The 138,429-nt window shown below is 53.9% G+C and overlaps 4 protein-coding genes across 12 annotated transcripts; 3 read left to right on the forward strand and 1 right to left on the reverse strand.

Annotated features, from left to right (window-relative positions):
* Positions 1-3,831: 3,831 nt before the first annotated feature.
* TMEM59L (transmembrane protein 59 like) lies at positions 3,832-10,168 on the forward strand. 2 transcript variants are annotated; one of them, XM_064734321.1, is made up of 8 exons: positions 3,832-4,046; positions 4,918-5,023; positions 5,252-5,349; positions 6,656-6,802; positions 6,894-6,999; positions 7,287-7,398; positions 7,495-7,636; positions 7,832-10,168. In XM_064734321.1, the coding sequence occupies exons 1-8, from the start codon at positions 3,888-3,890 to the stop codon at positions 7,991-7,993; spliced, it is 1,032 nt and encodes a 343-aa protein (XP_064590391.1). In that variant the 5' UTR covers positions 3,832-3,887; the 3' UTR covers positions 7,994-10,168. The 2 variants fall into 2 exon arrangements, with proteins under 2 accessions (XP_064590391.1, XP_064590392.1); XM_064734322.1 differs by having other exon boundaries at positions 7,519-7,636.
* A 9,898-nt stretch (positions 10,169-20,066) lies between these two features.
* Positions 20,067-38,682, forward strand: KLHL26 (kelch like family member 26). Its single transcript, XM_064734503.1, has 3 exons — positions 20,067-20,219; positions 32,802-32,984; positions 35,581-38,682. The coding sequence occupies exons 1-3, from the start codon at positions 20,173-20,175 to the stop codon at positions 37,160-37,162; spliced, it is 1,812 nt and encodes a 603-aa protein (XP_064590573.1). The 5' UTR covers positions 20,067-20,172; the 3' UTR covers positions 37,163-38,682.
* A 7,922-nt stretch (positions 38,683-46,604) lies between these two features.
* On the forward strand, positions 46,605-96,757 carry CRTC1 (CREB regulated transcription coactivator 1). Of its 7 annotated transcripts, none has more exons than XM_064733999.1 (15): positions 46,605-46,776; positions 68,689-68,805; positions 70,103-70,150; positions 72,711-72,848; positions 74,209-74,270; positions 74,980-75,074; positions 76,264-76,349; positions 76,726-76,769; positions 78,236-78,456; positions 81,989-82,125; positions 82,860-83,111; positions 85,910-86,011; positions 90,097-90,183; positions 91,675-91,855; positions 94,256-96,757. In XM_064733999.1, the coding sequence occupies exons 1-15, from the start codon at positions 46,651-46,653 to the stop codon at positions 94,465-94,467; spliced, it is 1,908 nt and encodes a 635-aa protein (XP_064590069.1). In that variant the 5' UTR covers positions 46,605-46,650; the 3' UTR covers positions 94,468-96,757. The 7 variants fall into 7 exon arrangements, with proteins under 7 accessions (XP_064590069.1, XP_064590070.1, XP_064590073.1 ...); XM_064734000.1 differs by having other exon boundaries at positions 81,992-82,125; XM_064734003.1 differs by lacking the exon at positions 90,097-90,183.
* Positions 96,758-101,079: 4,322 nt separating this feature from the next.
* On the reverse strand, positions 101,080-119,907 carry COMP (cartilage oligomeric matrix protein). Of its 2 annotated transcripts, XM_064734251.1 has the most exons (20): positions 119,680-119,907; positions 116,262-116,345; positions 115,133-115,221; positions 114,712-114,763; positions 113,527-113,699; positions 111,872-112,009; positions 111,152-111,229; positions 110,588-110,755; positions 109,410-109,514; positions 109,178-109,285; positions 108,668-108,827; positions 105,907-106,025; positions 105,610-105,662; positions 104,417-104,610; positions 102,915-103,093; positions 102,710-102,758; positions 102,349-102,545; positions 102,070-102,242; positions 101,796-101,935; positions 101,080-101,639 (listed from the first exon to the last, which is right to left on the reverse strand). In XM_064734251.1, the coding sequence occupies exons 1-20, from the start codon at positions 119,744-119,746 to the stop codon at positions 101,593-101,595; spliced, it is 2,373 nt and encodes a 790-aa protein (XP_064590321.1). In that variant the 5' UTR covers positions 119,747-119,907; the 3' UTR covers positions 101,080-101,592. The 2 variants fall into 2 exon arrangements, with proteins under 2 accessions (XP_064590321.1, XP_064590322.1); XM_064734252.1 differs by lacking the exon at positions 116,262-116,345.
* Positions 119,908-138,429: the final 18,522 nt, after the last annotated feature.

Consider the following 138,429-nt stretch of genomic DNA (forward strand, 5'->3'; position numbering starts at 1 on the left):
TCGCCGCCGATCGGGCCCCCCCGCCGCGGCTTCCCCGCGCTCCGAGCGCCGCTGGGATCCAAACCCCGGTTGTTGCTTATCTCTGGGCTGAAAACAGGAATATCATCCCATAAATCCCCATGTTTTCTATCGAATCCATCATCTCGGGGCTTTCCTCCTCAAAACCCCAAGGAAGTGGAGAAAACACCCCAAGTCCCCCCGGGCTGGGCTGAGTTTGTCCCCAAGGTGGTGGCGTGTCCGGCAGTGCCACCAACACCGGCACAAAGCCACCCACTCGGGCATCCCCCAGTGTCCCCCCCGTGCCCCCGCCCGGGGTCTCGGTGGCACCGGGAGCTTTGCAGACCCCCGGGCAGGTCAGAGACCCCCGGGACGGCGGGTCCTGGCCACGGCAAGGCCACTGTCCCCGGCTGTGAGGAGAGGGGACGCCGCTCCCCGCCAGCACTGAGCACGGAGGGTGGCGGGGGACACGCGGGTGGCCCGGGGTGCCCCGTGGGCTCGGGGCGGGGGGCGACACCGCGTGGGGCTCCGAGGTGTTGGGCAGCACCAGGGATTGCAGAGATTAAAAAACACAATAAAAACCGAGAGGGGGAGGGAGCCCGAACAATGCCTTTTCCCATCGTCCTGTTTTTTGGAAGCTTCTGAACTGTTTTTGTTGAAATTTCCCAAAAATGTCAGGCTCCGGGAGCCACCCAGCCTGAGAAACTTCAGCCCCAGCGGCCGCGGTCTGGCCGAGTGAATCACGGCTGCCCCGGGGCCGGCGGCCGCCCGCGGTCCCGACCCACGGCCCGCGCCCCGGGAAACCACGCAGGGACCGCGGCAGCGCTGGGGGCAGCGGAAAGGGAGAAATTCCCACTGTGGAGCGGGATGGGGGCAGCGGAAAAGAGAAATTCCCCCTCTGGAGCGGAATGGGGGCTGCGGCCACCCCGGCTGCCCACCTGCACTGCCCGGAGCCTTCCCCCCTGTTTGCTGCAGCTCTGGCCGGGCTGATCAGAGAGAACCCCGAATTTGGGGGGTTTGGGGGAGCCAGGGCGTGGGTGGGATGCTGGGGAGGGGGTGACTCCACGCAGGGGACATGGGTGGCTCTGGGTGGCACAGGCATCATCAGAAGGTGGCTTGGGGTGCAGGGGGAAGGTGGAGGGACGGTGGCAGCGGGAGGGCAGGGTCGGTCCCCACTGGTGTCACCTGGGACACGGTGAGGCGTCACCCCAGGTGGCACAGGGACCCCCCAGCTCACACAGCACCTGTGGCACGGGGACAGCGTGAGGGGACAGCGGTCCCCAAGCGCGGGCAGTGCCAGGACCCGCCCGGGAGCAGCCGGAGGTGGCCGAGCCGCTCTGAGTCAGCGGCGGCCGCTCAGCGCTGCCCTTTGCCAGTGACCTTTAAAGCCGCTCCCTCCGGCCCACGGGCCGCGCTCAGGCACCGCCGGGGCGGGATCGAGCCCGCAGCCCCCTCTGACCCCCAGGATCCAGCCCGGACCCCCCCTCTGACCCCAGGATCCAGCCGCAGCCCCTCTGACCCGGCGGGCAGATCCAGCCCGGACCCCCCCTCTGACCCCGGCCGGGGCAGATCCAGCCCAGACCCCCGCTCTGACCGGCCGGGCAGATCCAGCCCAGACCCCCCCTCTGACCCCGGCAGGGGCAGATCCAGCCCAGACCCCCGCTCTGACCCCGGCCGGGCTCTCGGCGTCAGCACCGGGGTCCCCCGAGGCCGGGCGGTCCCGCTGCGCCCCCGGCGCGGCTCCGTTCCCAGGGCCTCCGTGCCCCGCTCCGTGCGGGATCCGCCCGTGGGGCCCAGGCCCCGCCACGAACGCTCTGCTCTGCCCGGGTGGCCCTGGGGACATCCCCAAAGCCGCCTGAGCATCCTCGGTCCAGCTTCCCACCAGCCGCCACCTTCCCGCCTCCCTCCATCGTGTGTCACCAGGGCCCCGAATTAATCTAATTACTTGATTTCCCAGCCAGAGCTCACTCCATAAAATCCTTGGACGCAGACAGCATCTGGCTCAAGGGCCAGGGTGTAAAAAACAAACAAGAAAAAAAGCCCCAAACCCCGGGAAAAGCGGGAGGAGAGGCGCAGCGGAGCTGCCTCCACTGCCTGCATCCTTTTAAAGTGACCTGGGGGAAAAATAAAGAGGCAAGAAATGCAAAGAATCCAGCAGGCAGAGTTTGCTTTCTATTCCTCTCAGTCACATTTCCACATCCATGGGTAATTTATAACCCGCTTAACCCTTTCCCTGCCGCCCCCCCGCACCCTTTCCCTGCAGAGCATCCTCGGGGCGGCCGCACCTTCCCGCCTCTGTTTGCTTTGGGAAGCACAAACAGTCCCGTGGCGGAGTCTGAGCAGCTCCAGAGGAGGGGAAAAATGTCGAGAGGGTGCTTGAGCACGAGGGATGGGCTCTGCAGGGCTGAGACGTGGAGTGAAGGGACCACGGGGACACCCCGGACAATGTGGGGAGAGCCCGAGGCTCCCCGAAAGGCTCCGGCAGGGAAATGTAGGTCAGTAGTGATAAATGCGAGAGGCACCGAGTGTTTCTGGAGAGGGGAGGAGGGAGGGCAGCCAGGCTCTGCCAGCTTGGAGGGTTTAGCCTGGGAAAGGCTTTTTCCCGTGGAAAGGTGAGCGGGCGGAGCGCGGGCAGGTGCAGGGGAGCGGTGCCCACCGGAGGGAGGCTCCCGGTGCCCCGGGGCTCGGGCTGCGGCTCTGCCCCCGCTGCGGGCCGTGATTTACGGTGACAGCCCCAACGTGCCCCATTTACCGGCCGTTCGTCAGCCGTGCCGGACCCGGGGCTGGCGGGGCTCCAGGAGGGGGAAGGGGAGCGCGGCCCCGCCGGCCCGGCCCCGCTCGGTTCCTGCCGGCCCCGCTTTGATTAATAGGACGAATAAAGTGGCGGGGCGAGGAGAGGCCCCGCTCCCTGCCCGGGGAGGGGGCACGGGCTGCGCCCCCCAGCACCCCCGGCCCCTCTGAGGGCACGGAGCACCCTCAGGGCTGAGCTGGGACAGCGAGACCCCCCCTTCCCCCGCCGGGGTCCTGCCATGTGTTCCCCATTAGGGCCGGAGGTGAGCGCAGCCCCCAGCCCTCCTCCTCCTCCTCCTCCCCGCGGGCCCACTTTGGGGTGCTGCCATAAATTAGGGGAGTGGGCAGGGGTGAGGGGAGGGGGTGTGCGGGGTGCCTTTGATGTCCTTTGAAGCCTGGAAAATCACAGCTGTAAATCCGGGGTGTCAGGGAGAGCCGGGGGCCCTGAGGAGTGAGGATGAGGATGGGAGGCAGGAAGGTGGCTTGGGGAGTCCTGGAGGGACACAGAGGGTGCCACGGTGGGGTGTGACACTGGCTGGGGACCCTCCTGAGGGGATGGTCCATGTGGGGGGCAGTGGGGCAGCCCTGTCCCTCTGTGTGACACCAGTGGGGTGTGACAGTTCCTGGTCATGGCCTCAGCCCCCCTGCTCCCTTCAGTCCCTCTGTGCCAGGGCGGCCCCAAGCCCTGTTGTGTCCCTGCACCCTGATCCCTCCTGCATCCCCCTCAGCCCACGGCCCCCCTACACCCCCTGCTCCCCATAAATCTCCCGGTTCCCACGTCCCCTTTGTCCCCCTGCATCCCCTGGTGTCCATCCATCCCCCATCCCGAGCATCCCTGGTCCTTGGACCCCCCCGTTCTCCCGCATCCCGGGGTTCCCTCACGCCCCGCTGCCCGGGCATCCCCGTCCTCCCTCCCGCACCCCGGGCTCGCTATCCCCGCCCGGTGCCGGTGCCGGTGCATCTGCGGCAGGCTGCGGCGGCTCCCCCCGCCCCCGGCTCCCCCCGCCCGGCGCACAGCGCGTCACGGCGGGGCCGGCGGCGGCGGCGGCGGCGGTGGGTGCGCTCGGCTCCGCTCCGTTCCGCTCCGCTCCGCGCCCGCCATGGCGGCCCCGGCCCGCCGGCCCCGGGCCCTGCTCGCCCTCGGCCTGGCCCTTCTCGCCGCCGCCGCCGCCGCCACCGACCCCTTCTCGCCGCAGCTGGGAGACACCGGCGGGTGCCGCGGGCAGTGCGGCCGCAGCCTGCAGCGCCGGGCCGCCGCCGTGAGTCCGGGGCACCGGGGGGGCACCGGGGGGGCACCGGGGGCGTGGGGAGCATCAGTGGCACTGGGGGTACCGGGGGCATCGAGGGCATCGGGGGCACTGGGAGTACTGGGGGGCACCAGGGGCATGGGGAGCATCAATGGCACTGGGGGTACCAGGGGCACCATCGTGGGCGCTGGGAGTACTGGGGATATTTGGGGACCATCAGTAGGGGGAAATTCTCAGGGGCAATAATTCTAATAATCTCACATTGGAATGGGGTGCCAGGAGCAGCAGGGCACTGGGAGCACTGAAGGGGGCTGGGGGCAGCAGGGGCAGTGGGGGCACCCCTGACAGGCATCTCTGCCACTCCCCCGGGGGAGTAACATGGGGGGCACTGGGGCAGCCCCAATGTCTCCTCCAGCAGCTTTGGGGTGCCCCCCAGTGAGGGCATCCCCACGGGTTTGGGGTGCCCGCAGTGTCACCCCTTTACCCTGAGCCTGCTCATTGCCAATGACCCCCCTGTGTGCCCCCCACACCCCCTCAGTGCATGCCCGGCACCCCAAATCTGTACCTGTACCCAGAGCGGTGCTCCCCCACCTCTGCCAGCCCATGCCAGGGCCTGGCTGGTGCCATCACAGATGGGGGGACCCTCCAAGCCCTCCACCCTTGGCCCCGTGCAGACCCACAATGGGGGCACCAGGGGGGCTTTGGGGAGCTCTCCCTGCCCTGGGAGCCCCAGCTTTGGGGTGCCAGCCCTCAGCACGGCCCCGGGCGGGGGCGGCGCTGCCCGGTGCCCCCCAGCTGGGCGCGGGGGCCGCGGGGGGGTGTCCGGCCGAGCCCGGTGCCTGAGCCCGGTGCCAGCTCCGCGCTCTCCTCCTCCTCGCCGCAGGATGCTGTTCTCAACGCCTGTTACCGGGGCTGCCGGCTGTTCTCCATCTGTCACTTCGTGGATGCGAGCGCCGAGCTCAACACGACCAGAGCCGAGTGCGAAGCAGGTGAGAGGAGCCGTGGCCGAGCGGCCCCCGCGCCCCAAATCCCGGGGGGATCCCCATCCCCACATCCCACGGGAGCCCCGATCCCGACACCCAACACCCTCTGCAGTGCCCGCCCTGAGCAGCCCCACAGCCAGCGGGGAGGGCTGAGGTGCCCTGGGTGGCACTGGGGAGGGGCACGGGGGTCCCCGGGATTGGGCACCCCCAACCCCGACCCTTCCTCTCCCCCAGCCTGTGCTGAAGCCTACGGCAACGCAGAGGAGCAGTTTGGGTGCGTGACCGGGTGCCGCAAGCAGCTGCCCGAGGTGGAGGAGAGCAGGAAGGAGAAGGTGAAGGGAGAGGGGGAAATCCTTTCTTGAACAGGAGCTCAGCACAGCCCCTCCTCTTCCTCGGGATGGGGGACACCCCACATGTGCAGCCCATCTATCCATGGATCCATGGTTCCATCCATCCATCCATCCATCCATCCATCCATCCATCCATCCATCCATCCATCCATCCATCCATCCATCCATCCATCCATCCATCCATCAATCCATCCATCCATCCATCCATCCATCCATCATCCATCCATCCATCCATCCATCCATCATCCATCCATCCATCCATCCATCCATCCATCCATCCATCCATCCATCCATCCCTCTATCCAGATGGGAGCTCCAGCTGTGCCAGGTTGATCCAAGCCACCACTGGTTGCTTTGTCACAAATCTAAAAAGCAAATTAACTGTGCTGGGCTGGGCTTGGGCCAGGCAGGGTGAGCACAGGGAATCCCCAGGGTGAGAGGATCTGACTGGGCATCGTGGCAGATTCCCCCAGTTTTGATTTGTTATCCTTCCCAGCAATCAGCAACGCTTTCCCCTCCTACATTTAATTAATTCAGCTATTGCCCAATTAATTAAATTAGACTTTGGCCCAAGGAGGAGGCTTTTGGCTCCGTGCACGTGCAGGCAAAGATGAATCAGTGCCGTAAAAAGGGTGAAAAGCTCCTTTGAACTCCCCTCCTTTGCAGCCCCGTTTTAAGACCTTCCCAGTGCCTGATCCCATTTCCCAGCCCCTCTCCAAGGCCAGGGATGAGCCCTCACCCCCTCCACCCACCCAAAGCACTTTCCCTCAGGTTCCCAGACGAGCAGGCAAAGCAGATTTAGCATAATAATTAGATACAGAATCTGACCTATTTATTTCCTGTTTGCTGGTTTGACCGTGCAAGGGGCTGTCGGAAAATGTTCGGAGCCAGTGGCAGGGAGCAGCCAAGCGGATTCCAGCAGGGATGCTTTAAAAATAACAAACTGCCGCGACGGCCAAGAATCCAGGGCACCGAGAGGCTGCCAGGAGAGCAACGCCCTCGGCACCGCGGCCGCTCCGCTCCCATTGTCTCCAGCACAGGAGGGAGATCCCACCCCAAAGGGACGGGCCCGGGGCTGGGGGATGGCCCCAAAGCTGGGTGGTCACTCCAGGGACCCTTGGTGACCCTCCTGGGGCTGGAGCACAGCCTGGAACATCCCTTTGTGTGCTGGGAGAAGCAGAGCCCAGAGCAGAGCTGAGCTCAGCCCAGCCGTGATGGGGTGGGATGTCCCCTGTCGGGGTGGGTGACAAGGGGACAGCTGTGAGGGGATGTCCCCGCTCCTTTGCAGAGCCTGGAGCTGAAATTGCCGTCGTTCTCCATGCTGGATTTGGTCTCCACCTTCTGTAACGACATCGTCAGCTCTGCCCAGAGCTTCATCTCCTCCACTTGGACCTTCTACCTGCAGGCGGACGATGGCAAAGTCGTGGTGTTCCAGGTGGGGGTGTCCCCAGGACCCTTCTGTGGGTGCCCACAGGGGTGGGGACCCCTTTCCTCACTGCCTTCTCCCTCTCTCCCTGCCGACCCAGTCCCAGCCTGAGATGGAGTTCCCAGCAGCCGAGGCCCTGGAGATCCAGCCAGCACAGCCGGGATCGGGGTCGGGGTCCAGCCCTGGTGTCCCCCAGCCCCACACAGGTTTGGGGGGGTCTGGGCTGCTGGGAAGGGGCTGGGAGGGGGTTGGGAGCCTCCGAGCCCTCCTGGCTCCTTTCTGAGTTCCCCAGAGCTGAACAAATTTCCCATTTCTTGGGCCTATTCAACTTCCCACACCCCCACCCACGCTGAGGGGGCTCTGGATGGGGCCCTGGTGGGATCCTCGGTGCCTCCTTAGCGGGCAGGGGGTTCCAGGGGGAGAGGGGAGGGTGTGCCCATGGGTGTGCCCACATGGGTGTGCCCCATGTTCAGCATCACCTCTCCCCTGCCAGGCCCCCGGGCAAAGGGGGACAAGCCCCCCGTGAAGGAGCCGCGGGGCAAGGCCAAGGCGCATCCCCCGGAGCCCCCGCAGCAGGAGCACGACTTCCTGGGCTGCATGTCCAAGTAGGTGCTCTGGGACCCGCTGGACGTGGCACAGCAGATCCCCCCCAGCCCCCATCCCCAGCCCGTGCCCTGCCATAAACCCGTGCCTCCTCTTTGGCGGGGGGTGGTGGGGTGCTACAGGCGCTCGGGCCTTCCTCGCTGGATCCTGGCCGCCTGCCTCTTCCTCTCCATCATGGTGATGCTGTGGCTCAGCTGTGCCAGCCTGGTCACCGCCCCCGAGCAGCACGTCAAGACCCAGGTACGGGGTGAGCACAGCCCCAGGGTGCCAGGGACGCCTGGCATGGCCGGGTGGGCATTGCTGTGCACTCTTTGTGCTCCCCAGTCTCTGTGTGGGGTGTGAGGCTCATCCACACCCAGCCCCGTGGTGTCCCCAAGCCGGGGGTGATCTGCACCCCGCTCTGGGGCTGCACTGTTGTCTCTGCCTCTCCTGCAGCCCCTGAGCATCAACGGGGACAAGGAGTACCTGGAGGACCTGGACGGCCCCGGCCCTTTCCCGCTGCCGCCCGTCATCACAGTCACCCTGTGCCCCGCGCCCGGCGGGGAGGACGCGGGGCCGCTGCCCCTCAAGGTCGACCTGGACAAGACCATCCTGTAGGGCTCCCGTCCCTGCCCACCGCCTCCGCCTCCCTCTCACCGACCCCATGGCATCGCCTCCCGGCTCCCCGCGTCCCCCGGGCCCGCAGGGGCATCTCCGCCTTGGGCCGGGCCCCGCTCCCCTCCCCGGGCACGGCCGGGCCCCGCTCCCCTCACAGGCACGGCCGGGTCCGCTCCCTTCACGGGCACGGCCGGGTCCCGGATCCCGCTCCCCTCCCGGGCACGGCCGGGTCCCGGATCCCGCTCCCCTCCCGGGCACGGCCTGGTCCCGGGGGAGGCTCCGGGAGCCGGGAGCGGCTCTGGCTCCCCCAGGGATGCGCTGCGGGCTGGGATCCGGGCCTGCGGAACCGAGAGGGAGCTGCCAGGGCGGGCAGGCCGCAGGGAGCCCGGCGGGTCCCGGAGCGGGACTCTCAGTCTGCTCCGCCCGGAGCCGCCGGGGCCCCGCAGCCCTCCGGGCACGGCTCCAGCGCTGGGCAGGAGGGAGCCGGCTGCGGTGGGGGATGGAGAGCGTCTGCAGCCTTCCGAGCTTTGGCTCGGCACATCCCCGGCCTCCCACCTTGGGCTGAGCCTCCGAGGCGCCGGCCCCGGCCCTGGGAACTCCCTTCCGCCGGCCGGAGCCGATTGCCTCGGGGAGCCGAAACGTGGCGAATGGATTTGGCCTTGGCAGTCGGAGACGGGAGCGGATCCCGCCGCCTCCGTGCCCACGCCAGCACCCGGCCGGCCCCTTCCCGGAGCTGTGGAGGGGCCCTGGGATGGCTCCTTCCCCTCCCTGCTCCGTGATGCCCTTGGGGAGCTGGCCCTGGTGCCAACAAGCTGCTGGTGAGACCAAGCAAAGGATGAGGCGGCGTTTCCCTGACTTCGAGCTCGGACAGGAGGTGGGAGCTGCAGGGATGGCTCCATCCTGGGCTCAGCATCCCTGCCCCACGCTGGGAGCAGCCTGCAGGGCTGTAGCTGACGGCAGGACCCGGTCTCTGTGTCCCTGGGCTCACAGTGCTGCCCTCAAAGCGGGCAGTGGCACCAAGCACGGCTCCCCTCGGCTCACCCTGGCACAGCCCCCGGGCATGGAGGCGTCTCCCCGCTCCCCATCTCCCCCCCATTCTCCACCACTCGATTCCATGCATCGTTCCGTGGTTTGATTTGCACCGGCGTGCGGCTCCTCGGCCCCAGGGGACACCCCAGTGCCGGAGGGTGTCGGTCCCGCCACCCCTGTGTCACCTAACACGTCTGTACAGATTAACTTATTACCCCGACCCTTCCTTGGGTTTTTGGGCTCTCGGGGGCCGTGCTGTGCTGGGACCGGGGCCTCTCATCCCCGTCCTCACCGGTTTTGTGCTGCTCCGTGTCACCTCTACCCATCCGACATATCTGGGTTTGGGGAACCGGGTTGGGGGGAGGCGTGGGGGGGTCTCGTGTCCGTTTTGGGGTCCACTTTTCGTTGTTGCTTTCCGGCCGCGTGTGAAGCTCGGTGCAGTCAGTGTGTGATGTTCCGGCCGCGGCAGCGCCCCCGATCCCCGGGCAGGAGCTCCGGGGGCAGCGAGGCCTGGAGCCCTCACGGCCTGGAGCCCTCCCAGCCTGGAGCCCTTCTGGCCTGGGGCCCTCCCGGTCATGGAGCCCTCCCGGTCCTGGAGCCCTCACGGCCTGGAGCCCTCCCGGCCTGGAGCCCTCCCGGTCCTGGAGCCCTCACGGCCTGGAGCCCTCCTGGCCTGGAGCCCTCCCGGTCCTGGAGCCCTCCTGGTCCTGGAGCCCTCACGGCCTGGAGCCCTCCCGGCCTGGAGCCCTCCCGGTCCTGGAGCCCTCCCGGCCTGGGGCCCTCCCGGCCTGGAGCCCTCCCGGCCTGGAGCCCTCCCGGTCATGGAGCCCTCCTGGCCTGGAGCCCTCCTGGTCCTGGAGCCCTCCCGGCCTGGAGCCCTCCTGGCCTGGAGCCCTCCCGGCCTGGAGCCCTCCCGGCCTGGAGCCCTCACGGCCTGGAGCCCTCCCGGCCTGGAGCCCTCACGGCCTGGAGCTCTCCTGGTCATGGAGCCCTCCCGGCCTGGAGCCCTCCCGGTCCTGGAGCCCTCCCGGCCTGGAGCCCTCCTGATCCTGGAGCCCTCCTGGCCTGGAGCCCTCCCGGCCTCGCCTCGAAGGTCAAACCCAGCCTCGAGCTGGGAGGGGGAATAGAATAAAGGTTTGTACCAGAGCTGGGCGAGTCTGTGGCTTGGTGGGGTGCTGGTTCCAGGGTGGGAGCGGGTTTGATGCCCCAGATGGGGCCAGCAGGAGGGCACGGGGCTGTTCCCGTTCTGGAAACTGAGCCGGGATGAAAGCTCTGGTAAACCGGAGAGAAATCCCTGCTGGGCTGCTTGGCATGGGCACGGAACAAAGCTCCTCTCTGCTGCTGGGTTGAGACATTCAGCATCAGGAATGGGAGGAGAGGCAAGGCCCCCAAACCATCCCCGGCGAGCTGCAAGGAGGGGAAGGCCGGGATGCAGCACCGGGAAGGGCTCCGTGCACGTGGAAGGGCTGGGAAACGAGGGCTTTTCCCACTGGAAACCACCCGTGGACACCATTTGGAGCAGGGAAATAATGGGGCCACGCCAGTGTCATGCACCAGTGTCACACCCCAGCACACATGCAGCACCGGGGGCTGGCACGTCCCGCCTCCCCTTTCCCCAGCGTGTGTTTGTCCTGGCGCCGTGCCCACGGCCCAGCCGGGCTCTCCCGTGCCAGGCACGGCGGGGCAGCTCACGCGAGGCGCTGGAGCCGCTGCGGCCTCGCCTGCAGCGCTTCAGTAGCCCAGCAGGGTCCCGAGCTCGGAGCCAGCCGCTCCCCCGAGGAGCCCCCGTTTGCCGCGGGGTGCGGAGCCAGGGATGCGGAGGTGCCGGGGATGGATGTCACGGCCAAAGAAGGCTCTCCAAAGGCCTGCTCTGCTCCCTGCCAGCAGCCCGTGCTGCCGGAGCACGTCCCTGCCGTGTCACCCCCTGCCCGGGCTGGGGAGGAGGGGAGCGGGGCTGCGCTCGCACGATGGGGACGGGAGGGCTTTGCCCTACATGGAGTGCGGGGGGATGGCGTTCCAGCTGGGTGGGGGGATGCTCCGGGCAGCCTTGGCCCTGTGGGGCTGGCATGGAGGCACAGGGGGTGCCATGGCCACGTTCCCCACCCTGGCATGGCAGGCACAGTGGGTGCCATGGCCACATTCCCCAGCCTGGCATGGGAGGCACAGGGGTGCCATGGCCGCATTCCCCACCCTGGCATGGCAGGCACAGGGGGTGCCATGGCTGCGTTCCCCAGCCTGGCATGGGAGGCACAGGGGGTGCCATGGCCGCGTTCCCCAGCCTGGCATGGCAGGCACAGGGGTGCCATGGCCACATTCCCCAGCCTGGCATGGGAGGCACTGTGGGTGCCATGGCCACGTTCCCCAGCCTGGCATGGGAGGCACAGGGGGTGCCATGGCCGCGTTCCCCAGCCTGGCATGGCAGGCACAGTGGGTGCCATGGCCATATTTTCCATCCCACAATGGGATCTGGGGGCTTGCACGGTGTCCTCAGCAGTGCCTGGGGTGGGAGGGCAGCAAAAGAGGGAAGGGCTGAGAGATGGAGCCCAGCACGGAGCAGCTTTTGAGGTGGGCACAATCTGATGGATCAGGGGTAAAAACCCCCTGGCCAGGCCCAGGCCACCGAGTGCCCCTCAGAGGGCAGGGACAGCCCTCAGGGGGTGTCTTTGTGCCGAATTTTCACAGGAAAATTTGGCAGGAAGGCCCCAGATCGGGGCAGACAGCTGGCAAACCCAGCCCAGGGCGGGCAGCAGCTCTGAGAGTGTCCCCTCCTGGGATGGCTGCAGACCGTGGACAAGCTCCTCGTCTTTAAACTGGAGTCAGATTCCTCCCTGCTGGCTCGGGGTGCAGGAAACCGTGCCCAGGAGCAGGTGAGGAGGGACCCCACTCTAACGAGAAGGAGACGCATGAAATCCGCTGGTTCCACTCCCCCCAGCAGGCAGCCGGGGGCTTTTCCAGCCTTTTCCTTCTCTCTCCCTCTTTCATTTGTTCACAGGGGAAGGGAATTCCTGGTGTGTGGCCATGGGCAGGCTGTGAGGAGTCACCCTCCAGCCCATGGTGGTGCTGAGGGCATGGGGTGGGTCACGGCCTTGGGGTGAGCGTGTGTGTGCCCACGTTCACATCCATGTGTCCATCACTGTGTCCTCGTGTCCATCCTCACATCCTCGTGTCCATCCCCATGTCCTTGTGTCCATCACCGTGTCCTTGTGTCCATCACCGTGTCCTTGTGTCCATCCTCACATCCTTGTGTCCATCCCCATGTCCTTGTGTCAATCACTGTGTCCTTGTGTCCATCCTGATGTTGTGTCCATCCTCATGTCCTCATGTCCATCCTCCCACCCTCATGCTCATCCTGATGTCCTCGTGTCCACACTCACCTCCATGTGTCCACGTGTCCAAGCACAGCTCCACAACTAACTCCAGATGTGTCTGTGGCAAGAAGCAGCCCCAAAAAGTGGGGAAAATCCACCAAGTTTCCCCCTACACTTCCACCCAGAGCGCTGTGGCCTCTCCCCCTTGGCTGTGGCTCAGTCTCTGTGCCAGCAGTGGGTGCTGAAGGTTTGGGGGTCCCACCAGCTGTAATCAGGGTCAGCACCCCCCTGGCTGCCCTTGGTGGCTGCACTGGGCTGCTGCTGTCCCCTCCAGAAGATCTCAGCTGCCGGGAGCTGGCCTGGCTCCACCAGCTCACACAATGCCCGAGGAGCTGGGCCAGGCAGGGATTTCCTCCCCTCCTGCCATCTGCTCCCAACGTGCCTTTGTCCCCGTTCCTCACCCCATTCCCCCCAGGAGCATTCAGCTCCTTGTCCTGGAGCCCTGGGCCTGCTCCTCCAGGATGTCCCTGCCTGGGGACAGCACTGGGGTCCTTGGGAGGCCTCAGAGGGCAGAAACCCCAGGACTGGGTCAGCAGGGAGGAGAAGTCCACGTGCCAATCCCCCTTTTGATGGTTTGGGACCAAACTTTGATGGATTGCCAGCACAGAGCTGCAATCCTGAATTCCTGACCAACACTTGGAGCTGTAAATTCCCTTTTAACCCCAATGGAGATAAATGCCCACCCAGGGATGGAGAGAGGATGAGGAGGTGAGATGGGGAGCTGGACAAGGGCTGAAAGCACCTTCCTGACCCCATATGTGGAGCTGAGCCCTTTCCCTTACAAATTCTCCTTTGAATTGTGCCTGGAGCCACCACAAAGCCCTCAAGGCCTTCAGAGATGGAAACTCCATGGAGATGCTGGAACTGGGCAGGGCAGCACCGTGCCAGGGATGGAAAACACATCCCTGGGTCTCCTCTGCCCAGTAAAACACATCCATGGGTCTCCTCTGCCTGGTAAAACACATCCATGGGTCTCCTCTGCCTGGTAAAACACATCCATGGGTCTCCTCTGCCCGGTAAAACACATCCATGGGTCTCCTCTGCCCGGTAAAACACATCCATGGGTCTCCTCTGCCCAGTGAAACACATCCATGGGTCTCCTCTGCCTGGTGAAACACATCCATGGGTCTCCTCTGCCTGGTAAAACACATCCATGGGTCTCCTCTGCCCAGTGAAACACATCCATGGGTCTCCTCTGCCCAGTAAAACACATCCATGGGTTTCCTCTCCTTCCTAGGAGCCGGAGCCACGGGTGATTCAACAACAACAAAACCAAAGGAAAAACAATCTGCTGGTGCTAATGGGATTGGTTCTGTCCCTACCACGCACATTCCAGCCTGGCTCGAGGGACCCTCGGGGGGCGGGGGGGGGATAATGAAGCCAAATTATTCCTCGTGTTCAAATGTCAGAGCTGAGCGCGGTGCCGGGCCTGGCGCAGCTGCTGGGCCCTGGCGCTGCCCTGGGGAAGGGGAGAACCCCAGAGCACAGCCAGGACAGGCATTTCCATCCCCTGGCCTCCATTGTCACCGCTTGGAACACGAGGGGCTGCACTCCCCGCTCGTTCCTGTGTTCTCCTGCCAGGTGAGGAGCACAGCCAAGCTGGGTTTGGCTGGCTTGGATGGGAACCAGGCTCCCCATGGGCTGGGGTGGTGCTGCAGCACCTGCAGCCGTCCCTGCTTTGGGGGTGACACGTGTGGGACATGGAGGGGACCTGCGGGATCGTGGCCTGGCCGCGGTGCCAAATGGAGCTGGGAATGGCCAACGCTGCCAGCTGAGAGGGAGCCAGCTCCTGAGGGGTCAGCTCTCCATGTGGGACTGGAAGGAGCCCAAGATTCCAGCCAGAGGTGTTGATCCTTCCCCCAGGCCAGGCCCACGTGCTCTGTGTCCTGCTCGTTCCTGCTCCTCACAGGGCGCAGTATTCCCATATTCCTGTTCCATCCTGCTGGGGAAGGTGGCACTGCTGCTCCCCAGGGTGGGCATCCAGCCAGAGAGCCAGGCTGGCTCCATCCTGGCATGGAAGGGATGCTGCTGTCCCCGGGTTTTGTGCTGGTTCTGTTGGATTGTCTCTGAAATTGGGGAATTTGGGACCTGTGGGGCTCGGCTGCACCCCAGGATGGTGGGAGCCTACAGAGCTCATCCTGAGGGACTTGGGGGTCCTACATTCCTGAGGGTCTCACATCCCTGAGGGTCCCACATCCCTGAGAGTCTCACATCCCTGGGTATCCCACATCCCTGAGGGTCCCACATCCCTGAGGGTCCCACATTCCTGAGGGTCCCACATCCCTGAGGGTCTCACATCCCTGAGGGTCTCACATCCCTGAGGGTCCCACATCCCTGAGGGTCCCACATCCCTGAGAGTCTCACATCCCTGGTTATCCCACATCCCTGAGGGTCCCACATTCTGAGGTCTCACATCCCTGAGGGTCTCACATCCCTGAGAGTCTTACATCCCTCAGGATCTCACATCCCTGAGGGTCCACATTCTGAGAGTCTCACATCCTGAGGGTCCCACATCCCTGAGGGTCTCACATCCCTGAGGGTCTCACATCCCTGGTTATCCCACATCCCTGAGGGTCCCACAACCCTGAGGGTCCCACATTCCTGAGGGTCCCACATCCCTGGGTGTCCCACATCCCTGAGGGTCTCACATCCCTCAGGATCTCACATCCCTGAGGGTCTCACATCCCTGGGTGTCCCACATCCCTTGGTGGCCTCTCCCCACCATGGAATTCTGTCTCTGCAGTGGGCCCTGGCAGTGTTGGGGCTGCAGGGGAAGGAGGGGATGGAGGATTCACCTCCACCTGCCCACAGCAGATCGAGCATCTCAAACATCTCCACGGGAAATGCATCCAAAGGGGCAGGATAAAAGGCAGAGACAGAGTCCTGACCCTGCCCAGGCTCACGCTGGGCCAGGATTACCCAGGGATTAGCAGGGAGCAGAAATCCAGAGGGAATAAGAGCAGGGAGAAGCGCTGGCACTGAGAAACCCCACCACACCCTCAGGGCAGGCAGGACACAGAGCTGGGACATCACCAGGAGGAGTGAGGGAGGTCATTGCAGCCTCCTCCACAAAGAGGGAAAATAAAGCAGCCAAAAATGTAACAAGAATTGGGAAAAAAAAACCCTGTGCTGGGAAAATCTAACAAAAATTGGAAAAAATTTAATAAAACTCCTGGATGGTGGTGCTGGGAGCTGTGAGGAATTCCTGCTCCTGAGCAGGATGAAATGAGGAGGTCTGAGAGAAAGGCAGAGCTGCCAGCTCATGATTTTGTCATTACTCTCCCAGTGCTGGCAGTGGATTTTAAAGTCCAGCTGTGGGAGCCGTGGGATACGCAAGAGCTTGGCTTGCAGCAAAAGGTACATGGAGAGACCTCATGTTTTGCAAGGGGAAAAACAAACCGAAAAAAAAGGTGAAAATATGACTCAAATAGATCCTGAAGGCTTGAAATCAAGATCAGAAAGAAGAAGAATGTAAATAGAATAATGCAGAATAGTTTGGAGTTTATTCCATTTTCTTTTTAACCCAGTCCAGTTAGAGTTGGGATTTTCCAGGCAGACCACTGCTCTCCACAGTAGGAATTCCAGGCCTGTCTGGATGCACTGAGTGCACTGGATAAATATATTACAGTTGTGTGAGTTGCTCAGATTGCTGTGCTAACACTGGTCATAAAATTCACCTTAGATATAAGGCAGGCTGCTCGGGGAAGGGGGCTAAGTGCACTCAACAAATAATGAAGAGAAATAAAAATAAATATCAAATGGCCCATAAAATCAAACAATAATGGTAACTAAAAAGTTCCTGGATTTGCTGCCAGAGGTAAAATCCCATCAGCAATATGAAATAACAAGAAATCCCCCCCTTGGCTCCTTCTCCACATGACACAAGTCAGCACGCCTGGTCACCAGAGTCGTTATGGAATACATCTTCCTCCCAGGGTCTTAGAAATGCATTTTTCCTGCTTTGAGAGACCTTCTGGGGTTCCATTTAACGGGGATCTGGGGAACACGTGAAAGGCATTTACAGCATCCAGCCCGGCCCTGCTTTTCCTGCAGGGGAAGCAGAGGTGTAGCATTCACAGCTTTGCCACCACACCTGGGACGGAGAGGGCACAGCCCTTGGGGGACAGGGGTAGCTGCACTTCCAATAGCAGGGGGGACCTAAAAATATCAGGGGGGACCTAAAAATATCAGGGGGACCTAAAAATATCAGAGGGGGACCTAAAAATATCAGGGGGGACCTAAACATATCAGGGGGGACCTAAAAATATCAGGGGGAACCTAAAAATAACAGAGGGGGAGCGTTTGTTTGAAGTCTTTCACAGATCCGGGTGTGCTGGTCAGGTGAGGGGCAGCTGAGGGAGATGGGGAAGGGGCTCAGGAGGAGAAAAGGAGGCTCAGGGGGGACCTTTGGGCTCTCCTGACAGGAGGGGACAGCTTGGGGGGGTCAGGCTCAGCTCCCAGGGTAAAACAGGACCAGAGGGAATGGGTTCAGGCTGGGTATTGGGGAAATTTCCTCGTGGGAAGGATGGTGATGGTCAGGAAGGGGCTGCCCAGGCAGGTTTGAAATGTCCAGGGAGCTCGTGGAGGTGGCACTCAGAGCGCTGGGCTGGGGACAAGCTGGGGATCAGCCACAGCTTGGGCTCGGTGGTCTTGGAGGCCTTTTCCAACCCAAATAACTCCGAGATTCCATAAAGTGACCCCCAGAGGAAGGGGAAGGTGTCAAATGAAGCCGAGCTGGAAGTGGGACAACCACGAGGTGCTGGGAAGGAGGGGCAGGAGCTGCCCCCAAACACCAGAACACAAAAAGAGCACCCCAGAGATGGGGGAGAGCTGGGGGGCAGCTCCTGCAGCCCCAAATTCCAGCAGGGACAGGGAATGGAACACCAGGAGGGTCCGTGCACGGCCTCTTCCCCTGCTGACAGCTCCTGCTCTGTGCAGGTTGTGTCTAAAATAACAAGGCCCCGAGGTCCTGGCCGGGGTCTCCGTGTGCTGCAGCAACACAAATAGCAAATTAATAAGCACTGCTTCCCCTTCTCCCCAAGGTTTTGCGAGGCTTAATTAATGAATGTCTGTAAAACGCATTCGGAGCTGGGAATGAAATGTGCTGTGGAAATGCCAAATATTTTTAATGCTCCAGCAGATTTAGGAGGTTTAAATAAGAAAAATACACAGCTTTTCCTCTTCGAAACAGATTGCTCCCCTCGAAGCAAAGAGCTCCAGAACATGAAGTTTTCATCAGGCTGACTTGAAAGAGAGTTTTCACGGCTTTCCAACGCGTTTATTCTCATGTACGAGTTCCCCCCTTTCCCTTCTACAGATGTGGACACCGAGCATGGGAAATCAAAGAAATCTACCCCCGGCCGTTGGCAGGGCCAGCGCTACGAACAATTTCCTGATTCCCACTGGTGCCTGGAATGCCCCCTCGAGCAGATGCGAGGCGGCTTTAGGAATTACACGGACCCCGCGCGGCCCCGGCGGCTCTGGGGAGAGCCGGGAGGGCTCTGATGCCGACCATGTGTGGGGACGGAGGCGGCTTTGGCACCGCCGGGCGCGGGGAGCTCCGGCGACAGCACGGCACCCTCTGGAGGGTACTGCTGCTCCTGCACGGGCGGCTGCGGCCGGAGCCCTGCTCCGAGCGGCCTGGCAGGACCCAGGTGTGTCCCCACCAGGGCTGTCCTGGCTGGCTGCAGACGGGATGGGCGCCGCGGGTGACACTGAGGGATACACAGGTGACACTGAGTGATACACAGGTGACACTGAGTGATCCACGGGTGACACTGAGTGATCCACGGGTGACACTGAGTGATACACAGGTGACACTGAGCGCTCTGCAGGTGACACTGAGCTCTCTGCAGGTGACACTGAGTGATCCACGGGTGACACTGAGCGATCCACAGGTGACACTGAGTGATCCACGGGTGACACTGAGCTCTCTGCAGGTGACACTGAGCGATCCACAGGTGACACTGAGTGGTCCACAGGTGACACTGAGTGATACACAGGTGACACTGAGCACTCCGCAGGTGACACTGAGCGATCCACGGGTGACACTGAGCGCTCTGCAGGTGACACTGAGTGATCCACAGGTGACACTGAGCGATCCACAGGTGACACTGAGTGATCCACGGGTGACACTGAGCACTCGCAGATGACACTGAGCGATCACGGGTGACACTGAGGGATACACAGGTGACACTGAGCGATACACAGGTGACACTGAGCGCTCCGCAGGTGACACTGACCCTCTGCAGGTGACACTGAGCGATCCACAGGTGACACTGAGCGCCCCGCAGGTGACACTGAGTGATCCACAGGTGACACTGAGTGATACACGGGTGACACTGAGCGCTCCACAGGTGACATTGAGCACTCCGCAGGTGACACTGAGTGATCCACAGGTGACACTGAGCGATCCACAGGTGACACTGAGTGATACACAGGTGACACTGAGTGATCCACAGGTGACACTGAGCGATCCACAGGTGACACTGAGTGATCCACGGGTGACACTGAGCGATCCACAGGTGACACTGAGCTCTCTGCAGGTGACACTGAGCGCTCCACAGGTGACACTGAGCGATCCACAGGTGACACTGAGCACTCCGCAGGTGACACTGAGCACTCCGCAGGTGACACTGAGTGATCCAGGGGTGACACTGAGCTCTCTGCAGGTGACACTGAGCGATCCACAGGTGACACTGAGCGCTCCGCAGGTGACACTGAGCGATCCACAGGTGACACTGAGCGCTCTGCAGGTGACACTGAGCGATCCACAGGTGACACTGAGCTCTCTGCAGGTGACACTGAGCAATCCACAGGTGACACTGAGCGGTCCTCAGGTGACACTGAGCGATCCACGGGTGACACTGAGTGATCCACAGGTAACACTGAGCGGTCCTCAGGTGACACTGAGTGATCCACAGGTGACACTGAGCACTCCGCAGGTGACACTGAGTGATCCACAGGTGACACTGAGTGATACACAGGTGACACTGAGCGATCCACAGGTGACACTGAGTGATACACAGGTGACACTGAGCGATCCACGGGTGACACTGAGCGATCCACAGGTGACACTGAGCGATCCACAGGTGACACTGAGCGCCCCGCAGGTGCAATCCCGAGGGAAGTGCTGGGATTTCAGGCTGCAGCAGAGAAGGACATCAGCTGGATGATGCTCGGAGGGAAGGAGCTGGTGGCCTGGGGATGGTGACAGAGCCCTGTGACCCCGCAGCTGCAGGGCGGTGACATCTCCTGGGACATCCCTGCCGACAGAACCTCAATCCTCTCAGCCAGGAGGCAGTGACAGAGCCTCAGAGTCCTGTCTGGGGGGTGACAGAGTCCTGGTCCCTGCACTCTGGGGGGTGACAGAGCCCAAATCACCTCGGCCACGGGGACGTGACAGCCCCAATCCCGCATACCCGGGCAGAGGTGCCAGCCCCCGGTTCGAGGTGCCAGTCCCGGTTCCCAGCCCTGGGCAGAGGTGCCAGTCCCGGTCCCCATCCCCGGGCAGAGGTGCCAGCCCCCGGTTTGAGGTGCCAGTCCCCGGTTCCCCAGCCCCGGTTCGAGGCACCAGCCCCGGTCCCCATCCCGGCAGCGGTGCCAGCCCCGCTCTCCCGCGGGGCGGTGACACGGCGGTGGCGGTGGCGGCGGGGCGGCGCCAGGCCCGGCGGGCTCGCAGCGGAGCCCGCGGCTCCCGGTCCCCGCCGCTGCTGCGCCTTTAACGCGGCGGCCCCGCCGCCTCCCCCGCGGCACCGGCGGCTGTGGCGGCGGCGCTCGGCGATGGCGGAGTCCGGCGGGGCCGAGTTCGGCGCGGAGCGGCCGAGCAGGTGAGCGGGGCCGGCGCGGCCTAGGCCGGGCAGCGGGGCCGGGCCCCATCGGCCCGCGGGGCGCCGGGCCCGGCCTCACCGAGCGCCGGCCGGGCCGCACCGGGAGCCGCTGCCCGGGGGCGCTGGCGGGCGGCAGCAGCACGGCCCGGTGTGCTCGGTGTGCCCGGTGCTCGGTGTGCCCGGTGCTCCGTGCCCGGTGCCCGGTGCTCGGTGTGCCCGGTGCTCAGTGCCCGGTGCTCAGTGCCCGGTGCTCGGTGCCCGGTGCCCGGTGCTCGGTGTACCTGGTGCTCAGTGCTTGGTGCTCGGTGCCCGGTGTGCCCTGTGCTCGGTGTGCCCGGTGCTCGGTGCCCGGTGCTCGGTGTACCCAGGCCAGGGATTGTCCTGAGCGGGGACCGTGATGAGCAGAGATGCTGTTGCTCGTGGGGTGTGTGAGGGGGGAGGCTCTAAAGTAGAAAATAGTGTGAATTCTATAGGGAATCCCACAGGGAATCCCCCCAGTGAGTCCCACCCTGGGTCGGCTCTGTGGAGCCACCAGCTCTGTGGGTTTATCAAAGCCCCAGGTGTAGCACTTCCAGAGACACCCAAGTTTTGGTTGTTCAGGCCCATTCTGCTGCCCCCCATCCCTTCTGCTGTGCCTGCAGACCCCCAGTCCCTGATTTTGGGAGGGTTACTCAGGCTTTGAAGGGGGCACAGGGCAGGCGGTACCTGTTGGGGTGATGTGGTTCCTGTCAGGGTGATGCTCTGGGTGGTGCAGGTGGTACCTGCTCACGGAGGAGTTTCTGTTCCCGGGGTTTGTTTCCCTGCCTCACCATCGCTCGGGCAGTTGTGCTGTCTGTCTGAGACAGTTGTGCTGTCTGTCTGTCTGGGGTGGTTTTGCTGTCTGTCTGGGGCAGTTGTGCTGTCTGTCTGGGGCAGTTGTGCTGTCTGTCTGTCTGGGGCAGTTGTGCTGTCTGTCTGGGGCAGTTGTGCTGTCTGTCTGGATCAGTTGTGCTGTCTGTCTGTCTGGGGCAGTTGTGCTGTCTGTCTGTCTGGGGCAGTTGTGCTGTCTGTCTGGATCAGTTGTGCTGTCTGGATCAGCTGTGCTGTCTGTCTGTCTGGGGTGGTTTTGCTGTCTGTCTGGATCAGCTGTGCTGTCTGTCTGGGGCACTTGAGCTGTCTGTCTGTCTGGATCAGCTGTGCTGTCTGTCCCAGGGATGTTTCCCTGCTGCTCTCTGGCTGTCACATCCCCTCAAAGCCCGGTTTATCCTCAGCGCTGCCTCCTGCAATCCCACCCGTGAGTGTCACACCGTGGAGGGGAAGCTCTCCCAGGCATTGCTCAGTCTGGAGAAGCCTCTCTGAATCCTCACCTATAGATCTATTCTATTTTTTCCCCTAATAACCATCTGTGCTCTGTGGAGCTCCGCGCTGTCACCTGCAGCATCTCATTTCATCCCTCTGCGCCTCCCTTTCCTTTCTCAGGCAGGAATCCCAGCACTTCTCACTCCAGGTGTTGGTAGCACTTCTCCCCTGGCACTCGGGAGTTCCCTGGGTGTGCAGCAGTGAGAAATGGAAGTAATTTGTTTCAGGGCTGTGATAAATCACCCAGGCTGGAGCTGCAGCAGTTTTATTCCCCCGAGCTGCAGCTCCGTCATGTTCCCTATCGCTGAATGTTTATTTTCTTTGTTAATTTTAAAGCAAAACCGGTTCAAGTTTGGATCCTGCTTCTTGTTGGCCGGCAGTTTAAAGCTTTTTTTGCTTGTTTGAAGGTGGATTTATTGGGGAATAGGAGGAGAAACCTGATGGAGGACTTGGGATGTGCTGTGGAGCGTGAGGAGGATCCCAAGGGCATTCCCTGTCAGCAGTGATTCCTTGTTAGGTGCTTCCACTGGTGGCTTTTTGCGCTTCTCCTCTGCTCCCTGAGCAGCAGGACAGAGGCTCGGGGCTGTTTCACACATGCCATTTGGATGGAGCACTGCAGCTCCAGCGCCCCGGGCAGAATTTCCATCTTTGGAATTGCTACCGCTGGCCCGGGAGCTGCCCCGAGCGGGAGAATTCCCTGAATTCGCTGCTCTGCTGGGATCCTGCCCTTCCATTCACACTCCGCGGGCTCCGCGGGGCCGTGGGGACAAAAGGACACGCTGATAAAGCCGCTCCTGGGCATTGAAAAGGGAATTGCCCCAATCTTCTGTTTTGAAATAAACTTGGGGTTTGGGTGGTTTTCTTTCCCTCTCTTCCTCCTTGGGTAGAATTTCATGACTTACAATTAGGTTTCATATTTTACTCCCAGCCCTCTCTATCATGTAGAGGGAGAGTTTCAGGCTGCAGAATTCACTCCAAGGGACTGGGGAGAGGAAACTTGGAACTTTTGGGACCCTCAGCAGGAGAAGCTTCTGTGCTGGAGCCATCGTTGCTGCAGCCTTGGTGAGGTGGGGTTGTGCAAAGCAGGGTCACAAAAATCTGGGAAAAATGCTGGAGAGAATGTCCCTTTGCAGGCCTTTCCATGGGAGTTAATTGAGGTGTACAGACAAGCTGCTGAGGAATTAATTGGGAGAAATCCCTTGAAGGACACACTGGAGTGTTTGCTGTGAAAACCAGGATGAGCAGGCAAGGTTTGTCACCAATGTCTGGGTTCCCATCAAGGAGTGCTGACCTGAGCTTCCCAAACTTTATTCCTTCTGAGAAAGTGCTGGGAAGGAGAGGAATGTCCATGGGGATGGAGTGAAACCCCAAAGGGGGAAGATAAAGGCTGTGAGCCTGCCTTGCTTTGGTGTTCTGTCATCTCCTACAGCCTCACCCTTCAATCAGCCTCGGTATTTTTTCCCTTTTGGAGTTTTTGTGGGGTTTCTATGATGTATCCTCTGCCACATGGCAAGTTTCAGACAGATTTAGTTGTTAGATCTGGTAGACGTGGTGTAAATGTTTATGCTCGAACTGAATCACTGTAAAAATAACTGCAGCCTGCTCCTGCAGTGTGGGGAGAGCCCTGAGCTGGGGGCTTTATTTACACCAAAAGTAAACTTGGGGGATGCTCCACATCCCTCCACAGGTTCCTGTCCTACCTCTGAGTGCTGTTGGCTTTGTGAGGAGGAGCCTCGCTCAGCAGGACGTGGTTAAAGCGTCTCTCCCACTTTGTCATTTATTAAGAAATGATGGGTTTGCACAGAAATTTGGGATCTTTAAGGAAAGCTGTTCTGGGTGGCACAAAGCCTGTGCAAGACAGAGCTGGGAGAGAAAGCAATGTTGTGATGGGGACACACCTGAGTGCAGAGGGTTCAGGTCAGGAGAGGAATGGGCTGCAAGTGGATTTGAGCTGGAAAACACCAATTCCTCCATTTCTGGGAGCAATGGGGCTCTCAGTTTGCTGCTGCTCTCTGCTGCTCCATCACTCTGTGCTGGGTTTGCCTGAGCTCCCTGGCTGCTGCCAGGCTCTCATGTGGAGGGTGGAGGTGCAGGGAGGGGAGAAGAGCACCTGCCCTGCACGTACCTGCTCCTGTCCTGTTGCCACACTGCCCAGGGTGTGCCATCCTGCTGCACAAACAGCCTGGCACGAACTCTGCTCCCAGGGTTTCTGGAAAAGCTGGAACTTCCCTGACTTCTCCCAGGTGTGGAGTGGGATGGGGCTGTGGGAAAAGGGGGGAGTGGGCTCCTGGCACTGGGGACCCTGCCAGAGCTGTGGCACAGCTGGCACAGCTGGCACGGGCTGTCCCCACAGGGAAGGGGACACAGAGGTGGCTGAGCTGTGCAGAGCCCGGGCAGGTCCTGGCAGATTTTGGGTTCCCAGAGGTGTCAGGTCCTGGCAGATTTTGGGTTCCCAGAGGTGGCAGGTCCTGGCAGATTTTGGGTTCCCAGAGGTGTCAGGTCCTGGCAGATTTTGGGTTCCCAGAGGTGGCAGGTCCTGGCAGATTTTGGGTTCCCAGAGGTGTCAGGTCCTGGCAGATTTTGGGATGGACACCATGCCATGGATCAGTTTTGCTCCCAGAGGTGTCAGGTCCTGGCAGATTTTGGGCTCCCAGAGGTGTCAGGTCCTGGCAGATTTTGGGGTGGACATCATGCCATGGATCAGCTCTGGCAGGTCCTGGCAGATTTTGGGCTCCCAGAGGTGGCAGGTCCTGGCAGATTTTGGGGTGGACATCATGCCATGGATCAGCTCTGGCAGGTCCTGGCAGATTTTGGGCTCCTGGAGGTGTCAGGTCCTGGCAGATTTTGGGTCCCAGAGGTGTCAGGTCCTGGCAGATTTTGGGCTCCAGAGGTGTCAGGTCCTGGCAGATTTTGGGTTCCAGAGGTGGCAGGTCCTGGCAGATTTTGGGTTCCCGGAGGGGTCAGGTCCTGGCAGATTTTGGGGTGGACATCATGCCATGGATCAGCTCTGGCAGGTCCTGGCAGATTTTGGGTTCCCAGAGGTGTCAGGTCCTGGCAGATTTTGGGCTCCCAGAGGTGGCAGGTCCTGGCAGATTTTGGGGTGGACATCATGCCATGGATCAGCTCTGGCAGGTCCTGGCAGATTTTGGGTTCCCAGAGGTGTCAGGTCCTGGCAGATTTTGGGCTCCCAGAGGTGGCAGGTCCTGGCAGATTTTGGGCTCCCAGAGGTGGCAGGTCCTGGCAGATTTTGGGGTGGACACCATGCCATGGATCAGCTCGGGCAGGTCCTGGCAGGTTTTGGGTTCCCGGAGGTGTCAGGTCCTGGCAGATTTTGGGGTGGACATCATGCCATGGATCAGCTCTGGCAGGTCCTGGCAGATTTTGGGCTCTCAGAGGTGGCAGGTCCTGGCAGATTTTGGGGTGGACATCATGCCATGGATCAGCTCTGGCAGGTCCTGGCAGATTTTGGGCTCCCGGAGCTGGCAGGGTGGCACTGGGACAGCCCCAGGGCAGCTCCAGCAGCGCCTGCGTGGCCCAGGTGACACTTTCGGGGTGGCCCTGGTGGCTCTGCTGTGCTTCCCGACACCACTAGGTGCCTCCCGGCCTTTGCACTGCTGGGAGAGGCTCGGGAGCACCCGCTGCTCCCTCGGGCTGCTCCAGCAGCCGGGCACTGCTCGCATTTTTGGGTTATTTCGGATGTGGCACAGCTCGAATTTCACTTTTTGCTCTGCAAGGTTGGGGAAATGTGCAGTGTTCAACTGCCAGGGAGTATTGAGTGTGTGACCAGCCCCAGCTTGGGGCTGTACATGGATTTTATGGGATGTGAACTCCACGCTCTGAGGGTCCCTGAGTGCCCGGCTCTGTCCCTGCTGTCACTGGCGTGGACGTGCTCCCGGTGAATTTTGTGTTTGCTCTGTTTGTTCTGCCTCAGGGGGATCAGGTTTGGGGCTGACAAAAAATAATCATCAAGTTTGTGGTGTGGGGGAGCATCTTCTCATTTTCAATCGAGGTGGTGACAGGGCAGGGATGGATGGTGATGGGTGCCACCTCTCCAGATGCCACCTCTCCAGATGCCACCTCTCCAGATGCCACCTCTCTGCTGTCACCAGCTTTGGGCAGGACACAGGAAAAGCTCAGTACAGGACAAACCCTCTGTGGTAGCTCTAAATTGAAAAAGGAGCAATGGCAAATCCTTGTCATTAATCTCACTGTGACGTTTTTGCCCCTCCAAGCCCTGGTGTGCAAACCTGGGCTCGTGCACCTCTCACCCGAGAGTCCTCTGCTCCTTCTGGCTTCTGGACCAGCACCAAACTGCACCAGCACCAAGATGCCTCTGGCTCTGTGACAGAAACATTAAAAAATCTCATTCTGGGTTTTTTTTATGGCTATTTTTCTTCCCCCACCAATTTTTCCTGGGTACGGCATGTCCTGCCCATAGCTCACGTTGGAACCCCGGGCAGGGCAGAGTTGAACACGTTCCCATCTTTCACCCTCCACTTTTTCGCTGCTCTGTTTTACCAGGCCAGCCAGCTTTTTGACAGCCATCCAGTTTTATTAGTGCAGAAAGCAAAATCCCACCTCCTTTGGCTTGCAAACAACCTCCTGATTGATGCCTGGGAGCAGAGTAAAATTCGTGTGTGTCTGCAGGGCCCCGAGCGAGCCCGGCGCGGAAGAAAAGAAAAACAGAGATTTTGGAAATGTCTCCGACTTCTAAGGACATAAAAAATAATATTTAACGAATAAATAAATGGGAAAGCTTCCTGCAGCTTTACCTCTGGGCTCCAGGGTGTCCTTGGTTGCAGCCTGGGGGAAATGGGATGCAGATAAAGAGATCAGGGGGTCTGCAGGACCTGAGGCAGAAAGCACTGGACAATGAGCCAGGTGCCTCCTGGTTTCTGTGAAATCCAGCTTGAATTGCTGTTTGCACGGAGCTGGGCCAGGCCTGGGCTGGCCTGCAGTGGTCAGTGTGGGCACAGCAGTGCCCAGCCCCATGCCAGGGCTGACCAGTCCGGCTGCTGGAGGGGCACCAGCCTTTAGAGCCTGAAACAGAACTAAAAACAGCTTTGTTCGCTGGGCTTTGTCCTTTTTCTGTCTTAAACAGTGAATGTTTCTTTGCTCTCCCTTTGCCAAACAATAAATTCCCTGAAATTTGGAGGCTGGAGACTTTTCTAATTTTCCCGTTGCACTTGGGGCGTTTTCCATGGGTCCATTATTTTCACACAAAGTTTCACTCCTGAAACCCGGCCCCATTTGTAAGCTCTTCATTTGAGCCCTGCAAATTGCCAGTCACTTTTAAACAGCGATATTAGTCTCAGGCTCTCTCCTTTTATTTATTACTTTGATGAAAGAGATGGTGTCAGGAGTGGAAAATGAGTGGAGGCAGAGGAGGGAAATGGGAGAAATTAAGGGAAGGAGTTGGAAAAGGGAACAAAGAAATCGATTAAACACTTTTTTTTTTTTTGCGCCCATATCTTTCTTGAGGATGATTTGGTTTCGCTGGAAAGCATCCCCTTCAATCAGAGTGTTAATATTTAATTAGTTGCTGATCATTCAGTGCTTATTGTGGCTTTCTGATTTGGCCAGGAATCGCTGTGAGTGCTGTTGGGAGCAGGAGCAGGTTAACAGGGCAGGAATTTTGTGCCTCATCTTCCTTGCCCCCAAACTCCCAAGGAAACTCCTTGCTGTGTCTTAGAGGGATGCAAAGGCCACAGGAATATTCCCCCAAAATCCCAAATGAGAGTCTGGGAGGCAGCAAATCCGCAGTGAAGGGCTCAGCCTTTCTGCCCCAACGTAGCATTTGTGAGTGTGAAGTGCTGAAAACTCATTTTCATCGTTTGGGCATGTGATATAAAGCCTCAGGATCTGAAATATTACAGTCACCATGGCTACCAGTGACTTATCTGAGGGAGTTTGACTTTTGTTTTGATTTTAAGTGTCTTAATTGTAGTTTAAAAATCAGAATCTAAATGTGTTTTTTTTACTTAGGCATGAAACTAAAGGCATTAAATGATTTGCATTATTAAAATATCTATAATGCTGCCTGTCAAAGGTTCCTAAAGAAGGTCCTTAATATTCATACCTTATGTTCTAAATAAAGTTACTCTCCAGCTTTATGGGAGTTCTGCCTCTCTCACCACAAAAAATCCCTTGCAGGTGCCTGGCTGGCTATTCTGCAAGCCCATCCCTTTTTGCTCAGCCTTGGAAAAGCTGTGCCCACTCCATTCCTGGTGCTTTCCCACCCGTTGTGCTGCTTTCCCCCCTTCCCTGCAGGGTCCCACCTCTGGAGCTGGCGTTTCTGGAGGAGTTTGGCTCTTGGAAGTTTGCCCTGCTCAGGAATCCTGCCAAGCCCCCTCCCGTTTCTGCTGGATGAAAAATTACCCGGCACCACCTGCCCAGAGAGTGGGGAAACGTGGGGATGCTGAGCTGGGATGGAGAGCACCAAAGTGCCCCTCCTTCCGTGTTGTAAAAGGAGAGGAGGAACACGACAAGGCAGATTTTTCCCCCTTAATTCAATCACTGAAATGTTACAATCTGTCCTGCTCTAATTCTCTCCACTTGTGCTTGTGCAGTGGTTGCAAACATGCTGAAATATGAACTCATGCTTGGTAAGCCTTTAATTCCAGCTTTGATGTTTTTAATCATCAGGACAGATTTGGTAAAAATGATTCATTAGCTCGGAAGGCATCCTGGCTGCCACGTGACGCCGTGGGGAACGGAGGAGGCAGCGCCAGGGCCGCTGTTCTTGGGCTGTGCTTTGTGCCTGAGCTGGTCCTGGAGGGGTGGCATCAGCATCTCGGCCTCTGGGGCCTCTGCGGTGTGCAGGTGCCTCTTTTGGGGCCTCTGGGGTGTGCAGGTGCCTCTTTTGGGGTGTCCAGGTGCCTCCTCAGAGACTCTGGGGTGTTCAGGTGCCTCTTTTGGGGTGTCCAGGTGCCTCCTTTGGGGCCTCTGCGGTGTGCAGGTGCCTCCTTTGGGGTGTGCAGGTGCCTCTTTTGGGGTGTGCAGGTGACTCTCTGGCCCCTGGGGTGTGCAGGTGCCTCTTATGGGGTGTCCAGGTGCCTCTTTGGGGTGTGCAGGTGTCTCCTCTGGTGTGCAGGTGCCTCTTTTGGGGTGTCCAGGTGCCTCCTCAGAGCCTCTGGGGTGTGCAGGTGCCTCCTTTGGGGTGTCCAGGTGCCTCCTCAGAGGCTCTGGGGTGTGCAGGTGCCTCTTTTGGGGTGTCCAGGTGACTTCTCTGGGGCCTCTGGGGTGTGCAGGTGCCTCTTTTGGGGCCTCTGGGGTGTCCAGGTGCCTCTTTTGGGGTGTCCAGGTACTCTCTGGCCTCTGGTGAGGCTCTTTGGTGTCCAAGTGCCTCCTTTGGGGTGTCCAGGTGCCCCCTCTCTGCAGCTGGGTTTGGTCAAACCCTGAGCGTTCCTTGCTGTGAAATGCAGCAGAGCCCAAGCCATGGCTGAGGGCTCTCTCTGGGTGCAGCAGCAGCAGGATCAGCAGCATTTCTGGCCCTTTTTGCTTTCCCTGCCTGGCAGCACTGGAACCTCAGCCCTCTCTGAGACCTCCACGCCCTCCCCACGCCAGGGTTCAGCCTGGGCTTGGTTCCCCACGCTGAAACCGCAGAGCATCGGGAGCAATCTGGCTTCAGACAAATCCTCAATGCCGTTATTGCTCCCTGGCTGCAGCTGGGGCACCAGGGATGGTCCTGGGGTGTCCCAGGGATGGTCCTGGGGTGTCACAGGGATGTCCCAGGGATGTCCCAGGGATGTCCCAGGGATGTTCCCATGGATGTCCCATGGATGTCACAGGGATGTCACAGGGATGTCATAGGGATGTTCCAGGGATGGTCCAGGGATGTCACAGGGATGTTCCCAGGGATGTTTCAGAGGTGTCCCAGGGATGTCACAAGGATGTCACAGAGATGTCACACGGATGTCACAGAGATGTCCCAGGGGTGTCCCAGGGGTGTCCCAGGGATGTTCCAGCTGTATCCCATGGATGTCCCAGGGATGTCACAGAGAAGTCACAGATATGTCACAGGGATGTCACAGGGGTGTCACAGGGATGTCACAGGGATGTTCCAGCTATATCCCATGGATGTCACAGAGATGTCCCAGAGGTGTCACAGAGATGTCCCAGCTATGTCCCGGGGATGTTCCCAGAGCTCTGAGGCTGCTGCCCAGAAGGCATCACCCTCCTGGCTCTGTGCTGTGGGATTCCAGCCGCCCCCGCCGTGCGTGCCATGGGTATAAAGCTGCCTTTGACAGCTGTTTCCATATGGAAAGTGGCAATCCTGTTGTGCAAAGCCACCTTTGTGCCCACAGGGCCACGTGAGGGCCTGCTGGTGGCAGGGTGTTGGGATCTCTGCCGTGGCTGCTGGGGTGCCCACAGTGGGATGTTGGCGTGGGTGTGATTTTTGTGTCCTGCGTTTCTCCAGCCCAGAAATTCGGCTGCAGCCCCACGCCTGTCCCATTGAAACCCCCGTGAAACTCCAGCTTTTTGAGCATCCCCAGGAAAATTCCAGAAGCTCCCCATCCCTGCCTCCGAGGAAGGGGAAGCAGCAGAATAAACACTTTCTCCCCGTTGTGCTGAAAGGCTTTTATCTCCCGGGGCACGTTCTGCGCTGCGAGGAGGAGGAGGAGGAGACAAAACTCTTCCCAAGTTTTGTCTTCCAGGCTGTTCCTGCTGTAACAAATTGTTAAGCAACAAGTACACGGCATTTGGAGATCTGGGATGAGATAGCGACAGCCTCACAAAGGCGCTCTCACATGTTCAAGGCTTCCTTTTGTGCTCCGGGCTTTTATAGATTTATTTTTCCCTCTCTGGCATCCAACTGCTGCTCCTCTTCTTCCTCCATTGCCAGTGCTGCCAAGGCCGTGGATTCAGGCGTGCTCCCGTGCCCGGCCAAGCCTGCTCTTATCACAAATCCCTTTTTTCTGCCCGCAGAGCAAACACGGCTTGGTGCTGTTCCCTCACCTCTCCTCCTCCCCCTTTGTTTTCCAGAAATCCCTTACTTGATTTCTTGATTTCTCATGCTTTGTGTGGACTTTGTTTTGTTTCCAGCTTTTTTTTTTTTCCTCCTTAAAATTATTTTGGTTTTTTTTCCTCCTTAAAATCCTTCTGTTTTTTTTTTTTTTTTTTCTGGACATTAGTGATGCTTTTCTTTTGTTTTACTTTTTTTTTTTTTCCCCCTCCTTCAGGGTATTGTGTAATCATTGGATCCTTTTATTCTATCCCTGTAAATAGACAAAAGGACAAGAACACAGAGTTTTTCCTGGAGTGGCTGTTCCATTACCTGTTGAAATGAATGCCACATCCAAACACCTTAATGCCACACAGATGGGCCAGCCCGCCCTGAGCTAATCCTGTAAAAGCGAATTGAGGAAAAGGAAAAAAGAGGAATATTTGTGCAGGTGACGCTGGTTGTTTGAACCTGTGCTGCCTGTGGATCCAGAGACAGCATTCCCATGGGGATGAACCCCAAGGCTGGGAAGGGGAATGTTTGAAATCAGTACCAAAAAAAAAGACTTGAGGAGAATTCCCATGAGGAGATTCCTGCAGAGATGGAGTGTGACAGAGTCACACAAACTCCGGAATTTGGGCTCCTGCTGGATCCGTCCCTGTGGATTTTACCTGTCCAGCCTGGAGCTGTGGCTTTTGCGCTGCTCGTGGACCTTTCCTCCTCCCTGCCCAGCAAGCCCAGCTTCCAGCCAGGAGAGGGAAGGGATTTGACGTGCAGAGAATCCCTCCAACCTCTTCCCTCCCTTTTCCTCGGGACAGACATTTCTTGGCTTGCGGAGTGCGGATAAAGGTCCTGTCAGCAGCTGCCTTTGTGCTAATCCCTTTTATTCCAGCCAGGAGCGCCCCACGCTCTGCTCTGGGGCTCTTTGGAGCGCTTGGATTTTAGGGAGGGCATTTCAGACCACCCCACCCCAGCTGGGCACCCCCAGCCATCCCTGCAGGAGCTCCCATGGGTTTTGAGGAGCATTCCCAAGCCTGAGGAGCTTGCTCCAGCCTGCCAAGGTTTGCTTTGAGCTCCAGAGCTCTGATGGACATCCCAGATTTCCCCTCTCCCTAAAGCTTGCAGGAAATTGCAACCCGATAGGAGCAGCCCTGTCCCCTGTCCCTCATTGTTTGAGGATTGTTTACATCCCCTTTTTTGTTATCCCATCTCCCTGACTCTTGCCTGACCTCGCCGGCGCGTTTGGTCCATTGTGTGTGGCTGTTGTTGTTCTTAGGGAGGAGGGTTGGAGCAAACCCTGGGATTACTCAACCCTGCCTGCTCCTTTTTGGCTCCCTTGCTTGATTCCACCTAAATAATAATAATAATAATAATAATAGTGATGATAATTCCCTCTAAGTGCAGTCCTAAGCGCACTGTGGATTTGGAGCAGCTCACACACCTTCCCAGACTCGGGATAATCTCCTTGGGATTGTTTTGAGGTCACGTTTTCCATAAAAGGTTCCTCAAAAAGGCAGGGACCAAGCAGCAGGATGCTCCTGGAACCATCAGCCCCATCCTGAACATTGATCCCTGTGTTTTCTCCCCGGTGATCCTGAAGAGTCGGCCAGAGCTGGGTTAAATTCTCCAGATGAGTTTGGGGTTCCCCAGGAGCGGCTCAGGGCACCTTGCAGAGGCTGCTGGGGTTCTCTGCAGAGCACCCCAGGGTGCTGCCCTGGAACAGGGCTCTGCTGCTGCCCTGCCAAGGGCCTGTGAGGGCAGGCAGGGCCCGGGGTGCCGTGGGGAGCGGTGTCAGAGGCCCTGGGGAGAGCAGGGAGGTGCTGACACTGCTGACCAACAGCTCCAGCGGCTGCCGTGGCTCAGGGCAGCCAGTGCCGTGCAATATTCTGCTCTTTGCTCCTCTCCTGGGGGGCAGATGGGGCAGGCAGGAGCAGGAATGCAGCAGCTGCCCCAGGGAAGGTGCTGAGCAGGAGCAGCAGCTGTGGCTGGGGGCTGTGGTTGGAGTGCAGGTCAGGGTGGGCTCTGCTGGAGACACCAATGTTCCCTGGAGGCTGTGGCCCCAGGAGATGTCTGGGTGCTGTCTGCAGCCCCACGTGTGCCAATCAGTGCCAGAGCATGTGTGCCAATCGTGCCAAGTGTTTTGTGCCGGGAGAAGGGAGCTCGAGGTGTTCCCTGGGTGGCTCTGAGGTGGGAGTTTGCCTTCCAGCTGGTGCCAGCTGCTGTGTCCCCATCTGGCTGGGTGGGTGTGTGACATTCTGTGCTCATCTCAAACCAGGCTGTCTCTCTTGTTCTGTTTTTAGCATGGCTGACAAGAACAGCACCCTGAAATGCACGTTCTCTGCTCCTGGCCACAGCACCACGCTGCTGCAGGGACTGGCCTCGCTCCGAGCCCAGGCTCAGCTGCTTGATGTCATCCTCACTATAAATAATGAAGTGTTTCAGGTTCATAAAGTTGTCTTGGCTGCCTGCAGTGACTATTTCAGGTGAGAACCCCATAGGGAAGCAGGCACTTCCACCTTTCCCGTGGGTTTGCTGTCTCCCCATCCTTCCCACCCCAGCCTCCCCACCACATCCCAAAGTCCCGCCCTGCAGAAGCCTTGGGAGGTTTGGTTTGCTCCGTGGATGTCCTGCAGGCAGGTGGAGGTTCAGGAGCAATCCCTCCTCACTCAGGTTTGTTCAGCTGCAGCTGCTGGGCCAAGGCAGGAGCCCCAGCTCAGGTTTGGAGCCCACCTGGGCAGGTGTTGGTGCTGCTTTTGCTGTTGAGCTGGTTTGGAAGTGGCAGTGAGGCTCCAAAATGAGGCACCCCATCCTCCTGTTCTCTGTTCCACCTCTGCTCTGTCTGTGGGGCTGAGAGCACCAAGGGTGGGCCCAGAAGGTCTGGGAGAATTGTCCCAGCTGGAGTGGGCTGAAAACCAAAGCACTGCGAGGAGTTCTGCAGCCAAATTAATGCAGAGGGAGCCAATTGCAGGGCAGGGAATTCAGTCCTGAGTGAAAATAGGAGTTTCATCCATCTTGCCTCTGTCACAGAATCACAGAATTGTGATTGTGAGGTTGGAAAAGATCTCCAAGGGCATCGAGTTCAACCTTGTCACCAGCCCAGAGCACCGAGTGCCACGTCCAGGAGTTCCTGGGACACCTCCAGGGATGGGGGCTCCAAACTGAGGACTCACCATTAACCCTGGAGCTGCTCTGGGTTGGCAATGGCACTGTTTGTTCCTCCCTGCCAGGGTGGTTCCACTGTCAGAGTCTCATTGCTGAGTGGGTTCCTGCTCAGAACCTTCAGAGGTGCTCAGGAAAGTTGTCCTGGGGAACAACAGCAGAATAATCCAGGTTTTGAAAACACTCTGTGGGTTTTTTTTCTGTGGGAAGGGGGAGGGAGAAGAGTGAAATTGAGGCATTTATATAATCAGCATTTTAGAACCATAACACTTTTGAAGGGAATTGCATTCTAGTTGATGATTTGTCTTCAGCATGGCAACAATGAAGGCTCGGTGGAGGCTTTCCTCGCTTTCCTCTCCCTGCTCAGCTGGTGCAGGAGCACACACGTGGCTGGGTGTCCTCTGGGGCGAGGGATCAGGGCTGGGACAGGGGATGTGCTGGGATTTCTGCACAATGCTCTCATCGGCTGCACGGACAAATAATTGGGAACAGCGTTCCTGGTCACTGGGTTACAGCAGGCTGATCTCACAGGCAGATATTTCCTCATTTAGGTCATTTAGGATTTCTTGGGTTTATGCTGGAAGGCAGCAGGTTTTCTAGCCTGGTTTGGACAGGAAACTTGGAACTCCTGTCTTTTGACAGCGTTCCCAAGATATTCCTTTATTCCCGTGTCGAGGCAGGGTCTGCTCAGCATTTTTTGGGGCTGACTCTCACCTTGGAGTCGGCACAGGCGGCTCTGGTGACACCACGGGTTTACCTTTCCCATGGAAAAGAGCAGGTGGAAAAAAACAACCCAAAAAGTGCAGGTTTGAGACCTTTTTGTGTGGCATTTCGTGGATTGCCGGGACGTGTGTGCAGTGGCAGGGAGCGGTGACACTCCACGTCACCGCTGTCACTCCGTGTCACTCCGTGTCCCCTGCTCTGGCTTTGCCTGACCCACAGCTGCTCTGCCTCTGCTCCTTGAGCACCACGGGGTGCAAACCTTCACCCCCAGCCACCGCTGGGCAGCAAAGCCCTCAGGAACGGGCTGGGAATGGCCCCAATGCCAGAAAGGGCCCAAAGCCCACAGGTGCAGCCCCGGCCCCGTCCCGCCCCGGCGCTGGGAGCTGCAGCCTCCAGGCCTCGGTGTGGAATGTGCTTCCTGTGCAACTGGGGAGCCTCCCAAGGAGGAGATCCAGGGCCTGAGCTCTGCTGGCCGGGGCTGGCGCTGTGCTCGCAGCTGTGCTGTAACTGAGCCTTTTCCCCCCATTTGTGTTTAATTGCCTGTCAGCCCCCTGCTGCCCGGCCTGCAGCTCCCATTTTTCCAGGCCTTGGGAGGGAGCCTTGCAGGGGAGGTTCTGCTGGAAGACCAAAGCTGTTCCTGAGATGTGCTGCACCTGCAATTTTTGAGCCGTTTCGTAGTTGCCTGTGAGGTAAAGGATAACAGGGCCTAAAGGCTTTGCTGCCAGGAGTCACTGAGCTCCCACCACAGGTGTGTTCCCTCCTTGTGCCCCCAAATCCTAAACCTAAAACCGCCTAAAACCCTTCAGGGTACGGCTCCCAGTCTGCTGGTGTACATCCCCTGGGATCCTTTTTGGTTGGATATCATGGATTCATTGGTGTCCAGAATTGTTCACTCCCTGCTTTGGCAGCTCTGCCTCATTCTGGAGCTTGGTCCTGTGGTCTGCTCCTATTCCTGCTGCCAGTGGGATTGAAAAACTTCTCCAGTTGCTGAATATTCCTCCTCAGTGCACTGTTTATGCAAGCCTTATGTAAGTCATTGCACACTCTCATTTCTCCTGGCTCGTAGAGATTTAGCCTTGATTTATTCCCCCCTTCCCCGCCCCGAGAGAGTCAGAGTGTTAAATAAAACCCAGTTCCGAGGTGCTGCATCTCTTGCTGAAGCAGGGGGGGGTTTCTGTTTGTGTTGCTGACCTGCAGGGCCATGTTCACGGGCGGCATGAGAGAAGCCAGCCAGGACGTGATCGAGCTCAAGGGCGTGTCTGCCAGGGGCCTGAAGCACATCATCGACTTCGCCTACAGCGCCGAGGTCACGCTGGACCTCGACTGCATCCAGGACGTGCTGGGAGCCGCCGTCTTCCTGCAGATGGTGCCGGTGGTGGAGCTGTGCGAGGAGTTCCTCAAGTCGGCCATGAGCGTGGAGACGTGCCTCAACATCGGCCAGATGGCCACCACCTTCAGCCTGGCCTCCCTCAAGGAGTCCGTGGACGCCTTCACCTTCAGGCACTTCCTGCAGATCTCCGAGGAGGAGGATTTCCTGCACCTGCCCCTGGAGCGCCTGGTGTTCTTCCTGCAGAGCAACAAGCTCAAGAGCTGCAGCGAGATCGAGCTGTTCCGCGCCGCCGTGCGCTGGCTGCAGTTCGACCCCGCGCGCCGCGCCAGCGCCAGCCGCGTGCTCTGCCACATCCGCTTCCCGCTCATGAAGTCCTCGGAGCTGGTGGACAGCGTGCAGACGCTGGACATCATGGTGGAGGACGTGCTGTGCCGCCAGTACCTGCTGGAGGCCTTCAACTACCAGATCCTGCCCTTCCGGCAGCACGAGATGCAGTCGCCGCGCACGGCCATCCGCTCGGACGTGCTGTCCCTCGTCACCTTCGGCGGCACGCCCTACACCGACAACGACCGCACCGTCAGCCCCAAGGTGTTCTGCCTGCCCGACGCCGCCGGGCGCCAGTTCCGCGAGCTCACCGCCATGGAGGTGGGCAGCAGCCACTCGTGCGTGGCCGTGCTCGACAACTTCGTGTACCTGGTGGGCGGGCAGCAGCTGCAGTACCGCAGCGGGGAGGGCGCCGTCGACGTCTCCTACCGCTACGACCCCCACCTGAACCAGTGGCTGCGCATCCAGGCCATGCAGGAGAGCAGGATCCAGTTCCAGCTCAACGTGCTGCGCGGCATGGTGTACGCCACGGGCGGCCGCAACCGCTCGGGCAGCCTGGCCTCGGTGGAGAAGTACTGCCCCAAGGACAACGAGTGGACCTACGTGTGCTCCCTGAAGCGCAGGACGTGGGGCCACGCCGGCGCCACCGCGGGGGACAGGCTCTACATCTCGGGGGGCTACGGCATCTCCGTGGAGGACAAGAAGGCGCTGCACTGCTACGACCCCGCCGCCGACCAGTGGGAGTTCAAGACGCCCATGAACGAGCCGCGGGTGCTGCACGCCATGGTCAGCGCCAACAGCAGGATCTACGCCCTGGGGGGACGCATGGACCACGTGGATCGCTGCTTCGACGTCCTGGCCGTGGAGTATTACGTGCCCGAGACGGACCAGTGGACCACGGTGAGCCCCATGCGCGCGGGGCAGTCGGAGGCCGGCTGCTGCCTCCTGGACAAGAAGATTTACATCGTGGGCGGCTACAACTGGCACCTCAACAACGTCACCAGCATCGTGCAGGTCTACAACACGGAGACGGACGAGTGGGAGAGGGACTTGCACTTCCCAGAGTCGTTTGCTGGCATCGCCTGCGCCCCCGTCATCCTCCCGCAGGTGACGAGCCAGAGGTGACTCGGGGGGCTCTGGGGGACGGGGAAGGACAGGACAGCTCAGAATGTCCCTGCTCCTCCTGGCGAGCCGGCTCCAGCAGCAGCGCTTGCCAGCCAGGCAGGCTGAACAGATGTTCCAGCTGGGAAAAGCTTTTCTCTCCTCTCTCAGCCATTTTTGTGGTGGGGGGAGCGTTTTGCCAACTTTTCGTATTTTTAATGCACTGCAAACATTGGCAGCTCAGGAGTCACTCAGCACTGGGGTCTTGTTTCCAAGAGATCAGGTGAGGGTTTTTTATCAATAGCTCCAAAAATAAAAAAATCATCGCGCGACGCTTTGGTGGTTTTTTAGCAAACAAAAAAAAACAAAACAGAACCAAAACCTGTGTAACACACTGACCTCCAGAAGCAATAAAAGGACAGTGGGAGCTACAGGAGCTCAGGTGCTTGGATTGGGAAGGCAGATCCCTGTTTTTCAAAGGTGACTTTTCCTTTTTTTTCCCCTTCCTGAAAAAGGGAATATTTATCCCTGCACACCTCTGGTCTTCACTGCTCGGATCACGCTGCAGCTCCTCGCCCCCTCCAGCTCCTCTAGTGCAGAAATTCTCCCTTAATTGGGGTTTGCAGCACTAAAGCCATGGTGAAAGCTTGATTATATATAAACAGCGTGATTATTTGGGTTTAGAAGTGCCAAAAATTTGGCTGTCCTGGCAATAAGAGCTCTGCAGTCAGCGAAGCCAAGAGCTCCCGCAGATTCTGGGTCAGGGTTTTCACCTTTCCCAACTCTTCCTCCAGCAAAGGAGGTGGGTGCTACTCCCTCAGCAGCTGCAAGGTTTTCTTCCCTGCCACGTGGAGGAGCTGCTTGGCGTCCCCAAAGGATGGGAGCCCCAGTGGAACGTGGTTTTGTTGTTGTGGTGGTATTTTCAATTGAGAGGTTGGTTTGTGATGGCTCTGCCATTTTTGTAAAATCTTCACTGCACAGAACGCTTCCTGAACTTTCCTCCAAGCCATTTTCCTTATTTAATTTGATGAATGAATTGCGAAAACCTCTGCTTTTATCAGGAATTCTGTTTCCAAGGGCTTTGTTTTGTATCTGTGTCAGCTTGATTTGGATGCACGCGGTCTCCTTTTGCGGAGAAGCTGTTGCATTCTGCTCTGAAATAAATCCTGGGCTGCAACCTTTAGTGACAACTGGTAATGTCTGCTGTGCTGATGGGTCCTGGAGGGGTCTGTGTGAGGCGTGAGCTCCACAGCTCAGGGATTTTTCTGGAATCCAGGGGATCAGAGCCCCTCTGGGTGGGATGGAGGGTGCTGGCATTCTGAATTTCAGACAAAAGCCATGCAGAATTTCCCCTGTGCTGGTTTGCAGTACTGAATTCCACAATTCTGCAGCATTTAAATGTTCCTGTTTTAGTTGAACTGTTCCCTGATTCCTGGGGCAGCAGTGCATGGTTTGGGTGCTCTGGAACCGCTGAGATTTTCTGGATGTGCAGCTGTGGTTCCCATCCCAGGGATCCATGTGCAGCCCATCCCTGGCATCTCTTCCTGAGGAAACCAAACTTTATTTATTTTATTTTTCCCTTCAGGCTTCTCCGGTAGGTGTGTGTGTGCTGGGGGGAAAGAGGAACATCCTTGGAAAACGTGGAAAAGCCTGTTTGGTCTCACTTTTAAGGACAGCCTTGCAAAAATAAACCTAATCCAGGTATTCCTTCCTGTTGGAAATGTTGTTTGGCACGCAGGAGGATGCACAATGCCCTTCTGCAATTCTATTTATTAAACAGTTGCCTGCCATGAAGCAAAGCCAGCCTGGCATTGCCATTCCTGTTCCTTCCAGCTTCCAGAGCTGGAGCTGGGAAAGAGTCTGGAGGTCTCTGGATCAGAGCTCTGCAGCTCTTTGGTGCTGGAATGTTCTTTTTATAGCAGAGTAAATAATTATTTCTCATCAAAAGAGCTGGAAATCTTCTGGCCGCTCTAAATTTAGCAGAGACTCAAATATTTGTGGACCATAAATATTTTGGATCATAAATTTTGCTTGACCCTTGTGCAGTTGTGGCTCTGGGCTGGGCACAGCCTCTCTGATACTCTGACACTAAATGGGTTTGGTGCTTTTGGTGCATTCAGTAATGGAGATTCCAGGAGGATTTTCCCATAAATACAGGTGGGATTGTGTGGATGCCAGGATTTTCCCATAAATACAGGTGGGATTGTGTGGATGCCAGGATTTTCCCATAAATACAGGTGGGATTGTGTGGAAACACCTCCCAGGATGCCCCACATGGAAGGGAGGTGGATTGGGCTCCTCTTTTCCCGAGGAATGAGCAAAGCCAGATAAATGTTTGATTGCACTCAGAGCCGTTTGTGGGCCTGGGGGCAGCCATAAAAACCCTGAGGGTGAGTTGGGTGAGTTTGGAAGTGCCCCTGAGCAGATGGGGAGCAGGAGAAGCCGGAGCATCGTCAGCACAGAGCCCCCGTGTCCCTGCAGAGGCTGCTGTCAGGCCTGGGATAACCATTCCTGTCTCCTCTCATGTTTTATGGGCCTGACACTGTGCTTGAAGCCGTGCAGGCAGCGCTGGGAGCCCTGGCAGGGCGCAGAGAGGAGGGATGGGGATGTCTGCATCCCATTATTGGTGTCACGGCCCCCTGGCTGCCCCCAGCCCCGGGAATTCGCTCAAACCCCACAAGGGTTGGGGCAGCCGTGGAAAATGTCAGAGTCTGTGGTTCGGCTCCCAGCAGCTCCCAGTCAGCCCGGTGCTGGTGGGGATGCTGCTGTGGGAGGCAGAAATTCCCCCTCCCAGCCCTGTGATAAGGGCTGGAGCTGCTGAAACTCCACAAACTTGCGGGACATTCATCACAGCGGGATCATTGGAGCCAGACTGCTGTCAGGATAAATAAAACATGTTCCCCAGTGCAGCTCTAATTATGATTTTTAGCCAGTTGTGTAATGTGCAGAACTTTATTTACAATAAATCTTCCCGTTGCTCGCACAAATGAATGGGATTTCATCACCGGAGGCCGGAGGAGCAGGAGAAGGGGATGTGGCTGCAGGAATTCACGGGCTGGGGTGGTGGCAGGGCAGGACAGGGAGCTCAGCTGCCCCCTCTGCCCTCCGAGCTCCCCTGGCTTCCACCTCTTATTGGGGTTAATAATTGGTGTGGTGCTGTTGGGGTCCCCAGGACGAGGTGAGAGAGGAGAATTTGGCTCCAGGTTCTCAGAAGGCTGATTTATTTTATTATTATAAATATATATATTGTATATTATATTATATATAATGATATATTATATAATATAATTATATATAATTGCATATAATATTATAGAAGATATTATAATTAATAATACATAACACATAATTATATATTTATATAATTATACATTACATAACATATTATATAACGACATATTACATTACATTACATTATATTAATACAATATTCATATGATATATAATAAATATATAATATATACTGTATAATATTATTTATATATTTTTATATATTATATATTATATATTATATATTATATATTATATATTATATTTATATATATCATATATCATATATCATATATAGAGATATATATTTCTATAAAATATTGATATAATAAATATGTATAATATATAAATATATAATAATATATAATATATATAATGTATATATAATATTGCATTATATTATTATATTTATAATATATTATTTTCTATTAAAAGAAAATTATATACTAAAACTATACTAAAGAAAGAGACAGGAGACATCAGAAGTTTAGACAAGAGTGATAACAAAAACCCATGACAGACCCAGACTCTGACACAGCTGGCTGTGATTGGCCATTAATTAAAACCAATTCACATGCTGGGTGAACAATTCTCCAAATCTCATTCCAAAGCAGCCAAACATGGAGAAGCTGAAGCTTCCCATCTCGCCAGGAGGAGAAATCCTGCGGAAGGGATTTTTCATCAAACATCACGGCAACATCCTGGGAGCACAGGAATATCTGGGAGCACAGGAATAAATATCTGGGAGCGCAGGAATAAATATCTGGGAGCACAGGAATATCTGGGAGCGCAGGAATAAATATCTGGGAGCGCAGGAATATCTGGGAGCACAGGAATAAATATCTGGGAGCACAGGAATATCCCCCAGCCATTCCCCCCAGGTGCTCTGAGCAGAGTCAGCTCTGCAGGCTGATGCTGATGCTGATGCTGATGCTGATGCTGAGTGGGCTCAGCAGCATCCCACAGCCTGCACAACTTTTGTTTTCTCTCATTTTCTCCTTCCCAACTCCTCTCTGAGCTCCAGGAACAAGCATTTCTTCTTTTTGGCGCTTCTCTGTTTGATAGCTCAGCTCCAGGGAGGAGCTCCAGCCTTTATTTGTGGGGCAGGGACGTTTCTGACGGCTCCAACCCCAGAAAATGAGCCCAAAATGGGATTTTCTGCTGGGAAACAGCTGCTGCTGGAGCTGCACCCACACCCCTGTCCCAAAATCGGCCCAGAGCTCCAGGGACGGGCTGAGGAGGAAGAGGAGGGTGGCAGTTCCCACCCTGGCTGTCCAGGCCAGGCTGGAGGGGCTCGGAGCAGCCTGGGCTGGTGGAAGTTGCCCCCAGATGATTTTTTATCCAGCCCACACCGCTCTGGGATCCCTGGAACCAGAAACGCTGCCAGGGCAAAACTTTTCAGAGGGTTTTACAAGCTGGAGAGGGAAATCAAAGCCTTTGGCCGCGTCCCCGAGGCTTTGCAGTTGCTCTTTCACACCCAGGCCCCTGTAATTAGCTCACACTGGTTTATATGGCTTCTTAAGAAATGAAAATCTCCTTTTTTTGGGGTTGTTTGTGCAGGCCACCAGCCCAGCCTGTGCTGGCTGCCCCTCAGCCCAGCTGGAGCCTTTGAAGTCCCAGGGCTCGCACCACATCAGGAGCACCTCGAGCAGAATGCATCCTTTCATGTATTTCATCCTTTTTTTAAATTTTATTTTTCGGTCATTTGGGTCCCAGCGCTTTGCAAACTGCACTGAAAGTTATTTTCCATGTGGGTAAACGATGTTTGTAAGCCGGCTGCTGATCTGGGCCTGCCCACAGAGCTGGCAATTATTTAGCTGCAAATGCAAAGTTCTTTTTCCCCCTCTGTGCCGAGGCCTGGGGTGGTGTTTGAGGGCGCAGAGGGAGATGAGTGCTGGCATTCAGCCCCTCCGGGGAGGCTCCAGCTGCATTTCCAGCTCAGGAATGTTTGAATTTCACCCAGCGAGGCCGCCCTGGGGTGCAGGTAACGTGCCCGGGCTGTTCCTTTTTGCAGCATTTGGGGTTTGCACGAGAGGGGAGGCTGCCAAAAGCTGCCAGAAGCCTGGGCTCGGGGTTTCTGAGGAGAAAATCTGAATTTTCCCCATGGGGAAGGGGAGGATTAACCCCTGCACGGGCAGAGGTGCCCTCTGTGTGTCACCCCTGAGTGCTGCGGGGTCAGAGGGGGACCCAGGTGGGATTTTGGGAAGAAATTTCTCTGCGAGGGTGGGGAGGTGCTGGCATGGAATTCCCATTGCAGCTGTGGCTGCTGCATCCCTGGAAGTTCCCGAAGATTGGAGGGAATATTGCAGGGATGAGCCAAAATTGGAGGGAATATTGCAGGGATGAGCCAGCCCTCTGTGTGAGTGAATTTGGGGGCTCTCGGGGGGGGGGAGAGTGCTCCAGGTGCTTTTGTTTGCCCTCTGGAAACAAGGACATCTCAAATTAAATAAATTATCACCAGCTCCAAGTGAAACGAGAGAATGTTTTCCTACTCCAAGCACGGTTTGGAGCCCCGTTCAAAACAACTGGGGACTCGGAGGATATTCTTCTCCGAGGATAATGGGAATGTCAACAGCGACGTTAAGTAGGAAGTGTGAAAGATCCAAATCTTTGTGTCTGCAGGCAAAAAAAAAAAAAAAAAGAAAAGAAAAAAGAAAAAAAGGAGCAGTCAGCTCATGTGAGGATCACAGCACAAGCTCAGCACTGCCCTGGTGTTGTTGGGTCTCTCACACCTTCCTGGGAAAGCTTTCGTGAATTTTGGGTGAATTTTTTGTGAGCTTTTCTGTGAATTTTGGGTTTGTCTGCAGGGGGTTCTGGAGGATGGAACCCAGCGGGAAAAGAGGGAAAAGCAGCAGCAGCAGCAGCAGCAGCTCCTCACCTGCCCCCGAGGAGCATTTCTGGCAGCTCTGGGGGCTCCGTGAGTGCTCCGGAGCCTCAGATCCCAAAACCTCGTCCCAAACACGGCTGGGAGGAGGAGTGGGGGATCCCAGAGGGGCTTTCTGGGGACAGGGGGCAGTTCAGGTGAGGTGAAGCCATTCAGGTGGATGGGAGGGAGCAGTTCATGGTGAGACAGGGGGCAGTTCAGTTCAGGTGAGAAGGGACAGTTCAGGTGAGATGGATCAGTTTAGTTCAGGTGAGGTGAGACAGACCCATTCAGTTCAGGTGAGATGGGGCCATTCAGGTGAGATGGGACAGTTCAGTTCAGGTGAGATGGAGCCATTCAGGTGAGGTGAGAAGGAGCAGTTCAGGTGAGATGGTCATTCAGTCAGGTGAGATGGGACAGATTCAGTTCAGGTGAGATGGATCAGTATGAGATTCAGGTGAGAGGGACAGTTCAGTTCAGGTGAGATGGGCATTCAGGTGAGGTGAGATGGGCAGTTCAGGTGAGGTGAGAAGGGGCCATTCAGGTGAGGAGGGCCCCAGAGACGGCCCCAGATGTGCTCCAGGTGCGGCAGGAGGCAGAAATGCCCCTCGGCCCTGTCCAAGGAATGGCACAATTCCCTGGGGGCAGGAGGAGACCCGGCCTGCCCCAGAGCCTCACCCGGACCTGCAGGGGCAGAGCCGCCCCAAAACCCGCGGCTCTGAGTGCCTGGAGCCCCGAACTGGAGAAGTTTGTGCTGCAAACCCCGGGATTTGCAGGAAGCAGCTCCAGGTTCACGCTGGAATTCGATCTGATAAAGCTGCACGGGGAAACAATGAGAATGGAGGGAGGTTTTTAGGGGAGGAAGCCGCAGCCCCCTCCCCTCGCCTCCATCTGCGTTCCTTCCCTTGGAGCAAAGCAGAGATCCCATCTCTCCCAAAAGGGAGAATTTATCAAGCTCCATCTCAAACACTTCATTTCGGAGCTGGAGCAGAGGCAGAGTGGCAGCTGGGGCTGGAGATGTTTGATATCAGCACCTCGGGATGAAATCCAGGACAACTGCGCCCATTATCGCTCATTGTCCCGCTCCTGGAGCGAAAACAATGTGGATAATCGGTATCTCCCCGGTAAATCTCGGTGATTGATGTGCTTTTAGCGCGGCAGGCCAATTCCGCGCTACGATGTGCCGTTCGTGTACACAGCCTTGCGGGGTTTTAGGGAAAATGGTGTTTATTCCTGGTGGGAACGGCCGGGAAGGGCTCGCAGCAGCATCTGCCAGCCGGGCTGGTCCTGCCGGCTCTGGGCAGCGCCCCGAGATGGGATCGCGGCTCTGCCGGAGATGCTGAGAGCGGGATTTAGGGCAGGACGGGACTCTGGGGCTGATCCGAGCCTGGAGCCAGCGCTGAGCATCCAGCGGCGGGAGAGCCGGTGGGAAACGCCGAGAAATCGGCGTGAAAGTGACCGAAAAGGGGCTAAATAAGTGCGAAAGTGACCGAAAAGGGCTGAATAAGTGACCAAATAAAGTGACCGAAGGAGTGCTGAATAAGTGACCAAATCAGTGTCAAAGTGACCGAAAAGGGCTGAAAAAGTGACCAAATCAGTGTTAAAGTGACCCAAAAAGGGCTGAATAAGTGACCAAATAAAGTGACTGAAGGAGCGCTGAATAAGTGACCAAATCAGTGTCAAAGTGACCGAAAAGGGGCTGAAAAAGTGACCAAATCAGTGTCATTTATTTAACGGGAGAACTGCGGGACCTGGTGGGAAACGCTGAGATATCAGTGTGAAAGTGACCGAAAAAGGGCTGAATAACTGACCAAGCAAAGTGACCGAAAAAGGGCTAAATAAGTGACCAAACCAGTGTTAAAGTGACAGAAAAAGGGCTGAACAAGCGACTAAATCAGTGTTAAAGTGACCGGATAAGTGCTAAATAAGTGACCAAATAAGTTACCAAATAAGTGTGAAAGTGACCGAAAAGGGCGGAAAAAGTGACCAAATCAGTGTTAAAGTGACCGAATAAAGGCTGAATAAGTGACCAAGCAAAGTGACCAAAAAAGTGCTAAATAAGTGACCAAATCAATGTTAAAGTGACTGAAAAAGTGCTGAATAAGTGGCCAAATCAGTGTTAAAGTGACCAAAAAAGTGCTAAATAAGTGACCAGGGCAGGTTTAGGAAGGAGTTTATTCTGCACAGCTTTTCCTGCAGGAGTTTTCCACAAATCGAGCCCGAGGAGTTCCAAACCTCCACACTGCGAGTGATTTCAGCAAACAAAGAAATCGCAGCTCCCTGGTTACAAATCACCGGATTCTTTATTAATTAACGCCCCACCTTCCGCCGGTCAATCCATTCTCTCTCTTTAATGTTAATTACTGCTCAGGCTCAGCTTCTCATCCGGCCGGGGTCCTCCCGCTCCTGATCCCCCTGCCCGAGGCTGGCACCGACCCCTGGCATGACAAAGGGACCCGAGGGAGAATTGTGAATTATTCCGGCTCCGATTCACATCCAGGTGCGAACCCCAGCTCTGCTCTGTCCATCACCTGCGAGGCACAGCCCCATTTTCACTCTGGAGGGATTAAAAGCAAATAAATCAAAGCGTGGAGAACTCAGGGGGGGTTTTTGGTTACAGGTGATTTTTGCATGAAATCCTGATAAACCATTCGGGCACCTCCCGGGTTTTACTGATTTCAGTGAAGTGGGAGCATCAGTAAAGTCCATTTTCCAGCAGGAAACCGAGCGGCCACCACGGGACAGGGACAGAGGGACAGGGATGGGACAGAGAAGGGGACAGGGACAAGGAGAGGGGCAGGGCTGGGGACTGGGACTGGGACAGACAGGGACGGGAATAGACAGGGACTGGGACCGGGATGGGGACAGGGATCAGGACAGGAACAAGGTCCAGGATCGGGATTAGGACAGACACAAGAATAAGGACAGGGACTGGGATGGGGGACAGGGACGGGGACAGGAACAGGGACCGTGGCAGAGGCAGGGATGGGGATAGGAAGGAGGATCGGGGACAGGAATTGGGATCGGGGACAGGAAAGGGGATGGGGACAGGACCGGGATAGCGGCAGGACCAGGATCGGGACAGCGACAGGAACGGGACAGGGACAGGACCAGAATCAGAACCGGGTCCCGTCCGGGCCCCGCGCGCGCCCCCGCCCCGGGGGAAGCCCCGGCCCCGCGCACGCGCGCGCGCCCCCGCCCGCGCCGTCCCTCCCGCGCGCGCCCGGCCCCGCGCATGCGCAACCTCCGCCCCCTCACCGCCCCCTCCCGCCCCGCCGCCGCCGCCGCGCAGGCGCCCTGCGGCCGCCCCCCCTCCCTGCGCCGGCGCATGCGCGTCGCCCCCCCTCGGCCGCGGGGAGGGGGATGCGGACGGGGGAAGATGGCGGCCTCGAACAACCCGCGGAAATTCAGCGAGAAGATCGCGCTGCACAACCAGAAGCAGGCGGAGGAGACGGCGGCCTTCGAGGAGGTCATGAAGGACCTGAGCCTGACCCGCGCGCACCGGGTGAGCCTCGTTGCCGCCGCCCCCGGCTGAGGCGGGCGGGGGGGCTGCGAGGGGCGGCGCCCCCCCCGCGGAGCCCCTCGGGCCGGGGGCAGCGGCGGCGCGCGGCGGGCGGGGCGGGCAGCGCCCCCTGGCGGGGGCGGGCGGCGCCCGCGGGCGGGGGGAGGCCCCCTCAGCCCCCCCTCACGGCCCCCGTTCCCCCCCACCCCCGGTTTCGCGGCACCGGGCCCGGCCCGCGCCGCCCACCGGGGCCCACCGGGCCCGCGGCATCCTCCGGAGACCGGCACCTGCCGCGGGGGGAGGCCCCGGTGCCGCCGCCGGAGGGTCGGGGCAGCGGCATCACGGCACGGCCGGAGCGGGCCCGCCGGGGAGGGGGCTGTGCTGGGCCGGGCTGCGGCGGGGGCAGCCCCGTGTCCCTGCCAGGGGGCTGAGGGGGGTCCCGGTTCCTCACACCGGGACAGGCCCCGGGGCGGAGGGAGGGGGATCCCGGATGCTCTGCCGGTGTCTGAGGGGAGATGCCAATTGCATCAGCCCGGGACGGGCCCGGCTCTGAGGGGATCCCGGTTCCTCCGGTCCTGAGGGGATCCCGGTTCTCCGGCCCCGCCGGGAGGGATCCCCGGCACAGGCCGGGGCTGTGCCTCGCTCGCAGCTCCGAGCAGGTGTCGCGGTTCCTCGGCCGGAGTGTGCCGTGGGCTCCTGGCTCTGAGCCGCGGGCCGGGGTCCCTCAGAGCCCCCCGAGCATCCCCCGCTGTCCGGCTGTGCCGCGGGAGCTGCCGGGCTCGCCGGGGCCGCTGTTGTTCCCGTTACGCTCCGGTTGTCGTAGGTGCAAATTGCTGCACTTCCAAAGCCTCCCTTGGCTGGTGATGTCTCTGCAAAGCCCATCAGCAGAAATTCCCGGCATAACCGATGCGCTTTCCGGGCACGAGATGCCTTTCCTGGTCCAGATTCAGGGATGTCGGGGCTGTTCTGTTCCCGTCTCACCTGCTCGTGTCAGTGTTTTGTTTTTAACTGTTTCAAGAAAATTTACGAGCCTGTTTGGGGCGGAAGCTTTGCAAGAACAACAGAAGGCACGGTTGGATTTGCAGGAAAAGGTTCCCTTTTATTCCTCTGTCAGGAGAGGGTAAATATTTGTTTTGAATTGGTGGTGCTGCTGGTTGGATGGAAAGGAAAGGCACCTGCCTGGGGAGGTTGGGGCTGGAGCTCACGCTCACCTGGATGCGGGATGTTCCTGCTGGAGTTAGCTGGCACCTGAGTGAGGATAATTTGGAGGTGTTTCAGTCCCTGGAATCATCTTGTGTGGCTCAGGCTCCCGGGCTTCTGCCTTCAGTGCTCAGTCCTTGCTGCTCCTCAGGGACTCCTTGCAATCTGCAATTACAGGTTGTCCTTCAATTAACTCACTCGCTGAGCTCTCACCTTCTGCAGGAGGAGTCAGAATCCAGGTTCATTGCTCCCGAGTCCCGTTTACTTTTCTGGCAAATCCGAGCGCTCCTAGCGCAGGTTTTGCTCTTGGAAACCCACCACGCTTTCAAGAACCGGGTTTTGAGGAGAGAACCCAAGATGAATAACTTTTGTGAGCATTCTGGGTACTGAAGTGATGGAAACACTGACCAGAGAGCTGAGTAAAATGTCTCCTTTGTAGACTTTTTCTTGCAAATTCCATGATTTCATCGGGGTTTAAAATGCAGCATAAGAGCAGAAAGGGGTTAAGCACAACTTTGCTGTTTGCTCTCATTTTCATTTGGCAGGCAGCACGTTGCTGTCAGTTTGAAAACGCCTTACTCAGTTGGTGGAAGCAGCCCAACATTTCTGTTGCCTTTTCATTATTAGTAATTGTCTTTTTGCAATGTTTACCATCTTGTCTGCTTTATTGTTGGTTACTGCTCAGAGCAGAGGCAGAAATTCTGAACTTCCACCATCATCTTCCACTTATTTACGGTATTGGTGTCGCACCCATGTGGGGCGTTTACCTTCTGCTCCCCCCTGCAAAGCCAAGCCCAGGAATCGCTGGGGAAGCTGCGGTGAGCTATTTACTCATCCAAGGTTGTTGCTGCCCTTTCAAATTGTAATTAACCAAAAAAATTAACCTGCGGATACTGCTGAGCCCTCCAAGATGTGACTGTTGAAATGCTAAAAAAATGTAAGATTTTTAAAGCCAATTTGTGACCTGCATTTTAAGGGTTGTTCTTGTTGGAGATTTTCTCAAGTTTCCAGGATTGCTATTTTTTATTTTAATATTCACTTAAAGTCATATAATTTTGGGGGCTTTCAGGCAGAGCTGTGTTTGAGCTCCCTCTGATGGGCCTTGCAATCTTCCCTTGGATAAAAGACCCCCCCAAACTCTAAAAAGCTGCCAGAGGGTGCTGTCACCCAGCCCCACCTGCCCTGGAGCAAACCCAGGGAATCAAACCCAGCTTAATGGTGATGTTTGGAGACTCTCTGCAAATTTCCATCGCCCTTTGCCTGTGTATTTTTAGGTGTTATCCAAAGTTCTGCATGGCTTTTGTTGAGTTCCTGACAACCATATGAAGTGAAAAGTTTGTGTTTATACTTTAAACGTGGCTAATTTTAATACAAAATCCTGTTGTAGTTTGATTTTGTCAAGTGGAATATGTTGTAATAGCATAGATTTGATTTTTATTTGAAATAAAAACGAAGTAAAACCCGCAGTTTGTGATGGAGTGTGTGTAAAACCCACACACTCCCCCCTGCCACAAAATTTGTACTCAAAACTGAGGCACTCAGTGGTTTTCTGGTTCCTGTCGAAGAGATCAAAATGTCTCTTTGTACATCCCCAGCTCAGCGCTGGATGCAGATAATATGCAAAACAGTATTTAAAAGCTTAGTTAAATCAGGAATGCTAATCTGCTTTGAAAAATGAGAAGCACCGATGATGATGATGATGATGATACAGAGCTGCAGTGGTCCCTGATGTCTTCAGCAGGTTTTTATTAAATAATGTGATACAAAAGAAATTCCTGATGACGTAAGAGTGGTTTTGAATGTCTGAGAGATATTAAAGAAATGCATCAAAACCAGGACTGAGCCCTCCTAGCACCGAGATTGATGCTTGCAGCTGGCAGCTCAGCTTGAAAGCGAGTTTCTCTCAAACACAAGTGTGGATTCTCCAAGCTCTAGGGGTGTTTTTCCTTCACTAACTTTCCCACGGTTTGCACCCTGAGTTTGCACATCTCCACACCAAGAAATGAGTGCTTTGGGCTTCACCTGTGCTCACCCACTGCTGAATTCCCTTCTCTGATGAGCCCCGGGATCACTGAAAACCCAACCTCATTGGCACCTCAGCTTGTACCCAGCAGTGCCACCTGCAGCCCCCTGGGCAGCCCCTGCAGTGCCTGGCACCCTTTCCTTGCAGGAATTCCTGCTGTCCTGGGCACCCTTTCCTTGCAGGAATTCCCTGTCCTGGGCACCCTTTCCTTGCAGGAATTCCCTTGTCCTGGGCACCCTTTCCTTGCAGGAATTCCCTTGTCCTGGCACCCTTTCCTTGCAGGAATTCCTGCTCCTGGCACCCTTTCCTTGCAGGAATTCCCTGTCCTGGGCACCCTTTCCTTGCAGGAATTCCTGCTGTCCTGGCACCCTTTCCTTGCAGGAATTCCTGCTCCTGGCACCCTTTCCTTGCTGCTGTCCTGGCACCCTTTCCTTGCAGGAATTCCCTTGTCCTGGCACCCTTTCCTTGCAGGAATTCCCTGTCCTGGCACCCTTTCCTTGCAGGAATTGCTGCTGTCCTGGGCACCCTTTCCTTGCAGGAATTCCCTTGATCCTTGGCACCCTTTACCTCCTTGCAGGAATTCCTGCTGTCCTGGCACCCTTTCCTTGCAGGAATTCCTGCTGTCCTGGCACCCTTTCCTTGCAGGAATTCCCTGTCCTGGCACCCTTTCCTTGCAGGAATTCCCTGTCCTGGGCACCCTTTCCTTGCAGGAATTGCTGCTGTCCTGGCACCCTTTCCTTGCAGGAATTCCCTTGTCCTGGCACCCTTTCCTTGCAGGAATTCCCTTGTCCTGGGCACCCTTTCCTTGCAGGAATTCCCTTGTCCTGGGCACCCTTTCCTTGCAGGAATTGCTGCTGTCCTGGCACCCTTTCCTTGCAGGAATTCCCTTGTCCTGGGCACCCTTTCCTTGCAGGAATTGCTGCTGTCCTGGGCACCCTTTCCTTGCAGGAATTCCCTTGTCCTGGCACCCTTTCCCTGCAGGAATTCCCTTGTCCTGGGCACCCTTTCCCTGCAGGAATTCCCTTGTCCTGGGCACCCTTTCCTGCAGGAATTCCCTTGTCCTGGCACCCTTTCCTTGCAGGAATGCTGCTGTGAGAGCTCCAGGCTGTTCCCTTGTCCTGGGCACCCTTTCCTTGCAGGAATTCCCTTGTCCTGGCACCCTTTCCTTGCAGGAATTCCCTTGTCCTGGCACCCTTTCCTTGCAGGAATTCCCTGTCCTGGGCACCCTTTCCTTGCAGGAATTGCTGCTCCTGGAGAGCTCCAGGCTGTTCCCTTGCCCTGGGACAGGACCCCAAGCAGAGCAGGGGCTTTGAGCCCCCGAGGTGCCCCAGGTGCCCCCTGCTCGGGCTGTGGCACCATCCCAGGCTGCCTGAGCCAGCAGGGCCCCCCATTCTTTGAAGGAATGTTTGTAAATCAGAGGGGACCTGCCAGGGCACAAAGAATCTCTGTTCTTGTGCAACCCTTGGCTTCCCTCAGCCTGCCTGAGCTGTCCAAGGTAAACACAGAGAGCTCTGCTGTGCCATCCTGGGAAACTGCGCTGAGCAGGGCAGGCTTGCTTCAGCTTTTGCTAGATTTGTATTTATTATTTTTTTTAAGGAGACAATGGCTTTTTTCCTGATTGTCCCATCACTCCCACACAGCACAGCTGCTGCTGGGCAGAGTCACTGTGTGTGCAGTGGGCACATCCCTGGGTGTTGATGGTGCTCTGGGAGCACGTGAGGCTGGATTGTACAACTGCTGCATTTCGGCTGTTTGGTTGTAATTCTCAGGGTGAACATGTGGGACTCGCTCCGGCTGCTGCTGCGCTCGGGTTTTATTTAGCATCAGCACTGGGTGGTAATTTGCATTTATAGAAGGTGCTCGTTTAGGAAGGGAATTTGTTCTCAAGGTGAGGTACAGTCAGTTCCTCCAGCTCCTTGGGGTGGGTTTGGGGTTTTCCCCTCCAGACAAGCTGCAGAGGGGAGCTGATGTGGTTACCCTGAAGAGGGGAGGTGTGGGTACTGAATCTCTGCGTTCAGCATCAGAAATTGAAGTTTGTGGTGCAGTCTTCAGTTGTGGAAGTGCCAGAGGTGCCAAAGCCTGGGGACAGCAGGGGCTGGTGCTGAGGTATCTGAGCTCTGTGCTGGCCGGGGCTGAAGGGAGATGTGTGTGTGAGTGAAACAGCCCCAGGAGCTGTGCCCAGAGTCATCTTCAGGAGTGTTTGGTATTGGAAAGTGATTTTAGCAGCAGTGTGGCCTGGGGCGGGCTGTCTGCAGGATGTGTGAGGTGGGACAGAAAGGAGCTGTTCCTGCACCCAGGAGCAGGAGGAGAAACCCCAGAGCGTGGCTGTGGCTGCGTGGGGACGTGGCCTTGGGAACATTTTTATTGTTCTTGGGGTTCTCCATCAGATTGGTTCTTATCAAATCTTTTATCAAGTAAACTGCAATTTTATATTTCTAACTATCTCAGAAACAAAGTTTATTGAAATCCCCCTGCTCCTCTGGCTGACACTTTGCTCTCCATTTTATAATCAATTTATCAATGCCATTGATTTTGGCTGAGCAGCCCTTCCTGCACTTGAGGAATGTCAAAGCCCTGACTGTGCTGGGGCAGCAGCACCGGGCACATTTCAGTGAGAGTTTTCCCTCCTGTGTTCATTAAACCCAACCCATGGGTTTGGGGCTTTTGGGGGGGTTTTAACCCAGATTGCTGCCCTGTGTGAGAAATCCCTCCCTGTGAGGGTGGGCAGGCCCTGCCAGGGCTCACTCACAATGAATGGTGGATTTCCCATCCCTGGAAATGGCCAGGCCAGGGGCGTGCAGCGCCCTGGGGCAGTGGAAGGTGTCCCTGCCCCTGGCACAGGGTGGAATTTGATGGTTTAAGGTCCTTCCAACCCAAACCTGTCTGGGATTCTGTGACATTACCCAGTGTTATCGGGCACTGGAGTGGTAATCAAACAGCAATTTGGCAAAAACCAGACATCCTCTCAAAAATGATCAATAGGGATTTAACCAAAATGTATTCAAGGCTAAATATTTGTGTGTGTTCTCCATTATCCATCTGTGATTGCAGAGGAACATTTTCTTGAGCAGTGCAGGGGCAGTTTGGGCCATGGCCCCGCCACATCGATCGCTCCCTAATGCTCTGCTCCACTCTGGCATCGATGCTTCTGTGCCTAATGCAGCTCTGAAACTCAAGTAGGCTTCAAGGCACTTTCCAGCAAACACAGGGCTGTATCTTGGAAAGGAAAAAGTGAAGGAAACAGGGTTTTCTGGCTTAGAACCATTCCTGGCTGTGCTGGCTGCAGTTCTGCCCGGGTGTTTTGGAGCTGAGGGGTCGGAGTGGGGCAGTGAACAGCAGCAAATTCCAGATCAGGTGGGATTTTGGGACCAGGGTTCATTTTGTGACACTGACTGGCTGTGACCTCGCTGCTGCTTCACTTTTTTCTCTTTTGCTCTCAACTCCTCCCATTCTGTGCAACAAATGTGGTCCCAAAGGCTGTGGTGCCATCCCTGGGGTGGCGGGAATTGTCCCTGGGTCCTCAATGTCCCTTCCAAGCCAAACCATCCTGGAATTCCTGAGCTCGAGGGGGCAGCTGGCTGCCAGTCTGTGTTAGCAGCATCTCTGGAGTTCATATTTCAAATGTTGCTCTGATTTGTTTGAGATGATTTGCATTTAGTGGTGTTGCAGTGGAACTCAGGAATGAGGATCCGTGAGGATCTCCAGCAGTGTTTGTGAGCACTGAGCAGCCCCTCTCGATCATCTCATGGTTTATGTTTTGGCCTGATCTCCCTGGAACTTCATAATTTATAAAGTTGTAACCAAGTGTTGATAACAGCCTTGTTTTGCACATTATTTCTCAGGAATTGAAAATTCTTCCCCTCGTAGCAGAACAATCCTTTGCAGTCAAACAACAGCACCACACACCCACAACAAGCAGCTCTTCAGTAATGAGCCGGGGGAGGCTGAAGTGCTGCAGTTGAGGCTGCAGCCAGAACTGCCCAGCCCTGAAGGTCTCTGCCCACAGGCAGATTTTCTGCAAGGGTCTGTTCCCTCCTTGCCTGGTCCCTCACTTTTCCTGGTGATGGGAAATCTCCTCTGTGCTCTCCCTTTTCCTGGTGATGGGGAATCTCTGTGCTCTCTCTTTTCCTGGTGATGGAATCTCCTCTTTGCTCTCTCTTTTCCTGGTGATGGGAATCTCCTCTTTGCTCTCTTTTCCTGATGATGGGGAATCTCTGTGCTCTCTTTTCCTGATGATGGGGAATCTCTGTGCTCTCTTTTCCTGATGATGGGAAATCTCTGTGCTCTCCCTTTTCCTGGTGATGGGAATCTCTGTGCTTTTCCTGGTGATGAGGAATCTCCTCTTTGCTCTCTCTTTTCCTGGTGATGGGGAATCTCTGTGCTCTCCCTTTTCCTGGTGATGGGGAATCTCTGTGCTCTCCCTTTTCCTGGATGGGGAATCTCTGTGCTCTCTCTTTTCCTGGTGATGGGGAATCTCCTCTGTGCTCTCCCTTTTCCTGATGATGGGGAATCTCTGTGCTCTCCCTTTTCCTGGTGATGGGAAATCTCTGTGCTCTCCCTTTTCCTGATGATGGGAAATCTCCTCTTTGCTCTCCCTTTTCCTGATGATGAGGAATCTCCTCTGTGCTCTCCCTTTTCCTGGTGATGGGGAATCTCTGTGCTTTTCCTGGTGATGGGGAATCTCCTCTGTGCTCTCCCTTTTCCTGGTGATGGGGAATCTCCTCTTTGCTCTCCCTTTTCCTGGTGATGGGGAATCTCCTCTGTGCTCTCCCTTTTCCTGATGATGGGGAATCTCTGTGCTCTCCCTTTTCCTGGTGATGGGAAATCTCCTCTGTGCTCTCTCTTTTCCTCATGATGGGAAATCTCTGTGCTCTCCCTTTTCCTGGTGATGGGAATCTCTGTGCTTTTCCTGGTGATGGGAATCTCTGTGTTCTCCCTTTTCCTGGTGATGGGGAATCTCTGTGCTCTCCCTTTTCCTGGTGATGGGGAATCTCCTCTGTGCTCTCCCTTTTCCTGATGATGGGAAATCTCTGTGCTCTCCCTTTTCCTGGTGATGGGGAATCTCCTCTGTGCTCTCTCTTTTCCTGGTGATGGGAAATCTCCTCTGTGCTCTCCCTTTTCCTGGTGATGGGAAATCTCTGTGCTCTCTCTTTTCCTGGTGATGGGGAATCTCTGTGCTCTCCCTTTTCCTGGTGATGGGGAATCTCCTCTGTGCTCTCCCTTTTCCTGATGATGGGGAATCTCTGTGCTCTCTCCCTTTTCCTGGTGATGGGGAATCTCCTGTGTGCTCTCCCTTTTCCTGGTGATGGGGAATCTCCTCTGTGCTCTCTCTCTTTTCCTGGTGATGGGGAATCTCTGTGCTCTCCCTTTTCCTGGTGATGGGGAATCTCTGTGCTCTCTCTTTTCCTGGTGATGGGGAATCTCCTCTGTGCTCTCCCTTTTCCTGGTGATGGGGAATCTCCTCTGTGCTCTCCCTTTTCCTGGTGATGGGGAATCTCTGTGCTCTCTCTTTTCCTGGTGATGGGGAATCTCCTCTTTGCTCTCTCTTTTCCTGGTGATGGGAAATCTCTGTGCTCTCCCTTTTCCTGGTGATGGGAAATCTTCTCTGTGCTCTCCCTTTTCCTGGTGATGGGGAATCTCTGTGCTCTCCCATTTCCTGGTGATGGGGAATCTCTGTGCTTTTCCTGGTGATGGGGAATCTCCTCTGTTCTGTCCCTGCTGCTCTCACTGCTTCCTTAGCCCTGCAGAGCAGTGAGATGTGTGAACTGCACACTGCAGCTCTGGCAGATGAATTTGCAGTTAATGTTGGCACCCAGCTATTACTGTTGATGTGAAGATGATTTTCCTTGGACGGCTGAGGTCTGGGAGGGGAGGGAGTTGGAGCTGATATCCCAAATGCATGAATGTGCAGGCAGGTGGTGACAGCTCCCACCTCAGACAGAGGAGCAGCTGTTGGTGACAGGCTGGGGCCCTGTGCAGGAGATTGCTGCAGCTCTGGAGCCCCAGAGTGGGGTTTCAACATCTGTAAGCTGGGTTAAAGGAATGGAGAACCTCCGTGGGAGAGGGGCGGGCAGGGAGTGTTCACACCCTCACTCCTTGGTTCCTTGCAGGCTCAGTGTATTGTATTGCTGGCAGCGACGGGGATAGAGAATATCTGATTTAAAATTTATTTAATATCTCAAATATTGCAAGGTTTCCAGCAGCCAGCTCAGATTCAGATGTCTGATTGACCTTCTGGCTGTAATTAGATTTGCCTCTGGTTCAGGGAGATGCTGGTGCTGAATGAGCCTTTTGCATTCGAAGGATTTGGACTCTGATGGTGTTTGGGATGTTTTTGATACCTGAAGGGTTGGCTGATGCCACATTTTCAAGCCACAAACAATTTTCTGTGTCTTTTGGCCATCTGAGGGCAGGGTGAGGTGGCCCTGAACCCCAAAGAGTGCAAGCATGCCCTGCCTGGCTCCTAATTTACGAAACTTGTAGGGTTACATAACTGAATTTTCATTCTTTAGCTAAAAATAAAAAATGGAACATAAAAGCTATTTTCATCTTACTTAATGAGGGCATCTCTGCTTTTATTTCAGCTTTTCTGAGGCATTTCAATAGAGGAATGGGGATGGTTGAGGAGGTTTTTAGTGAAGCTGGACGATTGTTTCTCCATCAGATCCCTGCTCAGAAGGAATATTTGCTTTTAGAAAAGAAGGTCCCTTTTAATCAGCCTTTTGTGTGAGACATTCATTTTTAGGTTGGTTGGTAGTAATCAGTGCAGTGTGGCACCTCAGCTGTGTGGGGCAGGGCCGTGTCTCTGCTCTTTGGGGTTGGTTTTTGGGGTTGCTCTCCACGAGTCACCAAGTGCCCAAAGTGTGATGATAACACAGACAAAGTGATCCTTTCCTCCCAACTCTGCACCTTTCATTGGCAGCTGATAACCCTCACAAAACAAACACAACTTCCAGAGTGTCGAGCTCCATCTAAATGCAACCAAAAGGAATTCTTTGCTTTGGGTATCCAGCACTAAACGAGCTGCTGTGCTTTCTGCTGGATTCCGCAGCATGCCTCTGGGCTGCCAGTGTGCTGTGTGTCCAGCTGCCAGTCTGTTGTGTGTGCCCAGCTCTGCATCTGTGCTGTGTGTGCCCATGGAGCTGCCAGGCTCTGTGCTGTGTGTGCCCAGCTCTGCCAGGCTCTGTGCTGTGTGTGCCCAGCTCTGCCAGGGTCTGTGCTGTGTGTGCCCAGCTCTGCCAGGCTCTGTGCTGTGTGTGCCAGCTCTGCCAGGGTCTGTGCTGTGTGTGCCCAGCTCTGCCAGGGTCTGTGCTGTGTGTGCCAGCTCTGCCAGGGTCTGTGCTGTGTGTGCCCAGCTCTGCCAGGGTCTGTGCTGTGTGTGCCCAGCTCTGCCAGGCTCTGTGCTGTGTGTGCCCAGCTCTGCCAGGGTCTGTGCTGTGTGTGCCCAGCTCTGCCAGGCTCTGTGCTGTGTGTGCCAGCTCTGCCAGGGTCTGTGCTGTGTGTGCCCAGCTCTGGCTCTGGTGCCCTTGGAGCTGCCAGGCTCTGTGCTGTGTGTGCCCAGCTCTGCCATGGCTCTGTGCTGTGTGTGCCCAGCTCTGCCAGGGTCTGTGCCCAGCTCTGCCATGGCTCTGTGCTGTGTGTGCCCAGCTCTGCCATGGCTCTGGTGCCCATGGAGCTGCCAGGGTCTGTGCTGTGTGTGCCCGGCTCTGCCATGGTCTGTGCTGTGTGTGCCCAGCCCTGCCATGGCTCTGGTGCCCTCTAGAGCTGCCAGGGTCTGTGCTGTGTGTGCCCAGCTCTGCCATGGCTCTGGTGCCCATGGAGCTGCCAGGGTCTGTGCTGTGTGTGCCAGCTCTGCCAGGCTCTGTGCCGTGTGTGCCCAGCTCTGCCCTGGCTCTGGTGCCCATGGAGCTGCCAGGCTCTGTGCTGTGTGTGCCAGCTCTGCCATGGCTCCGGTGCCCGCTGGCGCTGGGCTTGGCTCCGTGCCCGCCCATAGAGCCCCACTCACCAGAACAGTCACTATTTTAAGGCTCCACTTTGCTGTATCCTGTTTTTGCTGCTCAGTTGTGACTGTGAAGTTTTAAACAGTAAACCTTTGTTCACCAGAAATAGCAAAGTGTTTTCAAACAGCGAGTCACAGCCTGTGCGTTGAGTTTCATTCTTTATTCGGATGGTTTTGTTTGTTTCTTTAAATCCTGCAAGGTGTGCTCCTAACGAGTCTTTGCCCTCGGCCACCCAATGATTTATATTCATTCATTTTGGGGAGAAAAAGACAGTTTTTCTCTGTTTTCACTGTTCAGAAATTAGAAAAGAAATAAAGAATAAAAAATAATCACGGCATTAAGTGCTGTTACCTCCTCTCTTCCCTCCTCTTTCTTTGGGTTCACAAGGAATAACACATTTTTCTTATGGAAAAAAAAATTGTCTTTTTCTTGTAAAACAAAAACTTCTTTAAAAGAACCCGGATTTGAGTGCGCTGTGTGTTTGGGGGCTGTGAGATCTTTGCGCTCTGACAGAATTGCAGGAGGGGCAGAGCTCAGAGCCGGCTCCTTTTCCAGCCCCTTTCCTCGCCCTTTTCCAGCTCCTGCACGAGAACCTGCTGGGGCCCTTGGAGATGACTCATGAGAGGACAAAACAATCCAGTTAAGTGATTTGAGGTCTTAAATAATCTCTTCAACAGGAAGGTGAAGAAAACATGAACTCATGAGTAATAATTGGCTCTCTTGGAGTGCTAAAAGTGCAGAGCTGGGGCTGGGCCAGGCTCAGCTGATTCCTGCTCTGCTGATCAATAACAGCTCAGCTCTCATCGATGCCGTTTATTGGGCTGGACTCTAATGCTCTTAGCAGGGGATTATTGGGATTGCAGGTCTGACTTGGGATTCTTGGGGTGTCCCGTGCATGGCGGGAGCTGGGCTTGATCCCGATGGGGCCCTTGGAATTCAGCATTTCTGTGATAAATTCATTTTAGCTTGATCCTGATGGGTCCCTTCTAACTCGACCTTAAATTCATTTTAGCTTGATCCTGATGGGATCCCTTCTAACTCGGCATTTTCTGTGATAAATTCATTTTAGCTTGATCCTGATGGGTCCCTTCTAACTCAGCCTTTTCTGTGATAAATTCATTTTAGCTTGATCCTGATGGGTCCCTTCTAACTCGGCCTTTTCTGTGATAAATTCATTTTAGCTTGATCCTCATGAGTCCCTTCTAACTCAGCCTTTTCTGTGATAAATTCATTTTAGCTTGATCCTAGTGGGTCCCTTCTAACTCGGCCTTTTCTGTGATAAATTCATTTTAGCTTGATCCTGATGGGTCCCTTCTAACTCAGCCTTTTCTGTGATAAATTCATTTTAGCTTGATCCTGATGGGATCCCTTCTAACTCAACCTTAAATTCATTTTAGCTTGATCCTGATGGGATCCCTTCTAATTCAGTGTAGACTGTAATATATTTAGTGTTGGTTGACCCTAATGGGTCCTTTTCAACTCAGACTTTCCTGTGAGAAATTAATTTTAGGCTGCAAAAAAAAAGAAAGAAAAAAGTGATTTTAGCCCCAAATCCAGAGGGTGGGAATGCCTTCCTCAGGTGATCCCAGCCTGGAGAGAGGAATTCTCTCCATCACCTCCCTCTGCTCTGTCAGAGCACGGAATTTGCAGTTCTGCCTTCGTTCTGAGAGGGTTCTCAGCAGCTGCAGGGGCCTCCTGCAGGTGTTGCAGCCTTTGAGCCCTCAGGATTTTCCTGGGAAGCCACTGGAAGTGCAGGATTGAAGCCATGCTATCAGGTAACCTTCAAAATAATCCCATTTACAAAGTCCCAAGTCAGCTGCCTGCCTGTGCCCTTCCCTGTGCCTGCAGCTTTGATTACTCTGACAGTGCAAACCCCTTTTTCTGATTTTTCTGAACCCCAGTTTGTTTTTATTACTCTCCCAATGCAAACCCCTTTTTCTGAACCCCAGTTTGTTTTTCCATGGAGCTCCTGTTCCATTCCAGGAGATGCAGGAGGAGGATTTTGCCTCCCCTTTGCTCTGTGCTGAGCTGGTGGGAGCTGGAGCAGTTCCAGGCAGCAGCACAACCCTTTGCTCCTGGTCCTTGGAGGTGTCACCTCCTGCTTTGGTGTTCATTTTTGAAGTTTTGGGTGTTTTAGTGCACAGGGGTGAAAGTTAAAATCCCTGAAAATCAAGGCTGGCCTGAGGCAGGAGTTGCTTGGGAAGTGTCTCAGTGGCAGAAACAGAACTGCTGCTCTTTTGTGGCTGCTAAATTCCAAGATATTACAACAGCTTCCTTCCCTTCAAAAAAAAAAAGAACCCAAAAAAGCAGCAAAAATGCTTTTTTTTTGGCCTTTCCCTGCATTTTTGCTGTTCGCGGCTGCCTTGGCGTGAGCCGTGTTTGTGTCCTGCCGGCGATGGGATCACAAACCCTGGAGTGGCTGCAGTGGCAGCGGTGCTGGGAGCAGTAAACAATGATGTAGCAGTTCCACAGCTGGGGTCACAGCCGGTTCAGCCCGTGTGTCTGCAGCTCCTCGGGGCAATTTTCACTTGTTTCTGGTAGACATTTGGCTTCCTGTTTTGGCTTTGCCTTTGTCCCATCCCCTGCGAAATCCATCTCTCCAGGGCAGCAGGGTCCTCGGAGCCCAGCAGGGATTGGCACGGGCAGCAAGGGAAACTTGTGCTGGGCTTGTCCTCCCTCCTGTGTCCCAGCCAGCCTTCAGAGCTTCACTTTCATGGCACCAAAACCACCCAGAGCATTCAAACCACCCCCAACTGTTGCAAAACATTTTGTTCCAAGCTGCTGCTGGAATCCCTGAGGTCCCCGTGGAGGCAGCAGAGCAGCTGCTCTCGCTGTGGATTATCCCTTTCCTCTCAACCGCAGCCTTCATTTCCTCTCCCCTCCTTCCTGGGAGGAACAGCTGCGCCTCTGGAGCCTCTGCTGCTCTTGGAGCAGGGCTGGGGATGCAGGAAATGGGTGACTGTGGAAATCTGCCTCTTCCTGAGGGGGAGCCCAGGCACGGGCTGGCAGACGGGGCTGGGAGAGCCAGGAGCTGCCTCTGCTCTCCTCATGGCCATGGAATGTTGGTTATTCCCAAAAACCCAAATCCAGAGGCTGGGAGAGCCAGGGAGCTGCTCTGCACCCTGCTCTCTCCTCCTCATATCCCTGAAATGTTGGTTATTCCCAAAAACCCAAATCCAGAGGGTGGGAGAGCCAGGAGCTGCCTCTGCTCCCTCCTCCTCATGGCCGTGAAATGTTGGTTATTCCCAAAAACCCACTCTGAGTCCCAAATCCAGGGGCTGGGAGAGCCAGGAGCTGCTCTGCACCCTGCTCTCCTCATGGCCATGGAATGTTGGTTATTCCCAAAAACCCACTCTGAGTCCCAAATCCAGGGGCTGGGAGAGCCAGGGAGCTGCTCTGCACCCTGCTCTCTCCTCCTCATGGCCATGAAATGTTGGTTATTCCCAAAAACCCGGTTTGAGTCCCAAATCCAGAGGCTGGGAATGCCAGGGAGCTGCTCCCTGCTCTCCTCATATCCCTGAAATGTTGGTTATTCCCAAAAACCCCAGTTCATGTCCCAAATCCAGAGGCTGGGAGAGCCAGGGAGCTGCCTCTGCACCCTGCTCTCTCCTCCTCATATCCCTGAAATGTTGGTTATTCCAAAAACCCCACTCTGAGTCCCAAATCCAGAGGTGGGAATGCCAGGGAGCTGCTCTGCACCCTGCTCTCCTCATATCCCTGAAATGTTGGTTATTCCCAAAAACCCCAGTTTGTGTCCCAAATCCAGAGGGTGGGAGAGCCAGGAGCTGCTCTGCACCCTGCTCTCCTCATATCCCTGAAATGTTGGTTATTCCCAAAAACCCACTCTGAGTCCCAAATCCAGAGGCTGGGAGACCAGGGAGCTGCTCTGCTCCCTGCTCCTCCTCCTCATGGCCATGAAATGTTGGTTATTCCCAAAAACCCACTCTGAGTCCCAAATCCAGAGGGTGGGAGAGCCAGGGAGCTGCTCCCTGCTCCCTCCTCCTCATATCCCTGAAATGTTGGTTATTCCCAAAAACCCCAGTTTGGGTCCCAAATCCAGAGGTGGGAGAGCCAGGAGCTGCTCCCTGCTCCCTCCTCCTCATATCCCTGAAATGTTGGTTATTCCCAAAAACCCACTCTGAGTCCCAAATCCAAAGGGTGGGAGAGCCAGGAGCTGCTCCCTCCTCCTCATATCCCTGAAATGTTGGTTATTCCCAAAAACCCCAGTTTGGGTCCCAAATCCAGAGGCTGGGAGAGCCAGGAGCTGCTCTGCACCCTCCTCCTCATGGCCATGAAATGTTGGTTATTCCCAAAAACCCACTCTGAGTCCCAAATCCAGAGGCTGGGAGAGCCAGGAGCTGCTCTGCACCCTGCTCTCCTCATATCCCTGAAATGTTGGTTATTCCAAAAAACCCAAATCCAGAGGGTGGGAAAGCCAGGGAGCTGCTCCCTCCTCCTCATATCCCTGAAATGTTGGTTATTCCCAAAAACCCGGTTTGAGTCCCAAATCCAGAGGGTGGGAGAGCCAGGAGCTGCTCTGTACCCTGCTCTCCTCATGGCCATGGAATGTTGGTTATTCCCAAAAACCCGGTTTGAGTCCCAAATCCAGAGGCTGGGAGAGCCAGGAGCTGCCTCTGCTCCCTCCTCCTCATATCCCTGAAATGTTGGTTATTCCCAAAAACCCAAATCCAGAGGCTGGGAGAGCCAGGAGCTGCACCCTGCTCTCCTCATATCCCTGAAATGTTGGTTATTCCCAAAAACCCACTCTGAGTCCCAAATCCCGAGGTGGGAATGCCTCCCTCAGGTGATCCAGCGCTCTCTCCATCCCCTCCCTCTCTGCCAGAGCACACATTTGCGGTTCTGCCTGGGTTCTGGGGGGTTTTTCAGCAGCTGCCGGGGCTCTGGGTGCTCCCCCGGGCTCTGGTTGGGATTTCTGAGCCCCGTTTTGTCTCCCACAGCCTGCTCACCTCGCTGCAGCCGCAGCTTTATTTTTTATATTTATATTTATATTTATTTATTTATATTTATTTTTTATATTTATATTTTTTATCTCGTGGCTCTCAAGCCCTTTCCTAGAGGATCAGGGTGTGTTATCACAGAGCTGGAGCTGTGCTTTGCTGTTATCACACCTTTGCCTTTCTCCGAGGTGCTCTATAGACAATTTCAAACGTGTGCCTTTGCACCATGAGATTGATTTCCCTCATTTATCAGGGCATTGCAGATAAACTCCATTATTTACATACTGCAGGTGCCTGCTGAGGTGAAAATATTGCTGTTGTTAGATTTCATAGTACTAATTTTTAATTACATGGGAAATTAAAATAAAAAGCTAAACCTGCAAATCCATCTCTTCAGCCACCTATTGAGTATTTGATAACAGCACGGGTGAATTTATATCAGTAACATGTAAATAATGGAAGTATTTGTAATTATTTGCAATAAATTATCCAAAACATGATAAAATTATAAAAACAATCAGTATTCTCCCAAGCTCTAAAGGCATTATAGAGATTAAAAAGTCTCCAAAAGTCTTCCCAACCTTCATTCTTCCCAACAGAATGGACAGAAATTCCCTTTTCCTTGCTTTACCAGGATTTTCCCTTTTCCATTTGTGATTCTTTCCTCATTTCATTAAAGAAATCCCAGGCACTTTTCAGGGAGGGTGGGTTCATAAACGAGCAGTTATTTGAATGTATTAATTTCAGTAATTATTTGAGTAGCAAGTGTTGAGTTTTTAAAACTCAAATTTTAGTGTGGATTTTGGAGTGTTAACAGAAAAATGTTCCCTTGAGAAGCCAAAGTCTGGGTGTTTGGAGAGGTTTTGGCACCTTAAAGAACTTTAAAAATAATTAAGGGTTAATGACAGAGGTGATTGTCGCTGGTGGCAGCACCACACTCAGCTTGGCATGAGGGATTTGCCAACAGTGCCAAACTCCTGCCTGCAGAACCGAGCGCCCAGTTAAGCTCCAATAATACTTTTCTAATTTTAATCTGCGCTGATTTTGCTGCTCGTTAGGCTGGAGGTGCTGAAGAGGAAGGGTTTTTTGAAAGGGTGGAACATGGCATTGTAAGAGAGCTGCAAGGCAGTGCAGGAGCTGTTATCAGCAAATCTCTGCTTCCTGCACCCATCAGATATCTGGGCCTTTATCAGCGGCCACCCCGCCCTTCCATGATCTGCTGCCAGTCCGAGTGCAGCTGCTAAAAACGGCAATGTGAGAAAATCCTGGGCTGGGGATTTGGGTTGGTCTGCAGTGCCAGAGCTGCCAAACTGCCCTGGGAGTTCTGCCCTCAGATTTGTAATTTACTCAGAGTTTTCAGGGGAAAATTTCATCAACTTCAGGTACTGAATTCTTAATAAATGCTTCGTTTAATTCCCTCCTGCATATTAGAAAATCTGTAGGAACACTGGATTTGTATTTAGGGTTTTGTTTCTCTCTTTATTTATTATATTTTTTAATTGTAGAACTCTAATCTCTCCCTACAAACACAGCTGGGTGTCCAGCCAATGGTTAACCCCAAAGGAAAAGTTGATGTATTTCATATAAGTGTTCACAGAAATGGTGATTTTTCATTACTGCATTGGATTTTAAAGAAAAAAAGAAGGATTTAAAGTTAAATGGCGTAAGAGAAAGGCTGGTGGAAGGAAAATTACAGATTCCATTTGGATCTGGTGTTTGGGGAGCATTTCTTCAGAACAAGAAAACCGAGCAGAAATGAAGTGGTTTAACAAGCAAAAGCTGTTTCCTTAGCTAAAGCTTCCTTGGGAAGGAGCTGGGATATTTAACAATATTTCAGCTGTCAGGGAGCTGCTCTTGGCCACAGCACAGAGAAATTGCAGAGCGGAGTCACCGAGTTCTCGTGGTTCGTGAAATTAATAAATCTGGTGAGCCCTCAGTAATTCCTTATCATCCTCCCCTGTCTGAATTCGTCCAGAATCCAAACTGCACTAATTGAATCCAACCCCAGGAGATAACCCTGGGGCTGCCCTGAGCCTTGTTAACATTTCCAGAGTAATTGGAATTTTTCTGTTACGGAAAGGCTTTTCCTTTTTGTTATTTTCTTTTAGAGTCAAACCCCTCTCCAAACCTCATCCCCAGTTGGGCCATGTACCTGCTGCACCTCGCAGGGTGGGTGGAGGGGAAAATGAAATAATTTCATTTCAGCCACAGCATCTGTTTTGCTGAAGGGTGGGGAGGCCCTGGCACAGCCTGCCCACAGAAATTGTGGATTTCCCATCCCTGAAGTGTCCAGGGCCAGCCTGGAGCAGCCGGCGATGGTGGAATTAAATCATATTTAATGTCCCTTCCCAAGCTTGCATTCTGGATTTTGCTGCTGCTTCCCACTGTGCACTGAGGTATCTCAGAGAAATCAGCAGCTTTCTTTTTGGAGAGAAGGGAAAAGCCAGAACTGACTTCAGTGCTGATTTCCTGCTGCAGTGACAGCAAAGTGCTCAGATCCAAACCAAGTTCAGTTCCAGCTGAAGAGCCGGAGCTGGGCTGGAATTAAATAATATTAAAGGTCCCTTCGCAGACTGTTACTCTGGGTTTTGCTGCTGCTTCCCAGTGTGCACTGAGGTATCTCAGAGAAATCAGCAGCGTTTTGTTTGGAGAGGAGGGAAAGGAGCTGCCTTCAGTGCTGATTTCCTGCTGCAGTGACAGCAAAGTGCTCAGATCCAAACCAAGTTCAGTTCCAGCTGAAGAGCTGGGCTGGAATTATAAAGGTCCCTTCCCAAACTGTTATTCTGGATTTTGCTGCTGCTTCCCACCGTGCACTGAGGTATCTCAGAGAAATTAGCAGCCTTTTGTTTGGAGAGAAGGGAAAGGAGCTGCCTTCAGAGCTGATTTGCTGCTGCAGTGACAGCAGAGTGCTCAGATCCAGCAGAGGAGCCGGGCTGGGAGCGCTCAGGACACAAACCCTGCTCTGCCTCCCCTTGATCTGCCCCGATTGGAGGTGGCAGCTGCTGATGGGCTCAGGGGGCCCGGGGGCTGCTCTGGGTGCTGCTCCTGCAGGCAGGGGCCGGGCTGAGCCCCTGAGCAGCTCCCCCGTGCTGATGGATGGAGCAGCAGCCCCAGCCCTGCTCTGCTCGCTCCATTCACTGCTCTGGGTGCTGCTCCTGCAGGCAGGGGCCGGGCTGAGCCCCTGAGCAGCTCCCCCGTGCTGATGGATGGAGCAGCAGCCCCAGCCCTGCTCTGCTCGCTCCATTCACTGCTCTGGGTGCTGCTCCTGCAGGAGGGGCCGGGCTGAGCCCCTGAGCAGCTCCCCCGTGCTGATGGATGGAGCAGCAGCCCCTGCTCTCCCTGCTGGCCACATCCCCAGCCCTGCTCTCCTCGCTCCATTCACTGCTCTGGGTGCTGCTCCTGCAGGCAGGGGCCGGGCTGAGCCCCTGAGCAGCTCCCCCGTGCTGATGGATGGAGCAGCAGCCCCAGCCCTGCTCTGCTCGCTCCATTCACTGCTCTGGGCTCGCCCCATCTCCATCAAGTGCAGCACAAACACAAATGCTCCTGACCTCCCTGTGCTGGGCTGCTTTGAGGTGGGAATAGCCTGAGAAAAAAAACCCCAAATCCTAAAAAAACACAGAGCCACCCCCTCCTCCCTGGGTGCCTTTTGGAGGTTCTTGAAAGGAAACCAACACCTGTTGAAATAGTTACTTCAATGTTTGGCCCAAATCCCAAACAAGGGTTTTTTTTTTTTCTTTAACAACAAAAACATATGCAGGGGCCAGGGAAAAAGCACAGCTAGTTCTGATATTGTGCTTTTTGTGCTCTGAGTTGGAGGGGCTGTGACTCATTAAGTGATACTAACACAGGCTTTCTCTCATTTCATGTCTTGCTTCAGGAATTGCGTGGCAAAATATTGCACAAGAAAGGCAAAGGGGCCTTTCCTGCTCCTTACACGGGACCTTCCCGAGCCATTTGATAGGGAAAACTGGCAATATGTTATAAATCTTCAGCCTGAGGGGATTATCTGCCCTTTTTTTTAAGGGAAAAGCCCTCAAGCACTTTGTGGGTGGTGCTGAGGGTTTGGGAGCCCCCTGGCAAGGGCTGGCCATGATTGCCCACCCCAGTGGTCCCGGGGTTCTGTGCTCCAGGGAGAGGTGCCAGCTCCTAAACCAGGGATTGGTGTGCTCCCTCAGCTCAGGCACAGGCATTTTAACTGTCTGTGCAGTTGGGAATTGCTGCTTTCTGGGGGAGATTCTGTGAATAAAAGATCTTTGAGTTTTCTAGGAATTGTTTGAATGTCAGGAAGATGCGTGCTCAGGGCGAGCTTGTACTCAGGGACTATTTTAATATGAAATTCCGTGCCTGGGAGGGTGGGAGGCTCTGGGTGGATTCCCAGCCCAGCTGTGGTGCCCCTGATCCCTGGCAGTGCCCAGGGCTGGGCTGGAGCCCCCTGGGCTGGTGGGAGGGGGATGAGGAGATCCCTGAGGTCCCTCCAGCCCAAACCACTCTGGGGTTGTGTGATCCTGCATGGGCACTGCCCGGAGTGTTGGCATGGAGCAAACGGGCTGGGCCTTGTCTCTGCGTCCTGTCTGGGTGCTGGCACCGTGCTGGGGGCACCTGGGGCACCTCTGAACATCCTTGAGAACCCTGAGCATCCCTGAGCTCCTCTGAGCATCCCTGAGCATTTCTCAGCATCCTAAACATCCCTGAGCTCCTCTGAGCATTCCTGAGCATCCCTGAACATCCCTGAACATCCCTGAGCATTCCTCAGCATCCTAAACATCCCTGAGCTCCTCTGAGCATCCCTGAACATCCCTGAACATCCCTGAGCATCCCTGAGCATCCCTGAACATCCCTGAGCATTCCTCAGCATCCTAAACATCCCTGAGCTCCTCTGAACATCCCTGAGCATCCTGAACATCCTGAGTATCCCTGAGCATTCCTCAGCATCCTAAACATCCCTGAGCATCCCTGAGCACCCCTGAGCTCCTCTGAGCATCCCTGAGCATCCCTGAACATCCCTGAACATCCCTGAGCTCCTCTGAGCATCCCTGAGCATCCCTGAGCATTCCTCAGCATCCCTGAACATCCCTGAGCTCCTCTGAGCATCCCTGAACATCCCTGAGCATCCCTGAGCATCCCTGAACATCCCTGAGCATCCCTGAACATCCCTGAGCATCCCTGAGCTCCTCTGAGCATCCCTGAACATCCCTGAGCTCCCCTGGGCATCCCTGAGCATCCCTGAGCATCCCTGAGCTCCCCTGAGCATCCCTGAACATTCCTGAACATCCCTGAGCATCCCTGAACTCCCTGAACCCCCCTGAGCTCTCCTGACCATCCCTGAGCCCCTGAGCTCCCTCAGCCCCCAGCTGCACCCCCAGCAGCGTCTCCAGCCCTGGCAAACCCCTGGGCCGTGTTCCTGCAGGTGGTTCCTGCAGCCCAGGGCAGCTCTGCAGGCCCCATGTGTGTCTGTGCCTCAGGGGGTTCCTGCTGGTGCTTTGGGTGTTCCTTGGCTCGAGGGCTTCTCTGTCAAATCCTCTCTGGGCTCCGTTTGAGAGCCTGGCTCTGCCTTTCCCTGCAGATCCCTCCCTGCCCTTCTCCAGGGCTTTTCCTGCTGCAAGAAACCTGTGGGCAAGGTCGACCCTCCTTTGGAAAAGTTGGATTGATGCCCTTTAATGGTTTCCATTCTCAGTGATCACAGTGTGCTGGTTATAACTGTTGAAATTGTGTTTTCCTCCTTCTTTTCTTTCAGCTACAGCTGCAGAAAACCCAATATTTGCAACTGGGGCAGAGTCGTGGCCAGTACTATGGGGGGTCATTGCCAAATGTGAATCAGATTGGGAACAGTGCCATGGATCTCCCCTTCCAGGTGAGTTCTGAGGCTTTTCCTTGGGTTTGGTGAGGGATTCTGGGCTGGGATCGTGTGTCCCAGCTGTGTCCCAGCTGTGTCCCAGCTGTGTCCCCAGGCAGCTGCTGCTCCAGAACTCACACCCTGCTCTGAAAGCTCTGCTGGGTTGGGGTCTGGGGGGATTTTTTGCGTTGATTGTGGTAGATTTCAGTTCTCTGAGAGGTGCAATTCCTGATGGAGTCTGGGAAGATGTGAATTCAAAGCAAAATGGGAGGAAATAAAGATGATGTTGGGGTGGAGGAATTGATGTGCATGTTCTGTGGGAGGAATCCTGGGAGAGGAGGAGAGCAGTGGGACACAACGTGGTGTCAGAATTATCATTTCTTTTTGGAAAGGAAATGTAAGAAAGTCCTGGCTGGGTTTTGTGACTCCAGGAATGATGCACCTTAAACAAAATCAGAGTTTCAGGTGAATATTTTGCTGTTTGAAGCATGTTTGGACAGAGGATGTTGTCCAAGGACAGGATTAGCTGGTAGATCCTTTGTGGACTCCTGATTTCCACATTTAGTTGATTTAGAGAGCTCAAAATAATGAACATTTCTGCATTGGTTTTCCTTTTTTGAGCAGTCAGAGTTACAGTTGAGCTCACGAGGATGTGGTGGGAAGGAAATTTTGCAGTTTGTGGTTTTCTGATGAAGGCTGCTTAATAAAGATGGAGAAACTCTTGCTGACCTTGCTGCTTGAAATAGGTGCAGACAGCTGGATTTTGGCAGGTTAAAAGCTCGAATCTCATGCAGGAGGAGAGGCAAAAGTCTATTTGAATCTTTAATTCTTTGGGGAATACAGGGCAGAGGTTTGTAGTGGATTGGAGTCCCCAGTGTTGCTCCACAGCGTCTGCTCTGTTCAAGCTTTTCTCTTCAGCTTTTTGTTAAGGGCGTTAAGAACTCCTGTTAAACAACAAAATTTCAGTATTTCTGTGCTTGATGGACCTGGACTGTTCTAATCCTGCCTGCTGAAAAGGGAATATTCAAACATTTATGAATGACTGGAGGAGGAGACAGAAACAAGCTATCCTTACACCCCGGGGTTTTCTCTATTTTTTCACACACACACACACTAAAAAAAACCCCAAATTGATGTTGTTCCAGATAACAAATGGTGACAAACAACAAAACAAGCCCGTGTGTTTGTAGCAGGGGGAAAAGCTTTCCAGGTTTTTGCAGTCTGAGGCTCTGGGATGGTGTGAAGGCAGAGCCTGGGTGGCTGTGCCTGCTGGCAGCGTTGGTGTCTGAGCATCTTCTGCTTCTTTGATTTGCAGCACAACGGAGCTCTGGCTGAAGCCTTTGGAGCAGTTCCTGTCTCTTTGGTAAACAAGTTTTTAGGTTTGTGCAAATACGTATTTAGGACTGGTCCCTTAGCCCAGGTGGATACGTATTTGTGCGCAGCCGTGCCCTGCACAGAGTTCCTGCTTCGCCCCAGGGCTGCCCCACCAAGCCAGGTTGTGCCGTGCATCCCAGGCTGGAACGTGCAAACGAGTCCTGTGCAGGCTCCTGCACCTGCTGCCCTGTGGTTCTTTCTGGTTTTTGGGGTTCCTTTGGTGCAGCCAGGGGATTCTCCAGTCCTGGCCTGTGGTTTCAGCCATCTCTGAGCATGTGCACTCAGCCTGCATGTTTAAATCGTGGGGAAGGGCAGAATGAATTCCCAAATCCTGCTTGGCACCAGGAGGCACCACAGCACCATCCAGCAGTAGGTACCACTCCTCCTTCCCCTCATCCCCTCGCTGGGTTCATTTCCTGGCAGATCCTGAAAGGACGCTTGGAGAGCACGGAGCTTTTTCCTTCCTGTCTGCATTGAGCTGCTTTCCCGTGGTTTGGGGGCTTTGGGGTCTGCCCTTGAATGTTCTTCAGGGCAGTGAAACCCTTGTCGTTCTTCATTTTCCCAATTACAGTCAGTGCTCAGATCTATTCATTATTTTTAATCAGTTTTTCTCCCTAGAGTTAAATATCTCATGCCATGCAGAGATGGGGAGTTTTAATCCAGGAACACCATCCTGGTCTTTGGCCCTAAATAAATTTCATAGGAAGGTTGCAGAGAGCAGCCAGACCTGCTGGAGGTTATATCCATTTCCTCAGGTGTTTTCTGTTCCCCTAAATTCAGGATTCTTTTGGGATCCTGGCTCCTGGAAAGCCAGGGAACAGCATTGCCCCAAATCCCTCTGTCTGTGAGCTGTAGCCCTGATCTGGGACACATCTGTGTTTGTTTGTGCCACTGCTGCACCCAGATGAGATTTTTGTTGTGTTTTTCATAAGGAAATTGTGCCAGTGAAAGGTAGAACCCTAAGAAATAGCTGGTTTTACATGGAACTTTTTGCCTTTCTAATTTTCTGCCTTGGCCTCCCTTTAAATTCCAGGTGAGCCCTGTGCTCAGGGCTGGCTGCTCCTTTTTTAGCAGCCCTGTGCTGACACCCCTGACATAGGAAATTGCTTTTCCTGTTGACCTTCCAGGCACGTATTTGCAAGTTTTGCTGCCTTTTGGGCTGTAACAACAGCAAAAAGGAGGAGTTTGCGACCTTTTGTCGCTTTGGAATGATGAATATTCCCACTTGTGTGTGGGGATTGTTGCTCAGTGCTCGCAGCAGAGATTAAAGCACTGTGTTTGAATTTAAACCCCTTAAAATTGAGATTCTGTTTGAGATTTCTCAGCCAAGTGAGGAAGTGAAGCACAAACCCCACGATCCGAAGTGCTGAGAGTCCTGTAAAAAGTCACTGCGCTCCTTTCTAGTCCCCTGTTGCCTTAAATATTCTGCTGCATATAAAATGTTGGCCCTGAAATGAGAAAATAAACACCAGAGCCCCTCTGCAGCTCTGTTAACACAGCCTGTGTGTGCAGAGAGGGTGAGCAGCCCAATATTTACTGAAGAGAAAAGGGTTTAAAATAGTAGAAAGTCTCTTTAAAAAGTTCATACAAACAAAGCCTTTCAAAATAAATGCAAAGCTTTATAGAAATAATCTTTTCATCAGCCAAAGCTGACACTTGGAAAAAAAAGAAAAGCAGAAAAGGCAAAGAAAAAGGGATGAATGTGGGAGCCAGATGGTTTCATGGCTTGGCAGACAGGACAGTGCATTTGCCACGTGCAGCACCTGAATGGAGGAGGAAATTTTGGATTTCCAAACAGATGGTGTTGAGGGACTCAGCAAAGCTGTTCGCATTGGCAGGAGCGCAGGGCTGGGAGGGTTTCTCTCCCCGGAGAGCCATAAATTGCTGCTGCAGGACGAGCAGAGATTGACCCCCGGCACACACTGGGAAGGGCTGTGGAAAATGTGAGAGCTTTCCAGTCCAGCCTGGGAATTCATCTTCCCTGTCCTTCCCCTGCCATCCTCCTGCTCTGGAATCATTGCTCAGGATGTCAGGGAGATAAGAGTCCAGGTGGGATCATCCCACCTCGGGTCGCTGAAGGAGCTGAAAATCCCTTCAAAGCCATCCGACAGAGGAAGGAAACTGCTTTTCTTTTCCTTTTCATTCTCTCAGTGTCCCCTTCAGATGAATGTGCTGCAGGGAGGGGTGAGAGGCAGCCCTGGATCCGGCAGCATCCCGGGGAGTGCTGAGCTCAGCGTGCAGCCCCTCCTGCATCTCCTGGCTGGGTCAGGCTCTGGCATGTTCCACCCTGCATGCTGCACCGAGGGCATGCGGCCAGCGCCAGGCTGCGAGGGCAGTGCCAGGCCAGGCCAGGCCGCTCCAGCATGGCCCTTCTGCAGGAGGCAGCTTTCCCAAAAAGCTGTGGAGGAGAAACAGCCACGCAGCGTGCACCCGGTGTTTGGAGTGGGGCTGCTCAGAGCAGCCAGCCCGGCACAGCAGGAGGAGGAGGAGGAGGAGGAGGCTCTGGGCAGGTGGGGCTGTTCCCTGGGTAATGGCTGTGTCTCTCGCAGACCCCGTTCCAGTCGTCGGCGCTGGACACGAGCAGGACCACGCGGCACCACGGGCTGGTGGACAGAGTGTACCGGGACCGGAACCGCCTGGGCTCGCCCCACCGCCGCCCGCTCTCCGTGGACAAGCACGGCCGCCAGATATCCTTGGGGCCGGGGCTGTGCCGGGCCGGGCCTGCTGCTGCCTCCCTGGGGGTGCCAGAGCATCCATCCCTCCTGCTGCATCCCTGGGGGTGCCAGAGCATCCATCCCTCCTGCTGCATCCCTGGGGGTGCCACACCACCCATCCCTCCTGCTGCATCCCTGGGGGTGCCAGAGCATCCCAACATCCTCCTGCTGCATCCCTGGGGGTGCCACACCCCAACATCCCTTCTGCTGCATCCCTGGGGGTGCCAGAGCATCCCAGCATCCCTCCTGCTGCTCCATCCCTGGGGGTGCCACACCCCAACATCCTCCTGCTGCATCCCTGGGGGTGCCAGAGCATCCAACATCCTCCTGCTGCATCCCTGGGGGTGCCAGAGCATCCCAACATCCTCCTGCTGCATCCCTGGGGGTGTCAGCACATCCCAACATCCTCCTGCTGCATCCCTGGGGATGTCACACCCCAATATCCCTCCTGCTGCATCCCTGGGGGTGCCACACCCCAACATCCTCCTGCTGCATCCCTGGGGGTGCCAGAGCATCCCAGCATCCTCCTGCTGCATCCCTGGGGGTGCCAGAGCATCCCAACATCCTCCTGCTGCATCCCTGGGGGTGCCAGAGCATCCCAACATCCTCCTGCTGCATCCCTGGGGGTGCCAGAGCATCCCAGCATCCTCCTGCTGCATCCCTGGGGTGCCAGAGCATCCCAACATCCTCCTGCTGCATCCCTGGGGTGCCAGAGCATCCCAACATCCTCCTGCTGCATCCCCTCTGAGTGCCAGAGCATCCCAACATCCTCCTGCTGCATCCCTGGGGGTGCCAGAGCATCCCAACATCCTCCTGCTGCATCCCTGGGGGTGCCACACCCCAACATCCCTCCTGCTGCATCCCTGGGGGTGCCAGAGCATCCCAACATCCCTCCTGCTGCATCCCTGGGGGTGCCAGAGCATCCCAACATCCTCCTGCTGCATCCCTGGGGGTGCCACACCATCCATGCCTTATGCTGCTTCCCTGTGGGTGCCACACCATCCATCCCTTCAGCTCCATCCATCCCCTGGGGGTGCCACACCACCCCAACATCCCTTGTGCTCCATCCCTGGGGGTGCCACACCATCCATGCCTTGTGCTGCATCCCCTCTGAGTGCCACACCACCCCAGCATCCCTTCTGCTGCATCCCTGGGGGTGCCACACCATCCATCCCTTCAGCTCCATCCATCCCCTGTGGGTGCCACACCATCCATCCCCCCAGTTCCCCACAGAGAGTCTGTGAGTTTGGTGGTTCTGACGGGATAATTGGGGTTATTCTTGGGCTGAGCTGTCCTGCTGCAGTGCAAGTGTTGCTGCCTTAACCTGGCCCACGTGGACAGCTGTCCCTATGGCACCGTGTACCTGTCCCCGCCGTCGGACACCAGCTGGAGGAGGTGGGTGTCCCATCCTGCAGCACTGGCCATGGTGCCTTTAGACACTCAGAAACTCACTTTGCTTGTTTGAGATGAGCTTTAAAATTGAGGTGTCTGCAAGTGATACTTGAACTTAGTGGTACCTTTTTAAAAGTAAATCCTTAAAGTTTAATCTTTAAAAATCCAGATGTTCCCAGGCACAGCCCAAGACTTGGATATTTGTGAGGGTGCAGAAAGGGGCTGGGAATGTTCCAGTGGGAAGGAACACAGAGTTACACTTGGAGGGTGGCGCACTCAAAGTTCATCCTGAGATGTGTTGGCCATGAAGATTCCCATCTCCACAACATCCTGAACCATTCCTTTTCCTCCTCCCAACAGGAATGTTTGTTTTAACCACCACAATAACCAAAGTATGGCTAAACAGCTTCAAAATGGCATTATTTGATCATATTTAATCTGAACAAAGCAGATAAAACTCTGTTCTAACGAGGGCAACCAATTTATCCTGTGTTCCCCTCAATCCCATTATTGCTCTTCAAACTTGAACTAATTTGTTCTGCAAATTGATTGTTTCACCAGGAAATTCTGCCTGGTTTCTGCCATATAGAGAGTTTTGGGTTTTAATGCACACTATTGAGGTTTTACCGAGTTGTGGCTTTTATCTGAGAGGAAAATTCTTTTATTTAGTGAAGCTGACAATACAAATATTGCGGGTTTTGCTTTCTCTCAGGACAAACTCTGATTCTGCCTTGCACCAGAGCACCATGACTCCAGCTCAGCAGGAATCCTTTTCAGGAGGGTCACAGGACATGCAGCAGAAAAGAGGTGAGCAGAAAAAAAAAGAGATAAAAATATTTCTACCAATGGAATCCCCACAGACTGGGCTCCATGTTTGTAAAATTCAGGAGTTGGATCACATTCACCTTTCTGGCTGCTGAAATCCAGGAAAGATGACACAAAACGAAGGGAGAAGTTTTTCCTGAGCCCCAAATGATAAAATTGAGGAGGATCCTCTGGGCTGGGGGGGCTCTGGAGGAGCTGCTGGGGCAGAGTGGAATTCCCAGAATTTCAGTGGGGACCTGCAGGGGAGGAGCAGAGGCTGCACCCCGACTTTATTCTGGCTGGGGGATCCCAGGCTGGGAAAGGAGGCAGATTCCAGAGCAATTCCAGGCTGGGAAGGGAGGCAGATTCCAGAGGATCCCAGAGCAATTCCAGGCTGGGAAAGGAGGCAGATTCCAGAGGATCCCAGAGCAATTCCAGGCTGGGAAAGGAGGCAGATTCCAGAGGATCCCAGGGCAATTCCAGGCTGGGAAAGGAGGCAGATTCCAGAGGATCCCAGGGCAATTCCAGGCTGGGAAAGGAGGCAGATTCCAGAGGATCCCAGAGCAATTCCAGGCTTGGGGAGAGGCAGATTCCAAAGGATCCCAGGGCAATTCCAGGCTGGGAAAGGAGGCAGATTCCAGAGGATCCCAGGGCAATTCCAGGCTTGGGGAGAAGCAGATTCCACAGGATCCCAGAGCAATTCCAGGCTTGGGGAGAAGCAGATTCCAGAGGATCCCAGGGCAATTCCAGGCTGGGAAAGGAGGCAGATTCCAGAGGATCCCAGGGCAATTCCAGGCTTGGGGAGAAGCAGATTCCAGAGGATCCCAGAGCAATTCCCGGCTGGAGCAGCTCCGGCACCCTCAGCTCTGGTGCCCTCTGCTGGGCCCTGCTCCTGCTCCAGCTCAGGAAAATCGGGAATTGCTGATCCTAAAGGGCTTTAACGGCCTTCAAATCCCTGATCCCAAAGAAAACTCCTCAGTTTAACCCTTCAACAAACACCCAGAGAACACCTACAAGCACCTACCCCTGCAAAACCTTCCTGGGGAGTTCCAGCAGTCAAATAAGTTCTCAGCAAATTTTTATTGTTTCATCCTCCTCGAGAATTTAAATTTTGTAAGGTTTTCCCAAAGGTTAAACTGAGAAGCTGAATATTATTGATTATTAATGATTCCTTTTCATCTCTTGTTTTTAGTTTTATTGCTGACTGTCCCTGGAATGGAAGAACCCACCTCTGATGCAGACAAAACCCTCTCTAAGCAAGGCTGGGACACTAAAAAGGTGGGGATTGCACCTTCCAAAGAGCAGAAATTTTATTTTCTGAACATATTTAGATAAATGAATGCTTTAGTCACTGTCAGTATTAATAAACTACTTGAGATTGGAGATTAAATGCTGTATTTCAAAACAAAAAATAATTATTAGAGCAGAAAGAGCATTTTATGTGGCTGTGAATGCACAGGCTGGGTTACATGAGGAGCAACTCTCAAAATTTAAGATTTCTTGGACCAATAAAGCAAAAAAATGATAAATATCTCCTAAGAGCTCCCAGATCTTACACAGCAATGATTAAACTGAACTTATAAATTGAAATATTTCTGAGGCAATAGCTTCCAGCAGCATCTTTGCCTTCAAATCTCTCTCCCTTCTCTTTCAGACTGGGTCATCGAGACCTAAATCCTGTGAAGTTCCAGGAATCAAGTAAGTCCTCAGCAATTCTTTATTTTAAAGGCACCGAGATCTTTAAGGAGATTGAATGTGGATTGAATATCCTATTGCTTTGGAATTTTCTGGGAAGGTTCTAGGTACAAAACAAGACCCTCTGAGGGTCAGAAATACTAATAATATCTTTATGGAATTTCTTGTTAAAGATATTTAAAAAGCTCAAGAACTCTTCTTAATTGTTAAGTACATTTTAAACACCTGAAAAATATTCTTTATTAATTTTTCTTGTGGAGTAAATTTTAAAAAGCTTTAAAAAATCTTCTTAATAAAATTTTCTTGTTAAATACATCTCAAAAAGCTCAAAAAAAGTCTTAATAAAATATTCTTGTTAAATACATTTTAAAAGGTGAGAGATATCTTCCTAATGAATTTTTCTTCTTGAATACGTTTTACAATCCAAAAAAAATAGTAAGAAAATTTTCTTGTTAGATACATTTTAAAAAACTCAAAAAAAAATCTTCTTTATGAAATCTTCTGGTTAAATACATATTAGAAAGCTCAAAAAAATCTTAATGAAATTTTATTTTTAAAATATCAAAAAAATTCTTAATTATTAATAGAATTAATAATTAATAATTATTAATTCTATTAATAATTAAATTCTTAATTATTAATAGAATTCTTAATAAATTATTCTTTCTCACAAGAAACTGTTCTTGTGAAATACGTTTTAAAAATCTCAAAAAAAAATCTTAATGAAATTTTCTCATGAAATGCATTTTAAAAATCTCAAAAAAAAATCTGAATGAAATTTTCTCATGAAATGCATTTTAAAAATCTCAAAAAAGAAATCCTAATGAAATTTTCTCATGAAATGCATTTTAAAAATCTCAACAAAAAATCTTAATGAAATTTTCTCACGAAATGCATTTAATAAAAAAATCGATAATTTCATGATGCATTAAAATCTCAACAAAAAATCGGAATGAAATTTTCTCATGAAATGCATTTTAAAAATCTCAAAAAAGAAATCTGAATGAAATTTTCTCATGAAATGCATTTTAAAAATCTCAACAAAAAATCTTAATGAAATTTTCTCATGAAATGCATTTTAAAAATCTATTTTAAAAATCTCAAAAAAAAATCTTAATGAAATTTTCTCATGAAATGCATTTTAAAAATCTATTTTAAAAATCTCAAAAAAAAATCTTAATGAAATTTTCTCATGAAATGCATTTTAAAAATCTCAACAAAAAATCTTAATGAAATTTTCTCATGAAATGCATTTTAAAAATCTATTTTAAAAATCTCAAAAAAAAATCTTAATGAAATTTTCTCATGAAATGCATTTTAAAAATCTCAAAAAAAAATCTGAATGAAATTTTCTCATGAAATGCATTTTAAAAATCTCAAAAAAATTCTTAATTATTTTTTCCTGTGAACCAAATTTCTGAAAGCTTCTGCAGAGTGAGCTGTGAGTGGATTTGTTCTCTCGCCCGCAGCATCTTCCCGTCGGCGGAGCAGGAGAGCAGCACGGCCCTGATCCCTGGCGCGCACAACACGGGCGGCTCCCTGCCCGACCTGACCAACATCCACTTCCCCTCGCCCCTGCCCACGCCCCTGGACCCCGAGGAATCCTCCTTCCCTGCCCTGAGCAGCTCCAGCAGCACCGGCAACCTGGCTGCCAACCTGACCCACCTGGGCATCAGCACTGCCAGCCAGGGTGAGCCCCTGCATTCCCTCCATTGGGTTGTGTGTGCAAGAATGGGGATTTATTCACTCACAGGACCCTTGGCTGCTCTTCTTGATGCTTTTTGGGGATTGGATTTGGGGCCTTTCTTTTTTTTCATTAAAAAAAAAGAAATTATAAATATTTTTATTTTTAATTTTTTTAAATTAAAAAATTTTAAATGTTTTCATTTTTAATTTTTAAAATTATTTTTTTATTTTTTAATTTATTTTTTCATTTTTAAAATTTTAAAATTTTTATTTTTAATTTTTTTAATGGTTTTAGATTTTATTTTTAATTTTTTAATGGTTTTAAATTTTATTTTTAATTTTTTTAAATGGTTTTAAATATCATTTTTAATTTTTTGAATGTTTTCGTCAACAAAGAGGGTTGTTTGTTGTTTTTTTGTTTTTTAATGATCAATGACAGTTGCAAGTCTCTTGGTTCCTAGAATAGCAATGAGGAGTTGTAGCCAAAAATACAAATCCATTTCCTGTGCTGGGCAGGATTCCCTTTCCCACTTCTCCTGGGCTGGGAAAAGGAAGTGACTGCAATAGGTGAGCTTGGGAAGCAAGAAGAGAATTTAACCCTTTGCAGGATTTGGCCATCTGGGGACAGAGTGGGGCAGCACTTTCAGCTGCCAAGTCCCCCTTTTGCCTTTTCCCTTTTCAGCATCCTTGGGAGAGTTTTTGGGCTCCAAAGTTTCAGGGATGCCTTTAGAAATCAGGATTTCAGCCACAGTGCATCTCCACATTTCCCCCCATAATCAGCAAAGTAAATGATATAAACCCAAACTGAATGTGAAATTGCTTTGAAAACGTTCCCTGATCTGTCAGAGACAGGAGAAATTCAGCATTTCCTCATTGCCTTTGTTCCAGCTTCTCTCTGGAGCTGATCCCACCCTTCATGCCCAGCTCCCTGAGGCCCCAGCACCCCGAGGGACGTGGGCACAGGGCACTGCCAGTGCCAGCGCCTTGGTGCCCACAGGGGTGCCAGTGCTGGGCCGGGCACCTGCCTGGGCACCTGCCTGGGCACCTGCCTTGCTTGCCCCTGTGCTGCTGCCTCCTTGGCAGCCCTGAGCCCGTGCCAGTGCTGGCCTGGGCACCTGCCTGGGCACCTGCCCGGGCACCTGCCTTGCTTGCCCCTGTGCTGCTGCCTCCTTGGCAGCCCTGAGCCCGTGCCAGTGCTGGCCTGGGCACCTGCCTGGGCACCTGCCTTGCTTGCCCCTGTGCTGCTGCCTCCTTGGCAGCCCTGAGCCCGTGCCAGTGCCCACGAGCTGCCTCCTGTGGGTTCTCCTGCTCACGCTGCCTTGGCCTCAGATCCCTCCCTCATTTCCTCTGGGGTGAAGCAGAACACAGGGGAGGTTTCTAAAGTCCCAGATTTTTGGCTGGATCTGAACAAAATGATGATATCTGGGCTGTTTGTCCTCACTCACCCCGTGCCGGGCTGTGGCTCCTGGCAGTGTGGTGGACATTTCCTGCCCTGCTGTGCCATTAAAAACGGGGCTCTTCCTGCATAACCAGTTCTGCTTTTTCCATTTAAAGAGGTGTTTGCTTTTACAGTACCTCAAGTGCCCTCTGATAAGGCTGGTGCCAGGGTTTGTTATCTCAGCCCCAGACCCGAGCCCACACAAACAGAGCAGGAGCTGCGTTTGCTGGGCTGCCCGGGTGCCGCTGTGCCAGCTCAGTGCCCGCGGTGTCTGAGCTGCTGAGGCTGCTCTGCCTCTTCCAACGCCTCAGGCTGGCCACCAACCCCACCAACCGTGCCTGGGCTTGAGCCAGGACAGCCCACAGGGCTCTTCCTCTCATCCTGATGCTCCTCAGCCTGACCCAATTAATTACAAATCACCTAACGAGCTCCCGCGCCATCGGCTGAGGAGGCGCCTGCGGTGCTGCTCGTTCGGGCGCTCTTTGCTCTGCGTTTGGGGAGTTCCTGTGGGTGCAGAGCTCAGCAGGGCCCTGCTCTGTCCCTGTTGTGTCCCTGCTGTGTCCCTGCTGTGTCCCTGCCCTGTCCCTGCTGTGTCCCTGCCCTGTCCCTGCTGTGTCCCTGCTCTGTCCCTGCTGGTCCCTGCCTCTGTCCCTGCCCTGTCCTCCCTGCCTGCTGTCCCCTGTCCTGTGTCCCTGCCCTGTCCCTGCCCTGTCCCTGCCCTGTCCCTGCTGTGTCCCTGCCCTGTCCCCTGTCCTGTCCGCTGCCCTGTCCCTGCCCTGTCCCTGCCCTGTCCCTGCTGTGTCCCTGCCCTGTTCCCTGCCTGTCCCTGCCTCTGTCCTCTGCCCTGTCCCTGCCTCGTGTCCCTGCCCTGTCCCTGCCCTGTCCCTGCTCTGTCCCTGCCCTGTCCCTGCTCTGTCCCTGCGTGTCCCTGCCCTGTCCCTGCCCTGTCCCTGCCTGTCCCTGCCCTGTCCCTGCCCTGTCCCTGCCTGTCCCTGCCCTGTCCCTGCCTGTCCCTGCCCTGTCCCTGCCCTGTCCCTGCTTGTCCCTGCCTCTCCCTGCCCTGTCCCTGTTGTGTCCCTGCTGTGTCCCTGCCCTGTCCCTGCTCTGTCCCTGCTCTGTCCCTGCCCTGTCCCTGCTCTGTCCCTGCCCTGTCCCTGCCCTGTCCCTGCCCTGTCCCTGCTCTGTCCCTGCCCTGTCCCTGCTGTGTCCCTGCCGTGTCCCTGCCCTGTCCCTGCCCTGTCCCTGCTCTGTCCCTGCTCTGTCCCTGCTCTGTCCCTGCCCTGTCCCTGCTCTGTCCCTGCCCTGTCCCTGCCCTGTCCCTGCCCTGTCCCTGCTCTGTCCCTGCCCTGTCCCTGCTCTGTCCCTGCCCTGTCCCTGCCCTGTCCCTGCCCTGTCCCTGCTCTGTCCCTGCCCTGTCCCTGCTGTGTCCCTGCCCTGTCCCTGCCCTGTCCCTGCCCTGTCCCTGCTGTGTCCCAGCTGTGTCCCTGCTCTGTCCCTGCTGTGTCCCTGCTCTGTCCCTGCCCTGTCCCTGCCCTGTCCCTGCCCTGTCCCTGTTGTGTCCCTGCTCTGTCCCTGCCCTGTCCCTGCTCTGTCCCTGCCGTGTCCCTGCCCTGTCCCTGCCCTGTCCCTGCTCTGTCCCTGCTCTGTCCCTGCTCTGTCCCTGCCCTGTCCCTGCTCTGTCCCTGCCCTGTCCCTGCCCTGTCCCTGCCCTGTCCCTGCTCTGTCCCTGCCCTGTCCCTGCCCTGTCCCTGTTGTGTCCCTGCTCTGTCCCTGCCGTGTCCCTGCCCTGTCCCTGCCGTGTCCCTGCCCTGTCCCTGCTCTGTCCCTGCTCTGTCCCTGTTGTGTCCCTGTTGTGTCCCTGCCGTGTCCCTGCTGTGTCCCTGCCGTGTCCCTGCCCTGTCCCTGCTCTGTCCCTGCTGTGTCCCTGCTGTGTCCCTGCTGTGTCCCTGCTCTGTCCCTGCCCTGTCCCTGCCGTGTCCCTGCTGTGTCCCTGCTGTGTCCCTGCTGTGTCCCTGCCCTGTCCCTGCCCTGTCCCTGCCGTGTCCCTGCCCTGTCCCTGCCCTGTCCCCGCCATGCTGAGGGTGTTTTCTGTTCCCAGCAGGAATGACGACGACGCCGGCCCCGTCCCAGCACCGCCAGCCCAGCGTCAGCCCCCTGTCCCTGGGCACGGACTCCCGGCGCCCTCAGTCCCAGCAAATGTCCCCCACGCTGTCCCCACTGTCACCCATCACTCAGGTAGGAGCTCAGGGGCAAGCCAGGCTTCCCAGTCACATCTCTATTGGTTTAATTTGCTTAATCAAGGAGCCACAGGGATATTGGGAGGGAATTGCTGGCTGGGAGGGTGGGGGGAAATGGCTGCTCCATCCCTGGGAGTGCCCAAGGCCAGGCTGGACTGGGCTTGGAGCAGCCTGGCAGAGTAAAAATGTCCCTGCCCATGGGACAGGATGAGCTTTAAGGTCCTTTCCGGCCCAAACCATGATTCCATGAACTTCATCTCTTGTTCTGTAATTTCCTTCTTTAAAGGTGTTTAATTGAGAGCCTTAAAACAGGAGAGGTTTGTGGAGGGGACAGATTTTACTTGCTCTTTTCTAGAGCCTTGATAAAAACCATCTCTTAGACCACATTTTTTTGTGTTGTCCCAAAGTGAGCTGTGAAATTTGAAAGCCATTTCTCTAATTTATGACAGAAACTCAATTAACTTTTAAAATCGATTTTATTGTGGCTCTGTGACTGCCCAGGTGGGTGATTTCTGACCTTGAGATTCAGTTGGTTTATACAGGATGGTTTGGCTTGGAGGGAGCCCTAAACCTCATCCAATCCACCCTGCCAGGGCCAGCAACATCTCAGGGCAGCTTTTGACTCTGTGCCCCTTGAGGTGCCATTTTTAGCACCCAAACCAAGCCTGGCTCCATTGTCGGTGTGAGGAGCCGTCCCTGGCGGTGGCTGACGCTGCTGCTCGTTGTCTGCAGGCCGTGGCCATGGACGCGCTGTCCCTGGAGCAGCAGCTGCCCCCGTACCCGTTTTTCAGCCAGCCCAGCTCGCAGCAGCAGCCGCAGCCGGCGGGGGCCAGCTCGCTGCCGCAGCCCCCGGCCCTGCTGCAGAGCTCGGGGCTGCAGAGGGGCCCCCAGCTGCCCCCCCTGTCCGTCACGGTGCCCTCCAGCATCCCCCAGTCCCCGCCGGGCAGCCAGAGCCAGCCCTCCGTGGGCATCGACATCAACTCGGTGAGTCCGGCAGGGCTGTGCCCGCAGGGGCGGGGACGGGCACTGTGGGCGGGGATGGGCACTGTGGGCTGGGATGGGCACTGTGGGCTGTGCCCGCAGGGGTGGGGATGGGCACTGTGGGAGGGGATGGGCACTGTGGGCTGGCATGGGCACTGTGGGAGGGGATGGGCACTGTGGGCTGGCCCTGGCAGGGGCTGGCATGGGCACTGTGGGCTGGGATGGGCACTGTGGGCTGGCCCTGCAGGGGCTGTGCCTGGCAGGGGCGGGGATGGGCACTGTGGGCTGGCATGGGCACTGTAGGTTGGGAGTGGGCACTGTAGGTTGGGAGTGGGCACTGTGGGCTGGGATGGGCACTGTGGGCTGTGCCTGGCAGGGGCTGTGCCCTGCAGGGGCTGGCATGGGCGCTGTGGGCTGGGAATGGGCACTGTGGGCTGGGATGGGCACTGTGGGCTGGCCCTGCAGGGGCTGTGCCTGGCAGGGGCGGGGATGGGCACTGTGGGCTGGCATGGGCACTGTGGGCTGGGAGTGGGCACTGTGGGCTGGCATGGGCACTGTGGGCGGGGATGGGCACTGTGGGCAGGGATGGGCACTGTAGGTTGGGAGTGGGCACTGTGTGCTGGGAGTGGGCACTGTGGGCGGGGATGGGCACTGTGGGCTGGGATGGGTGCTGTGGGCTGGGATGGGCACTGTGGGCTGGGAATGGGCACTGTGGGCTGGGATGGGCACTGTGGGCTGGCATGGGCGCTGTGGGCTGGGAGTGCCCACTGTGGGCTGGGAAATCAGTTTGGACAGCCCCTGGGCATGAGGGTGTGAGGGAGGCTGAGGTAAACCTCAAATGGTTTTGCTTAAATGAACCTTTAAGTGTTTTCTAGAGGGAATTTTTGTGCCAGGTTCGATTAGACCCAGCTTAAATCTCTCAGCCTTTACTGAGGGATTTTCAGGGTGTTCAGTGTCCCCCAACACATCAGGATATACAGACTGGGGGAGCTCCCAGAGCCTCGAGGGAGAGTCCAACCACAACAACCATTTCCCAATAAAATACCAGCTGGAAAATTTACTTTCCAAAAGTTGTGTAGAACCAGGTATTCTGTGCAGTTTCACTACTTAGAACCCTTTTATTTGGAGGAATTTGATTCCAAAATGGGCCTTGTGGCTGCCCTGAAGAATTGGAGCAGGGATTTATGGACAGATCCCTGCTTGTTCTGAGGTGGCCTGTTAGGAAATGTTGTGTGTCAGCAGCTGAAGATCCCGGATCAGGAATGAGAGGCCAGGGAAGGAGGGAGGTCCCAGCTCCCCCAGCTCCCCCAGCTCCCCCTGCCCTGGGGGTCCCAGCCGGGTGCCCTGGCAGGGCTGGAGGGGCAGGAATGCCCTGGGCAGTGAAACCAATCCCTGCTGCTGGCCTGCACTGTGGGTGGAAGTGTCAGCAGCTCCTCGAGAGCAGCTCCTTCCCTTCCAGGGCAGGGCAGTCCAGCAGTGCAGAGGATCCCACCCCACTCCAAACCCGTCCCTGTTTGATTCTAATCCTCATCTAGCACCAGCACAGACAATTCTGATCTCATCCTTTGCTTTCTGTGTTGCTTTCCTCATCCTAAACCTCTTTATGACCTGAACTTTTAGGCTGCTGTGTTTATCTTCTAAAGCAACTCAAGTAATTCCTAAATAAACAGATTTAAAGCCACTTTATCAAAAAGCCTTTGGAGCTGTCACAGCCTCGCTGGCAACTTCTGCACAGGTTTTGTAAAGCACAATTGAAATGTATTTGTAGTTTGTACAACCTTCTGACAGGTTGTAAGTGGCAGTGCAGAGCAAAAAGAGACATTTTATTGGGATTTACAGAATTTGGGGTCAAAAACTGGCAGTGCAGAGTTCTCCTGCACTGCAGATCTGGTTAAATTCGCTGGAGTGCAGGTTCTCCTCAGTCATCCCTTAACTTCTAAAGGAAGTAAAATAAGAAGAGCTGGGCTACTCTTAATGTTAATTAGTGCAGCATTATTTAAATCCCATTAATATTATTAATTTGTTCCAAAGCAGGGTTCTTTATGATGGGAATAAATCCTGGAAAATAACTTCTCAGGACAGCTGAGGAGAGTATAAAACCCGCAGCTAAAGGCTGCAGAGCACAGTGTGGATTCCTGGGGAGTTTGGGCTCAGGTTTGTCAGCCAGCTGTTCTCACTGCCCTGTGCTGATAGCACAGCTGGAGGCAGGGCAGCACACACGTGGGGCTGCCATGCTGCTGGAGCATGAATGACACTCCTTTTGAATATTCCCAGCTCCCAAGACTTCTCTGCCCTAAATCCTTGGCTGCCCTGATTTGTTGAATGTATTTCGAAGCGAGCAGAAGTGAGACGGGCAGGAAATGCTCCCGGCTGTGCCCGAGCTGTCCCAGGGCTCTCCCCAGCGTGGGGGAACAGTGACACAGCCCTGTTTTCCCCCCAGAGCTGGGCAGGGGGGTTTCCCAGCAGGTGTTGGTGTTTTGCAGGCTCCCCGTGCAGGGTTTAACTGTGTGTTGTTCTGTAGGCCTCACCCCAGCAGGTGTTGGTGTTCTGCAGGCTCCCCATGCAGAGTTTAACTGTGTGTTGTTCTGTAGGCCTCACTCCAGCAGGTGTTGGTGTTCTGCAGGCTCCCCATGCAGAGTTTAACTGTGTGTTGTTCTGTAGGCCTCACTCCAGCAGGTGTTGGTGTTTTGCAGGCTCCCCGTGCAGGGTTTAACTGTGTGTTGTTCTGTAGGCCTCACTCCAGCAGGTGTTGGTGTTCTGCAGGCTCCCCGTGCAGGGTTTAACTGTGTGTTGTTCTGTAGGCCTCACTCCAGCAGTACCGCAGTAATGCTGGCTCCCCAGCCAACCAGTCTCCCACCTCTCCTGTCTCCAATCAAGGCTTCTCTCCTGGCAGCTCCCCTCAAGTAAGGGACTCTGTGCTTCCACAGGCCTTGCTTCTCGTGTGTGTTTGAGCTGGATCTCTCCATCACTGCCCCATAGTTGTCTGGCTGTGCTCCGTGTGTGCCTCATGCATCACCGACGCCCTCCATCCCACTCCCACAGGGCTCCAGGAGCTGCTGAGTTGCCTTTGCAGTGAGCAGAGCCAGGATCAGGCTGCTGGTGGAGCACGGGGTGGTGTTTGTGTGGGGGCAGAACCTCCAGGTAGAGCCCCTGCAATGGCCAGGGTGCCAGGGCAGCTGATGGGAGGGCAGCAAAGGGGCAATTTCAGTGCCTCCCGCAGCAGGAAAAAACCTGGGCACTAAATATTAAATATTTACACTAAATATCCCAAACTGACTTAGATCAGGACCTTTTTTATGTGAGAACACACCCAGTGAGAGAAAACACTGGAGAAAATGCTCTTGAAATGAGCAGCTGGTGGCTGGCAGGGATTGGGTTCCCAGCACGCTCCCTTGCATGCCAGCTGCTTCTCCTTGCTCTGCCTGTATCTCCTCACACATCCACATGGCCCGGATGGAAATCACAGCTTGAGGGAGTGTGTGATCCTCTGAAGGGGAGGTTTTTACCTGCCAGCAGCAAGAAATTAAACCCAGGCAAAATCTGAGGGTGCCCCAGTGTAAGAAAGTGCATTTTCAGTGCCTGATGCTGCTGAAAGAGCCCCAGCTGGCTGCTCTGGACAATCCCACCTGGAGAAAAGAAGTGCAGGGAATTCTTCCAGAGCATCACAAGAGTCTGAAAATCCATTTTCTGTCTCATCACTGAACGGTGAAGGCTGTAAGGAGGATCCTTTCTAAATAAGTGCTGCCCCTTCATGGTTGCCAGGCAGAAGCTCCAGGTGTCCTTCATTAGCCAGGTGATGGTAAGCTCAGCCCTGGGTCCGAGTGGCAGGAATTGTCTGCATTTCCTTAACCCTCCTCAAGTGCTTCCTAACCTCTCTCTCTGCCTGCTGCTGTGAGCTCTGTGTGCCTCCAGAAAGCAGCACTGTCCCCGAGCAGAGCCTGCTGCACACTCAGTTCTCACTGCACAGCGCATCCACATTTGGGGTTTATGTTGATTTATTTATTCCTCCTTTGATTTCTCAACCACTCTGGCTTGGTTTTGTCCCCTCTGGTCAGTGCCAACAGAGCACACACTGGGCTGTGATTTTCCTGCTGGTTTTATTCTGTAAAACCTTCCTCAGGTTTTGCTCTGTTTGACAGGGACACCACGACTCTTGAGCGAAGGCAGAGGATTTATTAATTCTGCTCTCTGTACTTTTGGCCTCTTAAATACCCCCAGAATTCTTTAGTTTTGCTAAATTAAAACTGAGGTGGATTTGGTGCCTCCAGGAATGCCCCAAAGCTGGTGGTGGTCACAGACATGAAATGTGGAGAGGAGGAAAATGGGGTTGGGTGTGGAGATGGGGCAGCTGCAGGTGGCAGAACCCCTCAGTGTGCCCGGAGCGAAGGCAGAGCATCCACTGTGAGCACCTGGCACTGCTGAGGCCTCCACGTGCTCCAAAGGACATTCCCTGACCCACAGACCCTCTGTGGGCTTGGTTTGTGTCCCACAGGTTCCCCTGCACGCTCCCAGCTGTGCCCAGCCCTGCTCCCTGTCCCAGCCCTGTGTGTGTGTGTGTCCCCATTGCCCTGGGGATGGGAGGGCTGTGCTGCCCCAGCTCTGTGTTTGCATGGCTTCCAGCCCCTGCCTGGGCTCTGCTCCCTGCTCTCACCCCATCCTGCTCCAGTCACACACAAACTCTGCTCCAGTGCCTCTGACCTGGGCAACGGTAGGTATGTGCAGATGTGCAGATGGAACATCCCAACATTGGGGTTTGCTCACAGTCACTCCATGGACCCACAGGGTGCTCTGGTGACTCCCCGGTGCCTCAGGAGATGCTGTTGGCACAGTGGCCTTCCTGCAGTGGTTGTAAACGATCCTGAGGCTCTGAGGTGTTGAAGGAATGGCATTTCCAGTGGGGATTTGGGGTTTCCTGTGGGGATTTCTGTGCTTGCAGCTCTAGGAACCAGCACACGTCCCAGCAGAGGCAAACCCAGGCTGGGCTGGGTGGGAGGCTCTGAGCTGGCCTTGCACGAGCACATCCTGCTCTGCTCCTGAGTTCTGCTCATGTTCCCCAGAGGCTTTTGGGATGGAAACAGCGCTTGGTGAAGCACAAAGATTTTAGGGATCGTCCTCGTGTTGGGAATTGTCCTCTCATTCCCATTCTGTGGAATGAAACCACAGGAGTGAAAGGCACAAAACACCTCCATCCTCTGTGGAGCTCTCAAATGTCCTTTGGGTTTTGGTGTTGGTTTTGCTTCCTGTCAAGTCTGTGCCATCCCAAAATTCACATTTTCCTTGGAAATGGTTATAAACCATAGGTTGGACTGCATTTAGGTTGGTTAAAACCCCCAAATTTACTTGCAGTGGTGCTTTGCTTTTCTCCTGTCAGCATCTTAGCAGTGGCTCTTGTGGTGTTTGATCCCTTTGTCCTGGGGTCCAGCAGCTCTGGAGTGTTGGTAAATTGGAGATAAACTGGAAAAGTTTCCACCCTGGGGTGTGACAGCCCTGGGGTCTGCCTGGAAGTGGGGAGGTTTCTGAGGAATATCTTGGTGCTTCTTTTTTCCCCTCATGGAAGGGGCAATTCAGGTGATTTTTGAATTATTTTTTCATACAAGGTGGTTTTTTTGAGGCTCTAAATCCTGTTCTGATTCTTCCTAAACTTTTCCTGAATTTCCCATGCTTAAGTTTTTAAGGACGAAATTTGTGGCCTTCTGCTTTTGCCATGTGGATAAACCAGCAATTGAATTTTGTTTTCCAAGACTGACACAACCACTCCATGGAAATTGTCTTTTAGAGGTGTTCTCTCTGTCAGTTAATGGTTTTTATTTGCAGCTGGAATATCAGAATTTAGAATTTTAAATCAGGAGTGGTGGTGCTGATTTTATCTGGCATTTTTGATCAGGATTAAAACATGAACCTCAGATTCTTGGTCACCTTTAGAATAATTGATAAATGATGGAGAATAAGTGAGGGACTGGATTCCCAGGTGATTCCTGCCTGCTCCGTGCTGATTTCTCTGGAATTCCCAGATTTCTCTGAATTCCCGGATTTCTCTGAATCCCCATTTTTCCTGGCATCCCCAGATTTCTCTGAAGTCCCACATTTCTCAGAATCCCCAGGTTTCTCAGCATCCCCAGATTTTCAGCATTCCCAGATTATTTCCCGGCATTCCCAGATTTTCAGCATTCCCAGATTTTCAGCATTCCCAGTTTTCTCAGCATCCCCAGATTTCTCAGAATCCCCAGATTTTCAGCATTCCCAGGTTTCTGAGCATTCCCGGGTTTCTCAGCATTCCCAGATTTTCAGCATTCCCAGATTTCTCAGAATCTCCAGATTTTCAGCATCCCCAGATTTCTCAGAATCCCCAGGTTTTCAGCATCCCCAGGTTTCTCAGCATCCCCAGTTTTGTCAGAATCCCCAGATTTTCAGCATCCCCAGATTTCTCAGCATCCCCAGATTTTCAGCATTCCCAGATTTTCAGCATCCCCAGATTTCTCAGAATCCCCAGATTTTCAGCATCCCCAGGTTTTCAGCATCCCCAGATTTTCAGCATCCCCAGTTTTGTCAGAATCCCCAGATTTTCAGCATTCCCAGGTTTCTCAGCATTCCCAGATTTTCAGCATTCCCAGATTTCTCAGAATTCCCAGATTTTCAGCATCCCCAGTTTTGTCAGAATCCCCAGGTTTCTCAGCATCCCCAGATTTCTCAGAATCCCCAGTTTTATCAGCATCCCCAGGTTTCTGAGCATCCCAGGTTTTCAGCACTCCCGTTTTTCTCAGCATCCCCAGATTTTCAGCATCCCCAGATTCTCAGAATCCCCAGATTTTCAGCATCCCCAGGTTTCTGAGCATCCCCAGGTTTCTGAGCATCCCCATGTTTCTGAGCATCCCAGGTTTTCAGCGCTCCCGTTTTTCTCAGCATTCCCGTCTGTTCCCGGCATTCCCGCTTTTCCCGGCGCGCCGGGGGCAGTGGGGGTTTCGCACCATGAACTCTGTTTTGTTTTCAGCATTCTTCCATGCTGGGCAGTGTTTTTGGGGACTCCTATTATGAGCAGCAGATGACAGCTAGGCAGGCTAATGCCCTCTCCCACCAGGTGAGCAAATTCATCTCGGGCCTCCTCGGCCCCTCCCGCCTCAAATTAACCCCAATTAACGCCTGGCTCATTTCCGTCAGTCAGTCCCCGTTCTGTCCATGTAGAGTTCTCCTGCTTTTTGTTCGTTTCTTGTTTGGTTTGGTTTCCCTTCCTCCCTCCCCTCTCTTTGTCCTCCCCATCCCACGCGGGTGTTCTGCCAAAAAATGGGAGATCAATTCAAAATATATAATAATGAGGCTTTTCAAATGGGAGATCAATTCAAAATATATAATAATGAGGCTTTTCAAATGGGAGATCAATTAAAAAAAATATATATAATAACCAAGCTTTTAAAATGGGAGATCAATTAAAAAAATACACATAATAATGGGGCTTTTAAAGTGAGACATCAACTAAAAAAATATATAATAATGCAGCTTTTAAAATGGGAGATCCATTAAAAAATATGCAATAATGAAGCTTTTAAAATGGGAGATCCATTAAAAAATATATAATAATCAAGATTTTAGAATGGGAGATAAATTAAAAACTGTATAATAATGAGGCTTTTTAAATGGGATATCAATTTTAAAACTATATAATAATGAGACTTTGAAAATGAGAGGTCAATTAAAAAATAGATATTGAAGCTTTTAAAATGAGAGATCAAGTAAAAATATATATAATAATGGGATATCAATTAAAAATATATATAATAATCAAGATTTTTAAATGAGAAATCAGTTAAAAATGTATAATAATCAAGCTTTTAAAATGAGAGATTAAATATATATATAATAATCAAGCTTTTAAAATGGGATATCAGTTTTAAAAATATATAATAATGAAGCTTTTAGAATGGGAGATCAATTAAATATATATAATAATAAAGCTTTTAAAGATTCAAATAATGCCAGGCAGCTTTGAAAAGGGAAAATAGTGAAACAAAAATGTTAAAGCAGTGAAAATCAGCTTGGAAAAAGGAATTCTGCTGGGCAGAGACCTCAGGGCGAATTCATCCCTTTATTTCCCTTTCCACCCTCCAGTAGAGCATGGATGGATTAAATTATTTAATTTAATTCTGGGATTAAAATAATAAAAGTTATGGAATACTTAGAGGTTTAAGTGTCCTGGAGGGAATTGTGCTGGGCAGAGAGCTCAGGGAGAGTTCATCCTTTATTTCCCTTTCAATCTTCCGCCAGTGGGTGGATTGAATTAATTCAATTATTAAATACTTAAACTGAGATGAGTCTCGGAGGGAGTTCTGCTGGGCAGAGAGCTCAGGGTGAGCCTGAATTCCCTTCATTTCCCTGTTTCCCCTCGCACCCTCCCTTTTCTCTGTCCCTCCCCAGTTTGGTGGTGCTGGGCAGGGCCTGTTGGTGCAGCTCAGGGCCCAGGGCCCCGTTTGGAGCAAGGGAAGATGAATTTGTTTGCCTGTCTGTGTTGTCCTGGAGCCGTGTCCGTGTCCCCTGGCCGTGCAGGCTGGCCCGTAACCCTTGGTGTCCCCTGCAGCTGGAGCAGTTCAACATGATCGAGAACGCCATCAGCTCCAACAGCCTGTACAGCCCCTGCTCCACCCTCAACTACTCGCAGGCCGCCATGATGGGACTGACGGGCAGCCACGGCAGCCTGCAGGACTCGCAGCAGCTCAACTACTCCAGCCACAGCAACATCCCCAACATCATCCTGACAGGTAAACCCACCCTGGGTGCTGTGGGGTTTTATCCTGACAGGTAAACCCACCCTGGGAGCAGCCCTGGGTGCTGTGGGGTTTTATCCTGACAGGTAAACCCACCCTGGGAGCAGCCTGCCCTGGGTGCTGTGGGGTTTTATCCTCCCCAACACCATCCTGACAGGCACAAATCCACCCTGGGAGCTGCCCTGGGTGCTGTGGGGTTTTATCCTGACAGGTAAATCCATCCTGGGAACAGCCTGCCCTGGGTACTGTGGGGTTTTATCCTCCCCAACACCATCCTGACAGGCACAAATCCTCCTGGGAGCAGCCTGCTGTGGGTGCTGTGGGGTTTTATCCTGACAGGTAAACCCACCCTGGGAACAGCCTGCTGTGGGCTCTGTGGGGTTTTATCCTGACAGGTAAACCCACCCTGGGTTCTGTGGGGTTTTATCCTCCCCAACACCACCCTGACAGGCACAAATCCACCCTGGGAGCTGCCCTGGGCTCTGTGGGGTTTTATCCTCCCCAACACCATCCTGACAGGTAAATCCACCCTGGGAGCAGCCCTGCCCTGGGTGCTGTGGGGTTTTGTCCTGATGGAATGGTGGAGCTGCCTCTGTGGGAAATGGGAGCCTCCTCCAGCCAGCTCTCATAGGTTTATTTCAGCTCTTAGAGGTTATTTTACACCCTAAAAGCTCAGCTACCTTACAAAGCTACAGCAACATCCCCAACACCATCCTGACAGGTAAATCCACCCTGGGAGCAGCCTGCCCTGGGTGCTGTGGGGTTTCATCCTGACAGGTAAATCCATCCTGGGAGCAGCCTGCCCTGGGCTCTGTGGGGTTTTGTCCTCCCCAACACCATCCTGACAGGTAAACCCACCCTGGGAGCAGCCTGCCCTGGGCTCTGTGGGGTTTTATCCTGACAGGTAAATCCCACCTGGGAGCAGCCCTGCCCTGGGCTCTGTGGGGTTTTATGCTGATGGAATGGTGGAGCTGCCTCTGTGGGAAATGGGAGCCTCCTCCTGCCCTTAGAGGTTATTTCACACACAAATAGCTCAGATACCTTACACAGCAACATCCCCAACACCATCCTGACAGGTAAATCCCACCTGGGAGCAGCCCTGCTGTGGGCTCTGTGGGGTTTTATCCTCCCCAGCATCATCCTGACAGGTAAATCCCACCTGGGAGCAGCCCTGCTGTGGCTCTCTGGTGTTTTATCCTCCTGTTGTAGGGAGGAGTGATGGATCTGACTGTGTGTGAAACTGGAGCCTCCTCCAGCCAGCTCTCATCAGCTCTTACAGGTTATTTCACACCCAGATAGCTCAGCTACCTTACAAGGCATAAATCCAACAAAATAGCTTCTATAGCAGTATTAGAAACAAAAATATTTTAATAAAAGGCAAAATAACAAACTCTTTACAGGGTCCCTGCAAATACCATCCTGAGCAGCTCCTCAGGGCATGGCCCAACCTGCCACAGCTCCAGGAGGTTTGGACAGCCTGGGGTGTGGGGTGTCTGTGCAGGGCCTGGGGCTGGATCCATGATCCCTGGGGGTCCCTCCAGCCCAGGATGTTCAGCATTCCATGGTCCCAGCCTGGGGGTTGCTGCTGTTGAGGGCTTTGTGTCACCCGGGCTGTGGTGCCAGTCCAGTGTGGCTGCTGACAGAAACAGAAACAGGTAACTTCATCCTAGGGAAGTTGTGAGAATGCTCAGAGAAAGAATTAAAACAGTTTTTACCTCAGTCTCTGCCCCTGGTGTTTGTGAGCACGTGGGATGTTTGTACGTGGTGTTTATGGAAAGGTGTTTACAAGAAGGTGTAGTTCCTGCTTAGCCAGCGGTGTGAGGGCTGGTGTTCAAGGACCAGGCAGGTTCTGAGTGAACAGTCCTGTCTGTAAATATGCAGAGTTCCTAACAAATCTCACTTCATGTCCTCTGAGCGTTGGAGCCAATGTCTCCTTCCTTCAGCCATTCCCAGCCCTTGTCCAGGTGTGTGTCCAGTGCTCACCTGCACACAGGCAGAGCACCCAGAGCTCCAGTTTTGCAGTGCATTTGTCCTGAGTTCCCTGGGTCCTGTGCTGGGGCGAGGAAAAGCTGCGGGAGCCAAGCTCTGCCTGCTCAGCCCCAGCTGGCCAGCAGAGGGTTGCAGTGTCACATATGGTGGCCAATCTGGTCACAGCGGGATTTTGGAAACGATCCCTGCCCAGGGATTGCTGATGGGAGCGGTGGAAGCTGAGGGAGAGAAAAGGCTCCAGCCACAGCAAACACGAATTTTGGGTTGTGTTGGGTGCCTTGGAGATGCCGTGAGGAATCTGCAATCTGCAGGAGGGTGGGTGTTCCTCAGCTGAGAGCTCCATAACCATTGCCAGGGTTTTGGGAGCTGTTTCCTGACTGAGCCCTGTGTGTTGTGTCCCTGCAGTGACAGGAGAATCCCCCCCCAGCTTATCAAAAGAACTGACCAGCTCCTTGGCAGGAGTGGGGGACGTCAGCTTCGACACGGATTCCCAGTTCCCTCTGGATGAACTCAAAATTGACCCTTTGACCCTGGATGGACTTCACATGCTCAACGACCCCGACATGGTCCTCACCGACCCCGCCACAGAGGACACGTTCCGCATGGACCGGCTGTGACCCGGGAGCCGCCACGTGGGGGCTTCACCCACCCTGGGGGCTGCATCCCAACCTGGAGCCACCATCCCGGGGCTGCATCCACCCTGGGGGCTTCATCCAGCCCTGGAGCCACCATCCCGGGGCTGCATCCATCCTGGGGGCTCCCCCTGGGGCTGCATCCCACCCTGGGGGCTTCATCCCACCCCAGAGCCACCATCCTGGGGGCTGCATCCCACCCTGGAAGCTCCATCCCAGCCCAGGGTCCATCCTGGGGGCTCCATCCCACCCCAGGGGCTGCATCCCAACCCTGGGGCTCCATCCCACCCTGGGTCTCCATCCCACCCTGGGTCTCCATCCCACCCGAGGGTCCATCCCCCCCAGGGTCCCTCCTGGAGGGAGCAGCTCTCCGTGTCCCTGTCCCATGGGTCCCCAGCTTGTTGTTCTGAGCTTGCCGCGCTGCCCAGCCCGTCCCAGCCGTGTCCCCCGAGCCGCTCGTTGCCGTCCAGCAGTCAGGATTGTCCGGTTTGTCCCGGTGGTTTATCCCGGTTTGTCCCGGTGGTTTATCCCGGTTTGTCCCAGTGGTTTATCCCGGTTTGTCCCGGTGGTTTATCCCGGTTTGTCCCGGTGGTTTATCTGATTTATCCCAGTGGTTTATCCGGTTTATCCCAGTGGTTTATCCGGTTTGTCCCGGTGGTTTATCCCAGTTTGCCATCGGTTTCCCCTGCCCAGCCCCCTGCCCCAGTCCCTGTGCACCCCGGGGGGCTCTGGGCAGCGGGGCTGGAGGGGCGCTGCCCCCTTGGCAGCCAATGCCCGCGGTGCCACCGTGCCCGGGGCTCTGCTGGTGGCACTGCCAGCCCTGCCGGGCCCGGGGGTGTCCCCAGCTCTGGTCCCTCCCTCCTGCCCCAGCAGTCCCGGCCACGCGGAGCCGCCAGGCCCACAAAGCCACTTCAAACACTATTGGTTCCAAGCTTTCTATGGTTTTGTTTTATTTTTGTTTTTTTTTTAATATATATGTAATATATATCTATTTCTATATATGGCTACATATATAGAGAGCATTTCTGAGCACACATGAAAGTTCTATAATTCATTACTTGATTAGACAGAGGATCAGAACATCTTAAAGCAGCTAAAAAAAGATAGAGACTAACCTGCATAATCCTAATTTTTACTTTGTGAGAGATTCCTGGGCAACAGGAAGGGCATTTCCATAGCAATGCCAGGCTCGTAGAATCATGATTTTTTAATTTTTTATTCTTATTCATTACTTATTCTGTTACTTATTTATGACTTTTTTTGGTTGTTGTCGTTGTCATTTCTTTTTTTTTTAATTTTATTTAAATATTTGGATATTAGGAAAGTAGCTCAACTACATACAGCCAATGGAAGCACTCTACATAATATTTGTACAGTACTTTTTTTTTTTGTGGTTTTATTCCAGAAATATATTATATATATTATATATGTAGGTATTTTTAAACTAACTGGAATTTTAAACAGATGTTAAGCAGGAATAAGGAAGCCTAAGGCAAGTTTAGATATTTTCCTTTGGAATAGGCAAAATAGGGTGGTTGGAACTTAAAAATTCCTTCATTCACCCGGGGGAAAAAAATCTCTTGCTCCACAATGACCAGGATTAAATCCTCCAAAATTCTGTTTAATTAAATGGAGAATTGATTATTTCTGATGGTCCTTGTGAATATTTTGTGCTGCAAATTTAAAAAAAGAAAATCCCATCCAGATTCCCCAAGGTCAGAATTGGTGATTTCACTCTGGCTGAGGGGAGGTGATTCCCAGATTTCTGGGAACGAATGGAATCAGAGGGCACTGCTGGAGCATCCTCATTCCACTGGGGAAGGGCAGGAATTCATCAGGAATTAACAGGATTTGGAGTCATTAACTGATTAGCTAATTAACTGACGCGGAGGGAGGCGCCTCCAGCCTGGGCTGGGAGGTTCCCATTCCCAGTTCCCATTCCCAGCTGGGGTTTGTCCCCCCTGGATTTCCTCTCTGCCCCAGCCCAAGGAATTCCCAACCCCAAAGCTTCTCCTCTTTGGGAACGGCCTGGGCTGCTCTTAATGAGAGTCCCCTGCAATTAATGAGAGTCCCCTGCAATTAACGACTCCTCTCTGCTCTCCTGAGCTCTCCTAATGAGTTATCCAAGTTTCTGTGTGCTTCCAGAAATCCTGGGCTGCCCTGCTGAGGTTCCTGCCTGCTCTGCTGGGTCAGGGTCAGGATCTCCCCAGCCCTGGGCGTCCCCTCACCTTCTGTGCCATTTGTTGACCATTTGCACTAAAAATGTGGAATTTTTTCTTGGCTTCCCTGTGTCTTTTTTATTTCTTTGTTGTTTTGTTTTGTTTTGTTTTGTTTTGTTTTCATTTGCTCCTTCTCCACGCCCTCCAGAGGTTTCCCTGCATCTCTTGGGAGTGTTTTGGGATTTTTTGGCAGGGTTTGAGCTCGGTAGGATCCTTTCAGATCCCTCCCGCTTTTCCCGTTTAAGGAGGAGATAAAAGGCAGCTCAGACAGGAGGAACCCTGGAGAAAACCAGGAGGAATTTGGGCCCAGGTGACTCAGAGCCCCTTGCTGAAGGTGCAGTGAGAGCTTTGTGCAGCTCCACGTGGGAATTGTGTTTGTCTCCTGCTGGAATGGCTCCGTGCATGTGCAGTCCTTGTGTGCTGTGTGTGGAACAGCGGGGTCACTGCAGGGGAGGCGGCGGCAGAGCTGGGGTTCAGTGCAGAAATGCTGGGGTTCAGTCCTGCAGGCTCTGGGGTTCAGTGCAGAAGAGCTGGGGTTCAGTGCAGCAATGCTGGGGTTCAGTGCAGAAATGCTGGGGTTCAGTCCTGCAGGATCTGGGGTTCAGTGCAGCAGAGCTGGGGTTCAGGAGTTGGGGTTCAGTGCAAATGCTGGGGTTCAGTGCAGCAATGCTGGGTTCAGGAGCTGGGGTTTCAGTGCAGCAATCGGTGGGTTTCAGTCCTGCAGGCCTGGGTTCAGGAGCGGGGTTCAGTGCAGCGAGCTGGGGTCAGTGCAGCAGGATCTGGGGTTCTTGGGTTGGGTTCAGTGCAGCAAAGCTGGGGTTCAGGAGTTGGGGTTCAGTCCTGCAGGATCTGGGGTTCAGGAGTTGGGGTTCAGTGCAGCAGAGCTGGGGTTCAGTGCAGCAATGCTGGGGTTCAGGAGTTGGGGTTCAGTCCTGCAGGCTCTGGGGTTCAGGATCTGGGGTTCAGGAGTTGGGGTTCAGTCCTGCAGGCTCTGGGGTTCAGGAGTTGGGGTTCAGTCCTGCAGGCTCTGGGGTTCAGGAGTTGGGGTTCAGTCCTGCAGGATCTGGGGTTCAGTGCAGCAATGCTGGGGTTCAGTCCTGCAGGATCTGGGGTTCAGGAGCTGGGGTTCAGTGCAGTAATGCTGGGGTTCAGGAGTTGGGGTTCAGTCCTGCAGGCTCTGGGGTTCAGGAGTTGGGGTTCAGTCCTGCAGGCTCTGGGGCTCCTCACGGGAGGGAGGCTCGGGCAGGGAACTGCAGCTCCAGCTCCTGCCCGGTTTTTTAACTCCGTGTGTAAATAAGAGCTCTTTGTTTCTTAGACTTGTAAGTAGACCTTGAAAATCGCCTTAATTTCAAACTAACACACCTTGGATGCAGCTGTGGCAGCTGGGGAGCTCCAGCTGGGGGAGATGCAGGTCTGGTCCCTGGGGAGGGAGCAGGAGGTGCCCGTGGGCTCCAGCTGTGGCAGGAGGGGCTCCAGCTGTGGAGCTGCCTCTGCTCCCGACCCTGGGAGATCCAGGGGTTCCTTTCCCTTCCCCAGGGACCTTTCCTGTGGGAGCTGCCCCAGAGGATTCCCCCTTTTCTCTCACTCCTTCAAATTCCAGTGTTGTGGCATCAGGCTGATGTGGCAGCAAACCCAGAGAGAAGCGTGGAGCGGATCCCGAGCGTTCCCAGAACAAATAATCTGCTTTTATTCCAAATGTGACAGCCCTGTGCTCATTCCAGTGTCTGGGGCTCCCTCCCCTCGGGTGGGAGCAGAAAGGGAAAACCATCACTTAGGAAAAACAAAAAAACCAAGGAGGAAATGGTGTTAATTGCTATAATTTGATTGCAGTGGTGGTGGAGCTGTCTGGTGTCTCCAGGGGTGACTGTCCCGCCCTCCCTCCTGACCCCCTCCCTCTGTTTTTCTATCTCCATAAGGAATCCCCCCATTCCCAAGCTAGACTGTTGCATTTGCCAATACAATGGGGAAGAGCAGGAATAAACCCTCGGTGCATCCAAAACTGTGATTCTTTCCCAGCAGCCGCCCAGCCCTGGCGCTGGGGCTGGGGAGGCTCCTGTTGCTGTACATAGACCCCGTCCCCGGCTTGTGCATGGCAGGGAGCGCTTGGCAGCCCCTGTGCCCCCACACGGCCCGGGCTGGCTCTGCCCCCCTGGGGCCAAATCCTCCTTTCCAGAGGGGAAACCTCCCCAGAGCGGCCGGGTGGGTTCGGGGAGGGAGCGGGGATTGTTTGGGAATCGGCGTTGGGAGAGCTCGGGGTGAACCTTCAGCTCAGCGAGGTTGGGTTTGGTGTCCTGCAGCTCCTTCCCAGCCCTGACTTGGTCGTTCCTTCCCAGCCTTGATCCCAGAATTCTTTTCCAACCTTAATTTGGTTTTTCTTTTCCCACCTTGGTTCGGTCGTTCTTTTCCAACCCTAATTTGGGGATTCTTCTCCAAACCTGAGTCAGGTTCTTTTCCAGACTTGATTCAGGTTCCTTCCCAGCCTTAATCCAGTGATTCCTTTCCAACCCTGATTCAGTGGCTCTGTCCCAACCTCAATTCCACGATTCCAAGAGCAAAAGCTGCCCTGAGTTTATCTAAAAGCAGTTTACCTAAATTTCCCTCAAAAAATGAACCCTTGGACCTAAAACCTCGAATTTCTGCCAAAACAACAATTAAGGCTTGAGCTTCATTTGGTTGATTCCCTCAAGGGAAGAGCCTGGAAGCCCCTCTGGACAGGCAGGAAGCAGGAAGGCCCCTCCTCCCCCGCAGATCCCGACCTTGGCTGTTTTTTTCGGGAGAAACCCCAAAACCAGCGCGTTTATTCCTCGGAGCAACGGCGCCCCCGTCACTGTGATGGCAATGTGAAAGCGCAGGTAGCCTTTGTTACGTGTGTCTGTCCTTTTTACAAAACAACCAGGAAAAAGAAAAAAAAACCCAAAAAAACCTCCCTCCCTCTTAGAATTAAACTTTGTAGTGTTCCTGTTCTTTGTATTTTGAGTTGCATCTTATTTATACGGCGCAGTGTAGGCATGGATTGCATGTCGGTTTTCTATGCGGGCACCACGACATTCTGACTGTGTATTATAAATCATTTTTACCTTTTTAAACAGGGAAAAAAAAAAACCAACAAAACAAAACAAAAAAAAAAATAACAACAACACAACAGAATCATTGTGTGGAATTTCTATACTGCAGAGCCAAACACTACATGGAGTCCTCTCTTGGTTTGTGTTATTTATTTTCCGAGGCGGTTGGGGCGGGCGGGGGGCGGGCGGAGCCGTGTGTGCGTTGTAGTGGCTGTTTTGGCCTAGGTATGTGGCTCTTGTCTTCAGGAGTGGTATAACTAAAAATTGAGAGACCTGGGGGAATGAGAGAATCCTGGGAAAAAGGTGTGGATCCTGTGGGGGGAGAATGGGGGAAAAAGGGAAGAATCCCTGGAAAAAGGGAGAGAATCCTGTGGGGAAAAGGGAGAGAATCCCGTGGAAAAAAGGGAGAGAATCCATGGAAAAAGGGAGAGAATCCTGTGGAAAAAAGGGAGAGAATCCATGGAAAAAGGGAGAGAATCCATGGAAAAAAGGGAGAGAATCCATGGAAAAAAGGGAGAGAATCCTGGGGGAAAAAGGGAGAGAATCCATGGAAAAAAGGGAGAGAATCCTGGGGGAAAAAGGGAGAGAATCCATGGAAAAAAGGGAGAGAATCCATGGAAAAAGGGAGAGAATCCATGGAAAAAGGGAGAGAATCCTGGGGGGAAAAAGGGAGAGAATCCATGGAAAAAGGGAGAGAATCCTGGGGGAAAAAGGGAGAGAATCCATGGAAAAAGGGAGAGAATCCATGGAAAAAGGGAGAGAATCCTGTGGGAAAAAGGGAGAGAATCCTGGGGGAAAAAGGGAGAGAATCCATGGAAAAAAGGGAGAGAATCCATGGAAAAAGGGAGAGAATCCTGGGGGAAAAGGGAGAGAATCCATGGAAAAAAGGGAGAGAATCCATGGAAAAAGGGAGAGAATCCTGGGGAAAAAAGGGAGAGAATCCATGGAAAAAAGGGAGAGAATCCTGTGGAAAAAAGGGAGAGAATCCTGGGGGAAAATTTGAGAGAATCCTGTGGAAAAAAGGGGGAGAATCCTGGGGGAAAAGGGAGAGAATCCTGGGGGAAAAAGGGAGAGAATCCCATGGAAAAAAGGGAGAGAATCCCGTGGAAAAAAGGGAGAAGCTTCAGTTGTTGTTCCAGCAAGAGCCAGGCAGGGCAGGGCTGAGGAGAGGGAGGCCCTTGAGGAAAAGGCGCCTCCGTGCATTGGCATTCCCAAGAAAATTCCCAGTCCAGCCCAGGCCTCTCAGCCCTGGGGGTTCCTCCCTTCCACATCTGCAAGGGAAAAGCTTCAGAAGAGTGGAGAGAACACAGGCATGACCAAGGAGAAATCCAGAATTTATTATCCAGCATTCCAAGTGTTTATTTTCCAACATTCCAGAACAAAGATACTCTCCTTAAAGTGCTTTTTCATTTATTAAAATGAGCAACTTGTACCGAGGCTGCTCCACACGTCCCTTCCCTCTCAGACTCGCGCTGAATTTGCTCTGCAGCAGCTCTTGGAAAGGAAAACAACATTCTCACTGGGGAGCCTTGGAGCGGGGAGGAGATTCCCGGGAATCGCCCGCGCCAAAGGAGCTCCAACCACGGCAGCGGCCGCAGGAGCTCCCGGCACGGCCCTGCCCGGGCTCGCAGCAGCTCCGGCTGCTCTGGGCACACTCCCTGTGCCACCTCTGCCCTTGCCGGGGACTCGTGGGCCGTTCTGGGGTTTGCTGGTGGGGCGGGGGGCGCTGGGGGCGGCTGGGAGGCGCTGGCAGCTCTTGGGGCGCGGGGCCAGAGCGGGAGCGGGCGCTGAGCACGGGCTGGGGCGGAGGCGCCGCGGGGATCGGATCAGTCCTGCTGGAACCGGAACGTCTCGTAGTCCTCGGGGATGGTGTCTGAGGGTCACGGAGGTTAAACAGAGATCAGGGGCAGGAACAGCAGGGAAACACCCGCGGGTCCCGTTTGCTGCCCCGGCCCGTGGTCCCGTGGCTGTGCAGGTGGCCAGGGCTGGAAAAGGGAGCAGAACTCCCAGGCCGCCTTTCCCAACTCACCGTTGCAGCGGTAGCGGAGGTTGGACCAGATGATGTTCTCCTGGGAGAAGCAGAAGACCCCGAGGCGCCCCCCTCTCATGGTGGTGTCCAGGACCACGCCGGTGTCGGCCACGACCTCGGGGCCCTCATAGAACCGAGCCCTGGATGGAGGGGAGCGAGGCGGGAATGGCAGGAGCTGCTCCATCCCAGCACAGGGCCCTGCCCACGGCTGAGCTCCTTCCAGAACGTTCCAGGGCCGATTTCCCTGCTGGGGACGGTCCTGCCCCGCGCTCACCTGATGTAGCCGACCTGGGGCCGGTGCTGCAGGAACCAGCGGTACGAGGTCTTGTCCTTCCAGCCCGAGTTCCTGGGGTCCTTCCAGAGCAGCTTCACCTGGTCCGTGGTGTCTCCCGTGTGCCACAGGGAATTCCGCAGGTACTCCCCAGGGCCCGTTTTGGATTTCACTGCCTGGGACAGAGGAGAGCCCGCTCAAGGCGTGCACAGAGGATTCCACACAGCTGCTGAGCCCGAGGCAAAACTGCAGCAGGGAATTCCTCCTGCGGGGCTCCTGTACCTTCAGCTGAATGCCAGGCTCTGCCACTGCCCGGAAGGGGTTGGCCTGCCAGTAGGTCTGCTCCATCTGCTTCCACATCACCACGTAGAAGCTGGAGCTGTCCTGGTAGCCAAAGATGAACCCGGCGTAGTCGTCGTCCGTGGCCGTGTTGACGTGGAAGGTGCCCTCGAAGTCCACCCCGTTGAAGGCTGTGTACCCTGTCAGGGCCGCAGAACAGAGCCAGGACTCAGCTGGAGGTGGATTTTGCCAGGGGGAATCTGAGCTCTGTGCGCTACAGGAAACGGGAGGGAGTCACGGAGCAGCGGCTGATCAAAGCTGCAGCGAGTGATGATTTCCCAAAGGGAGAAGGGAAATTCCTCACCTACAGCCAGGCCCGGGTCGCTGTTCATGGTCTGGACAATCTCCATGCCCTGAGAAAGAGGAATGGGGACTCTTTAGTGCAGCTCCAGACACACCAAACTCCCTCTTGTGCTGCCCCAGGGCTGTCACGGGGATTTGGGCGCTGCAGAACCACGGAGCCCTTGAGGCAAAGCCCCCAGGACTGTTCCCAGCCGGGCTCCCCCCACCTGGTTGAGGACGATCCAGTTGGGGTCAATCTGAGCGTCCCCCTCGGGGTCCAGCACCACGGTCTGGAAGGCCCTGAAGTCGGTGAGCGTCACCTCGGCGTTCTCGGGGCACACGTCGATCCTGTCGATCACCATGTCCCTGTCGAAGTCGTCCTCGCACAGGTTCCCCACGCCGTCCCCTGGGCACGAGGAGGAGGAGGAGGAGGAGGAAGGAGCCTGGAGCAGCAGCTCCTGCCCTGGCTTTGCTCAGCCTCGGGCAGCACCAGGGGCACTGAGGGCACCGAGGGCCTGGGGCACCCCGAGGAGCTGCAGAGAAACCTGGAGGCTTCTCCTGCTGGCAGGGAAACCCCTGAAAGGGCAGACACTGCTGGGGGAGAGAACCTGACCCCAAACATGGCCCCAAACCTGCCCCAAACATGGCCCCAAACCTGATCCCAAACATGGCCCAACCTGGCCCCAAACCTGACCCCAAACCTGACCCCAAACATGGCCCCAAACCTGACCCCAAACATGGCCCCAAACATGGCCCCAAACATGGCCCCAAACCTGATCCCAAACATGGCCCCAAACCTGACCCCAAACATGGCCCCAAACCTGGCCCCAAACCTGGCCCCAAACCTGATCCCAAACATGGCCCCAAACCTGATCCCAAACCTGTCCCCAAACCTGTCCCCAAACCTGGCCCCAAACATGGCCCCAAACCTGATCCCAAACATGGCCCCAAACCTGATCCCAAACATGGCCCCAAACCTGATCCCAAACCTGACCCCAAACATGGCCCCAAACCTGACCCCAAACATGGCCCCAAACCTGACCCCAAACCTGAACCCAAACCTGATCCTAAACCTGACCCCAAACCTGATCCCAACATGGCCCCAAACCTGATTCCAAACATGGCCCCAAACCTGATCCTAAACCTGACCCCAAACCTGACCCCAAACATGGCCCCAAACCTGACCCCAAACATGGCCCCAAACCTGATTCCAAATGTGGCCCCAAACCTGATCCCAAACATGGCCCCAAACATGTCCCCAAACCTGTCCCCAAACCTGATCCCAAACATGGCCCCAAACCTGTCCCCAAACCTGATCCCAAACATGGCCCCAAACCTGATTCCAAATGTGGCCCAAACCTGATCCCAAACATGGCCCCAAACATGGCCCCAAACCTGACCCCAAACATGGCCCCAAACCTGACCCCAAACCTGGCCCCAAACCTGGCCCCAAACATGGCCCCAAACCTGATCCCAAACATGGCCCCAAACCTGATCCCAAACATGGCCCCAAACCTGGCCCCAAACATGGCCCCAAACCTGATCCCAAACCTGACCCCAAACCTGACCCCAAACCTGTCCCCAAACCTGACCCAGTGCTGGCACTGTGGGCACTGCAGTGTCCCAGGCCTGGCACGAGTCAGTGCCAACAAAACCCAAATTCCTGTGGCTTCCAGAGCCGGGGGTGACCCCAGGGAGCCCCCAAAGGACCCATCCCTCCATCCCTCACCATCCGAGTCCTCCTGGCCGGGGTTGGGCACCAGCCTGCAGTTGTCGGGGCCGGGGGGTCTGAAGTCGGGGATGCCATCGTCATCATCATCCTCATCACACTCATCCCCCAGCCCGTCCCCGTCCGTGTCCACCTGGGAGCTGTTGGGCACCGTGGGGCAGTTGTCCCGCGAGTCCTGGTGCCCGTCGCCGTCACTGGGGGAGAGGGGACAGGGACAGGACAGGGACAGGACAGGGACAGGACAGGGACAGAGACAGGGACAGGGACAGGACAGGGACAGGGACAGAGACAGGGACAGGACAGGACAGGGACAGGGACAGGGACAGGACAGGGACAGGGACAGGGACAGGGACAGAGACAGGGACAGGGACAGGACAGGGACAGGGACAGGACAGGACAGGGACAGGACAGGGACAGGACAGGGACAGGACAGGGACAGGACAGGGACAGGGACAGAGACAGGGACAGGGACAGGGACAGAAACAAGGACACGTCACCCACGGCCTCCAGCACGGGGAGCGCCCCCGGGGCTGGGGCTGCAGCTGCACCCGGGATTTCAGCCTTGGAGGGCACCCCAGGGATGGCTCAGGAACGGTGGAGGGTCCACCAGAACTGGCTCCATGTTTCAGAAGGCTGATTTATTATTTTATTATATTCTATGTTTTGCATTTCATAATATAGTCATTATATCATATCATGTCATATTGTATCATATCATACATGCTACACTAAAACTACACTAAAGAAAGAGAAAGGAGACATCAGAAGGCTGGAAAAGAATGAATAATCAAATCTTGTGACTGACCAGGGAGTCTGACACAGCTGGCTGTGATTGGCCATTAATTAACAATAATCCACGTGGAACCAATCAAAGCTGCGCCTGTTGGTGAGCAACCTCCAGAGCACATTCTAAGCCATCAGATAATTGTTGTTCACATTTCTTTTCTGAGGCTTCTCTGGAGAAAAATCCCAGTGAAAGGATTTTCATAAAGTATGTCAGTGACATTCCTGCTGGAAATGGAGCTCTGGGATCTGCTTCCTTCCAGTGGTCACTTTCTGTGAGGTTTTAAGAAAATTTCACCTCTAAACCATTTTTTATAGGCTAAGGCCAAGCCAGGTTTTCACAGCCTTTTGGTCCCTTCATTCCCATGATTTCATGCAAATAAACAGAATTTTTAATTTCTGCAGCTCACCTGTCCTGGTTGGTGTCACAGACATCTCCCACCAGATCGTGGTCAGTGTCTTTCTAGAGAAATAAAGGAAGAATAATTTAAATTTCCCAGAGGAAAAGGCAAGGAAGAGAACAGAGAGCTGCCAACAGCTGTGGGATTTTTTGGGGGGATCCTGAGGAATTCCAGCAGTGGGGCAGGGCAGGAAGGGAGAGCCCAGAGCGCCAAATTCCCTGATCTTTGCTGCGGAGGGGATTTCCTTCTGTGGCACAGCCGGGACCGTGCCCTGGCACGGGTGGGTGCCAGGAGGGGCTCGGGCACCTGGTCGGGGTTGCTGAGGGTGGGGCAGCTGTCACAGGCGTCCCCCACGCCGTCGCCGTCGCCGTCCCTCTGGTCAGGGTTGGGCACTCTCCTGCAGTTGTCCAGGCTGTTCCTGATCCCTGCAAGACAGGCGAGAGCCAGCAGTTCAGGGCTGGGGTGGTGTTTGCTGCCATTCCTGGCTGCTGGGAGCAGCTCAGTCCCCAAAGCCCAGGGGACTCCCCCAGCCTCGAGCCAGGAGCTGCTGCCAGCTCGGATATTCCCAAATTCTCCCCTAAAATGCAGCACAAGGCAGCCAGGACGAGGCTGGCTGTGACTGTGTGTCACTGTCACATTTTCTGAAAAATCCCTTCGCCAGGATTTCCTCTCCTGGGAAGCTGAGAAGCCTCAGAGAAAAACGAAAACAATTCTTAGCTCATTTGCCTTTCTTGTGTTTTGCTGCTTTGGAATGTGTTTGGAGATTGTTTGATTGGTTTAATGCAAATTGTTTTAACGTAATGACCAATCAGGGTCAGGCTGTGTTGGGACTCTGGAGGGAGTTATGAGTTTTTGTTATCATTCTTGTTAAGCCTTCTGGCTCTATCTTTTCTCTATTCTATTATTTAGTACAGCATCTTCATATTTTAATTCTTAATTATTTAATTATTTTATTAAAATCTTAATAAAATAATATATAAAATAATAAATGAGCCTTCTAAGAACATGGACTCAGATTCATCATTCCTCCCTTCCACGGGGGACCCTGAAGAAACCACAATAAAAATGAAAATAAACCCAAGGCTGAGGGCAGCACCAGAGGCAGAGCTGGGGGACACGGGGACAGCCCTGTGTGTCCCCAGGGCTGAGCTGGGGGACACAGGGACAGCCCTGTGTGTGCCCAGGCTGAGCTCAGGGACACGGGGACAGCCCTGTGTGTCCCCAGGCTGAGCTCAGGGACACGGGGACAGCCCTGTGTGTCCCCAGGCCGAGCTCAGGGACACGGGGACAGCCCTGTGTGTCCCCAGGCTGAGCTGGGGGACACGGGGACAGCCCTGTGTGTCCCCAGGCCGAGCTCAGGGACACGGGGACAGCCCTGTGTGTGCCCAGGCTGAGCTGGGGGACACGGGGACAGCCCTGTGTGTCCCCAGGCCGAGCTCAGGGACACGGGGACAGCCCTGTGTGTCCCCAGGCCGAGCTGGGGGACACGGGACAGCCCTGTGTGTGCCCAGGCTGAGCTGGGGGACACGGGGACAGCCCTGTGTGTGCTCAGGCCGAGCTGGGGGACACGGGGCCAGCCCTGTGTGTCCCAGGCTGAGCTCAGGGACAGGGGACAGCCCTGTGTGTCCCCAGGCCGAGCTGGGGGACACAGGGACAGCCCTGTGTGTCCCCAGGGCTGAGCTCAGGGACATGGGGACAGCCCTGTGTGTGCCCAGGCCGAGCTGGGGACACAGGGACAGCCCTGTGTGTCCCCAGGCTGAGCTGGGGACAGGGGACAGCCCTGTGTGTGCCCAGGCCGAGCTCAGGGACACGGGGACAGCCCTGTGTGTCCCCAGGCTGAGCTGGGGGACACGGGGCCAGCCCTGTGTGTGCCCAGGCTGAGCTGGGGGACACAGGGACAGCCCTGTGTGTCCCAGGCTGAGCTGGGGGACACGGGGACAGCCCTGTGTGTCCCCAGGCTGAGCTGGGGGACACGGGGACAGCCCTGTGTGTCCCCAGGCTGAGCTCAGGGACACGGGGACAGCCCTGTGTGTCCCCAGGCCGAGCTCAGGGACATGGGGACAGCCCTGTGTGTCCCCAGGCTGAGCTCAGGGACACGGGGACAGCCCTGTGTGTCCCCAGGCGAGCTCAGGGACACGGGGACAAGCCCTGTGTGTGCCCAGGCCGAGCTGGGGGACACAGGACAGCCTGTGTGTCCCCAGGCTGAGCTGGGGGACACGGGGCCAGCCTGTGTGTGCCCAGCTGAGCTCACGGACACGGGGACAGCCTGTGTGTCCCCAGGCTGAGCTGGGGGACACGGGGGCAGCCCTGTGTGTGCCAGGCTGAGCTCAGGGACACGGGGACAGCCCTGTGTGTGCCCAGGCTGAGCTGGGGGACACGGGGACAGCCCTGTGTGTCCCCAGGGCTGAGCTCAGGGACATGGGGACAGCCCTGTGTGTCCCCAGGCTGAGCTGGGGGACACGGGGACAGCCCTGTGTGTCCCAGGCCGAGCTGGGGGACACGGGGACAGCCCTGTGTGTCCCCAAGCCGAGCTCAGGGACACGGGGACAGCCCTGTGTGTGCCCAGGCTGAGCTGGGGGATGCGGGGACAGCCCTGTGTGTCCCCAAGCCGAGCTCAGGGACAGGGGGACAGCCCTGTGTGTCCCCAGGGCTGAGCTCAGGGACACGGGGACAGCCCTGTGTGTCCCCAGGCTGAGCTCAGGGACACGGGGACAGCCCTGTGTGTCCCCAGGCTGAGCTCAGGGACACGGGGCCAGCCCTGTGTGTGCCCAGGGCTGAGCTCAGGGACACGGGGACAGCCCTGTGTGTCCCCAGGCTGAGCTGGGGGACACGGGGACAGCCCTGTGTGTCCCCAGGCTGAGCTCAGGGACACAGGGACAGCCCTGTGTGTCCCCAGGCTGAGCTGGGGGACACGGGGACAGCCCTGTGTGTCCAGGCTGAGCTCAGGGACACGGGGACAGCCCTGTGTGTCCCCAGGCCGAGCTGGGGGACACGGGGACAGCCCTGTGTGTCCCCAGGCCAAGCTGGAGGACACAAACGGGCCCAGCCCGGGCCAGCCGCCTCTCACCGTCCCCATCCATGTCGTCGTCGCACTCGTCGCCTTTGCCGTCGCCGTCGATGTCCCTCTGGTCGTTGTTCTTCACCTGCCGGCAGTTGTCACACGCGTCCCCAAAGTTGTCCTTGTCGGCGTTGCGCTGGTCCGCGTTCCTGGTGTACACACAGTTGTCCTGCGGGGAAGGGGACGGGCTGGGGACACCGCGGCCTCCGGGCCGTGCCCAGCAGGGCTCACACCGACCTCGGGGTGTCAGCCTGGGCTGGGGGCCTCAGAGACCCCCGGGCGAGGCCACACCGGGACCCCTGAACTCTGCCGGGACCCCTGAACTCCGCTGGGACCCCTCAATTCCACTGGGAACCCTCAATTCACACTGAGACCTCTAAATTCACACTCTGGGATCCCTAAATTCCCACTGGGACCTCAGAATTCAAACTGGGAGCCCTGAATTCCCACCGGGACTCCTAAATTCACGTTGGAATCTCTAAATCCCCACCGGGAGCCCCGGGCCAGCCGAGCCCGCACCTCGGCGTTGGGGATCCCGTCCCCGTCCGCGTCGTCGTCGCAGGCGTCGCCGATGCCGTCCCGGTCCGCGTCCTCCTGGCCCGAGTTGGGCACGGTCACGCAGTTGTCCTGCAGGACAGACAGACAGACAGACAGACGGACACGGGGGTGTGGGACTGCACCCGGCCCGAGCCCCGCGGGTCCCAGCAGCCTGGGGGGGATTTGGGGTGAAATCCCCGCATTTCCCCCTCACCTTGCGGCAATTCTTGTCGGAGCAGCGCTGCTTCTCGTCGGGGACGCCGTCGATGTCCGTGTCCTTGCCGCACACGTAGCCGTTCCCTGCCCAGCCCACGAGGCACTGCGAGGGACACACACACAGAGTCAGCCCCCAAATCCCGGGATTTACCCGAGACACGGCACGGAACGGATCCGGGATGGGAAACCCTACGGGGAAACATTGCTGGGGTTCCAGCAGCTCGGATCTGCTCCCTGCGCTGCTGGGACGTGAGGAGGAGCAGCACAAACTGAGCAGAACCCGGCCCTGAGGGGCAGAACCCGGCCCTGAGGAGCAGAACCCGGCCCTGAGGGGCAGAACCCGGCCCTGAGGGGCAGAACCCGGCCCTGAGGGGCAGCACAACTCGGCCCTGAGGGGCAGAACCCGGCCCTGAGGAGCAGAACCCGGCCCTGAGGGGCAGAACCCGGCTCTGAGGAGCAGAACCCGGCCCTGAGGAGCAGAACCCGGCCCTGAGGAGCAGAACCCGGCCCTGAGGGCAGAACTCGGCCCTGAGGAGCAGCAGAACCCGGCCCTGAGGAGCAGAACCCGGCCCTGAGGGGCAGCACAACTCGGCCCTGAGGCCGCCGATCCCCGATCCCGATCCCTGGATCCTCCCTGCTCAGCCCCAGGGAATTCCGCACCCGACAGGATGGCAGCGCTTCAGGGAAAAACAAAACCCCAAAAGCGGGAGGGAGCAGCCCAGGGAGGAGCTCAGGGATGAGCAGGGATGGTTCGGGAAGGGCGATCTCCAGGAGAGGGCAGTGGCAGACCCGGGAGAGGAGCGAGGGACGAGGGAACGAGGAGCGAGGAGACCGAGAGAATTTGGGATCACACCGGACCCCAATCCCAGGGAGTCTGGGATCAGAACCGACCCCAATTGCTCGGGGATTGCACCAGACCCAAATCCCGGGGCGGGGGTCGGACCAGACCCCAACCAGTCTCGGCAGAGACAGGGAGCAGTCCCCATGTGCAGGAGGGTCAGACCAGACCCCAAACTCAGGAGGGTGGGACCCGACCCAGACCCCAAACTCAGGAGGGTGGGACCCGACCCCACTCTCGATAGGGTGGGACCAGACCCCAATCTCCATAGGGTGGCACCACAGCCCAGTCTCCATAGGGTGCCCCACAGCGGTGCCAGGCTGGCGGCCGTGCCGCACCTGGCAGGACAGCGAGCCGTCCCTCTCCACGATGCACTCGGCTTTCTCGTGGCACGGGCTGATCTCGCCGTTGGGGCAGCGCCGGGCCCCGGTCGCCGTCGGGCTCCGGCAGCCGCTGATCTGATCCCCCACAAAGCCCGGCTTGCAGGCCCCGCACTTGTAGGATCCCTGCGGGGGAACGGGAGCAGGAGCTCAGCGGGAATCCCGGGGATCCCTGCTCGGGATTCGCTTTTAAAGCCGAGCCCCGGGACACCTGCCCTGCCCCGGGTCTGGCCTGGGGCACTGCCAGGGGTCCAGGGGTGGGCACAGGGAGTTCCATCCCATCCCTCCCCACCCTCCCAGGCAGGAATCCCTCCCCAGTATCCCACCCAGATCTCCCTTTTCCCAGTTTAAACCCATTCCCTGTGTGCTGTCCCTCCATCCCTGTCCCCAGTCCCTCCCCAGCTCTCCTGGAGCCCCTTCAGGCCCTGCAGGGGCTCTGAGCTCTCCCTGGATCCTTCTCCTCTCCAGCTCTCCCAGGCTGGCTCCAGCCCCGGGATCCTCCCCGCATCCCCGAGGATTTACCCGAGTGTTGATGCAGATGGAGTTGGGGACACAATTGGTGGCAGCTCCAGTCTCACACTCGTTGATGTCGGTGCACACCTGCCCAGGGGGAACAGGACCCACCTTCACATTCACCCCAGGGGGAACAGGACCCATGACGAGCCCCAAATTCCCAGAGCCACAGGTGGCCCCTAAAAACCCCAATCAGCCCAGGCTGTTGGGATTTTTGATGTGCCTCGAGCTGTCAGAAAAGCCGGGAGGGGGTGGCAGCAGCTGCAGGAACTTTTCTGTGTCCCAGCAGGAAGGATTCCCATTCCCACTCCCACTCCCGTTCCCAGGATGCCCCCACAGCCCCACAGGTGCCAGGGTGCTCTGCCCAGCCCCAGGTTGGCACAGGGGCGGTGGCTCTGGGGCCCAGGTGCCAGCACATCCTGGGCACTCCCCTCTCCCTGCATTCCCACCAATACACGGAATTGTGGAACCCCAAACAATTTGGGTTGGGAGGGACCTTTAAGCACCCCTTCCCCACCCCAGGGACACCTTCCACCATCCCAGGCGGCTCCAGGCTGGCCTGGGACCCTTCCAGGGATGGCAATTCCCTGGCAGCCCCTGCCCACCCTCCCTTCCATCAGCCAGGAGTCCCTCCCATCCCCAGGAACCATCACCCCGAGCTTCCCTCCTGCTCCTTCACGCTCCCAGCCGCAGAGGGGAGGGAAGTGCACGGAACATTCCAGGCCTCACCTGCTTGTTGGCCCTGGCAAAGGCCAGTCCCACCCCCTCCAGCAGCTGCCCCGTGAAGCCGGGCGGGCAGGGGTCGCAGCGGAAGCCGGGGCTGGTGTTAATGCACTGCACTTTCGGGAAGCAGGGGTTGGCATTGCACTGAAACAACACACGCGGTGCCCAGGGCGGTGCCAGGGGGCAGCTCCAGCCCTGGGGCACCGCCAGCTCTCGGGGTTTTGGTTGGAAGGAAGATAAAAGGGCCCAGAGTTCCTCAGCCCGGTGTGCCCTGGGTGCAACAGAACAGAGCCAAAGCCACTCTGAGCTCTGACTCTGCTCAGGTGACACCGGGAGCTGCTCTGGCTTCACCTTCTCCCTCCTGGCATCCTCAGGGCACTGCACAGTTCCCACCCCGGCTCTCAAACACAACTCGAGTTGTTTGTTCGCCACTCTTTCTTTCCAAAATTGTTCCGAATGCTTTGCTTCCTCCAACACTTCATTACTTTCCCTGCATTTTATGCTCTGTGCTGGCAAATGCATCACAGGAATACAGAGCATGATTTTCCCACATTTTGGGCTGACAATCCCCAAATCTCCCATGGAGCCTTCAGCAGGTTTTTAAACTGAAATGCAATTGAGGCTGTGCAAGAGTGGGAAAATCAAGTTCATGGCTTGGGAAGCACAGAGCTCAGGAGCCCCACAAAACAATCCACGGATGAGCAGAGCTTTGCACACACACAGAGCTTAAAACTGGTGGAATGCCACATTTCCTAAAAGAAGAGAAAATTTCCTAAAAATAATACGCAGTATCTGCCCAGCCAGGTTTGATTTAAGGGCAGAGACAAAGCCCTGTGGTTGAGATTTGCTGTTTCAAGGATTATCTGGGAACTGTTTGATCCCATCCCACACCTAATAAATCTTATCTGCACAGCTCCTCCGCCAAGGAGGCGGCTCTGGCGCTCCAAACTCCCCTCCCTGTGTGGCACAAACCTCGGGATTTGTTTTGTTGGGAGAAATCCTGACTGGGCTGGCCCTAAAGCCTCCCTGGGGAGGGCCAGGCACAGAATTTCAGAGCTGCAGGAATTCCAGTGTGTGCCAGGCACGGAACTGCAGCTCCTGCAGGGATTCCAACGTGTGCCATGTACAGAACTGCAGCTCCTGCAGGAATTCCAGTGTGTGCCAGGCACGGAACTGCAGCTCCTGCAGGAATTCCAATGTGTGCCGGGCACAGAATTCCAGTGCCTGCAGGAATTGCAGCTCCTGCATGGATCCCAGCATGTGCCAGGCACAGAACTGCAGCTCCTGCAGGGATTGCAGCTCCTGCAGGAATTCCAGCATGTGCCATGTACGGAACTGCAGTTCCTGCAGGAATCCCAATGTGTGCCAAGCACAGAACTGCAGCTCCTTCAGGGATTCCAGTGCGTGCCAGGCACGGAACTGCATCTCCTGCATCTCCCGCAGTCTCTCTGTGCCCGGGGCAGCCCCTTGGCCGTGCTGCCGTTCCCGTGCCGGTGTTACCCCGCTGGTGCCCGGTGCTGTTACCCCACTGATGCCCGGTGTTACCCCGCTGGTGCCCGGTGCGTTACCCCACTGATGCCCGGTGTGTTACCCCGCCGGTGCCCGGTGTGTTACCCCGCCGGTGCCCGGTGCTGTTACCCCGCCGGTGCCCGGTGCCGTACCTCGTTGATGTCGGAGCAGTGGGTGCCGTTGCCGCTGTAGCCCGCCGGGCAGGGCCCGCAGCGGAAGCCGGTGCCGCTCTCGGTGCAGGGCACGCCCGGGAAGCACGGGTTGGGCACGCAGCGCTTGAACTGGGTCACGGTGACCACGGGGCCGGTCACCTCCGGCCGCATGCCTGGGGACAGCGCGGGGTGAGGGCGGCGCCCGGGGCCACCGGGACTGCCTGGGCTGTGCCAGAGCCACCGGGACAACCTGGGCTGTGCCAGAGCCACCAGGACAACCTGGGGTGTCCCGGAGCCACCACTGGGTGTCCCAGAGCCACCACGGGGTGTCCCAGAGCCACCAGGACAACCTGGGGTGTCCCAGAGCCACCAGCTCAGCTCTGTGGTGTCCCAGAGCCACCATTGGGTGTCCTAAAGCCACCATGGGGTGTCCCAAAGCCACCAGTACAGTTCTGGGGTGTCCCAGAGCCACCATTGGGTGTCCCAGAGCCACCAGTACAGTTCTGGGGTGTCCCAGAGCCACCACTGGGTGTCCCAGAGCCACCAGGACAACCTGGGGTGTCCCAGAGCCACCATTGGGTGTCCTAAAGCCACCATTGGGTGTCCCAGAGCCACCAGTACAGTTCTGGGGTGTCCCAAAGCCACCAGCTCAGCTCTGGGGTGTCCCAAAGCCACCATTGGGTGTCCTAAAGCCACCATGGGGTGTCCCAAAGCCACCAGTACAGTTCTGGGGTGTCCCAGGGCCACCAGCCCAGCTCAGAGGCAGAGGGGCAGAAGCAAAGGCTGGGGGTGAAGAGTGTGAGGACCAGGAGAAACTGTGATGAGGACTGAGTGTGATGAGCAGGAATAACCAACTGTGGTGACCAGGACTGTGACCACCAGGACTGACTGTGGTGACCAGGACTGACTGGGATCACCAGGACTGACTGGGATCATCGGGACTGACTGGGATCACCAGGGCTGACTAACTGTACTGAGCAGGACTAACTGTGATATCCAGGCCTAACTGTGGTGACCAGGACTGACTGGGATTTGCTCCTGGCTGGCAGCAGAGGGCACAGAGGGCACAGCGGGCACAGAGGGCATGCCCAGCTCAGGGCACAGCGGGCACAGCGGGCACAGCGGGCACAGAGGGCACAGAGGGCACAGCGGGCACACCCAGCTCAGGGCACGCCCCGCACTCACCGCAGGCGTCGCACTCCATGACCGTGTTCTTCAGGAACGTGATCTCCTTGATCTGCAGGGGAAAAAATCAATCAATCAAAAATAAATAAATAAATAAATAAATACTACTACTACTATTACTACTACTACCACTACTACTACTACTACTACTAATAATAATAATAAATGAAACCTTTTCTGAAGGTTTTTCTCACCTTGAAGATTTCCCCACCCTGAAGGTTTTTTCAGCCGGAATTCTTTCCCAACTCAAAGGTTTTTCTCCACCTTGAAGTTTCCCCCAGCCTGAGAGTTTTTCCCAATTATCTCCCAATGACAAACCAGCTCTGGGCTCTGCTCTGCAGCAATGATCTGCTCACTCTGCACAGGGAGCAGAGAATTCCCAGACCTCGGGAAATCAGGAAATCAGGAATTTTCCACCCACCTGCTGCTTCAACAAATCCCGAACTTCCAGCAGCACCCGGTTGGTTTCCCTCATTTCTTGCAGCATTTCTGGCCCGACTTCTCCTCCTCCTAAAAAAACCCCAAAATTGTTGGGAAAATCCCAGAATATCCCAGGTTTATAATCCAGGCTGATTATAAACCTGGGAAGGTTTCTATTCATATATATTATATGAATACATATATATTTATTGAATGTATTTATATGAAATACATTAATATATATGAATATATGAATATATGAATATATGAATATATGAATATATGAGAGTGTATTTAGATATTTATATGAATATATCCATATGAAAATATAATCTATATGGAAATATAGTGTATATTCATATATTGTTGTATGAATGATAATGATATGAATAATATTTAATTATTACTCACATAATATTTTATATTGCATTCATTGTAATAATGTGAATAATAATTATAGGAATAATATTTTAATTATTATGCCTATAATATTTTATGTTACATGAATAACAATTAATATAATATAATATATATAATATATTATATATATTATATTATATTATATATATTATATATTTCATATATAATATATTATATTATATATACTATATAATTACTGTATTATATTCTGTATATATTATGGAATGTAATAACTATATGGATAACATTCATATATTATTATATGAATAATTTAACATTCAGCCTCCCAGGTTCATTCCCGGGAATTCTCTCCCCTTTCCCATGGAATTCCTGGGAATTCTCTCTCCTTTCCCAGGTTCATTCCCGGGAATTCTCTCCCCTTTCCCAGGTTCATTCCCGGGAATTCTGCCCCTTTCCAGGTTCATTCCCGGGAATTCTCTCTCCTTTCCCATGGAATTCCCGGGAATTCTCTCCCCTTTCCCAGGTTCATTCCCGGGAATTCTCTCTCCTTTCCCAGGTTCATTCCCGGGAATTCTCTCTCCTTTCCCATGGAATTCCCAGGAATTCTCTCTCCTTTCCCATGGAATTCCCGGGAATTCTCTCCCATTTCCCATGGAATTCCCAGGAATTCTCTCTCCTTTCCCAGGTTCATTCCCAGGAATTCTCTCTCGTTTCCCAGGTTCATTCCCGGGAATTCCGTCCCCTCTCACCTGCTCCCAGCGCATTCCCGGGAATGCCGCGGCTCAGGGCGGGCTCCCGGCGGGCGGCGGCGCTGGGGAAGGGCCGGCTGGGATCTTGGGGACACAAAGGACAGGGGGGGCTCAGCCGGGGGAAAAAACGGGAATGGGGCGGGGGGTCAGGAGCAGCTCCAGGGGAAATTGGGAATTCTGGAGGTCAGGATGAGCTCCAGGGGAAAATCTGGAATTCTGGAGGGTCAGGATCCTCTCCAGGGGAAAATCTGGAATTCTGGAGGTCAGGATGAGCTCCAGAGGAAACTGGGAATGGTGGAAGGTCAGGAGCAGCTCCAGGGAAAATCAGGGATGCTGGAGGTTCAGGATGAGCTCCAGGGGAAAATCTGGAATTCTGGAGGGTCAGGATGAGCTCCAGGGGAAACCAGGAATGGTGGAAGGTCAGGAGCAGCTCCAGAGGAAAATCAGGAATTCTGGAGGGTCAGGATCCTCTCCAGGGAAAACTGGGAATGCTGCAGGATCAGGATAAACTCCAGAGAAAATCAGGAATTCTGGAGGATCAGGATCCTCTCCAGAGAAAATCGGGAATTCTGCAGGATCAGGATCCTCTCCAGGGGAAATTGGGAATCCTGGAGGATCAGGATGAACTCCAGAGAAAATCGGGAATTCTGCAGGATCAGGATCCTCTCCAGGGGAAATTGAGAATTTGCAGGGTTGGGATCCTCTCCAAGGGAAATTGGGAATCCTGCAGGATCAGGATGAAATCCAGGGGAAATTTGGAATCCTGGAGGATCAGGATGAACTCCAGAAGAAAATCGGGAATTCTGCAGGATCAGGACGAGCTCCCGAGCTCAGCCAGGGATGGGATCCCCGCTGTTCCCTCCCGTTGGGATTTGGGGTCTGCAGGGTTTTCCCCTTTGGGATGGGCACAAATCTGGGATGTGCCCACGGGAGGGATGGACGGAGCTGGTGCTGCCGGGATCGGGGATTTCAGGGATAATTTGGGAGTGAGAACACAACTGGGCACAGAGTTGGGCTCAGGGATTCTCCCAAAATCCCAGCGCCAAATTCCTCGCTGGCCATGAGGATGCACAACCTCATTGCTCTGGGTTTTTCCTAGAGTTTCTCATTTTATTCTTAGAATTTCTCCATTTTTCTCTCTAATTTCTCAAATTTCCCTAGAATTTATCATTTTCCCCCCATAGCGTCTCAATTTTTTCTATAATTTCCCTTTTTTCCCCCATTTCTCCATTTCCCCCCACAATTTCTCAATTTTCCTATAATCTATCATTTTCCCCCATAATTTCTCAATTTTTCTATAATTTATCTGTTTTCCCCCTATAATTTCTCAATTTCCCCCCTATAATTTATTTATTCCTCTAATTTCTCCATTCCCCCATCATTTCTCTAATTTTTTCCCCATCATTTCTCTCTTTTTTCCCCAGATTTGCCAATCCCCTAACAGAAACCACCCCATACCTACAGCAAAGAGAAACCCAGGAATAAATCCCACAAAACCCTCTGTGTGTCCAGGGGGAAAATCAGCTGGAATTTGGGCTCTGCCTGAGCAGGGAGAATTTCCCAGCACTGATTCATCAAAATTCCTCATTTCCACAAGACAAACAAACCCAAAAACCTCGTGGATCTTCCCCAGAAAAAATAAAAAAATCGGTGAATATTTGTGAGGCCTCCAGTAAATTTTGGATTGGGAATAATTTGGATTGCCAGAAATCCTCCTGGAGCTGAGAATTCCCCAAAAGTGGAATTGGAGCATTCCTGGAGGGCAGGAAATCCAAGGATGTGCTGTGGGATGGGGATCATTGATTTCCTGTATTTTCCTTAAATAAAACTTTCATTAAATTATTTATTTCCTGTGTTTTCCTTAAATAAAGTTTCACCCCTGAGAAGGAAAATTGAGTAAAAAATCCCAGGGAGCATCATTTACACAAAATTTTCCTACAAAATCCCCCTCAACATTTTCAGGCCCCAGCTGAAAAATCCTCCCTCTTTATCCTTTCCACCCCTCAGCATTTTCAGAGCAGCCTAAAAAACCCTCAAAAAATCAGAATTGAGCTGGGATTAAAGTAGAGTTAAAGTGGAATTAAAGCAAAGTTAAAGCAGAGTTAAATCAGGGTTAAAGTGGAGTTAAGGCAGAGTTAAAGCAGAATGAAATCAGAGTTAAATGAGGATTAAATCAGAATGAAATCAGCATGAAAATCAGAGTTAAAGCAGAGTTAAATCAGGATTAAATCCAACTTAAATCAGAATGAAATCAGAGTTAAAGCAGATTTAAATCAGAATGAAGTCAGGGTTAAATCAGGCTTAAATCAGGATTAAGGCAGAGTTAAATCAGAATGAAATCAGAGTTAAATTGGAGTTAAAGCAGAGTTAAAACAGGATTAAATCTGAGTTAAATCAGAATGAAATCAGATTTGAATGAAATCAGAGTTAAAGCAGAGCCAAAGCAGAGTTAAAGCAGAATGAAATCACAGTTAAATCAGAGTTAGAGTTAAATCAGAGCTAAAGCAGAGTTAAAGCAGAATGAAGTCAAAGTAGAGTTAAAGAAGAGTTGAATCCGAGTTAAAGCAAAGTTAAATCAGGATTAAATCACAGTTAAATCAGAGTTAAATCAGAATGAAATCAGAGCTAAAGCAGAGTTAAAGTGGAGTTAAAGCAGAGTTAAATCTGAGTTAAAGCAGAGTTAAAGCAGAATAAAATCAGAGCTGAAGGAGAGTGAAATCAGAATGAAATCAGAGTTAAATGTGGAGTAAATCAGAGTTAAATCAGAATGAAATCAGCTTTAAATCGGTGTCAAAGAAGAGTTGAAGCAGAGTTAAATCTGAGTTAAACCATCACTAACCCATCACTAACCCACGGTTAACCCATCACTAACCCATGGTTAACCCACGGTTAACCCATCACTAACCCACGGTTAACCCATCACTAACCCATGGTTAAACCATCACTAAACCATCACTAACCCATCACTAACCCACGGTTAACCCATCACTAACCCATCACTAACCCATGGTTAACCCATCGCTAACCCACGGTTAACCCATCGCTAACCCATCACTAACCCATCACTAACCCATGGTTAACCCATCGCTAACCCACGGTTAAACCATCACTAACCCATCACTAACCCACGGTTAACCCATCACTAACCCATGGTTAAACCATCACTAACCCATCACTAACCCACGGTTAACCCATCGCTAACCCACGGTTAACCCATCACTAACCCACGGTTAACCCATCGCTAACCCATCACTAACCCATCACTAACCCATCGCTAACCCATCACTAACCCACGGTTAACCCATCACTAACCCATCACTAACCCATCGCTAACCCATCGCTAACCCATCACTAACCCATCGCTAACCCATCGCTAACCCATCACTAACCCACGGTTAACCCATCGCTCAGCGCTCACCGATCCGTCGCTGTTGGCCGCAGCAGCCGGGCCAGCCGAGCAGCAGCAGCAGCAGCGCCGGGACCATCGCGGGGCCGGGCGGGGGCGGCTCTGCCGCGCTGCGCACGCGGGGCCGCAATTTATGGCCGTCTGTCCGTCCGTCCGTCTGTCCGTGCGTCTGTCTGTCCGTCCGTGTGTCCGCCCGGCCCCCGCCCGCGTCACCGCCGCCGCCGCCGCGCCAGCGGCACAGCAAACACAGACAGCGGCGCGCAAATCGCTTTTTTGGCCTTTCTGCTTTTTTTTTTTTTTTTGGTGTTAAAATAGGCAGGGAAAAAAAAAAATACTGGAAGAGAAAATTGGAAGAAAATTCCCCGGTTTTTTTTTTGGTGTTAAAATAGGGAAGAAAAAAAAAACTGGAAGAAAATACCAGTGGTTTTTGGGGTGGTTTTTTTGTTCTTTTTTTTTTTTTCTTTTTTTTTTTTTTTTTTTTTTTTGTTTTTTTTTTTTTTTTTTTTTGCTAAAATATAGAAGAAAATTCCAGGATCTTTTTGCTTTTTGTTTTTTATTTTTAGAGGTTTTTTTTTTTTTTTTGGAGGGGAAGTTTGGTTTTTTTTTTGGTGCTAAAATAGGGAAGAAAATTCCAGATTTTTAAGAAAAAATTTTTTTTTTTGTGCTAAAATAGGGAAGAAAATTCCAGGTGGTTTTGTTTGGTTTTTTTTGGGGGGGGGGGGGCCTCCTTTTTTTTTCTTTTTTTTTGGTGCTAAAATAAGGAAGAAAAATCCAGATTTTAAAATTTTTTTCTGCTAAAATAGGGGAGAAAAATCCAGATTTTAATTTTTTTTCTGCTAAAATAGGGCAGAAAATTCCAGATTTTTTGGTTTTTTTGTGCTAAAATAGGGAAGGAAATCCCAGATTTTTAAACCATTATAATTTGTTTTTTAGGGTTTATTTCTCGCTCACAGACACGGGGCAGACGATGATTCAGGGCTGCATTTCCCTTCTGAGAGTGCCCCAGAATTGCAGAAAATGCTCCCTGAACCCCCCGAGGGCAAATTCCCCAGCACGAAACCGGATCCGCTCCCATTCCCAGGGTTTTTATTCCCAAACCCTTTCCCAGAGGGGCTGAGGGGGAGTTTCAGTTTTATTCCTGCAGGAAGGACAAAGTGCAGAAATGAGGGGGAAAAAGCAAATTTTGCAGATTTTTGTGTCCATCAGGAAGCACAGACGGGAGTGAGGAATCCACCCTGGGAAAAGCTGGAAAAACTTCCAAGAATTTCCCAAGGAAATTCCAGGTGGGAGCTGGGAAGGGCTGGAACATTCCAGAAATGCAGCAAAGCCCCAGGAAACAGAAGCTGAGTCTGGAACAAGGGGGAGCAGCAGGAATTTGGGATATTTACAGAAAATGGGATTTTTTACCTCAGACCTCCCAAGCTCCAGGTCCCTGAGGGCGCTGCTGGGCCCACCCAGGCCACAGAAGAAATAAAAAATAAATAAAAATAAAAATAACGAATAACTACTAAATAATAAAAATTAAATTCCACAAAACCTAATGAATAATAAAAAAATTTTTAAAACCCTAATAACAACTAAATAATAAATATCATAAATTTCAAAATACATAATAAATATTCCCAGTTTGGTGTGCCAGGAATGTTGGAATTTATGGATTTTTTACCTGTTTTTTTTTTTTTTTTCAGCAAATTCCCACTGGAAATAAAGGAATTTGGGCTCAGTGACAGTTTTGGAATTTCCCTGGTTTTAGGATTTCTGGATAAATCAACCCATTATTATTATTATTAGTAGTAGTATTAATATTACTATTATTACTATTACTACTATTATTTATTATTATCATCATCATTATCATCATCTTATTATAACCATGATCACTATCATTATTATTTTTTTTTTTTTATTTTTGCTTGTTCCTGTTGAAAAAACCCAAACTCAGGAGGAGCTGGTGGGGAAACATCTCCCAGCCTGGAGCAGGATTATTACTGAAGCTTTACTGACTGAAAACAAACTCAAAAACGCAGCAGAAAATGAATTTTTGGGGTTTTTGGGAGTCTGGGCACTGCCAGTTTCGTTGCACCTTTTTTTCCTGCCCCGAGCTGACATCACAAACGAGAGGAGCTCACAAACAAACAGCACAAAGTGAAGCTCCTGCTGCTGCAAGCTGAAATATTTTCCATTTCTCTGTTTTGAGCGGGGCCCTGCCAAGAGAAGGACAAAAGTCAGGAGGAGGAAAATGTTATTTTTCAGCTTGGAAGGTCAGGGTCTAAAAATAAGTGGAAAACATCTCCGGCCTGGAGAGGATCCTGAGGGGCTCTGGGGCATTTCTGGGCTGAAAATCCAAATTACAGGGGAGACACAAGGAAAGCCTCAAAAATCTCCTCATTTCCCTCACCCTCTGGGCTTCCAAAGGTTTCTTTTCCCTGTTTTGAAATGCTTCCAGCCAGGGGGATGCAGGCAGCGAAATTCCCAGTTTTAGGGGAATTTTAAGGCCATTCCTCCTTTTTTAATTCCTCAGGGGCTCCAGGAGCAGATTTGTCCCTTCAGTGTGGTTTGGAAAACTTGCAGTGCAATTCCGTGCTTTCCTAGGACCCAAATAAATCCCAATAAATCTGAATAAACCCCAATAAATCCCAATAAACACAAATAAATCCCGATAAACCTCAATAAATCCCAATAAACCCCAATAAATCCCAATAAAACCCCCCAAAAACCCAATAAATCCCAATAAATCCCAATGAAATGATGCTTGGAAGCCCAACCTTACTTGGAAGAACCATCCTGGTGCCAAGGTGCCAGTCCCTGCTGGTGACCCAGCCTTGCCACGGCTCAGATTCCATAGATGGGGAAGAAAAGAGCTGCAGAAATAAAGGACAGAGTGAAAAAGTGAGGGGTGAAGTTAAAAAATTAGGAGTGATATGAAAAAATTAAGGATAAAGTGAAAAAATTAAGCACAAAGTTAAAAAACTTTAGGATAAAGTGAAAAAAAATTAAGGCTGAAGTTAAAAATAATGAGGCTAAATTGCACAATGGAGCTGTCTCCGGGTTTGATTCACTTTGCCACTGATGAAATGGAAAAATAAAAAGCATGAAATGATTTAACAAAGAAATGAATGCCTTGATTTGCTGAGGAATTAAAGCAGAGTGCACAGGCTGGGGCTGCCCATCATTAATGAATTAATTAATTAATGAGTGTCTGCAGGTCGTCAGCCCAGCTCTGAGGGATCCTCTGGGGATCTGTTTGCTGGGATTGTTTTAGCAACGGACGGGACTGGGCTCTGAACAGGATCAAGCTGGAAAATCTGGATCCTGGTCTTTTTAAAATCTGGATATTCATATTTTTAAAATCTGGACCCTGCTCTTTATCAATTCCTGTTTGTGCAGGCTTTGAGCAGCAGGGTTTGGCCAGGCCTGGGGGCAGGAAGGAGGCGGCAGCGCCCGGCTGGTCCATGGGGGATCTGGGGAATTTGCACAGGGAGCACCCAAAGTGTGGAATGGCTGAGCCCTGGTGTCAGCAGGAACAGGAGAACACCTGGGCCTGACCCACCTGAGCCCTGTGAACACCTGGGATCCACCTGGGATTGACCCACCTGAGCCCTGTGTCAGCAGGAACAGGAGAACAGTGAGATTGATCAACCTGAGCCCTGTGTCAGCAGGATCCTGTGAACATCTGGAATTCACCTGGGATTGACCAAGCTGAGCCCTGGTGTCACCAGGATCCTGTCCCAGGAGAACATCTGGAATTCCTGGAACACCTGGGCCTGACCAAGCCCAATCCTGGTGTCAGCAGGATCCTCAGAACACCTGGGATCCACCTGGGATTGACCCACCTGAACCCTGGTGCCAGCAGGATCCTGTCCCAGGAGAACACCTGGGATCCACCTGGGCCTGACCAAGCCCAGTTCTGGTGCCAGCAGGATCCTCAGAACACCTGGGATTGACCCACCTGAGCCCTGTGTCAGCAGGATCCTGAGAATCCCTGGAATTCACCTGGGCCTGACCAAGCCCAATCCTGGTGTCAGCAGGAACAGGAGAACACCTGGGCCTGACCCACCTGAGCCCTGTGTCAGCAGGATCCTGTCCCAGGAGAACACCTGGGATTCACCTGGGCCTGACCAAGCTGAGCCCTGTGTCAGCAGGAACCTGAGAACACCTGGGACTGACTCACCTGAGCCCTGGTGTCACCAGGATCCTGAGAACACCTGGGATTGACCCACCTGAGCCCTGTGTCAGCAGGATCCTCAGAACCCCTGGGATCCACCTGGGCCTGACCAAGCCCAATCCTGGTGCCACCAGGATCCTCAGAACACCTGGGATTCACCTGGGCCTGACCAAGCCCAATCCTGGCGCCAGCAGGATCCTCAGAACCCCTGGGATCCACCTGGCCGGACCCACCCGTGCCCAGCAGGCCAAGGCAGGTGCCCCAAGGTCCCCAGGCAGCCCCGGCAGGGACAGAGGGGACGGATCCTGGGGCAGGAGGGATCAGGAGGAGCTGTGTCCCATCCATCCCAGTCTGCCCAGTGAGGAGCTGGCACAGGGCGGTGGGAATGTGGGAATTGTGCTGGGGCCGCTCCCCTGGGAGCGATTCCTGGCACTGCCGTGGCTGGGAGAGATTCCCCAGGAGAAATTCTCCATCCATGGCTGGGAGCGATTCCCAAATCCATGGCTGGGAGAGATTCCCCAGGAGAAATTCTCCATCCATGGCTGGGAGCGATTCCCAAATCCATGAATGGGAGAGATTCCCCAGGAGCCATTCCCAGCCCATCCATGAATGGCAGCGATTCCCCATCCATGGCTGAGAATGATTCCCCAGGAGCGATTTCTTGGCACTTCCATGGCGCAATCCCAGCCCCAGGAGCGATTCCTGATTCCTGGCCTATCCATGACTGGGAGTGATTCCCCAGGAGCGATTCCCGGTCCATCCATGGCAGAGAATGATTCCCCATCCATGGCCGGAGCAATTCCCCAGGATCAATTCCTGATCCACCCATGGCTGGAGCGATTCCCATGGCTGAGAACGATTTCCCAGGAGCATTCCCAGCCCATCCATGGCACAATCCCAGCCCCAGGAGCCATTCCCCATCCATGGCTGGGAGCAATTCCCCAGGAGCGATTCCTGATTCCCGGCCTATCCACGACTGGGGGCAATTCCCCACCCATGGCTGGAGCGATTCCCATGGCTCAGAACGATTTCCCAGGAGCATTCCTGCCCATGCATGGCTGTGAGAGATTCCCCAGGAGCCATTTCCCTTCCCATCCATTGTTGGAGCAATTCCCATGGCTGGGAGTGATTCCCCAGGAGCAATTCCCCATCCATCCATGGCTGGAGTGATTCCCCATCCACGGCCAGGAGCAATTCCCCAGGAACGATTCCCCAGGAGCCATTCCCGATTCCTGGTCCATCCATGGCTGAGAATGATTTCCCAGGAGCCATTCCCAGCCCGTCCATGGCTGGGAGCAATTCCCAATCCACCCATGGCTGGAGGGATTTTCCAGGAGCATTCCCGTCCATGGGTCCATGGTGCGATCCCAGCCCCAGGAGCCATTCCCCATCCATGGCTGGAGCCATTCCCCAGGAGCGATTCCCAATTCCCAGCCCGTCCATGGCTGAGAATGATTTCCCAGGAGTGATTCCCTTCCATGGGTCCATGGCGCAATCCCAGCCCCAGGAGCCATTCCCCAGGAGCCATTCCCGATTCCAGGCCCATCCATGGCTGAGAATGATTCCCCAGGAGCGATTTCTTGGCTCCTGGGGAATCATTCCATGGGTCCATGGCACAATCCCAGCCCCAGGAGCCATTCCCCATCCATGGCTGGAGCCATTCCCCAGGAGCGATTCCCGATTCCAGGCCCATCCATGGCTGAGAACGATTCCCCAGGAGCATTCCCGGCCCATCCACGGCTGGAGCCATTCCCAGGAGCCATTCCCGATTCCCGATTCCCGGCCCGTCCATGGCGCAATCCCAGCCCCAGGAGCCATTCCCCGGAGCCATTCCCCATCCATAGCTGGAGCCATTCCCGATTCCAGCCCATCCATGGCTGAGAAAGATTTCCCAGGAGCATTCCCGACCCATCCATGGTGCAATCCCAGCCCCAGGAGCGATTCCCCATCCGTGGCTGGAGCCATTCCCAGGAGCCATTCCCGATTCCCGATTCCCGGCCCGTCCATGGCACAATCCCAGCCCCAGGAGCCATTCCCCGGAGCCATTCCCGATTCCCGGTTCCCGGCCCGTCCATGGCGCAATCGCAGCCCCCGGAGGGCTCCCTGAAGCCCCGCAGGAAACCGCTCGCATTTTTTCCTGCGCTATTCACGGCCTTCCTAGCGGGGACAACCAAAGGTTTGGAGCTCGGCACCAACACCGTCCCTAACAATGCGCTGCTCCCCCTCCAGCGGCCGGCGGGACCCAGACACGCCGAGGAATGCGGGAAGGATTCCCTGGGATTGCGCTGGGAATCGGGGCAGGCTGGGGATGTTTTGTCTGGGAGAGGTGCAAAGTGATGAGAGAGAGAAGCCGTCACTGCTTGCTGGGAATTGTTGGGACTTTCGTGCTCTGAGCCTTCAGCTTTTCCCACTCAAAGCCCTTTGGCTCTGATCTCCCCTTTTTGCTTTTTCTTTTTTTTTTTTTTTGGGGATTTTCTCCTGCAAAACACTTCCCAGAGCCATAATGACAATAACACACATTTACTGCTGCGTGTTCCCAGAACCCTCGGGGACGGCAGAGCTCGGAACCAAAAGCTGTTTGAAGCAGCCTGGCTTTTCCTTTTCCCCGAAATGATCCATCCACGGGATTTATGTGGGCAAACTCCTGGATTTGGAACAGGTGCAATGATGCATCCAGATTTGGGGGAAATCTGATTGGACAGTCCAAATCATCCACTGGATTTATGTGGGGAAACTCCTGGATTTGGGAACCAGGGGTCCCAAATGATGCATCCACTGATTTCTGGGGTGAAATTCCTGGATTTGGGGAGCCAGGGGTCCTAAATGATCCATCCACTGATTTCTGGGGTGAAATTCCTGGATTTGGGGAGCCAGGCATCTCAAATGATGCATCCCATTGATTTCTGGGGTGAAACTCCTGGATTTGAGAACCAGGGATCCCAAATTATCCATCCACTGATTTCTGGGGTGAAATTCCTGGATTTGGGAACCAAGGGTCCCAAATGATGCATCCACTGATTTCTGTGATTAAACTCCTGGATTTGGGAACCAGGGGTCCCAAATGATGCATCCACTGATTTCTGGGGTGAAATTCCTGGATTTGGGAGCCAGGCATCTCAAGTGATGCATCCCATTGATTTCTGGGGTCAAACTCCTGGATTTGGGGAACCAGGGATCCCAAATGATGCATCCACTGATTTCTGGGGTGAAACTCCTGGATTTGGGAGCCAGGGTAACCAAATGATGGCATCCCAAGGGAACTCCAGAGATTCTCCATGCTTTGCTTAAGGGAACTTGCCCAAATCTCCTGAACACACAGCAAAAAACAACTTTTCATTCATTAATTCAAAACCAATCCCACTTCTCTTGCCTCTTCCTCCCACTGACTGCAGCAGGACCTGGGTTCCCCTCCCGATTTTCCCTTTTTCCATTAAAAATCCCTAAACAAACGCAGCAGGAAGGTATCTGGGATGATTTAACAGCTGGAAAAAGGCAAAGGCAGCAATCAGGTCCTTTCAGGACACCAGTGATCAAAGAGGTGCTCTGTACAAATGATTGTGCAGCCAGCTCTTGGCAGCAGACAGAAACCTGCTCCCTGCTGGAAACGAGATTTCGGTTGTAAGGAGAGGAAGAAAGGATCGATCACTGTGGGTTGTGTTAATTCCCTTTCTCCCAACTGGGAACACTGAGTGGGACAGAGAAAAGGGGGGAAATAAATTGATTATTGAATGTAATATTCTCTGTCTCGTCTCAGGAAGAGATTAAATTCACTTAAATTCGGTTTTAATAGGAGTCATTTAACACTTGTGTGAGGAAAAAGGGCTTTTTCTTGTCTAGGTAAATGGGGAGAAACCTTTCTGAATTACAATGAGAACTCTCCAGGAGAGGTGGGGTTTTTTTGCTGTGGAATGGGGAGATTTGGGAAGAGCACAAAGAAAAGAAAACAGCAAATTCTCCATGCTGCTCTTTGAAGGGGTCTCGTTGTCCTTAGGCAAAATGAGAACCCTGAGTAAGAAAATGGATTTATTATCAAATTCTTCCTCTTCTGGGGGTGCTGGAGCAGAGCTTTGTCTCCATCCTTGCAATGCTCTGGGTGTGGGGAAGGACAGGGACGCCCTCAGGGCTCCTCACCCTGCCCTTTGTCCCTTTGCTCCAATAAAAAGATGAATTTCCAAATGAGAAAGAGAGGAAACTCCAGCCATAAAAACCTGCAGCAGCGGGAAACACTTCCATGCAGGAGAATCCTCCCAGTCTGGAGCTGCAGCTCCTTCCTGAAGGTAATTAATAAATCTAAATAAAAATCATTCATTAAAGAGGTTCAAACCAAGGGCTGCACTCGTGGAAATGCTCATTTCAGCCCCTCCTGGCTTTTGGGACAACCCCTGGCTCCCAAATCCTTCTTTTTGCACCCCTCAGCTCCCCTCATCACCCACCTCTGCTCTCCCACACGTTTTATTTTGCTCAGCCTTGAGACGTTACAGATTCTTGGCCCCATGTGCAGATGGTGCTGCTTTGGACATCCTCGATGAGCTCAGAGGAAAATCCAGCCTCATCCAGGCTCTGGGCTTGTTTTGGGGTTTCTGGTGGCTTCCAGAGGAATGGAAAAACGGCGTGTGCAGGCTCACAAGGGGCGGGAAGCTCTCCAGAAAGCAGGAGGATGGAGACTGACCCAAACCTCTGGAGTTTTCCAGAAAATCTCCCAGGAACGAACTGGCTCTGGAGAGAGCTGGCAGTGCCTCCTCCTGTCCCCACCCAGGGCTGACAAACAGCCCCAAGGGCAAAGCTGCTTTTTGATTTTTGTTTTTTCCATCACCATCTTCAGGATCATGGGCTGTGGAGAGATCCAGAGTCAGCCCTGGCTCCATCTGAGCTGCTCTTCCCACCCCACAACTGCAAGGGCACAGGCTTGGCCTGATGCTGATGGTCCCAAATTCCTTTGATTTGAATTCCAGATGGAAACCACGTCAATCTGTGCGTTTTTGCAGCGTTCCCTCCATGAATTTCCAGCACAGGGTCAGGTTCCTTCCTGAACATCCCCTGGAGCCAGAGCACGTTGGGTGCTCACCGGGAGCCAGAGAAATCCCCACCAGCAGAGAGAATTCCAGGAGCTGTCCCTGAGTTCCAGCAGCCTCCTGGACGTCTCTGCAGCGCTTCCTGCACAAACCATTCTGCCCTGCTCTTCCAGGAAACGCGCCCAGTTCCAGGAACCCCACACGGCCCCAGGTGGAGGAACGGGAATGGCAAAAGCAGCGTTTGTGCTGGCAGGGCTGAGCGTCCCGGACACGGAGCTGCCGAGGGGGCCGAGGCTTCCCAAGGAAATCAGAAATCCAGGCATGGCTTGGAGAGGGGAGCTTCTGGAGAAGAGGAAAGAAGGAGCCTGGCCCTGTGGACTCAGCAAAATCTGATCTCGCAGCCTGAGCTCATTGCTGGCTCCCAGCACAGCGGGAACAGAGGCTGTTCCTGGGGAGCTCCAAGTCCTAAATCTCCTTCTAGAACAGGAGATTTTTGTCATTTCCAGCTGCAGGTGCCCCTTCCTTTGCTTGCTCTGTTGGGTTTTTCTTTCCCCAGCTGAGGTTTGTGGTGGAACAGGAATGAAAAAGGACAAAATGTGCGAGGCTTTACCCAAGGCTGAGCAAGGCCCAGCTTTCTAAGGCTGGATTAGTGGGAATTCATTTAAAACCCCACGGAAAGGGCTGATCCCACAGCTTGGCCTGAGGGTGATCCTCATCGCCCTCACTTCCATTTCTGATTCCGTGAGGTGATTCCATGTCAGATTCCGTGAGGTGATTCCATTTCGGCCTGTGAGGTGATTCCATGTCAGATTCCGTGAGGTGATTCCATTTCAGATTCCGTGAGGTGATTCCATTTCGGGCTGTGAGGGAGAAGCTGCTTGAGCTGTAAAGAGCCCTTCCAATTTTTTGTGTTGGGATCCACGGGTTGGCATTTGCAGGGGCAAAATAATTCTCTGTCTGTGCTGTATTTATGAAAGGAGCTGTCATACTCCAGCCTCCCCCTCTTTGTGTGCGTGGATGTGGCTGTGCGGACGAACCGTGACACAAAGTAGTCCCACAGTGCTAGGAGTGAGGAAGGCGAGAACGCGGAGGGATATCAGGTATCGGTTGTGCAGCGTCACGCGCTGCGGAGGGATCTCTCGGTGATGTGGCCGTGCCACATCAAGGCCCGGCAGAGGGAGAGGCGCGGAAGGATACTTCCAAGGCGCTGCAGTGTTCGCCTGCTGTGGTGCCGTGTATAGAGCCGGTGGCGGCGGCAGCGGCGTGACCGGGCACAGGGATGCCGGCTGTGGCGGGACAGCGGCGTGAACCGGGACCGGGCTCGGAACCGGGACCGGGCTGTACCGAAGCTGCGGCCAAAGCAGTGTGTGGGGGGGAAGCGGCTGGGACGTGGAGATAGAACTGCGCATGCGTGCGGCTGACCCCGGAAGCGGCGCTGCGGTTGGCTGAGGGGGCGCGGAGTGATATCGCTGGGGCGGGGGTCGCGTCACTGTGTCCGCGTGGAGCGGCATGGCGGGCGCACGGCGAGGCCGAGGAAGGGCACGGCGGCACGGCCGTGGCTGCAGGAAGCGGCGGAGCCCCGCCATCCCGCAGCTCTGCAGCGGGGGCCGCGGCGGGGAAGGCGCGGCTCGGCCCGCCATGCAGGAGCGGGAAAGCCACCACGGGCGGCGGCGGCGGGGCGGCCTCGTCAGCGGGAGATGGTCCCGGGGGCCGGGCTTTTTGGCAGGACTGGGCTCTCCCCAGCAAAATGGTTTTTTCCTCTTGTGCAGTGAGAATGAGATTTTATAGTCAGCTCTGTAGGTGGGGGAAAAAAAAAAAAAAAAGAAAAGGTTTTTTTTCTTGGAATGTTGGGTAAATTCCTCGGGAGCTGCCTCGGGGGAATCACAGTTCAGCTTCTTCTTTTTGGAGGTGATGGAAGCAGTGAAACAGTGCAGGGCTGCTCCTCTTCACCCTTTCCTCTGCTCCTGAACAGCCTGGGCGGGCTCTGGGTGCCCCGTGGATGTTCCTGTGCAGGGAGGTTTGCCTGGGGGTGACACCGAGGTCAGGGTGTTCCAGCTGGGATCCTCTGTAGGACACAAAACAGCACAGCCTGGACACGCAGCTCTCACTGGTAAAAAGAGAATTTGAAATTTCTGACCCCAACATTTATAGATTTATAGATAACATTTATAGATTTCCAGAAGTGACAATAAATTGGAGGGTGTGACACTGGACAAACCAGCAGCCCACTGGAACAACGTCCCTTGGTTGTTTCAGCCTTTTGACCTCTCCAGGCAAGGAGTGGATGCAGCTTTTGGCTGGATTTGGGTTAAATCGCAGCAGAAGATCTGGGATCACTCTGGGATCTCAGTCTGGGGTCACAGCAGTCCTTCAGGCTGTTCCTGTGCTCCAGGATTTGCCTTCTGACTTCCAGACAGAGCAGTGAAAGCCCTGTCCAGGGTTTGAGCATCTTCCTCCCCTCCATTCCTTGGGATCCTCCTGCTCACAGAACATTCCAGGGTTTTCATCCACCTTTTTTCGAGGTTATTCTCATTTGGTTTTCCACCATGACCTTCCACTTTCTGGACTTTCCATTTTGCTGCAGTTCCTCCCCACCCTGGCTGCTGGCCCCGGGCTCTGCTTGCCCAAACTTGAACATTATTTTTCAGCTGAAATGACATCATGGCTGAAGTGCTGTTTAAAATTACTGCTCCAGACCTCCCTCACATCCCCTTTTGCAATCCCCTCTTCCAGCAAAGCCATGCTCTCATCTGGGGCCAGGAAGGGTGGCCTAAAACTGGGATGTCTTGTCCACATCCATTCCAGGACTTTTGCTCTGTCCTCATCCTATAGCCAAGAAAATAAATTCCAACCGAACATTTCAATTTTTTAATAACACTCGCTAACAACTCCATAAAAATAATTCTGTGTTCTGGGCCCTCTCCACATGACATCAGGCTCATGGATTTCTGGGCCAGGCTCCCGAGGCCCTTTGCAAACTCCTGTTTGCTCATAAATCAGGGCCAGCGGTGCCGTTTTTAGCACAAACAGCCCGGCCTGTGCCGCCACATTGCTCTGCACAGAGAGGAGCAAGGCACAGCTCTTCCCAGGAATATTGCTGGGTTCCACATCCTCTGAGCCTCAGAGAAAGGAAAAACACAATTCTTACCATTTGCTGTGCCTGTGGTTGTGCCACAGCAGAATGCAGTGTGGGGATTGTTGGTGTTTTGGCTCCTTGGCCTGTCAGGACCAAGTGTGTAACCCCACATTTCTCCTGACAGAGAAAAGCAAGGCACAAATCTTGCCAAGAATATTCTTACCTCATTTGCTGTGCCTGTGGTTGTGCCACAGCAGAATGCAAAATGAGGATTGTTCACCCACAGTGATGGTGTTTGGTTCCTTGGCCTGTCAGGAAATAGCCCCACATTGCTCTGCACAGAGAAAAGCAAGGCACAGCTCTTCCCAGGAATATTCTGATCTCATTTTCCGTGCCTGTGTTTGTGCCACAGCACAATGCAATGTGGGGATGGTTTCCCCACAGTGAGGGTGGTTTGGGTCCTTCACCAGCCTTGTTGCCCACGTGGAAAAAGGGAAAAAAAGGGAAAAGGGATCATCTTTGGCAAAGGGAGCAGCTGGAAGAGCCCTGAACATATTCGGGATGAGGGGAAAAAGGGGAAAGGGATCATCTTTGGCAAAGGAGCAGCTGAAGAGCCCTGATATCAGGGACGAGGGAAAAGGGAAAGGAGCAAAGAGCCCTGGAAGAGCCCTGAATATCAGGAGGATGAGGAGAAAAAGGGAAAAGGAGCAGCTGGAAAAGCCCTGAATATCAGGAGGATGAGGGGGAAAGGGAAAAGAAACACCTGTCATAGCCCTGAACATCAGGGGACGAGGGGGAAAAGGGATCATCCTTGGCAGCTGGAAGAGCCCTGAACACTGGGGGGATGAGGGGTAAAAGGGAAAGGAGCAGCTGGAAGAGCCCTGAACATGGGGAGGATGAGGGGAAAAAGGGAAAAGGAGCAAGAAGAGCCCTGAATATCAGGAGGATGAGGAGAAAAAGGGAAAAGGAGCAGCTGGAAGAGCCCTGAACATCAGGGGATGAGGGGGAAAAGGGAAAAGGGATCATCCCTGGCAAAGGGAGCAGCTGGAAGAGCCCTGAATATCAGGAGGATGAGGAGAAAAGGGAAAGGAGCAGCTGAAGAGCCCTGAACATTGGGGGATGAGGGGAAAAAGGGGAAAGGGAAAAGGATCATCTCTGGAAAGGGAGCAGCTGGAAGAGCCCTGAACACGGGGAGGATGAGGGGAAAAGGAGCAAGAAGAGCCCTGAATATCAGGAGGATGAGGGGGAAAGGGAAAAGAAGCAGCTGTCATAGCCCTGAACATCAGAGGGATGAGGGAAAAAGGAAAGAAGCAGCTGGAAGAGCCCTGAACATGGGGGGATGAGGGTAAAAGGAAAAGGAGCAGCTGGAAGAGCCCTGAACATCAGGGGACGAGGGGAAAAGGGAAAAGGAGCAAGAAGAGCCCTGGAAGAGCCCTGAATATCAGGAGGATGAGGAGAAAAAGGGAAAAGGAGCAGCTGGAAGAGCCCTGAACACTGGGGGGATGAGGGGTAAAAGGGAAAGGAGCAGCTGTCATAGCCCTGAACATCAGGGGACGAGGGGTAAAAGGGAAAAGGAGCAAGAAGAGCCCTGGAAGAGCCCAGAATATCAGGAGGATGAGGAGAAAAAGGGAAAAGGAGCAGCTGGAAGAGCCCTGAACATTGGGGGATGAAGGGAAAAAGGGGAAAAGGGAAAGGAGCAGCTGTCATAGCCCTGAACATTGGGGGACGAGGGGAAGCCTTCCCAGCAGGCAGGGGCACAGGCAGAGTTCAAGGGTGCCTCTGTTCTCTCTGTGCTCTCTGTGCTCTCTGTGCTCTCAGTCCCAGGGTGTCGGGCCCACGCTGCACTGGGAATGTTCCCCTCGGGGCCGTGGGGCAGCCCAGGAGCCCACAGCCCCCTTGATCTCCTCCCAGGCTGGCTGATGGTTCCTGGGCTCATCTCCAAGGAGCTCCTCACTTCTGGGAAGGCCTCGCACAACTACACTGGGGCCATTCACGGCCTGAGGGCAGCCCTGGCCGGGTTCCTCCCGAAATCCACAGAATCCTGCAAGGGAAACATGAAAACGTTCCTTGTCCTTCCCCAAACCGTGCCCAGACGCCACAAACAGCTCCTTGCAGGGCCATGGCAAAGCAGCTCCAACACCAGCGCTTCGGGGGTCCCTCCGTTCTGTTGGATTTTTGGTCAGCAAAAAAAAAATAATTTGAAATTTGATGAAACATCACCACTTTTTCCTATAGCTGTGGAAGCATAAATGACTTTACACTCCTTGTTTTCCAGACTTGGAGTATTTGCAAGGTAAAGATAAGGCCAAGCTGGGTAAATTTAACATCAAAAGGGATTGAAAAGGAAAATTCTTCAGGGATGGAAGCCAGAAAATGAAATTTTCCTGTTTCAGGCCATTTTTGGGTGAGGGTGTTTGGTCCTGGAGCCCTCCTGAATGTCCTGGTGTGGCCAAACACAGCTTGGACACGTTGGGACACTCAGCCAAACCCCAATTATTGATTCCTTGCATCATTTCATCATTAAGAGCCAAATTAAGATTTTTCCACAGCAGGAAAGAAGGATTTCCTTGGGAGGATTTATTTTCTATGCAGAGAATGTAAATATGTTATTCCATTACACCAAAAGCCAGGGTAGGACTCCAAAATTCCTGATTTTGAGGAGATTTTGTTTTCATTGAAGATACAAACCCACCCTCAGCTTTAACCCTGAGTGTTCTGCCTGGCCCCAGAATGAAAACCCTGCATCCCACAAACCCTGAGGAGGAATCCAAACCTGCCCACACTCCCAAATTCCCATGGGATAACCTGGAAATCTCCCATTTCCCCTGGTTTTGGGGAGGCTCAGCAGCCCAGGGCCCTGTGGGAAATGTGCATTTTCCATTACTCCACAAGCCCTGCATCTGCCCAGGAAAGCTGCCAGCACTCCCAACAAACAGGGACATTTTGGAGCCCATCAACGGCTCCACATTTTGTTTTTGAGCTCAGCTCCAACAACATCTGCTCTGGAGAAATCCCTTTTTTTTTAAATTATTTTATTTTTGTTTTCCCCCAGAGCTTTGGAAATTGAGGATTTTTAACAACTCTGCTCCTTCCAGAGGCAGCTTTAATGGGGAACAGATCCTCCCAAAGTTCTCCTTGAATAAATTCAGGAGTTCCAGCAGCTTTTCCTTGGATTTTAGGAACCCTTGGTTTGTTCTTAGTGAGTTTTACCTTCCCATGGTGGTTCTGAACCTCCAAAAGGCACAAGTTCTGCCCATAAAAAGCTTTTTTCCTGCATTAATTCCTTGAATCCAGGTCCTGTCCTGCTGTTTCAGCTCTTTGCAAGGAAAGGGAATTTTAACACAATTTTGGAGGGAAGGATTTCAAGTTTCCTACTGAAACCCAGTATTCTTAATTCTTATTTTAATATTCAACCCCAATTTATTGGAGTTTATTTATTCATTTATTTTAGTGTCCATTTGGAGCTGGTTTAGAGCACCAAGTTTCATTTCCCTTTCATCTCCTGCTGTTATCTTTTATTATTTATCTTTTATTACCTGTTATCTTTTATTATCTGCTATCTTTTAATGTCACTCACCATTAATTTCTGAGAATTGTCTTCATTCAAAATCCCTGGATTTTGCCCAAAATCTTCTCCTCCTTTTCCTTCATGGAGTTACATCGCCCTGACTTGTTCTGGGAATATTTATCCCCAATTAAACCTGCAGGTAAATCAAAATTAATCAGATTTATCACAATTTGCTGAGGGATAAAAGCAAAAATAATCATGAGGAAAAACCCTTTTCTGTGAATTTTCTCCACTGAAATCAGAGCTGGATTTGCATTTCCTGTTGCACTAAGATTTCTGGCAAATTAAAGAAATTCTGACATTTATTTAATAACACTTTTTGGAGATGTTCTTGGCTTGTGAAAACATTCTGGGCATTGAAGGGCTTGGTAAAAATACAAAAATAAATATAAATATATGAAATTATAAAATAAACATCAATTAGGAATATACAACAATATCAAATATAAATACTAAAATAGAAAAATATATAAATACAACAGTATATTATATAAAATAAAATTAGTTATATAAATATATAAGTATATTAAAATGACCACTCAGTGCCCCAGCACTCAATGGGCCTTTCAATGTGATATTAAAATGCTGTCCCAGAATTGTAAAACTGAAGTCCATAAAGTTATAATTTTTTAAAAATAAGGATTTTTTCCCTCCCATTTTCCTTTTTCTCAGCATTTTCATCCCAATCCCAGCCTGCCCAGCCAGGGCTTTGCTGACATTAAGGATGAACCAACTGCAGATCCCTAAAAATCCACTCTGCATTAATTCCAAGCCAGGGCATTGCAGGCCTGGCAGTCTGAATTCCACAAGAGCCCACGAAATATTCAATATTTACTTCAGGGGGTTTTATGGGGCCTTTGTTCCATGCAGGAATTTTATGGGATTTGGGATTTCCTGGCATTTGCATCACCAGCTGGTAATTAGTGAAAATTCCATGGGAATAAACAGAATTACCTCCCCAAACACGAATTCCCTGGGAATAAACAGAATTACCTCCCCAAACACGAATTCCCTGGGAATAAACAGAATTACCTCCCCAAACACGAATTCCCTGGGAATAAACAGAAATACCTCCCCAAACCCACAAAATCCTGGGGGATTTGTTGCTCCAGGAGCTCAGGATGGAACAAAATCCCAGCCAGCCCAACCCCTCCCTGTCCTGACATTCTAAAGGGAAAAAGCTGAGGGGAAATGAGGAAAATCTGGGAAAAAACCTCATTTTAACTATTCCCATTTCTTAGCCCGTTATCTGTGAAGATCTTTTGGGATTTTACGGGATGAATTCAGGATTTTAGGGATTTTTTTAGGGATTTTCTGGGAGCTGCAGGAGTGCTGTGATTCCCAAACAAAAGGGAAATGTGCTGCTGTGATCCCACCTCGAGCTCTTCCTTGGATCCTTCCCTTCCCAGCTCCTTTTGCTTTCCTTCTGTGTCCCTCTCGTGGCAGCTCAGCAGAAATGGCCCAGCTGCACTGGAAAAACTCAATTTTTTCCCTATGGATTTAACCCTTAAAAAAATATAAATTGGAATTTTGTCAGCACAGAGTCAAAAAAAAAAAATCTGTTTAAAAACATTTTTCGTTGTTGTTCTTTCATTTTTTGGTATTCAATAAATTGAATACCACTTGGTTGGTTCTTTCGTTTCTTGGTATTCATAAATAAGTAAAATTTTAAAGCATTTTCATTTAGGATTAGTTTTAAGGAAAAAGGAAAGAAAAAGGCAATAAAGGTGAAATAAGTAAAATTTTAAGGCATTTTCATTTAGGATTAGTTTTAAGGGAAAAGGAAAGAAAAGGGCAACAAACAGAGACAGAAAATGGAGAATTTGGGTGGAATTCTTCATTATGAAAGGCACTGGAAGAGATTGGTGTGGATTCCCCACCCCTGGAAGTGCCCGAGGACAGCCTGGATGGGGTTGGAACAACCTGGGCCAGTGGAGGTGCCCCTGCCATGGCAATGGATGGGATTTAAGGTCCTTCCACCCCAAACCAACCTGGAATTCTCTGATTTTTTAAATAGAAAAATATGACCAGAGCAGGGGGGGGAAATAAAGTGATTAATTTGCTTCATTTATCATTTATAGTCCCTAACGAACACCCTGGGTGCATTCATTGCCCTGGGTGGGAGCTTCCCTGCCCACCTGAGCCCTGCTCCACCCTCACCTCCCCCTAAGCCATTTTTATCCATCCCAGGGTAAAAATATCCCGTTTTCCCCCGTTCTGGCTCCATTGGCTGTGCCCCCTCTCGTCAGCAGCCCCATCTCCATGGCTGGGATTGCTGCAGACCAATCCCACCGCAGCCCCGATGCAGGAGGAGGATCCCGGAGCTGCTGGGCTGCTCTGCAATCCCAGCCAGCCCAGGGAAGGCCTCTCCTCCTCCAGCACCGCATTTCCCTGCAGCTGCTCGGGTCCCTCGCTGCCCACCGCCACTCCTGCCAGCACAAAATACAGTTTAGATATTAATTCACCCGTGTTTCTGCTCTTCTGGTGAATCCCAGCCGCTGATCTGCAGGGAAACGGGGAGCTCAGCACGGTTTGCAGGGAACTGTGCCAGGTTTTGCCTGTTTAAATTCCACTCTGGCTGCTCAGCACTCAGGCCCGGTGAGTCACAGCCTTTCCTCTGCAGCAGCCCGGATCTGAGGGAGAAAACCTGCACAAATCACCCCAAAATCCCAGCCTGGGAGCTCTGCAGCCTGCCTGGGCATCCATTCTATCCTGAAAGGTTTCCCAGTGCCCCCTGGGCCTGCAGCGCTGCAATGGAGCAAAGTTATCCCAAAATTCACACGTCTGTGCTCTGGGTTGGTATACAGGGAATTCCAGCTCCCAGTTCAAACCAGTTTGGGTTCCCAGCTCAGGCAGGCCGTGCAGCTTCAGCACCTCAGACAGCAGCAGCAGCAGAGTGTCCCCAACGCCACCCTGAGGGGACACATCCACACATCCCCGT

The sequence above is a fragment of the Zonotrichia leucophrys genome, chromosome 28 (genome assembly GCF_028769735.1).
Source record: "Zonotrichia leucophrys gambelii isolate GWCS_2022_RI chromosome 28, RI_Zleu_2.0, whole genome shotgun sequence".
Lineage (NCBI taxonomy): Eukaryota > Metazoa > Chordata > Aves > Passeriformes > Passerellidae > Zonotrichia > Zonotrichia leucophrys.

What these genes read in the sequence shown, in the direction of transcription:
- TMEM59L (XM_064734321.1), top strand. Translation starts at nt 3,888, where the DNA reads ATGGCGGCCCCGGCCCGCCGGCCCCGGGCCCTGCTCGCCCTCGGCCTG. An exon ending in CAGAGCCGAGTGCGAAGCAG is followed by an intron (nt 5,024 to 5,251) that starts GTGAGAGGAGCC and finishes CCTCTCCCCCAG; the next exon opens with CCTGTGCTGAAGCCTACGGC. An exon ending in AGGAGAGCAGGAAGGAGAAG is followed by an intron (nt 5,350 to 6,655) that starts GTGAAGGGAGAG and finishes GCTCCTTTGCAG; the next exon opens with AGCCTGGAGCTGAAATTGCC.
- KLHL26 (XM_064734503.1), top strand. Translation starts at nt 20,173, where the DNA reads ATGGCGGAGTCCGGCGGGGCCGAGTTCGGCGCGGAGCGGCCGAGCAG. An exon ending in GGCGCGGAGCGGCCGAGCAG is followed by an intron (nt 20,220 to 32,801) that starts GTGAGCGGGGCC and finishes TTCTGTTTTTAG; the next exon opens with CATGGCTGACAAGAACAGCA. An exon ending in GCCTGCAGTGACTATTTCAG is followed by an intron (nt 32,985 to 35,580) that starts GTGAGAACCCCA and finishes GCTGACCTGCAG; the next exon opens with GGCCATGTTCACGGGCGGCA.
- CRTC1 (XM_064733999.1), top strand. Translation starts at nt 46,651, where the DNA reads ATGGCGGCCTCGAACAACCCGCGGAAATTCAGCGAGAAGATCGCGCTG. An exon ending in GGACATGCAGCAGAAAAGAG is followed by an intron (nt 75,075 to 76,263) that starts GTGAGCAGAAAA and finishes TCTTGTTTTTAG; the next exon opens with TTTTATTGCTGACTGTCCCT. An exon ending in CTAATGCCCTCTCCCACCAG is followed by an intron (nt 90,184 to 91,674) that starts GTGAGCAAATTC and finishes TGTCCCCTGCAG; the next exon opens with CTGGAGCAGTTCAACATGAT.
- COMP (XM_064734251.1), bottom strand. Translation starts at nt 119,746, where the DNA reads ATGGTCCCGGCGCTGCTGCTGCTGCTGCTCGGCTGGCCCGGCTGCTGC. An exon ending in CGGCCAACAGCGACGGATCG is followed by an intron (nt 116,346 to 119,679) that starts GTGAGCGCTGAG and finishes TGTGTCCCCAAG; the next exon opens with ATCCCAGCCGGCCCTTCCCC. An exon ending in CGACCCGGGCCTGGCTGTAG is followed by an intron (nt 102,546 to 102,709) that starts GTGAGGAATTTC and finishes CGGCCCTGACAG; the next exon opens with GGTACACAGCCTTCAACGGG.